The following is a 144179-nucleotide window of genomic DNA, read 5'->3' as shown; positions in this document are numbered from 1 at the left end:
TAGGTAATGCTGACCTTATATGATGAGTTTAGAAGTATTCCTTTCTCTTCAATTTTTAGGAATCGTTTGAGAAGGATTAGTATTAATTCTTCTTTAAATGTCTGGTAGAATTCACCAGTGAAGCCATCTGGTCCTGCACTTTTCTTTGCTGGGAGGTTTTGGATACTAATTCAGTCTCTTTGTTCATAATTGGTCTATTCAGATTTTCTGTTTATCCATGATTTTGTCTTGGTAAGTTGTATGTTTTTAGAAATTTGTTTATTTCTTCTAGGTTATCCAAATTGTTGGTGTATGACTGTTCATAACAATCTCTTGTGATCCTTTTTCGTTTCTAAGGTATCCATTGTAATGTCTCTTCTTTCGTTTCTAACTTTGAGTCTTCTGTCTTTTTTCTTAGTTCAGCTGATCCTTTCTTTTACTTGATCTAGTCTGAACTCCTCTACTGAATTTTTCAGTTCAGTTTTTGTATTCTTCACCTCTGTTATTTGTTTGGTACTTTTTGGAAGATCCTGCCTCTTTGTTAAAATTTTCACTTTGTTCATGCTGTCTTGACACTGGTGACCATCTTTATGACCACCATTGTTTTGAACTCTCGTCAGATAAATCACTTATGCCTATTTCATTAAGTTTGGTTTCTGGAGATTTATCTTTTTCATTTGTTTAGAACATATTCCTCTGCTTTTTAAAAAAATTTTTTGTCACTATGTGTATTGGTTTCTGTGCCTTAGATTTAAGCCACCTCTTCCAGTCTTGACACACTGGCCTCAAGCATGAGATGAATCCTCATCAGTAGGCCCAGCCCAAGCTCCTGGTTGCCTATCAAATCTTTGTGAATGACCAAGCTGCTGTTACATAGTGATTCCCAGTAAGTTAGGAATTGCCAAAACCTGAGAATGTCCCAAAGGTGTGGGAAATGTCCCAAAGTCTGCTAAAGTTCCCAGAGAACTACTGATTGGCTGTCCCTTCAGCTCCCCAGTGCAGGTTAAGTGGAAGCCCAATCTTGAGGCAGTAGCTGGGAAAGTCTGGATATTAAGTATGTAACCTACTGCCTATGAGGTAAAAATTCAGAGCTGGGTATTTTTGCTTACTCACTCTATGCTAGGTCAGAAGGAATGTCTACTGAGAGTGCTTCTGTGCCCAAATAGAACTGCCTCTTTGTTTTCTGTGATCCTTGGGGACTTGTGAATACTATGGCCCATTAGATGCCAGAGTTAGTTGATTTGGGGGTAGGCCCTCAGGCTAAAACCATAACAGTTGGGGCACTAGATGTGTGGACAAGCTTCTTCCAAAAATTACTGTTGGAATAAGCTGGAGAGAGATAGCAGGAACATGCTCACTAGCCCTTTCAGGCTTTCAGGAAAACCCCGGGCCGTTCCAATTCTCACATAAACCATACTCAAAATGCATCATTTACAAATTCCACTTTAGAGTGGAATTAGAACATTGACATTAATGAAACAATCTATTGTAGTATCCTTCTAGATGTTACAATTTTTGTTTTCCTTCTTTTGCCATTGCTGTGACCACACCTAATTAGAGGAACATTTTTTAGCTAGTCTTTCCAAAGAATTTCAACCTCATGCTAGAAACAATTCATCCCTTTCACATAATTTCACTGGTTTGCACAATGTTTAAATTTGTAATGACAACAAATATAACTGTCCCAACCAGATTTGGGAGCAATGGACTGTCCCAACCCTGTTTGGGAGCATACAACTCAACCGGCAACAGCCGGGGAGTGTATGTGGACATATTACAGAGTATATGTCAGTACGTTTGTTTTATAGAAGGAATGAAACATATCAGTCCCTCTAGGGAGTCAGATAAATGGTGATCAGTTAGAGAAGCTTCTATTCCAGTTAATTTCTTAAACAAGAACTTTACTCCTCTTTTCCTTAAATTTTCAACATTTTTATGCTGTATGCAGAATACCTTGATGGATTATAACTACTATAGCCTGTGCTATAGTTTTAGTTTCCCTAAAAAGTTTCTTTAAAATAGAGAGAAACTGTTAAATCTTTATGTAGCCAATAATGATATTTAAACTCCCAGTTTAAAGGTAAATTATTATACTTTTAATAATTATACAAACAGATATTTGAGTCAATTATATGTGAAATACTGCTCCTGTTTCATTCAGAAAATTAAAAAACTAACTTTAATTTATTCTTTCAGACATAAGATAATTTTTTTCAAAGTTTCTATTGGCAATTTTCTACATCCATCTTAATTGTCTTAAAATTTAAATCATGAAGTTTCTATAACATTTTAGAAGATTTATGAATAAGGCCAGGGTAGCTGATTTTCCACAACCAAAAATGAAAAAATAATTTGATTATTTATTTTACCTACTAGTCTTTTCATGTGTGTTTTTCCATATAAATGCACAAGTTGTATATCTTGCTCCATGTTTTTACCTGAATTAAATCACAACATGAATTCTCATGTTTTTATGTGGTTGTCATACTTTTATTATAATTGGGGGGAAAAGTCCAATGAGAAGAAATAGCGCAGTTTATTTAACATCTTTAACATTTAACATTTATGCTATTTAAATCATAAATATACTGCAATGGGGAAATAACAATAAAAATAAATGAATAAATAAATAAGCAAGCTTCAATGAAGATCTTCATTGTATAACTTTAATTCTTTTTTGGGAAAAAAAATATATATCCAGGATAAATTTCCCAAAGTGAAAGGATATGAGGTTTTTATGATTTTTAATATTTATTACAAATTACTTTTTGTTCCAATGGATCTACATCCAGAAAGTATAGTACCACATATATGGTTTTATATATAAAACTCTGTAAGAAAGTAAATAAATTTCATAGTGTATGGTAATGTATAATAGAAGGAATAAATGAATAAAACACAATTGTCTGTTTTGGTAACATAAGAGATGGGAGAACGCAAGGGCATATAGAATTTAACTTCAGTGTTGTTTAGCACAGCCAAACAGTACAATAAATTCCCATTTATTCCCATCTTCACCAGTATTGGTATTATTTTTATTTTCTGTTAGTTAAAACTAACAGAAAAACACTTGGCCATATGGCTAACATGATTTAATGAAAAATATGTATTTATATGTAAATCAATTATAATAGGAAAAATAAAAATCTTTTAAAAAATAAAAATAAAAAAAGCAAAAATAAAAAAATCAGAACCTTAGGAAATGTGTTTATAGACATAAAGAGAGAAGGTAAAACTTCAGAAAGGCAAAAGGATATTTAACAGAAAATTGCAAGAAAGCTTCCCTCTGGGATGGAGGCTGCAGAGATGAGATGAAATCAGGGAGGGGTAATTTATTTTTTATTTCTTAATTTTTTATTGGATTTAGCAGTGGATTTTTATTTTTTATTTTTTAAAATTAGTTACTGAATTTTATTACATTTATAGGTATACAACAATCATCACAACCAAAGTTTACAGCATTTCCGTCTCAAACCCTCAGTGCATCTCTGCACCCCCAACCTGTCTCATTTGGAAACCATAAGTTTTTCAAAGTCTGTTGAGTCAGAATCTGTTCTGCAAAGAAGTTCATTGTGTCCTCTTTTTAGATTCCACATGTAAGTGATAGCATTCGATGTTGGTGTCTCATTGTCTGATTGACTTCACTTAGCATGATAATTTCTAGGTCCATCCATGTTGCTGCAAATGCCATTATCTCTTTCCTTTTAATCCAGCCTCACCTCTTAAATGCTTGGGCAAGTTGCTTCATCTTGAGCTTTAGTTTCTGTATTTTATTCTTTGCATTTGGGAGCATATTAATGCCAAAAATATATATAAGCATCTTCACATGACTAGCACATAATAGCCATTGAACACTTAGTAGCCATCATTATCATCATTATTATTGTAGCATAGGGAGGGGTAATTTAAGATAATGGAAGATTTCCATTCCTTTACCTTGTGTACATACTCAGCACCAAAGTTGTTTTTATTATTCTTTAAACAGTATGGACGTACTTCATGCAGGCTTTTGCACATGTGATCTTTTTCACGATACAAAGAACTTTAAAAATGAGCTGCATGGATAATTACCTATCCCTCTAATCTTTTGTTTGCTTTGCCAGGATGCACTGGTCATGAGAATTCACAGAGAATGATAGCTCACCCATGCCCTGTGGGTGCACCATGCAGCCCTCCTGGATGGAAGGTCTCCTGGGCACACATCTGTCCACCCTTTCCTTCCCTAGATCTCCTGAGGCTGGAGACACCAGTTGTATCTTCGTATCCCTTGCTCTCAGCAGCGGAAATCTCAGGAACTTTCTTTTCTTTCCTACATGTCAGCAATTCATTCTTTGCTGAGAGAAAGTTCTATGGCTCCCTCACTCATTAAAAGTGAAAGAAAAACAACTTCACATCAGGAAGAGATTTAAATTAGGAAAAAGAGCAAGCGAGCACAATAGAGGCAGTTTCAGAGGGAGAGAGTACAGCACTGTGGCTTCCACCACCAAGCCATCCCTGCCAGGCTTCAAATTCCAAGAACCACACCATCAACACCAAAGTGCCGGGGCTGATGTGTGGCCGGCCAACTAATCCTTTGTGAAAGTTTCATACCAACTCGTTCTTGCAAATGGGATCATTTATTCTGAAGAATATGCCAAGGACATGTCCACTTGCTGGTTAAGATTTTGATTGGCATATCTCTCCACCGTGGTGGCACGCTTGTATTACAGTTAGTATCACTGATGCCATTTGCCACAGGGTGTTAAGATGCTCAGAAGTTCTTAAGCAGCGGGGTAAAAAAAAATCATTTTCACTATTAATTCGGCTTCCTTAGAGAAAATAGGAATTTTCTATTTTAGGTTCACAAACTCGCATCAGTATTAGAAAAGTAATGTTTGCCTAAGATATTTTCCCTAGCTTCCTGGAGGTTGCACATACTAGTTATAAAGTTAGAAAATACCTATGAAAAGTATTTTGAATTTAGAAAAGGTAAGGCAAAATCATTCACAAATGTAAATACATTATAATTTACATATTTATCCTTTTGTTCAAATAGTTACTGATCATCTATTATTTCCAAAGTGATAGAAGGACATGAATGCTACAAAAAGAAAGATCATGTTCATACTTCATAGAAGAAAAAAAATAGATTCACATATGAAAAACAGTCTAAAAAAAATCCTGCTCTAGATGTGCAACTACATCCAGATAGGTTGCTCTAAAAAGGGATGGCTTTTTGCAATGAAATAATTTTATTTTATTAAAAGGCTAATCGAACCTTTTAGACAAGGAAGTTTTAGTGTGGCTCAGCAGGTTAAAAACCCAAAAAGTGTCCAAGAGGATGCAGGTTCCATCCCTGGCCTCATTCAGTGGGTTAAGGATCTGGCATTGCCTCATACTGTGGTGTTAGGTGGCAGATGCGGCTCAGATCCAGTGTTGCTGGGGCTGCGGTGTAGGCCAGCAGCTATAGCTCAGATTGGACCCCTAGCCTGGAAACTTCCATATGCTGCATGTGTGGCAGCAAAAAGAAAAAAAAGATTTTAGACAAGGGCTAACAATATTTAAAATGATGTGGAATTAACCCTGAAAAGCTATGGTGGCCTCAGGATGACCATGAAAATATCCAAGCAACAACCTGCCAACATGATATTTGTGTCAGAGCACACATGGAAGAATACAATTTTTATGCATGCACAGGCCAGTAGAAAACACATACAAAGCAATGTCTATTCCGTGGAGCTCTGCTAAAACACTGGCATTAGGAGAAGAGGACAGGACTTAATCAAATTTGCATTCTGCCCTGAGTGATGTAATTTTCAGTACTGTGTACACATATAGTAATTTGACTCAATTATATTCAAACACAGAGCCTTCCAAAAGAGAATGATAATATCACAATGATTGCAAAATATCAACAATACATATCATTTTATGTAAGCAGGGATAGAGATAGAATTTTTCATCAATATTAAGCCACACAAACTATAAACTTATGACCACAGACCTACATTTCTTGACAAAATATTTCCCAGTGGAGCAACTTTAAAGTAGTTTTCTGAATTAAACATGTTATTGTTTTCCCATTAAAAGGGAATAAAAGCAATTGAGCAGGGAGAATGCATTTATGGATATTTACAAGGAGACGCTCTGGAGAAAAAGAACCCCTGGAAGTTAAGATATAAGAAACAGTCTTTTTTTTTTTTTTTTTTTTTCTTTAATGGCCATACCCTTGGCATATGGAAGTTCCTAGTCCAGGCATAGAATCAGAATCACAGCTGCAGCAATACCAGATCCTTTAATTCAAGGTGCTGGGCTGGGGATCAAACCCATGCTTCCACAGTGACCTGAACAGTGGCAGTCAGATTTTTAACCCACTGCACCACAGCGGGAACTCCAGCAGTCTTATACTGCTGGTCTTCAAAAGTCTTCAGTCTATTCTTCTTACCACTAGCGTTTAGATAAAAAACCGTGCAGATCCATGGGTTTAAGAATGACTTTTTGGGTAAACATGGATGTTTATTAACAGTGGGATTCCTATATATACCTTAGAACACTTATTTATTAGCAGATGAAACATCAGCTGGGAATAAATAGTTACACAGCCATGATCTAAATCATTTAAGGCTTTCCAGGTTAATACAGCTGTAAATTTATTTCCTTCTGGTATACTGGAGCCCAGTCCTTCTCTCAAAAGCAATGATCAACTTAATACAGGAGATAAAATTACATCTGCATTAAAAAACATACCATGATTTTAAAAATAAACAATTTAAAAATATACATCTTAAGCATTCATTCTTAAAATATACACAAAATTCATGTGCTTTCCAGGGTCTAGTATTTTTAAATATCCTTTGTGTTTAAGACAGTGTCTAATAAATTAGGCATTACAGCTATCTTAGCTATTTGCCAACTAAGGTATTATTGCAGAGTATTAGATGTTTTATAAGTTAATACCCTTCCTCTGTAGCATGTTCCCTTCTGAGAGGGAACAACAGTAAAAAATTACTGGTACCTAAGAAAAGGAAGTGAATTTACTTACATTCGTGGGTTTTTGTTTTTTGTTTTTTTTTTTACTTTTTGTATGCTTTGTTTACCAGGTTAAACAAGTTATAAGCTATTTCCTGCTTCCAAGGGAATTTGGCACCTTTGGATTCACAAACGATCTTTTACATCTCTGGGGTACCATTTAAAACTATTTTATTTTATTTTATTTTATTTTATTTTATTTATTTATTTATTTATTTTTTGTCTTTTGTCTTTTTTTTTGTTGTTGTTGTTGTTGCTATTTCTTGGGCCGCTCCCGCATGGCATATGGAGGTTCCCAGGCTAGGGGTCCAATCGGGGCTGTAGCCACCGGCCTACGCCAGAGCCACAGCAACGCGGGATCCGAGCCGCGTCTGCAACCTACACCACAGCTCACCGCAACGCCGGATCGTTAACCCACTGAGCAAGGGCAGGGACCGAACCCGCAACCTCATGGTTCCTAGTCGGATTCGTTAACCACTGTGCCACGACGGGAACTCCTAAAACTATTTTATAATTAATTTGGGGAGTTTCTTAAATGGTTCTAAATGCCTAAGGGCCTCTTCTCATTAAAGTCATTGACTAGGGAAAAAAAGCATATCAAAATACATAACACCTGAAGTGGTCATTGGCTGGTATGGATACTGGCAGAAATGATACATTATTATGCATGAGTATATAGGCACGGTGAGCTGAAATACTAATAGAGATTAAAAATCATTAATGTAATGATTTTTACATATTGGAATATCTAGAGATGAATTTCACTATTTTTTCTGTAATACTTCATTGCATTCAGTTAGGTCTTGAACAATTTGAATTGTTAGATGATTTACTAAGTCTCAACAGACTTGACACCATATTGAATTGAACTTTAGTAGGAAAGGTGTCTAGAGCCCTGACCCTGAAGTTTTAGTTGCTCAAAGGCAAAGTCTTGGTGGCACAGCTGATCCAAGGGCTGTACATAATCAAGTGAGACTGCTTCTTCAGCCTCTCCATCTAGTACTAAGACAAACTACACCCTATTTTCAGAGAAACACAGAACATTCTCTCCTAATTTATGTTAATATATTTGGATGCATGAGATTTACTACTGGGAAGGGATCTTAGAGATGCAAATAATTGGCCCAAGTTTATCCAATAGACAACAGAACATGCCAATTCGTAGCAGAACTCGTGTTAGAACTCTGGTCTCTGGTCTCCTATCCATTAGGATTTTCACTCTCTCGTCTGGTATGGTTTATCTTAAAGCTTTTGACTTCGTGTTTCCATATATCCCAGCTTTGCAATTCTAGGTCTGTGGGAATCACCATGTAATTTTTCATACACGAGATGGGGTTGGAGAAATGGTAGAATGTAATAAAAATTTTCATGAGTCTAAAGAGAATTTCAATCAGGGAAATGATTAGAACTTGTCAGATTACTGTTTTCCAAAAAGGTCACAAAGGTACATCTTGAATGTGCATAATGTTACCAGATTACACACTTTGAAGTGGTTAAAATGGGAAATTTTGTGTTATGTGTATTGGATTGCAATAATTTTTTTTTTTTGGTCTTTTTGCCTTTTCTAGGGCTGCTCCCACGGCACATGGAGGTTCCCAGGCTAGGGGTCCAGTCGGAGCTGTAGCCACCAGCCTACGCCAGAGCCACAGCAATGACAGATCAAAGCCGTGTCTGTGACCTACACCACAGCTCACGGCAACACTGGATCCTTAACCCACTGAGCAAGGCCAGGGATCGAACCTGCAACCTCATGCTTCCTAGTCAGATTCGTTAACCACTGCCCCACGACGGGAACTCCCTGCAATAAAAAATTTAATGCCACACACATTTCTTAATGCTGTGCTGTTTTCCACCTAAAACATCTTTAAAGTATCTTTTTTCCAGCTGTCCAATACATTCAAGTTTCATTGAGTTCTACATTCCCATGACACTTTTCTCAATTGCCCCAGCCTCTGGCATAACATAACTGATATGTTTTAGATAGATGGATAGATAGATAGACAGAAAGAATATATGTTATGGTACAACTTATGTATTATATGTTATATATATTATTTGATATATATGTGGTTATGGTATAACATAACTGAGCTCCTACAGTATTTATAACTATAAACTTATTTACTTGTTTATTTATTTGCTTTTTAGGGCTGCAAGTGTGGCATATGGAAGTTCCCAGGCTAGGGGTCCAATTGGAGCTGCAGCTGCCAGCCTACACCAAAGCCAAAGCAACGTGGGATCTGAGCTGCATCTGTGACCTACACCACAGGTCATGGCAACAAAGATACTTAACCTACTGAGCGAGGCCAGGGATCGAACACACATCCTTGTGGATACTAGTCAGGTTTGTAACCACTGAGACATACTGAGTTCCACAGTAGGAACTCTGTATGTCTATAAATGTAATACCTATCAAATATTTCCATTGATTTTTATGAACTTTTTCACTGTGAACAACTACAGACTCTCTGAGAGGGGGCAATAATGTGTTATACTTCTTTCAATATCCATACATTCTCAAACTGTCTGTCCTAAAGTTAGTAGCAGCTAAGTAAGTGATTTTTAAAGTATGTATGTTATCTAGCAATTAGGTTTTGTTAATTCTGCTGTGGGAATTATCTTTGAAACTTGGTACCTGATTGGGTCAAATGTCCATTCATTTATTCTTTTATTCATTCAAGCTAATTACAATACCTGGCATATAGCAGGCACTCTCCTAGGTGTTCAACACAGACAGAAGTAAGACAATCTGTCCTCAACTTGTGCAAATCTCAGGAAGAGAGAAAAGCTGAAAACAAATTTGTGCAACTGGAGGGAAAAAAAATACCTGGTAACTTACCGCAGTGGAATATAGAAATTTGTTTTGACATCATCTATTAGCACATGGGGGACTTAATAGTTGCCGATTAGTGCATCTCCAGCTCACAAGGGTTCCTTTCTCTCTCTCTGGGAGCAGCCAGAAATGCAAATATGAACTTCAAGTGCATACCATATCAGAGGCTTTCACTTTCCTCTTGGCCATAACTAACTGATGTGAGGGTAGATGCATGACCTAGGCTGGTCAATCAGATTCTTTCTCTGGAGCATTTGATCATCGAAATGAAGACGTAGAAAAATGCACGGTCACTAGTACTGAGAGACCTCACTAGCAAAATTTTGGAGTGACAGTCCCTGAATTGCACCACGTGCCAACTACTGGAGGTTGGGTTGTTTAGCAAGTCCTTTGATTCTGTAAGCTATGACAGGATCTTTCCAATAAAATGCCTCTTTATATTTCAGTTACCAGAGTCAGTAACTGCAAATAAACAAACCCAAGAAAAGACTTAATCAATCCTGGGAAAGTGTTCGCCTTTTGCTGGGATTGGCCAGATGGTTTCTCTTTCCACCCAAACTTGTGAAACTCACCCTGAACATGGTCTAATCATTTGGTCTATTGGTCTATACAATTTCTCTCAGATAAGACTGTAAACAATAAAGAGAAAGTTACGTGCTTGGCTTCAAATGATTTGCTTTCTACCATGACTTCTACCCTAACATTGATACTTAGGGTAAGCCACTTCCCTATTTTTCTCTCTGCTCCATCAATCAATAGAAACAATGATATTCCTCCAATTTAACTCATAGCCCACGTATAAATTTCCTAAGAAAAATGAAACCAATTCTGCATTTACTAGCTCTCTTCCTTTCTCTAGAAGGTGAGATGGGTGGATTGTATAGTCTCTGTGGGCCTTCAGCGCTTACCGTGTTAACTGATTCTGTTCAGTTGATCAAAAGAACAGAGATAAAATAAATAGTAACAGATATAAAAAAGATTAACACAAAGACATTCCATTTTTTCAAATGTCCTAAATATTCAAGGATGAAGGAAGAAAATATCTGTGTAATGATAAAAACTTCATATTTCCTGACTAAAAGATGTAGGTAGAATTTTTGAAAAACTGTATCTACATAATCCTTAACATGATGAAAAAAAGTTTCATTTACCTTTAATTTCTGACTAGAAAATTGCTGTGGTTCCTCCAAATGTTGTAACATATTACACAGCAGTGCCAATGGACTTTTTTTTTAAAGGCAGAAAAACTTCACTCTTAAGATAGCCGTTCATTTTCCCACATCTTTTAAAAAGCTGACTACCCTTCTTAACTCATCCTGAGATATTCATAGTTCTCAAACAATGTGTGGTTGGGAATTTTATATCTGGTGGTCCCAGATAAGCCCCAGAGACGAGCAATCCTTATAATAAAACTGATATTTCATAAGACTCACAGGACTCAATTAGCACAGACTCTGAATTGCCTCTTACTCCAGGGAAAGGGTCAGAAATCAGATCATTTAGATAATGTGAACACAAATAGAGACAATTGTTACACAATTGGGTTTTAAAATTCATCTCAGCCATGACAAATACATGCAATCCTTACTTTCTGAAAGTATGGAGAGTTTGATGTTAAAAATTCTACACAAAGCAAACTCTAACATAGGATGAAATATATTGACATGTACACATGCATAATTTTAACACAGTGATCATATATGTAATTGTATATGTACAAGAGTTTGTGTTTATGCCTATGTGGTGTGAGTGTATAAGTGAAACCTGGAACAAACAACTTTTCTCATAAATAAGATACGAAAATTATTACTAGTAGTCACTTTCTGGATTATTTCTGTCCTAATTATTGTTTCACCCCAGAGTAGCCTATTAATAAACTTTGAAATTATTTCAAATGATTTGATGACGGGCACATCCCCCCATTGTACGCAGTTTCTAACTTCCCAAAGTATAAAAGGAATTTTGTTTTGTTTCTTGCTGTGTTGTGGTGGGGTGGATGTTGGAGCAGGATGGGAGAAGAGGATGTTATCATATAATGGAAATTAAGTCTCTGGAGTTGTGGCATACTTGTGGTTATCAAACATCTAAGCTTTACTTTTGATTTCAAATCATGCAAAACCCTTTTCTAGCCTACTGTTTCTCCATTATATTCCTGTTATTTGAACTAGTAAAGGCAAAAATCTCCCTTTGTATGCTTATGATAAGGCTTGCCAGCCTCCTCAAAATACTCATGCAGTTAGTTCTGCAGAAGGATCCACTTCTATACCCTAGGAGCCAAGAATCTTGTTTGCTTTGGGAAAATTAATAGAAACCAAGATCGTTTGGAGCTTAATATATGTCTTATATTCAATCATGAAAACATTTACCCTATTTTGCAACTGCGTTTCTCTCTTTTATGAAATCGTTCTGTAAGCTTGTACTAGTTGAATGTTTACAGCTTGGTTTCTTTTTTCACTTTAAAACAAGGCATTCAGCCAATTTTAAACACTGCCTACTTCTAGCCAATTGTCCTTTTCTCTCTGGCAACATTTTTGTTAAAGAAAAAGTGCAGGACTAAATGCAATGTTTCAAACACCTTTAAAAAAAAACAACAACAACTGTAAGGCTCACTCAAGTCAATTAGCAGAGAAATTCTATTGAGATGGTGGTGATGTCTAATAGATAAGCACTGCAGGTCCTTCCCTAGAGTGGGGTCCTCCAAATTCTTAATTTCCTCCCTGTACTTTTGGTTGCTGATTTAATCTGGTAGGCTGTTCTGAGCTGAAAATAGATCAAGGCCATGATCATTTAATCAATAATTATTACAGATAAGGCTTATTAAACACTCAAAACACAGCCATTATTATTATGCCAGCCATTATCTAAACCCCCCTACCATGCATAATCCCACTTAATCTTCATAACAATCCACTTAGGGCAATACAATCTATTTTTTTCTTTCACAATGAAGAAATCGAAGCTCAGAGAAACTAAGTATCTTACATAACGTAATCGCTGGCCATTAAGTGGCCTCATGGTCAAAGTACAACTCAGGCTCCTTAAGCCATGTACCTTCACCAGGTGTACACCATGCATGTATTGAGTACACAAGTACTGAGCACATACATTTCAGATGTGGCTTTGGAAACAAACATGTACATACATGTGTATGTGTACAGATGTATGTATGTATCTATGCACATATGCATGTATGCATGTATCCATGCATGTATTTTTATATTTATTTATACTGCCAACTTATTATCTAACAAAAAAGAGTAAAACACAGTATAATGGAGGGGAGGGGAGAGTGCATAATTAAATTAACAGTATAAGGAAATAGTTTTCAAATATTTTTCCAGTAAGACATAGATGTGAAACATACTCTCGGAGTTCCTGTTGTGGTGCAGCAGGAATGAATTCAACTAGGAATCATGAATTTGCGGATTCGATCCCTGGCCTCACTCAGTGGGTTAAGGATCTGGCATTGCTATGAGTTGTAGTGTAGGTTGCACACACGGCTCGGATCTGATGTTGCTATGGCTGTGGTATAGGCCTGCGGCTACAGCTCTGATTCCACCCCTATTCTGGGAACCTCCATGTGCTGCGGATGTGGCACTAAAAAGCAAAAATAAATAAATAAATAAACAAACAAACAAACATACTCTCAACTGAAATGCTATGGCTTAGGAAAAAATGAGCCCAAATAATGTCCAATTCTAGTCTGGTGGTTTTAAACAAAAGAATGCAAAGACAAAATAATAGCAATGTAATGTGAACCGATTGATTCATTTATTTATTCAACAAAGATTTATTAAGCAAGAGATATAATGATGAAGAAAAATGTGTTAAGGCCTCTGCCTTCACAGAATTAACAGTCTAGTGGAAAAGACAGACATTAATCAAACAATCCCATATGCAAAATTTCAGCTAAAACCAGTGCCATAAAGGGAGCCACATGGGAACAAAACTAGAGGCACTTGTTAGGAACGTCAGTTTCCTTTGAAGTAGCAATACTTGCTCATAGATCCAAAAGATGAAGAAGCAAAAAGGAGCTTGGATAGTGCTTCAGACAAGAGAATATAGGCTGCTCGAAGACTCTGGTGGAAGGAAGCAAAGGAAATGAGAGTCGCAGAAGATCTATGTGGCTGTGACGGGGTCAGGTCCATGTGGGGTACTGGAGAGTAGAGTGGTGGAGAGCCCAGTAGTACATAAGGCAAGAAATAGACAGGAGTAGTTCCCAATGGGTTCCAATCCCTAAAAATATCAATACAAGTCAATACAAGTCTCTGGAAATAGCAACAAATTCTACATCAACATCATGTAATGGATCCTATCACAACCTGCAAATTGAGAACGATTCGTACATATAAAGATTTCACCAGAATCAGAGAAAGGGCATGCACCAAGGATCTCAGTAGGAGGGGGGCATTTTCATGAAGAGAATGGGACTTCAGTAGCGTTAAAAGAATGGGTATCCAGTAGACAGATGACGGAGAAGAGGAGAAAAGCAGGGAGGCAAAAATGGAGCAAGACCAGGTGGTCATCTACTGAATGGAATCAATGCTTTTATCAGTGCCTTTATTTGGGGTGGGCTTGTGCTCTCTCATCCTGGCAATTGCCTATTGAAGGCTATTGAAACTCTAGTCTCCATCTCCTTTGTTCACTCTTGGTCTTTGGGATAACTTGCTCCAGCTTATCATATACTTCTGAACAAAATGCTGGCTGCTGGCTCTATCTACAAAACAGGTCCAATGGTCTTTGCGTATGTGTGTGTTAGGAGTAAAGGGGTTAGGAAAAGAAGAGCTCAGATTCAAGTTGAACTTCCCCACTGCCTTTCAATAGGGAACCACTTTCCAGATGAACGTACAACACTGAAGAACTCCAAGAGTGAGGCTGAATGGAACATACAAACAAGAGCAACAGGAGAGGACTACATATTTTAAGCCATTCTGACCAGCAATGCGCTGTAAAGGCATCCAACCATACCTAGCACCATGTTGGTTTATAGTGGGACAGAATAAAGCCACTACCTAGAGAAATTTGCTCTCGAGATCACAGCTCTCATACACACTCTCAACTTAACAAACTGTTCTTAATAGTAGCCATAATTAACCTTGAGAAACTATTAAATAATGACATATTATACAAACTGTGAAAATGATAATGTATGTAAATACTTCACTCTGCAGTGAATAATTTTTATAGCCAATGAAAAGACAAACAATATTTTTAATTTCTCTTTCCTACATTGAAGTTATGTAAAGATCACTTGTAACTAAAAAGGAAAAGAGGGAGTTCCCATTGTGGCTCATTGGTTTACGAATCCGACTAGGAACCATGGGGTTGTGGGTTCGAGCCCTGGCCTTGCTCAGTGGGTTAAGGATCCGGCGTTGCTCTGAGCTGTGGTGTGGGCTGCAGACACAGCTCAGATCTGCCGTTGCTGTGGCTCTGGCAGAGGCCGGAGGCTACAGCTCCGATTCGACCCCTAGCCTGGGAACCTCCATATGCCGTGGGAGCAGCCCTAGAAAAGACCAAAAAAAAAAAGGAAAAGAAAACCTATACGTTTAGCAGTGTGGGACTAGCTAATGAAATTATAGTCCATCTGTACAACAGAATATACTCTGTAATGGCTAAAAAGAATAAAATAGATATTTGTGTGTTGACATGGAATTAACAACAGACCATTAGTTTTAAAAAATCAAGGTACATAATAATTGATGTACTATGGCTTAAACAAGGCTATGCATACACGTATGTATGAAAGTGTTCTGAAAAAGTGAAAATGAAACATTGAATGGTTATGTCTAGGGAGTGGGATTAGAGGTTTAGAGCAAAAGGAAGATCAGATTTTCAACGATCTATTGTCCCGTTTGAATTTTTTTTTTTTGTCTTTTGTCTTTGTTGTTGTTGTTGTTGTTGTTGCTATTTCTTGGGCCGCTCCCGCATGGCATATGGAGGTTCCCAGGCTAGGGGTCCAATCGGGGCTGTAGCCACTGGCCTATGCCAGAGCCACAGCAACGTGGGATCTGAGCCGCGTCTGCAACCTACACCACAGCTCACGGCAACGCCGGATCGTTAACCCACTGAGCAAGGCCAGGGACCGAACCCGCAACCTCATGGTTCCTAGTCGGGTTCGTTAACCACTGCGCCACGACGGGAACTCCTGAATATTTTTAAACCATGTGTATATGCTTTCTTCATAATAAAAATAATCAAAGCTTGGTCTAAAATGTTAAACCTTTGCTATAAAGACATAGGCAAAAATAATAATGTAAAACAAGAAAGAACTAGGTAGGAAATCATAGTGAAGTTTCCTTTATTATATTATTGCTTTCTGCTCTCATCTGTCCCCAAATCTAACTCTATAGACTCAAAATAAGCACAACAATACAATCTTTTGCAGGCCAAGACATAAGCTTGGTTCCTCCCCCAATTTCTTTTCTTAGTCATTAAATTCCTTCCTTCCAGTTCACATAGCTGGGCAAATGGTTAGAGACTGGAGATTTTTTTTTTTTAATAAACAAAAATCCTTGCTTCTATAATTTTCATTTGTTTATTTTATTACTCAGTCTATTCTTAAATAGAACCTCAAATTATTACCCATTTTGTTGTTGATATACCTAAAAGTAAATTTCAAACTAAAAACAAATTCTTGAAGTCTTTTTACTCTTCACTAGATATACTTTTAAGAGTCAGAATGTTTTGAAATTTGGTTTCCCAATTTAAAATAGCCATTCAACAGAATAATTGCCTTAAATTATCTTAGTATTTCTAAATCATGATTCACTTGAAACTCTCATCCAAAACTTCTGAACTGGAGTTCCTGTTGTGGTGCAGTGGAAATAAATCTGACTAGGAACCATGAGGTTGCGGGTTCGATCCCTGGCCTTGCTCAGTGGGTTAAGGATCCAGTGTTGCCGTGAGCTGTGGTGCAGGCCGGCAGCTGTAGCTCCCATTTGACCCCTAGCCTGGGAACCTCCATATGCTGTGGGTGCCACCCTAAAAAAGCAAAAAAACTAAAAAACAAAACTTCTGAACTGCTGTGGGTTCAGCTGATCTTACAAACAACTATGAATGAAAAAAATGTGAGTTTCTGCTCCCCTCTCCCTACCCCAGCTCCTTAATCCCTCATACCTACTGTAACCATGTGATGTTCTCCAGGGTTTATAATCGCAACATTCTTTGCATTATCTGTTGGTCTCAAAGAGTACAGAGCTTATGTAGAAAGTTTTGAAAATTCAGTTCTTCTGGGACAGACACAATAAAAATCCAAAAGTACTTTTACATTTAAATCACTGTGATCTTTCTATAGCCTGGATAAATTCTAATAAAGGGATAATTACATTCAAATCCCTAACTACATTACTTTACCAAAGATCAGTAACATAGGTTTATTCATTTTTCAAAGCTGTTTGAACTGTACACTTAAGATTTGCACATTATCTGAAAAGTGAAATTAAGAAAACAATTCCATTTATAACAGCATTGAGAAAGAATAAAATATAGAAATAAATTTAACCAATTGGGGCAAAACTTGTATGCTAAAAACTACCAAACAGAGTTTTAAGAAATTAAAGAAAATATAAAAATATACAAAGACTTTCCATGTTCGTGGACTGGAAGACTCAATATTGTTAAGATGGTAGCAATGCCCAGATTTAATGCATTCCCTATCAAAATTCTAACTGCCTTTATTACAGAAATGGACAAGCTGATACTAAAATCAAATGGAAATTCAAGGGGCCCAAAATAGCCAAAACAATTCTGAAAGGGAACAAAGTTGGAGGACATATACCTCCTGTTTTCAAAACTTTCCACAAAGCTTCAATAATAGGAACAATGTGGGGTACTGGCAAAAAGACAGTCATAGAGATCAATGCAATAGAATTGAGAATCCAGAAATAAACCCGCGCATCTACGGTCAACTGATTTTCAACAAGAGTGCCAAAACCTTGCAACGAAGAAAGAACAATCATTTCACAAACAGTGCTGAGACTACTGGATATCCACAAGCAAAAAATAAATAAATAAATAAAAGAAATTTAAAACTTTACCACACATCATAACTAAATTGAAGACCTAAACATAAGGCTAAAAATTATAAAACTTTTAGGAAAAAAACCATAGTAGCAAATCTTTGGGACTTTGGGTTAGCCAAAGATTCCTTAGGAACAATATTAACAGAACAAACAATAACAGAAAAAATAAATTAGACTTCATCAAAATATAAAAAGTTTTGTGCTTTAAAGTGTTCACTATCAAGAAAGTGAAAAGAACCTACAGGATAGAAAAAAAATTTGCAAATAGTGTATCTGATGAGGGACTTACATCTAGACTACATAAAGAATCATCACAATTCAACAATAAAAAGGCCAATAAATCCAATTCAAAAAAGGCAAAGAATCTAAGTAGATATTCTCCAAAAAAAAAAATATATATACAAATGGCCACTTGAAAAATCACTTGAAAAGATGCTCAACATCATTAGTCATTAGGGAAATGTAAAACAAAACTAGAATAAGATACCACTTCACTTGCACTAGGATGGCTATAATTTAAAACAAGGGGTGTGTACTGGGGGGAGAACAAGTGTTGATGAGGATGCAGAGAAATTGGAAGCTTCATATATTGCAAGTGGGAATGTAAGCTGATGCAGCCTCTATGGAAAACAGTTTGGCTTTTCCTCAAAAAGGTAAAGTTTCCATATGACTTAGCATTTCTACACCTAAGTACATACCCAATACAAATGAAAACATGTTCAGACAACCAACTGTAAAAGAATGTTCATACCAGCATTATTCACAGTAGCTAATATGTAGAAACAACCCAAATGTCCATCCACTATGAGGAGAAATATAAAAAGTGGTATCCATACAATGGAGTATTTCTAGACCAAAAAAGGAAGAGAAGTACTAATACATGCTACAACATGGATAGACCTTGACAACATGATACTAAATGAAAGAAGCCATACACAAATGGTCACATATTTGAATAATTCTATTTATATGAGATGTCCAGAATAGGCAAATCCATAGATAAAGAAAGTAGATTAGTAATTGACAAGAGCTTGGAGGAGGGAGGAATTGGCTGTGACTACTAATGGTTATGGAGTTCATTTTTTGGATGATGGTAATCTTTTAAAATCAGATAGTAGTGATGGTTTCGAACACTGACTATCCATAAAACACTAAACCGTACACTTTAACATAGTGTAAGTGGTGAGGAAAAGATTTGTGCATTTCACTCAATGTAGATTATAATTCAATAAAACTAACATATGGGAATAAAGGTCAACCCAAATTACCTTTAAGAATGGGTGAAAGGTTATTAAGTTGATGAAAGAGAAAAAGAAGATCAATATCCAATGTTACAAACAGAGGTATCTGCACATATCATTTGGTATAAATGTACCAGTGGTACTACATAGAAACTATCACTGCTACTATATAGAAACTACACAATTAGTGATCCACCAATAAAGCCATCTATATACACAAAGAGGTGAGAAACAGTGACTGTAATAGGGAAGAACAAATTGTACTCCATACTGGATCTGTTTCTTTTACAACTTTTCTATTCTGGTGCTTTTGCTATAAGAATGTTGCCCGTCGCCTGAAATATACAGGACAGCCCATTTCCAAGATTCTGACCATTAGAGAAATAAACTTTTCCATTCGTATAGAGATAAAAAGTTGCAGAACAGAGACTGACATTTGTCTTGTTAGAGGTTCACAAGAATATTGGGATCTGACCTATGTGGACAGATGCAAGGATTCTGACACCAAGAAGTTTGCAGCAACCCACCACACCCTTCCCCTTTCAGTGTAGAAGAAGCCTGACTTCTAACCCGGCTAACAGGGTTCTTTGGGACACTAATCCACCACCTTCTGGGTCTGCTGGCTTTCCAAATAAAGTCATGATTCCTTGACCCAAGAATTTGTCTCTTGATTTACTGGTCCATCATGCTGTGAGCAGCACGAGCCTGGACCCATAACACACAGGAGTAGTATGTTTATACTCTCCACAATGGTCACTTCAAGAAATGTTGCCTTTGGAGAACCCATGGTTACCCTGAAGATGGTGGAGGTGAAGGAAAGGGTCTTCATAAAAATTAAGGTCTTACTTTAAAGGCTTCTACCTACCAACAGCCACTCAGCCACAGAAGGAGCAAGCAAGCCAAGTACTGCATGCATGCCATGGACACCAGCCATAAAAAGGCAGGAGAGCTCTGAAGATCCTTCTCTAGTTATTGTGCTCTGACCCAGAGGAAAGAGCAGCCAAGCCCTGAGCAGGCTCACATTAGGTGAGAGGAGGCATGGGAGAACTTCCACGGAAAGCTCAATGAGTCACAGAGTCCCGGGCAGAGAAAACCCAACCATCCCACACAGAGGCACTTTATCGTCGGATTGATCAAAAACCTGTGAACGGGTGGGTTGCTGTTTTCATTCATCCATTCAACAAATATTTACAGAGCACTACCATGCACCAGGTACTGTGAGGATACAAGAGAAGAGTTATTTTTGTGTAACATTCTTTTGTGGGTATCAAGGAAAATACAAAATGACAGGATCCTCAGCTTAACACTTTATGATGACTCCTCATTTTTCTGAGAACAAAAGCCAAAGTCCTAACAATGGACTATGAGGTTCGGTATGGTATGCACCTGCTGCCCAGCCACCCCTTGGCCTCTCTGACCTCACCAACTTTTCTAACTCTCCCCACCCCATGACAGTCAGTGGCCTCTTTGCTAATCCTCCAACACACCAAGCAGGCTTCCTCATCCCCTCATTTTCAGGAGGTGTTCCATCCATCTCGAAAATTCTCCCCTCATTTCTTCACAATTCACTTTCTTTACTTCCTTCAAGATTTTTCTCAAATGACACCCTCTTGATGAGGCCTACCTACTGTCTTATTTCAAATTACAACCCACCTAGCCTATCATTGCCTGTTCTCCTTACCCTACTTGAATTTTCTTTCCCTTTCGAGGCTCCACTTTGACACACTATGAAATGTCCTTATTTGTTGTGTTTATGGCATTGATCCACACCCCCTACTGTAAGCTCCACAAGGGTAGGCATGTATCTGTGTCTAGATTGCTCACTGCTGTCTCTCCAGCATCTACAATGGCCCATGTTCCATAAATATTTGTTGAATGAACAGAAGTAATCAATACTAATACGTTTAGAACACTTTATTTACAGCAAAGTCCCCTTGGACTGGACTGGCTCTTTGGGGACACTATTTTCATGCATCTAAAACCACAGCTGTCATCCCATGGCACCAGCAGCCACACCCAGCCTCTGAGATATGAAGATGAAGACATCTCATCACTCAACAGAGGATAGCATTTCCTGAGATACCTGAATACCACTCAACTGTGCTTCCCATCTCTGCACCGCCCATTAATACCTGTCAGCCAGCTATGTGGGCAGACGAAAATGATTTCCATGTAAAATGTTTATTATGTAACGGTCTGCATTTTCTACCAACAGTCCTAAAGAGACTGGAAACAATGAACTGAAAGAGACTTGTTTTTACTCATTTTTTCCACTGTCTTCTCTAATTCTTTCTAATCCCTGGTATTTCAAGCAAGACATGCAGTCACTTAAAATTTTCATTTCCTTTTCTCGTTCTTATTTCTTTCACTCTTTCAAAAAAAATAAAGAACGAAAGAAGAAAATGAAAAAAAAAATCCCTGGTGCTTTACTCCTCAGTAAAGTTTATCCATAATGTATTGTTAAAGTTTCCTTGATTTTGTTTGTAGTTCTTGTCTAATCTCACACATTCACAGTCTAAGATATCTCAAGGCTGTTTAATCATGACAGTTCTAATCAAGAGAAAAGACATCATCAAAATATTCATTTAAAAATGTGTGGCAAATGTAAATGGGGATTATCTGTGTATGACATGAAATTATCACGATACAAAAATGGGGCTAGATAAGGCACCTTGGTTTGCCTTCATACAACAGAACAAAAGCAATAATTTGGCTGGAACAGATGCTGTTTTCTATTCTCATCACCAGTTAAGTCACTTGAACATATGCATTGTCTTCAACCATTTCAACTAAATCCCCCTGATTTGTCTTGAGAGATTAAGATTAGCCTCTGAGCAATTTATTTACCTTCTAAAGTTAAAAAAAAAAGTCAGGCAACTTCAACCAAAAAGTAAAAATCCCATGAATGCCTTTCTTGTTCTCCAATTGGAGCTTAATCTGTCAGTCCTGTGGAGTCCAAAATAATGTATGTCAACGGACCTAGCACTAAGGAATTTAAACATTTCTACCGCTCACCAAAAAAATTAGTTTAAGCTGCAATTTTAAATAGCTCTCTAAGCAAAACATCAACCTGTTTAGAATATTCTAAAGCAAAGAGCAATTATTTATATCCCCGAATACAAATTCAAAGATTTTTGCTTCCTATGTGTATAAATAGTCTGATGAAGTTTCTTTGAGTAAAAATGGCCTTTCTCAATAGGCAAGAAAATTAGAATTATTTTTCTAATGAATGAACTTTCGAAAGCAGATGAGGCAGCAAATGTACAAAATATATGCTTGCATTTGAATGAATAGTAGTTTTTGTTAAGAAAAAGAGGAAGCATGTGCTAGCCAAGGCTGTCAATTTTAAGATGGAAGTCACCAAATAATCAGAAAAGTTTTTATTATACCATCTCCAGTACTGGAAATAATGATCACTTCTAAGCTGTTATATTGACTGCGAGAACTTATTTCTTCATTTTTTTTCCCAGAATCAATTCACTAATCCTTCAAAAAATATTTCAGAGTGCTTAAGTGCTGGGACTGTGCAAGATACATCACAGATGGAAGGAACTTCATATAGGAAGTTGTAAGGAATAAAAATGATTCTGTCTTTGCCTTATGGTGTCTACACTTGGTCTATGCATAACTGAATCAATTCCCTTTACATAATGACCTTAATATAGGAGGAGAAGGAGGAAGAAGAGGAGGAGGAGAAGGAGGATGAGGAAGAAGGGGAGGAGGAGGAAGAGGAAGGGAAAGGAGATCAGAAGGAAGTGAAGGGGAGCAGAAGAGACACGAGATTTTAGCAGGTAGTTTAGTCTCAGGTCTACCTGAAAACTGGTCAAACCAAACAAAGTTGCTTCTCTTTCTATAAATTTTATGTCTAGAAAGAAAGTTAAGAGAATACCATACTTTCCATATCAGGGCACAGAAAGCATCCAGAAAAGAAAATATTAGTAAATTAGCCTTCATTAAAATTCAGAGCTTTGGGAGTTCCCTTTGTGGCTCAGCAGTAATGAACCCAATTAGTATCCACGAGGATGCAGGTTTGATCCCTGGCCTTGCTTAATGGGTTAAAGGATCTGGCATTGCCAGGTGCTACAGAGTAGATCACAGATGCAGCTCAGATCTAGCATTGCCGTGGCTGTGGTATAGGCTAGCAGGTACAGCTCCAATTCAACCCCTAGCCTGGGAACTTCCATATGCCATAGGTGTGACCACCCCTCCCCCCCCCAAAAAAAAAATTCAGAGTAACTATTTGTCCATCAACACCATTAAGAAGGTGAAAAGGCAAGTGACAGATCAGGGAAAGGAATTCACAAGACATTATCTAATAAAGGACTTCTATCTAGAAGTTATAAAGAACCCCTACAAATCAAAACCAAAAGAGATTGACAATCCAATATAAAGAGTGGGCAAAGGAGGAGTTCCTGCTGTGGTGCAGTGGGTCAAGGATCCAATGTTTCTGAAGCCATAGCCTAGGTCACAGCTGCAGCTCAGATTCCATCTTTGGCCATGGAACTTCCATATGCTGCTGGCATGGCCAAAAAAAAAAGTGGGCAAAGGAACAGAAACTTCACAAAAAAGTAATTCAAATGACCAATAAGTACAGAAAATATGCACATCATCATTATTAATCAGGAAAATGCAAATTAAGCTATAATAATTTACCCAGGAAATTAAAGTTGAAGGACAAATAATCTCAAGTGTTGTTGAGGATGTAGAGTAATGGAGTCATGCCTTGCTGGTGGGAATTTAAACTGGTTCCACCACATTGGAGAACTGCACCATGTAACTGCACATATGCCTAATCTATCACCCAGAAATTCCATTTCCAAGTATATACTCAAGAAAAGTGAATGCATTTGTTCACCAAATGACAGGTACAAGTATGTTCACAGCAATTTCATTTACAGAAGCCCAAAATTGGAAGCAATGAAATATCCACCAACAATATAGTGAATACATTACAGTATATTCATATAATGGAATACTAGACAATAATGAAAAAAATGAACTTCTCACATATCTAATGATTGGACAAAATGCACAAAATATGGAGCAATAGACACCAGACACAAAGGAGAATACACTATTGATTCCTGTTCATAGAGCATCAAAAAGAAGAAAACAAATCTCTTGGTCAAAGTAGCTATTACCTTTATGGATGAATATCAACGGGAAAAGGGGTGAAACAGGAGTTCCCATTGGCACAGCAGAAACGAATCTGACTAGCATCCATGAAGACGCAGGTTTGATTTCTGGCCTCGCTCACTGGGTTAAGGACCCGGCGTTGCTGTGAGCTGTGATGTAGGCTGGCAGCTGTAGTTCTGATTTGACCCTTAGCCTAGGAACCTCCATATGTGGTGGGTGCAGCCCTAAAAAGCACAAAAAAGGGATAAAATAGAGGTGCTGAAAATCTGTTACCCCTCCTTGGTGGTGGGTATAGTGTTGAATATAAAAATAAAGATCCATGCTTCTACTGGCATTATACCTCCTAACTGGTCACCTCTGGGTCTTTGAAGTTTTAAGTCACATCATGACATTCCTCTGCTCAAAACCCATCAGTGGTTCCCATTTCACTCAGGGTTAAAGTTAAGATCTTTATCGTGGCCCATGATAACCTACATCATTTGGCCCCTATTGCTCTTCTCATTTATTCTGCAATACTAAGGCACGCCCTGAACACCTCTGTCTTAGGTCTTTTGCGCTGGCTCTTCCTTCTCCCTGCAGTGCTCTTCCTTCAGATAGCTGCAAAACTCACTCTCACCTCCTTCAAGTCAAATGTCATGTTGTCACTCAAGCCCTACCTCATCTCCCTCAAACCCTGATCTTTTCCTGTTTAAAACTTCAAAGTCCTCATTTAAGTTTGTGTGTGTGTGTGTGTGTGTGTGTGTGTGTGTGGTTGTTTTTGTTTGTTTTTGTTTTTTTGGCAGGGTGGGGCACGTGGGGTGAGAAGGTAAACAGGGAAAGAAAGGGTTGCCTGGACCCAGTCACAATGAGGCTGACAAGAGTGGAGAAGAAATAAAGAAGAACTGGGCTTTTTGAATTTTTAAGAAACATAAATATACTTGGGCTTTTTAAAAAAAATGCCATTTTTTTCAATATGCAAAATTCACTCACATTCTTTCCCCTTTAGTCTTCAGCAAATATTTATAATATACAAGAAGACTTTTTATGTGGCCTCTGGGGAAGCTGGGGAAAACCAGCAGGATGTGGGAAGAATATGACCATATCCCCAGTAGTGCCAGTGGTGTGTGTGTGTGTGTGTGTGTGTGTTTTCCTGGGTATGCAAACATATAGGAGAGAAGGCAAGGATTGAAAGCAGTGATGTAACACATAAAGACAGGCCCAAATGCAAGGTTTACAAGAGTTTTTCCCTCATTGTGTCCTTACATTGACGCCCAGACACAACAAAAAGAATGCTTCTCATTTCTCCTTCAAGCTGAGGAAATGAATTTTGCGAAGTCAGGATGAGGTACTAGATTGGGAGTGAGGAAGGAGTCAATAAGAAGGGGAATGAGAGGGTGAATTGTTTTCTTCTGCTCTAGGATAAAGTTAAGCAAAGAAAGAAAGAAGGAAGGAAGGAAGGAAGGAAGGAAAGAAGGAAGGAAGGAAGGAAGGAAGGAAGGAAGGAAGTAGGAAGGAAAGAAAGAAGAAAGAAACCAGAAAGAATAAGAAAAAAACCGAAAGACAGAAAAATAACTCGCCTGCACTACTATTTCCGATGGAAGGCTCCTTCCTTCTTCCGGAGGAAAAAAAAAGAAAAGAAAGGTGTCTCAGCCCCAGAATTCCCACATTTCTGGGACTTCTACAGAGTTTTTTACAGACATGAAGGGGCAGCTACGGAATGAAACTTGAGACACACACACACACACACACACACACACACACACACTTCAGTCAACTGGTCCCACTGGTCCAGGAAGGTAATGGGGCAGGTTGCCCAGCTCTGCATGAGCTGATTACTCAGGACCACCCATCTCCATTGGGAAAGGGAAAAGACTGAAGCTCTTCTCAGGAGAGTTTTAAGAGTCAAAAGTGTGGAAAGACCTTCCAATTTCAGAATAGCCATGACCAGTGGACAAAGACAATCAAGAGAGACGGCATGTTATGTTCAGAAAATTTTAAGAATCAGCTTTGCTGAGGTGTGTACTTCAGAAGAACAAAGGACAGGAAAATAGGCATCAAATTAGTCAATAAAAGTGTAAAGTGCCAGGCAAAGTATATCCTAACTGTAAAGTGCCAGGCAAAGTGTACCATACTTCTTTTTTAAATTTTTTAAATTTGCAATGTTGATTTACAATGTTCCTTCAGTTTCTGCTGTTCAGCAAAGTGATCCAGCCACCCATACAAATCTTTTTTTTTCATTTTCTATCAGGTTCTTACCCAAGAGACTGGATACAGTTCCCTGTGCTGTATAGCAGGACCTCATCCCCTATTCATTCTAAATGTAACAGTCTGCATGGACCAACCTGCAAAAGTGTTCCATATTTGTTTGATTATCTATCAACAGGGACCACATGAGTCAATGCACTGGCTGTCATGGCTTGGTTTTGCTATTTCCAAAAGTGACTCTCAGTTTAATATTTAGAATGAGGCGATTCTTGATGTAGGCACTGAGCATGTCTAGGTAGGAAGGCTGAAATTCCTTGGGGGTCATCCATCTGCAGTGGGTTGGGGTGGTGGGCACCCAGGAAGGGTACAATGACTTTCCTATCTCTGTCTGTGGCCCCACACTTTCATTTTACAAATGATGTAGCTGGGATTTACAGTGAACTGGGCATGCAAGGAAATCATCTTCAAAGGATAAGACAAGTTATATTCCTTTTACGCCCAAGGAGGAAGCACAATCTTTCTCAGGCCTCAGTAGGTTTTGAAGGCATCATATTTTACACAAAGGGATTGTGCTCCCATTCATTTCTCAGGTGATCTGAAACATACTAGGGTAACTTACAAACAGGGTGATGCCAACAGCCCTGTCAAATGGGCCAGATGACCTGGCAAGTATATATAGTACCAGTGTTGTCTGTAGTGGGACAGTCTAGTTTGCTGGTCTGAAAAAAGACCCTTATAAGAGCCACATGTTTTGCTCTCCAGTAGCAAAAACTAACTCTCCATTTTCACCTTACTGCAGACTCTTGGGAAAGCCCTAGGGATCTATTACACCTCTTGCCATCATGATTATCATGCTGTCCACCATGGGACGTGGATTATCATGCGGTGCACCATGCAGACACTAAGGAGCTCCATCTTATCACACCTCTCCCTTTCATTTACTGGCTGAGAACATAGACCTCGGTTCCACACTGACCTGTCCCAGGGCAATTGGAGAGTCGGAAACAGGGCTGGGTTGGGAACCATGCTTATGAATTCTGTATAGGCCACATGTAAGCAATATGCAAAACTCTATGCCCCTATCAGCAGCCATCAACAGTGTTACCAACTCCTTAAACCACCTTATGGTCATTCATAGGTGGGACTGGACTCCAAGGATGAAAATTTGGATCTAACTGACCAATGTACATTTCAATCCAAATTGCTTGTTGGTATATATTAAATTTGGGGTATTCATTGTTGTGAATAAAACATTGCTTTTCAAATCCAAACTTAGCAATGTTACATAACATGTCAAGATGGTTTCCTCCAATGAAAGATTCGTGGAACTATTTTAAATGATCACATACTTCACACTGAAAAAAACCTGTGATTTTTTTCATCTTGTGTAACTAATAAGAAAGTTTTCATATTTTTAAACATTTCCATTTAGATTGGCAAAAATAAATCCATTAAACACAAATAATGGGTTCATTCTAAAACTTGTAGGTGACATAACACTGACAGAAAGAACTTGGGAATGGAGAAATACCACAGGCTAAGAATTTCAGATCCCATACCCACAGTTTTCTCATTCCCTTATGTCATGTAAGAACTTTTAAATGACATAAGAACAGACTTTACAAGAATAAAAGTACAAGTGAACAGAAGAGTAAACCAATTGAAAAAAAAAAAATACTGGTTTTTGAAGCTGCCACCCCAAGTTCTTAATTAGCTCTGGATAAATGGATTATGGTTTTTGTTTTTTTTATATGGTATTTTTTAAGTATATTGGGTTTTAAATTAAAACCTGCAGAGTTATTCTCTTAATCCAATTACAGCAGTTTTTCACTGAGGTCCAAGGCCTCCTAGGGACTCCAAGTTTGAGTTGAGAGCTTTTATGAGTCTCTTGGAACAATATAGAAAATTTTGTTCGATGTGCTTTTTATTGAAAGAAGAGTGCCATAGCTTTTGCCAATTTTTTAAGAGATCTGTCAAATTCTCGCCCTCCCTCCCAAAATTAGGATCTCAGAACTAGAGTTTAATTAGTGAGAATGATTTGGGAGGAATAAGCGTAGGATCAGGTTTCCAGAGTTGAGGGGTGGGGCAGAACCATCACAGCAAGTACTAAACGCCTGGCCTGCTGCGGTGAAAACTTTGGACTATCAGACCTGGTATTTAGGCACTATGCCTGACTTGGAGAAATTCCCTTTATAAAGGCATTCTAACAGTAGTAAAAGCACAGCACAAACACAGTGCATTTCTTCCTGACGCTGCAACCCTATGCTGAGAGGCTCCTCCCATCCCCTCAACAATCCTGGGAGGTATGCAGAAGAAACAAGGCGTTAGGAAGACTGATTCTTTTCCCCTCAATGTCCTTCTACGGTCTTTAGATCATGACGCATCTGCTTCTCTCCCCAAGGAAAAAGACTTGGGAAGCACCAGAAGGATCCTTTCTCTGCTACTGAATCCCGTCTCCTCTCGCGAGAGGTAGAAGCCTGATTGGTCGGGAAAGAACAGCCAGGCACAGAGCATTTTCCTGCTCAAGGAAAGACTCCCCCCCCCTCCCCCCAGATCAGTTCCGAACTCCTCTGTGTAATCTGCATACTCAGAGACAGATCTGCAGGGCTGGTGGCCTTTCTCTTTCCGTCCCCGCAAAACACATGGATGGAGCTCTGGCTAAGTACGTCTGCCCTGCAGACCCATACTCAATGGGGCTGTCTCAAGGCCATGCTGGGGGACAGAGGGAAAAAGGATGGATATTAAAGAACCCGTGTTAAGTGACCTCCCATTTTGGAATTCATTGTAGTTTGTAATAAAAGTGCTATTTATATCTTTCTCTGCGTGACTCTATGTTACTTGTCAGGTAGTTCCAAATTCAGGGGTGGGGAACAAGGCCTGACTCCTTATTGTCCCTTAAAGTCCCAGCAAGAGTCTCATAGACACTAAATGATTTAATCAAGATCACACACCTGGTAGGTGGTTTGTCAATAGTAACCACATTTTCTCAGTTCGCTTCCTTTGGAAACATTCAGTACCGAGAAGCAATCTTAGAAATTCAAGTGTATTATTGGAATAACACCGCAAATTGTTTGAAATGAGGACTAAGCTAGAAAATCTCCCCAGGTATAGTTCACATGTTCTTTAAGAAGCAGCTCTGATTTCACTTTCTACATTAAGTCTGATTCTTTTACTGTGGCTCCTTAATATTCTTAGGCCTCATTTTCATCTACACAATGAGGAGTTCAAGCAGATGATGTTCAGAAATACTCCCAGTGTGAACATTTTCTTAGTCTCCGAGCCCAAAGGAGTCTACCAAGATATATAACTTTTCCTATACTTGATCTACTGTACAATTACTATCTTACTCTTCACAGTGCTATTTTCTACCTGTATCTATAATTTACACATTTTACCATAACATTATACTCTACTCTAGGTTCCTGCCAAAGAATATTATTTGAAATCCTCTCTTTTCTGCTTAACTCCTACCAAAAGCTCAGGATCTTTTGTTCATCCAAAAACATGAAGACAAGGAAGTTCCCATCATGGCTTAGGGGTAACAAACCTGACTAGCATCCATGAGAACGTGGGCTGGATCCCTGGCCTTGCTCAGTGGGTTAAGGATCCAGTGTTGCTATGAGCTGTAGTGTAGGTCGTGAAGGAGGCTCGGATCTGGCACTGCTGTGGTTGTGGTGTAGGCCAGCAGCTGCAGCTCTGATTTGATCCCTAGCCTGGGAACTTCCATATGCTGCAGGTTCGGCAATAAATAAATAAATAATAAATAAAAACATTAAGACAGTAAAGAGGCCAGACAGAGACTGGGATAAGGAATTTGTAATTCATATACCCAGCAAAGGGCTCATATTCAGAATATATAAAGAATCCTCCAAACGATGAAGACAAAAAAAAAATCCAATTTTTAAAAAACAGGCACTAACCAAATGACCAAAAAGTATAAGAAAAGGTATTCAACTCACCAAGGAAACACAAATTAAAATCACAATGACATAGCATTACACAACCACCAAAATTGCAAAAATCTTTATTTTGCTTTTTTTTAGGGCCACACCCACAGCATATGGAAGTTCCCAGGCTGAGTTGAATCAGAGCTACAGCTTCCATCCTATACCACAGCCACAGCAATGCGGAATCCGAGCCGTATCTGTGACCTACACCACAGCTCACGGCAATGCCAGATCCTTAACCCACTGAGCAAGGCCAGGAATCGAACCCGCATCCTCATGGATCTTAGTCGGGTTTGTTAACCACTGAGCCACAAAGGGAACTCCAAAGAATTGCTAAAAATTTTTAAAGATTAACAATACCAAGGGTTGGTGAAGATGTGGAATAACTGGGAAGCTCCAATGTTGTTGGTGGAAGTATATGTATACTGGTTTTGGAAAACCGTTTAGCAGACTCAGCTAAATGTAAACATGCATCTGTCCTGTGACCAGCAATTTCAGGGCTGGAAGAAATGAGTGCATACGTCCAACGAAAACATGCACAAGATTTCCTAAGTAGTTTCATTCATTATTTTTAAAAAGAAAAATAATCCAAATGTACATCAATGGTGTAAAGGATAAATTGCTATGTGTTCGTATAATAAAATATTGCATAACAATGAAAAACAATGAACAATTGCTATGTATTTTTAAAAGGGGGATGAGGAATTCCCGTTGTGGCTCAGCTGTAACAAACTTGAACAGTATCCATGAGAACTCGGGTTCGATCCCCGGCCTTGCTCAGTGGGTTAAGGATCTGGCGTTGGCGTGAACTGTGGTGTAGGTTGCAGATGAGGCTCAGATCCCACGTTGCTGTGGCTGTGGAGTAGGCCAGTAACTGTAGCTCCGATTTGACCCCTAGCCTGGGAACTTCCATATGCTGCAGGTGTGGCCCTAAAAAGACCAAAAAAGGGGAATGATGGATGAATTTCATAGACATTATATTGGGCAAAAACAAAAAGAGTAGATACTATATGATTCAGTTTACATGAAGCTCACTGAGAGGTAAAATCCATTTTGATAGAAGTCAGAACAGTGAAGGGCCTGATCTTCTGGGCTGCTGGGATTGTTCTAAATCTTGATCTGGGTGATATGTTTTAAACAAAAGTACACCAATGTAAATATTCATCAAACTATACACTTGAGATCTCTACATACTTTACTGTCTGTTATACCTCAATTTTTGAAAACCAACAAAACAGTCAATAAAAGCCCAGATTCACAAAACATCTATGAGAATTAAGTGAAGACTATCCAACCCACTGATTTCTTGGTAGAGTATAAACTGTACTCTTGAATGAAAGCAGAACACCTCCTCAGCTGCATTGTGTGGCTTTCGCTTCCAATTAGAAATTTACTGAACAAAACTTTAGTTATCTCCTACCTATGCTGAGGGTTGTGTAAGAAACAGTGAAATCTGATACCATTCTACTATCAGGATGTTGTCTGAGGACATTTTTCTACCATTTCCCCTTTATGGAGAAGCCCTGGAGAAATTTTTTTCAGTGCTCATGTTAAAAAAGCTGTTTGTTACATTTAGAATGAATAAACAACAAGGTCCTACTGCATAGCAAGTACAGAGAACTATATCCAATCTTTTGGGATAAACCATAATGGAAAAGAATACACACACACACACACACACACACACACACACAAAAGAGTTTATATATGTGCATAACTGAGTCATTTTGCTGTAGAGCAGAAATTAGCACAGCATTGTAAGTCACTATGCTTTCATTAAAAAAGAAAGCAGTTTCTCTTAAGCAACTGGTACGTTTTTATCTGATGGATGATGTTAATCCTGCAGCCAAACTTCCTAGTAGAACAAAAAGGGAAACCCGCATTGAGTTGCTAGTCACATTTTCCTGACTTTCCATCCACCTCTTGAGCCACTCCTTATGGAACTCTCCAGTATGTGTATCTTTCTTTTTTATTTATTTATTTTGTCTTTTTCCTTTTCTAGGGCCTCTTGCAGCACATGGAGGTTCCCAGGCTAGGGGTCTAATCAGAGTTATAGCCGCCGGCCTATGCCAGAGCCACAGCAACGTGGGACCTGAGCCAAATCTGCAATCTACACCACAGCTCACGGCAACACCAGATCCTTAACCCACTGAGCCATGCCAGGGATAGAACCTGAAACCTCATGGTTCCTGGTCGGATTCGTTAACCACTGAGCCACAACGGGAACTCCTGTGTGTCTTTCTTCTTTTATCTCTGGCTTCATTCTACCTCTATCCTTACTGTTACTACACCTTAATTTCTTTTTTCTTTTTCTTTTCTTTTCTTTCTTTCTTTCTTTCTTTTTTTTTTTTAATTTGCCTTGTAGGGCTGCACCCACAGCATATGGAAGTTCCCAGGCCAGGGGTCAAATCAGAGCTATAGCTGCTGGCCTACACCACAGCCACAGCAACAGCAGGATCCAAGCCACATGTGCAACCTACACCACAGCTCATAGCAACACTGGATCCCTGACCCACTGCGTAAGGCCAGGGATCAAACCCACTTCCTCATGGATTCTAGTCAGATTCATTTCCACTGCACCACAAAGGGAACTCCCACCTTAATTTCTTTCCAGTTATATCTTACTGGACTGTTTGTTATTGTGTCATGTGACAACCACTTTGTTTTAAAACAAATAAAAAAACATATATAGATGTATACAACACACACACATAAGGGAGAGCATGAGTATTAAATGCCATTCTTGTGCTAATGTTTTCATGTAAAGCCTGTTTTACCTCGTTAGCTACACCTGAAGCTCCTTGGGTCTGGCCCATGGGTGAGTTTTCAATGGTTTCAGGTAGACAGGGGCGTTAACAAGCACCACTTGACTGCTTCTGTGCAATTAGAGCTAATGGCACTGGTTTCAGGTCATGTGGTGTGGAGCCTGAACACATTTTTAAACCGTGAAAGAGCTCTTGCTTGAGGCCTGCAAAAACTTGCACACCATTTGGAAATGGGGTTATTTTAATTATAGTGCCACAGAGAATGACATGTATTTTAATCAACTTCAGTTGACAATGCTGCAACCACATCATAGTTGATGCTGATTCCAAACCGTCTAAAGAATTGCTTCCAGGTTTGAAGAACTGGCAGCCTAACTAGGCCAGTGAAGAGCACAGCCTGCCCAGCTGCTTCCTGAGCTGGCCGGACCTTGCACGATCCTGGCCTGCTCATTAGGAAGATCTTGAGGACCAAGGTTCGAGGCCAAGTGTGATCTCCAAGACTGGCGCCCAGGCCCTGGGGTGCAGGCACCTCCCAGAGTCTATGCTTTTCCTAACAATTTTCTAAACTACGGGCAAGCTTTTAGCTTCTCTGCCCTTCAGCACAGTCAGCAAACAGCACCAGAGTTTTGCTTGGCACTTCCTTTTGACAACATCTTGCAGTTTACACAGCTGGTCCTCTATTATAAAAGTTGTGGGTGACCTTTAGTACATAATAATGCCTTCAACTTTTGAGAAGCTGGTTGCCATTTTTGCCCGCCGACCACAAGACTTCCTGAAGGGAGAAGCTTCTGCACCATCAAAACTGAAGGACAGGATTTCTTGATTTGCTTAATGAAGTAACCATGGGGTAGCTAATGCTGGAATAGTTATTTCAGAATTAAACCTTACTGGCTTCTTGTGTTAATGCTATTCCACACAGTAAACAAAGCCGTAAAAGCTTCTACAATTTACGCTTTTAATGGAATAATTAGAAAATTGGTTGTTTATAAACAGATACATTAGATATATTATAAATGTTGGGAATATTGGCAACACCAATAGCAATGTTTCTAGAAAACACAGAAGTATTTTATTTTATTTTATTTTATTTTGTCTTTTTGCCATTTCTTGGGCCGCTCCTGCGGCACATGGAGAGTCCCAGGCTAGGGGTTGAATCGGAGCTGTGGCCGCCAGCCTATGCCAGAGCCACAGCAACAATGGATCCGAGCCGCGTCTGCAGCCTACACCACAGGTCATGGCAATGCCAGATCCTTAACCGACTGAGCAAGGGCAGGGATCGAACCCACAACCTCATGGTTCCTAGTCGGATTCGTTAACCACTGAGCCATGACGGGAACTCCCACAGAAGTATTTTAAATAAAATGTTTAATGGGGAGTTCCTGCCATGGCTCAGTGGAAATGAATCCGACTAGGAACCATGAGGTTGTGGGTTCGATCCCTGGCCTTGCTCAGTGGGTTAAGGATCTGGCGTTGCCATGAGCTGTGGTGTAGGTTGCAGACACGGCTCTGATCCTGTGTTGCTGTGGCTGTGGTGTAGGCGAGCAGCTACACCTCTGATTAGACCCCTAGCCTGGGAACCTCCATGTGCTGTGTGTGCAGCCCTAAAAAGATGAAAAAAAAAGAACAAAAAATAAATAAAAAATAAATTTTAATGGGATTGTGTGTGTATATGATGTATATGTCTATATATACATGTGATATATGCATAGGTATGCATACGCATATTTGCATACATATGATAGATATATGCATATATAGAGTACAGCATGTATATAAGAGAAGGGTATGATTTAGGGAGTTTACAAGATAACTTCCTTTGAGAAACAATTATGCAATTATGTTTTGAAACATGTTTTGAAACTCATAATCAAAAGCTTTAATAGCTTTAGGAAATAACTTTTAGAAGCAAAAAAGTCAAGTGGAATGGAAAAGAATCCACAATGTGAAAAGCTGTTTAGCAGAGAAGGTTGTAACCTGTTGAAACATAAAGATTGAGGAAGTGATTTGCATGCTATAAGGAAGCCCTGACTAGAAAAGAGAGTAAGGAAACTACAGTTGTCCTTCAGAATCTCAGGGGGATTGGATCCAGAACCTGCTCCCCAGGATACCCAAATCTGAAGATACTCAAGTCTCTTGTATAAAATGGTGTAGTGTTTGAATATAACCTACACACACCCTCCCATATACTTTAAATCACATCTAGATTTCTTATTTAACTAATACAATGTAAATATTCTGTAAGTGTTATAGTACAATGTCAAATACTATGTAAATAGTTGCCGGTGTATGGAAAATTCAGGTTTTGCTTCTTGGAACTTTCTGGATTTTTTTTTCTGACTATTTTCAGTCCCTGATTGATTGACTCCATGGATGCAGAACCCTTGGCTATGTGGCCAACAAGAAAAAGGAAAGGAGTAGATAAAACATGCAGAGCTCTGGCTCCTTTGGTCGGATACCATTGATCCTTCTTGGGAAGGTCATATAAATTGAGTCATACTCCTGACACTCGAAGAATTGGAGAATGAATAAATTAGTGATTGAATGAATAAAATAATTCTGGGAAGAGTCTCAAAATATTAGCTCTAAGAGAAACCCAAGCAGTCATCTGGTCCCATTTCTCCATTTTAAAGAGGATGTAAAACACATGTAGCCATGTGTCATCTGCAAGACCACACAGCTAATGAGCGGCAGCAGTAGGGCTAGAACCCAAGACTTCTGCTTCCCAGGTCACTATTTTCTGCACATCACTGTGTTCTCTTTTTATTTTTATTTTGCTTTTTAGGGCCATACCCAAGTTATATGGAAGTTCCCAGGCTAGGGGTTGAATCAGAGCTGCAGCTGCCAGCCTACACCACAGCTCACAGCAACACCGGATCTTTAACCCACTGAGTGGGGCCAGGGAATCGAACCCACATACTCATGGCTATTAGTTGGGTTCGTTACTGCTAAGCCACAACAGGAACTCCTCTTTTCATTTTTAAAATAAAGCAGTAAGAGGAAAAAAAAAAACCTGAATTCTGTGGTGATTTGCTGGACCAGGAGGAAACGAACTCCTCATTCAGAGATATAAAGCTCAAAGAGAAGAGAGTTTTTAATCAGAGATTAAAACGGGGTGTTTCAGGCTGAATTGTCTGCCCCCCTTCCCATATTCATATTCTGGAGTCCTAATGCCTAGTATCTCAGTATTTGGAGAGAGAATTTTTAAATAGGCAGTTAAGGTTAAATGAGGTCATATGGGTGGGCCCTCATCCAAAATGGTAAGTGTCCTTATGAGAAAGAGAAATTGAAACCCACAGGGATAAAAGGAACACCATGTGACGACACAAGGAGAAGATGGCCATCTACCAGCCAGGGAGAGAGGCCTCAGAGTAACCAGCCCTGCCAACACCTAGATCTCAGACATCTAGCCTCCAGAATTGTGGGAATACAAATTTCTATTGTTTAAGTCACCTTGTTCACATTACTTTGTTATGGCATCCCTAGCAAACTAACATCCGTAACTAACAAATATCCGCAACTTCTGCCCTTAAGAGTCAGAATGACTCCTGTAATCCCAAATTTGGTCATGTGGTGGTTACAAACTGTACAAGAAGGTATAAGACATGTCTTATGTCCTCTGAGTGTGTTTGGCTTATTGAATATAGTCAACCAATTTATAGTTATTTTAATTATAATCTTTATTTCTATTTAAAAAAGCAAAGTTGACTTGACTGTACCCAGCATCTAGTTCATACCAACCAGCATTCTATGGGGAAGGTATCTTACTCTGGATGGCAACATCGGCCTTGCAGGAGCTATGACCCCTAAGCAGGATGGTAATGGACTGAGGTCAAACACCAACTCTAATCCATGGCAGCAGCCAACTGAAGAGTCATGTTTAAAACTGAGTCCAGGAGTTCCTATTGTGGCTAAGTGGTAATGAACCCAACGGGTATCCATGAGGGCACAGGTTCGAACCCTGGCCTCTATCAGTGGGTTAAGGATCCAGCATTGCCATGAACTGTGGTGTAGGTCACGGACGCATTTTGGATCCCAGGTTGCTGTAGCTGTGATGTAGGCTGGCAACTGCAGCTTTGATCTGACCCCTAGCCTGGGAACTTCCATATGCCATGGGTGCAGCCCTAAAAAGCCAAAACAAACAAACAAACAAACAAAAAACCTGAGTCCAAGATTGAGTATGGCTTTAGGAATAGGAGGGTGGTCATAACGTCTATAGCAACAACTGCATATGCTCTGGAGAATGGACCACCCATCTGCAGACCTGTTAACTACCTAGGAAACATGCTGGTTCCCTTTTATGTTCATCTATTTTTGAAAATTGTCTTAATAGACTAATAACGAATATGACATATTTTCATAGAGATGGCAGCAGAAGGAGGCAGGAATGATCTGTCCTTGGCAGATCCCCTGCCTAAAGAATGACAGTTTTGACAATAAGCCAACATGTACAAGCATATTCTATAGGAACAACTATATGTCTTCTGCTCCCCACAATCTGTTTTTGTTGTTGTTGTCGTTGTTTTTTCCCCCACTCACCAGCCTCACTGCTCTACCTCTATAGCTGAGTAGGTTCTCTGAGCAGCTAAAAGGCCTGGTATTATACTGCTGTAGGTTATCAAGTAAATAGTAACAAGATAGCCATTGGTATACAAATAGCAAAACTGTTCATAAGGAATTTGCACATTTTCTTCTTTTTTTTTTTTTTTTGTCTTTTTAGGGCCGCACCCGTGGCATATGGAGGTTCCCAGGTTATGGATTGAATCGGATCTGAAGCTCCCGGCCTACACCACAGCCACAGAGGGATCCGAGCTGTGTCTGTGATCTACACCACAGCTCACAGCAATGCTGAATTCTCAGCCCACTGAGCAAGGCCAGGGATCTAACCCAAATCCTCATGGATACTAGTCAGGTTCGTTAACTGCTGTGTCATGACAGGAACTCCTGCACCTTTCTTACTGCCTAAAAAGACCACAGGGAATTAACTACTATTAGAAAACTGTGTCATATGAGCTTTCTGAAATCTTTTTTTTTTTTTTTTGTCCTTTTGCCTTTTCTAGAGCCGCTTTCTGCGGCATATGGAGGTTCCCAGGCTAGGGGTCGAATCGGAGCTGTAGCCACCAGCCTATGCCAGAGCCACAGCAACGGGGGATCCGAGCCGAGTCTGCAACCTACACCACAGGTCACGGCAACGCCGGATCGTTAACCCACTGAGCAAGGGCAGGGATCGAACCCGCAACCTCATGGTTCCTAGTCAGATTCGTTAACCACTGCGCCATGAGGGGAACTCCTGAAATCTTTCTTATTCAACATCGCATGTAAAGATCACTTTATTCCCACTAAGGGAGAAATGTTACTTTCATTCTTCCAAACATTTTAAATATTGTGAGTTTCATTATATATTATACATTATATTTCTCTAAGTGAAACTTTCTGTAGTGAATTTCAAGAGGCCTTTTTTGTTTACATAGGATTGGATTGGATCAATTATGGAAAACTTCAAAATAAAATTCAGTTTAACTTTTTAAAAGTTTCATTATATATTATAATTACAGTATTCAGAAAGAATAGCTTTGCACATAATTTCAAAGCTTGGCTTGGGAGAACTGAAATTAGATAGTACTTCATTTCATAGATTCCAAACAAACCTCAGAAACAACAAAATTGTAAGAGAATCATAAAATTAAAAGCTGTTGGTTCCTTGCAAACAGAAATGCTTTACACTGAAATGTTAATTCACTTAAGAGTTCTAGTTTGTTCATTTCTTTAGATTATACAGCTTTTCCTCCATTTAACCAATGTGTTATCTTGACAAATTTCAGCACTGTAGCATAATGGTGTATTATTTAAAGGAAGGCATAATGAATAATATCTTACGGAGAAAATTTTGTTTTCCTTAAGCATTGAAATTGCTCTTATGGCCTTAGCAATGTAGAGCCTAGCCAAAATCAGTATTCTTTCAAGTAAAGCACAGAGGCAAAAGAACTTTAAGCAAAGGAGACCATTAGCTTCAGTCACCGTATAACATTTGTGAATAATTTGCTCGGTTTCAAAAAGTGCAAGAAAAATGCTGCACATTTGAAATCTGGTGAAAGGTAAATGAAGACAAGGCCTAGAGCAAGCCTTACATGCCAAGGGTTAGCAAGGAAGCAAATACGCAGCTGCTTTAAGTCAAGCATTTATAATCTAAAATATGTAGAAGGAAAACACTCTGTAAATAACAGAATTAAGCATGAGAAACACATATGTGCATATGTTGAAGCCAAATTCAATAAAATATTCATTAAGCAAGTTCACAGACAAAAACTGAACCATAAGTTTTGAAACTTGTATAAGGTTCATTCCATTTCTTAAGGCCAAAGCAGTACTGTATTTACAAACATAGCAATAGCAAACTCCCAAGTAGCTTAGGAATATTTTCTGTACTTCTGGAAGATACCGCAATACGGAACATATTCAGGCAAACCACCAACGCAAAGCTGATGACCTTGCAAATTTATATTTTTTTTAAAAAAAAAGGAAATTGAGAAAAGCAAAATCCACACATCAGAGAGATAAACATTAGTGGTTCTCTAAAACTTAACTGCTGTGAAAGATAATTCTTTTCTGCAATAAAATGCTTGAAATATTCAAAATTACTACCAGAGGATGGCTATGACCATATTTCTTTTTTCTTCCACAATAAAATAACAGCAAGCAAGCTGTGGCAACAGCTCTGATTGGATGTGAAATTTATTTTGAGAGTTCAATAAAATTTAATTCTAGGAATGATTGGAACTGCTAGCATCTTATATTTAGTTTAAAGTCAACATTCTGATGCTGGTTATTTTTTGTTTCCCTAACATAATTAACTCCTCAAAAGTCCTCTATTAAAAAAAAAATCCATGAAAATGACACACAATTCAGCAATTAGTGCACATGAGTGGCTTTTCCTGGTGATGGGAAAAGCTGTGTCTTATGGCTCCCTCCCAAATCGCACTGTGACAGGGGTGCCTTGCCAGGAGATCACCCCCTAGCAATGGCCCCTCAAACACTGTGGGCACGTTGTTCTCTTAAAAGCAAAGTTTTGAAATGGGTGAGAAGTGAATTATTATTCCTAAACACTGGTTTTATTCTGACATTACTAAAACTCAATCCAAGATTTTTTGTGTGTTTTTAACTCAAATGAATTTTTTTAAAGCTCATGAATTAAGACAGTCTAATTTTTAAAAAGTGTTCCCATGAATGATTTTTCAGAAAAGGCCATATAACCGAACTGAAACATGGAAAGGCAAGACTGATAATCCCCAATGCCTGTAAAACTCAACACCTGCAGCCCATGTAATAAATCAGTTTGTGAATCTAATTGCTCTTGTTCTGCATGCTTCCATGAGCCTGTATAGCTAAGCTAACACCATTGTTATAGCCTTAATCACAGCCAGGTTTATTTTTGTTGGCAGCCTTATGCAAATCATTGTATTATGGGTCTTTGCACTTAATTCACTCAGATTATACCCTGATTCCGAAAACAGATTGTAAAACAGGAAGGGATCTTTGAATTGTTTAATTAACTATGAGTTGTAATTTCTATTTATATTTAGCTGAAATGTTATAACTGAAACTGTGTTAAATATTCATAGGAGAACAGATTATTCTGTTTCTAATTTACAATACTTAAGCTTGCTGTAATTTAGAAGTTATAGTTACCCACAGAGAGAATATATCAGCATTTCTTCAAGGTTTTAAGCCAATTTCTCTCCTTCTGTGAACTAACCTCTGGAACTAAAATTCATCAACAAAACACTAATTTACTAAATGGTACCTTAGCGGCCTAAAAGAGTTGCAATAACTTCAAAATGGCCTCAAATTTTACCCTCTGTCTTTAAATCTTTTACCACACAGTCTTTTCAGGGAACCACAGGGAAACCAATTGTATCAGTCAATTACCACCAATCATTGTTGGTCAATTAAATTCTCATGAGCTGGAAAATTCTGTATCTATCCCACACTGTTTACCTCTTTCACTTTTTCTAGTATGGTAAATATTCTGGAAAAGACAAAAACAAAAAAAGAAGGACCACCAATTAAAATTCAATCACACAAACATGTATACAAAACATAAATAGACCCACAGACATAGAAAGCAAACTTATGGTTACTAAAGGGTAAAGTCGTGGTGGAGGGATAAATTAGGAGTTTGGGATTGACTTCAGACTATACTGCAAAGCTATAATCATCAAAATAGTATAGTACTGGCACAAAACAGAAATACAGATCAATGGAACAAGATACAAAGCCCAGAAATAAACTCACACACCTGTGTTCAACTAATCTACAACAAAGAAGGCAAGAAGATGGAGAAAAGACAGTCTCTTCAATAAATGGTGCTGGGAAAACTGGACATGTACATGAAGAAGAATGAAATAGGAATACTCTCTAACACCATACACAAAAATAAACTCAACTGGGTTAAATAAACACAAACTGGGTCAAAGACCTAAATATAAGACCAGATACTACAAAACTCTTAGAGGAAAAGCTCTCTGACATAAACTGATGCAATATCTGTTCAAATTCACCTTCTAGAGTAATGAAAATAAAAACAAAAATAAACAAATGGGACCTAATTTAGCTTACTAGCTTTTGCACAGCAAAGGAAACCATAAACAAACTGAAAAGACATCCCACAGGATGGGACAAAATTTTTGCAAATGAAATGACTGACAAAAATTAATCTCCAAAACATGCAAACAACCCATGCAACTGAATATCAAAAAAATAAGCCAATAAAAAGTAGGAAGAAGATCTAAACAGACATTTCCTCCAAAGAAGATGTACAGATGGCCAAAAAAAAAAAAAAAAACCACACACACATGAAAAGATGTTCAACATTGCTAATTATTAGAGAAATGCAAATCAAAACTATTTATGAGGTATCATCTTATACCACTCAGAATGGCCAGCATCAAAGATCTACAAATAAGAAAAGCTGGGGGGGGGGGGAAAGAAAGAAATGCTGTAGAGGGTGTGGAAAAAAAGGGAGCCCTTTAACACTGTTGGTGAAAATGTAAATTGGTACAACTACTATGTAAACAGTATGGAAGTTCCTCAAAAAACTAAAAATAAAACTACCATATGATCCAGCAATCCCACTCCTGGGCATATATCAGGAGAAAACTAACTCAAAAATATGCATGCACCCCAATGTTCACTGCAGCACTATTTACAATACTCGAGACGGAAACAATCTAAATGTCTGCTGACAAAGGAATGGGTAAAGAAGATGTGGTACATATATGCAATGGAATATTACTGAGCCATAAAAAAGAATGAAATACTGTCATTTGTGGTAACACAAATAGACCTAGAGATTATACTATGTAAGTCGGATAGAGAAAGACAAACATCATATGACATTAAATGTGGAATCCAGAAAAAGGATGCAAATGAACTTATTTGCAGAATAGAAACAGATTCACAGATTTGAAAACAAACTTATGGTTACCAAAGGGGACAGGTTCAAGGGGGAGGGGCATATTGGGAGTTGGGGATTGGCATATACACACTGTGGCATATGGAATGGTTGGTCAACAGGGACTCTCCCCAATATTCTGTGATAATCTACATGGGAAAAGAATCTGAAAAAGAGTGGGTGTGTGTAGAAGTAAAACTGAATCACTTCATTGTACAGCAGAAAGTATCACAATATTGTACATCAACTATACTTTACAATATATTCTCTTGCCCACAAAGGAGCAATTGCATATCTGCATCAAAATATTCTTGTATTTAGAGTAGGATTGCTTTCAAACTTTTCCTTTTCCCATTGTGATTAACCTGGTCTCAGAACTTTTCTGGATGTTCATGTGTTCGCAGCAATTGAGAAGCGGTGGGTAAAAGAAGAAGGGGAGGGGAGAACACCATTACATTCATTCCAGGAACACTGATTGTTCAGTGGACATGATTCTTACGAGCACTAGCTACTGAACCATACTCTGTCTACCAGTATGGCTGGAGAGGCTCAACACAGGAGCACCTTCAGGACCTCTTTGCATGTGAGGAGAGGAGAGTTCCAAAAACCAGAAGAGAAATCAGGGAAGGTCTCTTCCGCCACTGGGCAATCAATGTCCACGTCTGTTATGGTATATGGAATCTACACTATGGCAAACAGGTAGCAGTTGGGCTTGGAAAGTCTCGAGTGAGTGGATCATCAGAGACTACACTGAGGTCATGAGAAGAGCTAAAAAAAAAAACATGTCAAAAAATCATCATCATTCATTAGACTCCAAGTGTCCATCATCTTCATGCCACTATGGAGCCATGACCTGGAAGCTTCCTCCTGATGAAAGTATCCACTATCCTCCCAAATAGGAACCAGGTTATTGTTCAAGTTTAATTTAGACAGAGACAAGATGTCTCCCTCCAGCTCTGGAAGGAAGAGCAGATTCTACACAGAATGGGCCAGCACTCAGGGATAATGGGATACTAATTCAACCAGGGTGTAGTTGTTGGGTATGCTAAGGGTCTCCCTCATACCAGCACATTCGGTCCAACTCTACTTCCAAATGAAAAGTAGAGAGTAGGTCAGCTCTCATCACTAGAGTCAGACCTTCATCAAATCCCAAATGGTATTTCCTCTGAAATGACTTCTTTTTATACACCTTCAGCTTTATAAGGTCCCGAGCATATTCTTTACAATAATAAATAACAGTGGGTTCTCTGTGATAATATAATAGTGGGTGGCCTATTGTATGCCAGATACTGACGATCCTAAATGCTGATGTCTCACAACAAGTCTGTGAAGCGGATGCTATTGTCCAATTTTATAAATGCAGAAACTGAGGCACGGAGGTGCTAGTCACTTACTAGAGACCGCTCATTCCTAAATGACAGAGCTGGGATTGAATGCAGTCTGATTCCAGGGTCTGCTGAGAGCCATTATGGGATGTTGAGCATGTGAAAGTGAATAAGGCAATGTCCCTTTCCACTGGGAGGCCAGAGTTTGTTTTTGTTTTTTGTTTTTTGGGTTTTGTTTTTTTTTTTTTTGCCTTTTCTAGGGCCGATTCCCAGGGCATATGGAGGTTCCCAGGCTAGGGGTCTAATCAGAGCTGTAGCCGCCTGCCTATGCCAGAGCCACAGCAATGCAGGATCCGAGCCGCATCTGTGACAACCTACACCACAGCTCACAGCAACGCTCACAGCAACGCCAGATCCTTAACCCACTGAGCAAGGCCAGGGATCGAACCTGCAACCTCATGGTTCCTAGTTGGATTCATTAACCACTGCGCCACGACAGGAACTCCGTTTTTGTTTTTTTTTTTTTGGTTTTTTTTTTTTTTTGCTTAATTGTTTATTTGCTTGTTTGCAGGAATGGGGGTGAGGTGAAGGCTACAGAGAGCTCAACAAATTATTTAAATATAGCATAATATGGCCGTAACAGATTTAGGAATGGGATATCAAACTCAATCTGGATTATAAAATACAGGGTTGGTAGACACAAACTATTACATTTGGAGTAGATAAGCAATGAGATCCTACTCTATAGCACAGGGAACTATATCCAATCTCTTGGGATAGAACATGATGGAAGATAGTATGAGAAAAAGAATGTATATATACGTATGACAGGGTCACTATGGTGTACAGCAGAAATTGACACAACACTGTAAATCAGCTATACTCTAATAAAAATAAGATAAAAATGAATAAATAAAATAAAACTTGGGGTGAGAACTGAGCTGATTTTGCCGAGAGATTGAAATGGTCAGACCAGCCAAAACTTCCTATGCCAAGGATCTTGGAATTTTTATTGTAGTTTTAGTAAATTGTCTTTAAACAGGTCATCCTGGCTGCATGTACCATATATAAAAGGGGCAAGAATGGGGACAGATGGATAAACTGGCAATTACGGAAATAATCTAGTCAAGGAAATTTAAGGAGAAAATCCTCTGAAACAGGGTGATAGTAATGAGAACGGACTTAGCATTAAGGATGGAGAATCATTTTTTTGTTTTGTTTTATTTTTGTTTTTGTTTGTTTGTTTGCTTGCTTGCTTTTTTTAGGGCTGCGCCTGCGGCATATGGAGGTTCCCAGGCTAGGGCTTAAATGGGAGCTGTTCTGCCGGCAACAGCCACAGCTACAGCAACGCCAGATCTGAGCCACATCTGCGACCTACACCACAGCTCAAGGCAATGCCAGATCCTTAACCCACTGAGTGAGGCCAGGGATTGAACCTGAAACCTCATGGTTCCTAGTCAGATTCCTTTCTGCTGCGCCAGAACCCCTGAAGAATCATTTTGAAAGTAAAATTAACAGGCTTTGACTGATTGGATTAAAAATGAGGGTGTGGAGGGGACGCATTAAGCAATCACTCTCAAGGTGAATGAGGATAGAACAGAAATACACAATGAGGTCAGTTTCAGGCATATTGAGTATCTCTCCATATCTTACATACAAGGGATGCCCAGAAAGCTTCTGAATGTATGAATAGGACCCACAGGAGAGAGGTGTGAACTAAAGACAAATGTGTGAGAATATTAATGTATTTCTTCTGATCCATTGCAACCATTTTAAAAGAAAAAAAAAAGCGACATAGGTTGCAGGAAACGAGTACGCATAAAAGCAACCTAATTTGAAAGACTGACCTCCGTGACTGAGGAAAATAGAGATCAGACTTCACTGAACTTCCACAGTTGTCAGAATCTACCGCAACACATACTAGCTAGGAGATGGCTTCTTGAGGTATTTCCAGAATGATGCTTCTGGATTTTTCATCCCCTCCTCAAAGAGCTCTCTCACCTTCTCCACTATGTTTCAGACACTGCTTTGTGTTTTTGTTTTTGTTTTTGTTTTTGTTTTTGGGGCTGCACCCATGGCATATGGAGGTTCCCAGGCTAGGGGTCGAATCAGAGCTATAGCTGTCAACCTACACCACAGCCACAGCAATGCCAGATTCGAGCCACGTCTGCAACCTACACCACAGCTCACAGCAATGCCGGATCCTTAACCCATTGCACAAGGCCAGGGATCGAACCTGAAACCTCATGGTTCCTAGTCGGATTCATTTCTGTTTCCACTGTGCCACGATGGGAACTCCACTGCTTTGTGTTTTCACTCCTCATTTTCCAGTAGTATCTCCTTTTGGAATCTTACTACTTGTTGGAGGAGTTGGGTGTATACACTTAGTAAAAAGAAGAGGAAATCACCTGCTATGAATCAGTTTTTACCCTGAGTAAGCTGCCAAAGTGGCTACTTCGACAATGAACTAGGTAGCTTCTTCAATCTTGATACTTCTATATTTTTGCTTCAATTAAGTCTATGATCCAAATAAGAGGGAATCATCTATATTCTGCATTTTATTATTACTTTACTACAGCGTAAGAGTTTTTATCCACGCACACACCCAGAGGGAGTATTATCATGATTTTACTTTTTTTGTGTGTATGTGCTTTTTAGGGCCACACCGGCGGCATATGGAGGTTCCCAGGCTAGGAGTCAATACGGAGCTACAGCTGCCGGCCTAAGCCAGTAACGCCAGATCCAAGCTGTGCCTGAGACCTACACCACAGCTCACAGCAATGCCGGATCCTTAACCGACTGAGTGAGGCCAGGGCAACCTCATGGTTCCTAGTTGGATTCATTTCCGCTTCTCCAGGACAGGAACTCCGTGTGTGTGTGTGTGTGTGTGTGTGTCTGTGTGTGTGTGTGTCTGTGTGTGTCTGTGTGTGTGTACTTTCTATTATAAAAAGTAAAGACAGGAGTTCCCATCGTGGCTCAGCGGTAATGAATCTGACTAGTATCCATGAGGATGCAGGTTCGATCCCTGGCCTCACTCAGTGGGTTAAAGATCCAGAGTTGCCATGAGCTATGGTGTAGGTTGTAGACAAGGCTCACATCTGGCATTGCTGTGGCTGTGGCGCAGGCCGGCAGCTGCAGCTCTAATTCGACCCCTAGCCTGGAAACTTCCATATGCAGTACACGCGGCCCTAAAAAAGCAAAAAAAAAAGTAATGACATTTACAAGCAATGTGGATTCCTCATCTCGTCTCAGCTGAATATTCATCATCTTTAAGTCAGATTTTAAGTTAGATCCAAACTTAGGCCAGATAAAGAGAAATCTAGTGCTGTGATTTGATGCGGGCTGAGAGATTCGGTGCCCCAAACTCCCCCTTAATCTCTATGTGTTCCAGTTCATGCTTATATCCCCACCTTGGCCTCACCTTGGGGTTAAGCCATAAAAGGTCACTGCTAAAATGTAAATATGTCATCTGGAGTAATAACTCATCCAGCCATTAAGTTTTATTAGCTTCCTAGAATAAACTGATCGTATTAACCTACAAGTCACTTGGTATGACTTTAAGATGATAGTATGGTATATTAACCTTGGGTGGTGGGACAGAAGGAAGAGAATGGTCTAGCATCTGAGGCAAAGCCTGGCAAAAAAGGAAAGCAGGGGTCCTATGGAAGACGGGCTGGGGAAAGATGGCAAAAGCAGCAGGAATAAACACATTGCCTAGAGCAACCTTGCCCAGAGGATGAAAAAGCACTTTCACTTGTGAGCCTCTGGTTTTTTTGACTTGACTTAAAACATGGTCATTATTTGCCTGAAATCCTCCAGGAAACTTTGAATTAAATATGTACATATTGTACTAGTTATCTCAGCAATGTGATTGGGCTGCAATTATGTCAGTAAAGCTCTAACTACCAAAAGAAAATTGTACAGCATCCTCTATCATGCCTGGACAAATTTAGATGATTGAAAGCATAAACCAGCCCATATTTTATACGACATCAATGTAAAGAAAGGGAGGAAAACTCTGAGTTGAAGCATGCTGGATGCTAAAACAACTCCAGGGCTCTGTAGTGGAAGTAGCATGCTCCCTGGGGAAAATGGACACTCGGAAATACAGTAGCCATCTGGCCACCGCTATGCAAAGTCAGGAAAACTGTCCTCTAACAGAGTACTGTAGCGCTCTACAGGGTTTGCAAAACGCAGCTTGTAAGTTTTTCTGGAAATGGCAAATCTTGTGTGTGATTAACTCTTAGCTGCAGAAGCCTTTCTCCATAATTCTCAGGCTCAAATGACAGTGAATGGTGGATTTACTAGGGGGGCATGGGCTGGGGGCATGTATAACCCGAACGACAGCAAGAATTATATCTTCTTCTACTCAATATCAGAGAGATTCAGAATCAATAAAGCTCTCTTAATTCTAGGACCTACTAACACTACCCTTCATTTTATGAGCTAAGCATGTCAAAGTACCTAGGATGGGGTGGCTCAGAGGTTAACGAATCCGACTAGGAACCATGAGGTTGCAGGTTCAATCCCTGGCCTTGCTCAGTGGGCCGGGGATCTGGAGTTGCCAGAGCTGTGATGTGGTGTGAGCTGTGGTGTGGGTTGCAGATGAGGCTCGGATCCTGCGTTGCTGTGGCTCTGGCGTAGGCCGGAGGCTACAGCGCCGATTAGACCCCTAGCCTGGGAACCTCCATATGCCATGGGTGCAGCCCTAGAAAAGACAAAAAGACAAAGTAAATAAATAAATAAAGTACCTAGGATGGCACATGATATATATTAGGTGCTTAAGTGTTTGTTAAATCAGAACCCAGGAAAACAAAGGGTTTTTAAAGCACACCTCTCAAAAACATTCACCATTGGGATCTTTGAATAATGCAACATCCTATAACTTCCCTTCCCCTCTGACATTCCATTGTTCCATTGACATAATTGCAGCCCAATCACATAAAATCAAAAAGCAACTTGATGAATATGGGAGTGCCAGCCATAAGAGCTAGTGATGCTTCCTAGTCTATATCTTTTCTCATGCCTGGTTTTCAGATCACTTTCTTTTTTATTATTTTTCTCATGCTCTGTGTATTATTTTTACAGAGAAAGAAACTAAAAGCTTCTCAGTTCTCATCACCCACCCTGGCAGGGCTAGAGTTTAGTAATTTTAATTCACTCAAGGTTTCTCATAGGATTGCCGGATTTAGCAAATAAAAATATAGGATGCCTGGTTACATTTTAATTTCAGATAAACAATGAATAATTTTTAGTCCCATGAAACTTTGGGATGTACTTATACCAAAAAAATTATTTGTTATTTATCTTATATTGAAATTGAGCTGTACATCCTGTATTTTTATCTGGCAATACTAGTGATGTGATAAAGTCAGAGATTCTTATAGAATTTAGCACTTTACAGGTAAGGATCCTCAAACACGGAGGTAAAGAGTTTGGTATAACTCAGACAGAAACAGCCTTGAAAACTACTTCAGTCTCTAAATCGCCTGTCAAGAACTCTTCTTCTACAATCTTGCCTCTTTGTAAAAGGATCAGGTTAAACTTATCCACTTGTCTTTATTTAGCGGAGTACATGTCATTACTAGCTTCCAAGGATAGATGGCAATTTTGTTATACCGAATGGTTGGCTCTGTCTCCACTCCCACCATTATAACAGGGTCTTTTTTTTTTTTTTTTGTAATAAAGTTGGTAACAGCTAACTAGTACCTTCATTGTAGCACTTTTGATATTGAATTACAATTGCTTCTATGCATACATTTCTTTCCAACTAAAGGGTATATATTCCTTGAAGTTGGGAACTCTATTCATCTCCATTGCTCAATGACTAGCACAGGGTCCTGGCTTGCAGTCTCCTCTCGATAAATACTTAATAAATCTCTAAAGATGATTAAACTGTTTAAATAAACAAACAGTATTCCAGGTGAAAGAGACAGCCATCAGTACTCCCAAATAAATATGGGAAGGCTAGATATAGATTTATCCTTGAAGTCTATATACTCGGAATACAGACAAACACTCTTTCACAAAGTAACCCTTGATGTTATGATGGTTGATTCTATGAAGCAACTTGACTGGCTGCAGATTAAACATTATTTCTGGAGGTTCTCTGAGATGAGCATTTGAATGAGTGACTTTAGGAAAGTAGACTGACTTCCCCAATCATTCCATCCAGTGGGAACCTGATTAGAACACAAAGTGGAGGGGGGAGGAATTTGTCCCTTTTTCCTGCCTCACTCTTAGGCTGGGACATCTCATCTCATTTTCTCCCTCCCTGGGATTGGGATTTACATCATCAGCTCCCTGGGTTCTCAGCCCTTTGGACTCGGTACCTGAGACTGAAAGACACCAATGGGCCGTGGGGCTTCTGGGGCTCTGAAATTACGTGAGCAATGTCCTCGTAAAAAACCTCCTCTTCCTCTCAGGAGAATCCTAATACTATGCCATTGCTGGAATAAATACATACTTCATGGGCCTTGATGCTAATCTGATGTTGGCAATACTATTCCTACAACACATGATAGTCAGTGTTGAAGGTTAGTAATGCATCCAAACTCCCCACACAGCCCAGCAAAAACCTGAACTTGAACCCAAGTGTCTCCAATTCCAAGCCTGTGTGCTTAACTACCACTCTGCAGGGGTCCTACCCATGGTTTGCATCTCAGTGGTGCCTCTTGTTGTTGGATATTTTAGTATCAGCTACTCTTTGGAATAAGAGGCCCTGAAATTAAATCAATACATGATTATTTGTTGGCTTAAATCAGTTTTTTATATTACTTACTCTTCATGAAATTATCTTTTAGGAAGTGACTGTGTTAAGGTATTTTCTTTATCCTGCATCTCCTTCTGGTTGGGAAACAACTAATACAGATCCCATTTTCATTTACTGTAACTTGTAAGAATTTCAATTTAAAATAAAAAAAAATGTAACCTGGTAGGAATAGAATCACAAACTGAATTATTGATTCTAGAGGAATTTTTGGTGATGTACACCTTGCATTTAACTATAAGGGAGCTTTACACAAGTCATTAAGAAAACCTTTTAAATTTGTAAGTCAGATGAATTTTAAAATATATGATATATAGTTACATTATTTAGAGTTTGTTCAAGCCCTATTTTAAGATGACTATCAAGTTTGTTTATAAACTGCCCAACCAATTTTCTATTATTCTCTCCTCCATGTATATTTTTATGACTAAAACTCATATTTAAGTTTACATCTGTTTTTAAATCTCTTACCAAGTAGACCATCTAAAATTTGTCCAGAGAAAGAGAGGGACATAAAATTTCTTTCGTATCTCCACGATGATAAAAATTCATTGAATTTTGTTAGTTTCAAATATTCCAGGACGTATTTTTCTATCAGTTCGCAAACTTTGGTAAACATATAAATCACCCAGGATGGTTCTGAATGCAGATTTCTGGCTTCCATCTCCAGAGATTCCACGCTGGCAAACCTGGGGTGAAGTCTCTAAGTCCCTTCTAACAATGGAGGTGATTCTGACTCAGGTGGGCCAAAGACTTCATTTTAAGAAACTTTGATTTCTATCTTCCCCTATAATTCTTCACACACACACACACAAATTAAATAAAGTGAAAATTAATGCCCTGGTTCTCAACCCTGGCAGCACATCAGAATCTCGGGGTCTGGAGGCAGGCCAAGCGCCTTAGGGTTAGTCTAGAGTCAAGGTGGGGAGCTACGGGCTCAATGACTATGAGAAATGACTAATGGGTACTGTGACACGGTTCCTCATGCTGCCTGTAGAACGTCTTAATTAATGAGCAAACCTTGTGTTTAGAAGTAAGAACAGCAACAAATACACTTTTATTAAATTTCTTCATTTTTCATTCCTTAGCAGCTTGTAACAGGAACAGGGAACTCTTGGTGTGACCACCCACATAGGCAAAGCCATGTTCTCCCGTTGGTGTCCAAAAAGACTGTCGAGTTTAGGAATGCTTTTATAGCAGCAGAGTTTGCCACCCTCTGCATTCCATACTTTCCTGATCTAACAGATTTTTGTGGGTGCTATCACAGCCATGGCCAGCTTGGAGAACCCAGCCAGCTCCTTCCTCAAAGAGCAGCCCCTCGAATGCCCTGGAAGGCAGAAAAGCAGACTCCCTTTGCACAGTCAGCTTTATTACTGCTCCTGCACTTCCTTCTGAATATTTTGTATTAAAATAGAGAGAGTGAAGGAGGGGAATCTTCATTCACTTCCACACAGGGTATCAAAACCCCACTGCTGTGACTAGGCATGCCAAGGAATCCAAAGGCAAAAGCATTTAGAAAAGGAAAGAAGTAGACTTGCAGAGAAGGTTTGGAAAGGAAGACAACCTTTAGAAGCATCCGTTCAAGGCTCCATTTAATCTGTGAATTCAGTGAGACAGGGTAGCCCTGGTTTGATGGATTTGTTTACCTCAGTATTCTTTACCTCAAAGTATTCTTCTCCCGGACTGAGACACGATGCATATTAATATTTATTTTTTTATTTTTTTAACTTTTTATATAATGATTTTTATTTTTTTCAGTTATAGCTGGTTTACAGTGTTCTGTCATGATGCATGTTCTTATCCATCACTGCAACAGGGAGGCAGATATTGCGAGCAATTATACTCCAACCTACATGTGCCAATTGCAATAATTGCTATTATTGTGAATTTGCACTTTTAATTATATTACATAAAATGTACTCTGTGTGAACAAAGAATGGCTGCTGCTGCTTGAAAACTAATGCCTGGGAAAAGATCTTTTTGACAAAAGAAAATTAAAACATTTTCTGTAACCATATACCAGCATAAATTCCAAATGGATTAAAGATTTAAATGTAAAAGATGAAATCATAAAAGCACTAGAGAAAAACCCTGTGGAGAATTGCTTTATTGCCTGAAAGTGGGAAGGGCTTCTCTAACTATGAAGCAAATCCTAAAACCACAGAAGAAAAGATTATTAAATTCAACTACATAAATGTCAAAAGTGAGCCTGACAAAATATTACAGGCAAAAATAAGAGACAAGCAGCAGACTGTGTAAAAATATTTGGAGATTGTACACAAAGGGCTAATCTTAACATGGTAAAAGCTCATTTGCTATACCCCTGAAACTGGCACAACACTGTAAATGAACTGTGCTTTAATAAAAATAAATAAATAAATGACATTAAATTGACACTGCAGTTAATGAATACTTACTATCAATTCATATAATATTCTTGATAAATAAATTTCATAACACAAAAAAAGCCCATACAAATCTATAAGAGAAAGACCAAATAAAAGAGAAGCAAAAGGATAAGAATTCATAGAAAAGGAACAATAACTGGTTCTTAAACACACAAAGAGATGTTCAGCTCCACTAATAATAATAGCAACATTAAAAATAGCCCACACATATTGTGTGCCAGATACTAGTCTAGCTCTTTCCATATATTAACATATTTAATTATTAAAACAACCCTATGAGGTAGTATTCTTTTCAGTAGATGCATAGGAAATGGAGGCACTGAGAAGGTAAGAAATTTGCTCAAGATCACAGAGCTGGTAAGCAGTGGAACTGATTTTTAACCACCCCCGCAGTTGGGCTCCAGAGTCGGTGCTTTTAACCATTATGCATACTTCTTTTTCTAATAAGAGAAATGCACATTAAAACCTCATGAAGAGATTTTGACAATTTTCCAAACTCTTAGTCCGACAAAACTTTCAGATTGATGATACACTAAGAAAATGGAGAACACAAGCGCTTGGATACACCGCTGATGAAGTGTAAGAGCAGTTGCGTTACCTATGAATAAGTAGTGGCAATAAAAATTACAAATGCATATGTTCTCTGATCCAGCAAACCCATTTATGGGAATTTATCCTACATATATAATTGTACACATGCAATATGATGTGTTTCTAAAATCATTATTCACACAGCCTTCCTTGTAATAGCTAGAAAAAAGAAAGAAAGAAAAGAAAACCTCCAAATACCCATTATAAAGACACAGAATACTATGCAATTACAAGAGGAATAAAGCAGCCCTCTATGTTCTGATATGGAATGATCTCCAAGATACAGTAAATGCAAAAAGCAAGATGCAGACTCGTGTGCATAGTTAACTGTCTTTTGTATAGAGAGAAGAAATAATATACAACCACCATGTGGAAAGGGAGAAAGAAAAGAGGATTCTGAATTCCAAACTTGGGTCCATCCTCAAAGGAAAAGCCTTGGCCTAATATCAACACACTGACAACTAAATATACCTTATGTCTGTTACGTTAACATAGAATGATAAACATGAATTCATTATATTTTTGAGTCTCTAGTCATCTCTGTCCATGCATCTGATCATGGCTTGTTGGGTTTATTTTTATTTATTTATTTATTTATTTATTTATGTCTTTTTGCCATTTTTTGGGTCGCTCCCATGGCGTATGGAGGTTCCCAGGCTAGGGGTCGAATCGGAGCGCAAAGCGGGATCCAAGCCGCATCTGCGACCTACACCACAGCTCACGGTAACGCCGGATCCTTAATCCACTGAGCAAGGCCAGGGATCGAACCTGCAACCTCATGGTTCCTAGTCAGATTCGTTAACCACTGTGCCACGACGGGAACTCCAGGCTTGTTGGATTTAAATGTTAGGCTCTGCCTAAGAGACCCCTAACATTGTGGTGCCCTAATGAGGGAGACCTCAGTCTTTGTGCTTCGGCTTCCACACTTTCTCCTTTGTTTGGATTCACATCTCTCTCCAAAAACAGAAAAACTTGTTATCCAAACTCTTCCTTGGGTCTTCAGTGACACTACAAACATACAAGACTCACCAGAACAAACTGGTTTTTCAAAAGGGCACTGTTTCAGATTATCCAGAGAAAATATATTTTGTCATCCTTTTTCTACTGCACTGACCAAGGAGGCCAAACTACATTACTATACCATATTTCTCATAACAGACTGTTTTGTTTGACTTCTTAAAGTAAGCAAATACATCATTTTTCTGGAAGGAGCCTTAATCACACATTTTCATAAATATTGCCTTTTTTTAAAAAAAGAAAACAAACCTTTCTTCAATGCTATTATTCCTCTATATAAGGTCAACTTTTTTACAATCCTTGCAATAAATTATTTATTTTAGAAACTACCTTCACACAAAAAGAAGTAGACAGTTTACTGCTTAATAAAACTACTTTAGAAAGTATGCTAATGTAGAAAGTCATCCCTAAAGTATCTTAATTACCTGTCTAGAAAATAATTTTAGAATTTCTTAAAAAGGAAACTGATTATTTGGCACTGGACTACACATGCTCCTTTCCGAGTGAACATCAGTGCATTCTGACTCCCATTACCTTAAATATAAAGCTCAGCAGCATCTTTGCCAATGTGGGTCAACAAAATGTAAGAAGAAAATATCTCTATGTGTTTTACGAAGGATATGTCTACCAAGACATTATAATTGTGCATAAATCAAATGCCATTTTTATTTCAAAAATATACTTGAGAATGTTTAAATACATAGCATTTTTACTATACACTTGAACCTGCATGACTGGAGAGTACAATGTCATTGTCACTAGAGATAATGAATCATTTTCTGTTTTATTAAAGAAGAAAGTGCTATTCACAAATAGAGTGCCAGGAGAACTCAAAACCAAAACACAGTGTTTCTAGCTGAGAGAATCACAGACAGGGGTATGATATTTTCGATTGGTGTTCTGTAACTACACTATTCTACTCTCCCATAATAATTTATTATTTTAATCTATAATACAATATGGCATTGTTTCATTAAAGTTTGGCTTGACTATGTGACTTTCTCTGGCCCACGGGATGTGATACTAGCAAAATCTTTAAGGATGCTTGCTTTTACACTTGTGCTATTGCAAGCAGTCATCAGATCCAGTGTGGTGAGAAACTTAAAAGAGCATATTTGAACCAAAGAAAACCCTAAAGCAAACACAGTCGACCTCTGGCCCAAGACAGAGGTGCCCAGTTGAGCCCAGCTGAGATCAGCCAAACACAGCCAAACTGCAGACCCTTGGCACAGGAATACATGTCTGTTATCATAAGCCAGGGAGTCTATCTGTTATGTGGCATCACTGCAACATAACCTGACCGATGATGGGTCTTGAATTCAACATAAAGGATGAATAAATTTTAAATATTTAAATTTAAATGTAAGAAAAAGAGAAAAAAGGCTTTCCAGGCTGAAGAACCATGTGAGTCAAGACATCCCATTCATTGAGGTCTTTCTTGGTAATATCTCTTGTATCTTTGCCTTTCTTTTCATTCTAACTGCTTTGACATCTTCAAAGAGGATGCTGAATTCATATCTCAGCTACTACTGTAAGAGTCTCTCTCCTAAGGAGTCTTCTTCACTTAGTCTCTTTAAACTACCCTGTCCATAAAAGCCCGATTAATGGTTCTAAAGAAACTGAGGGTGTAAATTTCCTATTGAGAGAACTTCAACACGTCCCCATGCAGACTGAACTAATTTGTGGAGCTATTCTTCATTTCACTAAATATCTTTTGAGTTCCTACTATATTGCTGCATTACTACCAGATGTAGGTAATAAAAAGCCAAAATAAGACATGGTCCCAAATGAGTAAGGAAACCAACTATTTCACAGCTATGAGACAAGACCTTAGTTGAAATGTGCAGAGAACACCATCAGGGTACACGGCACCCCATGAGCCCTTCTTGAAAAAAATCTCTGTACTAAAAATTTTAAAACAAACTAAAAAGAATGACAAGCACTAGATTCATTGAAATAGCAAAGAGTATTTAGTACTCAAGATTAAATAACCATTAGGCTTTTCATAAAAGAATGATAGAAAACTTGACAATGTCAAAAGAATAGCTAACAAAAACTATCAGATGAGAAAGAGGAAGTGAGAACTGGGCTAATTCTTGTTTACTTCTCTTTGTATGAAGGTAGTTTCTGAAATAAATGGTTTAGTACATGAATTATAAAAAGTTGGCCTGGAGTTCCCATTGTGGCGCAGTGGAAACAAATCTGACTAGTAACCATGAGGTTGTGGGTTCCATCCCTGGCCTCACTCAGTGGGTTAAGGATCTGGCATTGCTGTGAGCTGTGGTGTAGGTTGCAGACATGGCACGGATCCAGCATTGCTGTGGCTGCGGTGTAGGCTGGCTGCAGTAGCTCCAATTTGACCCCTAGCCTGGGAACCTCAATATGCAGCAGGTAGAACCTCAATATGCAGCCCTAGAAAGCAAATAAATAAATAAATAAACACACAAATAAATAAAAATTTGACCTTAAAAATAAAAATTTGAGCAGTGAAGAAAGGTTTGTTTTCTGCACATATGCATTAAGAAAATTCTGGAAGGATACATATCTAATATCATTAGTGGTTATTTCTCAATAGTAGGATTTGAGGCGATTTTCTTTTTTTCATTTTTTGAAGTTTTATTGAAGTGTAGTTAATTTAAGGTGTTTTGATAATTTCTGCTGTACAACAAAGTGCTTCACTTGTACATATACACACGTTCATTCTTTTTCAGATTCTTTTCCCATACAGAGTACCACAGAAAATGGGTAGAGTTCCCTGTGCTATACATCTGGTCCCTTTATTCCATATATCTTATGTTTAAGTAGTGTGTGTGTGTGTGTGTGTGTGTGTGTGTGTGTGTAAGGAAGCTTTATTTTCAATGCAGTATTTTTCGAGAAAGAAGACAGTCTTTTTTTTTTTTTTTCTTTAAACACTGCCTGTGGCATACGGGAAGTTCCCAGGTTAGGAACGGAATCAGAGCTGCAGCTGTCGGCCTACGCCACAGCCACAGCCACAGCTACAGCAACGCTGGATCCTTATCCCACTAAGCAAGGGCAGGGATTGAACCTACATCCTCATGAATACTAGCCAGGTTCATAACCTGCTGAGCCACAACAGAAACACCAAGGGCAGTCTTTTAAGAAAACATAGACATATAAATGAATAAAAGAGACAAAAAGCAGACTACTATAAAAAGATCTAGAATAAGAACTCCGAGTAGCTGGCAATGAACTTGCCCCTGATCGTACTTCCTGGCAGCAAGGTCAAAAAAACCAATGAGGTACATATTTTTAGTGTCTAGTAAAAGAAAGCAAAAAAAAAAAAATCATATTGGAAGAAAGAGACCAGTGTTAGTTGAGTAGCTACCATATGCCAACCACTCTATCATGTGTTTCCTGCAACTCCATACGTTTTACAGCTCATTTTTTTGATGAGGAAGGCCAGATAAGTATCTTGATATGAGTCATAAAGCCAGTCAGTGATGATGACAATAAGAACCCAAGTCACACGACCCAAGGGCCAGGATCTCCCTCATCAGTTCTCCCCTTCCCAATTTCTGGATCCGAAGTCTAAAAGAAATTAATCTAATTGATTCCTTTTAAAACAAATAAAATGTTCAGTTGCTGTCTTTGTAAAAGGATGCAGTTACCTAAAATCAAGTTGGATCTGAACAGCAAAAGAATAAGTTAATTAATTATACAATAGCACATTTTTACTACTGATACAATTTATACCAGGACATTACCATGGCAGAAAAGTGCCAAGCCTAGAGTTACTGGAATAAATGATGGGAAACAAAAAATTATGTAAAACACTTCTTGATCCAAACCTTTTTTTAAAATACTAATTTGCATTCCACTTACTGTGAAGATTCTTCTGTACTGGGAGCAAACACTATAAACAAAACATTTCAGCAACAGTCCACTGAGCAGTATCGCCTCTTTTAAAACTATAATTAGGAGTTCCCGTCGTGGCGCAGTGGTTAACGAATCCGACTAGGAACCATGAGGTTGCGGGTTCGATCCCTGCCCTTGCTCAGTGGGTTAATGATTCGGCGTTGCCGTGAGCTGTGGTGTAGGTCGCAGACACGGCTCGGATCCCGCGTTGCTGTGGCTCTGGCATAGGCTGGCAGCTACAGCTCCGATTCGACCCCTAGCCTGGGAACCTCCATATGCCGCAGGAGCAGCCCAAGAAATGGCAAAAAGACCAAAAAATAAATAAATAAATAAAAATAAAGGCATTAGTTTAAAAAAATAAATAAAACTATAATTATATATGCTATATACTACCAAGATAGTTTGCAATTCAAATCTCCTTTTGAAATTCTAGTTTATTTTCTCATACTTGACAAGTAATGATGAATATAATAAACTAAGTATACCTCTATTTGACACATTACCTACAGTATAAAACTTACACATATGCTTTGCGGAAGGCTGAGATTAATGAACTAAGTATATTCTTACTTTGAAGAAACAGGAGCCATGATGTAAAAACATAATCTCAATTAACTGTAATAATTAGCCACTCTTTATAGATCAAGTTGGCCATTAGCTAGTTGTACATAGATGAGCATGATGAGTTTAAATAACCTAGAGCCACAAAGACAGTTTTCTGGTGCCTCTCCTAATACTTACAGTTTGTCTTTTCTCATGTCTTCCCTCATCCATTCATTCATTCAAGAAATACTGATTGAGTAGCCCTTAAGTGTCAGGCAACGTGAGAGCCTAGTGATTAAGAGACAGGACAGGTGCTCCTCTGAGAATTCACCGTTCATTGGAAGAGAGGTGGGCAAATAGCTAGTTGTAAATGAACTTACGAAAAGCCACGGGATCTTAAAGGATTGCAGAAGAGAGAATCCAACGAGGTGGATTCACCAAAGCAAACTTCACATAAGGGCTGGCCTTTGACTTCAAAGTAGAAGGAGGAGGAGGTTTTGCCAGGCAGAGAAGTGGGCACTGACTACATGAAGCCAAGGTGGGGAAAAGTACGGCTTTGAGAACCATGAGAGTAGACGCTGATCCTCAGCCAGTAACACAAAAAGGATTGTTTGCTACTATGATAATATAAATATTCTACAACCAAAAATAGAGCCTTTTTTTTTTTTTTAATGGTTCTCCCATTTTCTAGGATGCCATGTTCTCTGAAGAGGAGGGACATGAGACAGAGCGACATTGGAGGAAGTTTAGGATGAGAGGAATAAAGATGGGCTTTCCATGGATTCCCTCTGCATGGACACCTTCTCCCCTAAAAATCTCCCATCAGTCCTCCACCTCTCTCTAGCTAAGCGCCCCACTCTCCCTACCCAGTTGAACTTCTAGAAAGTGCAGGTGAATCTCAATATCTCAGTTCCCATTTACTTATGGACCGCCTTTGACTATCCAATCAAACTGTAGGACTAATGGTGTACTGTGCCCTGCATACCCTTTCGGTACTTACACATCTTAATCCCTCAAAGGAACTCGCCACCATTCACCGTCCCTCTTCTGGGAGCTATCCCACTACGTCCAGTTCATCTACCTCTCCACATGCACCTGAGACCTCATACCTGGCTTCTCATCCTCTCCCTGGGTCTAATATCCCTCCAAAGCTCCTCATTTGGTCCTTTTCTTCCTCAACACATTTTCCTGGGTTACCTCATATATTGGCTTCAGTATCATCCAATTGCTGAGGGCACCAAATCTATACTTTTGGCCAGTCCACTCTAGAAACCTACGTCCAAATTTTCGGCTGTCTATAGGAACTACTTGCATTATCTTCAAAACCTCTCAGATTCAAATGCCCAAAACTGAAGTCATTATCTGCCATCATTTGCAGTTATACATATTAAGATGAAATCTCCTACATGACAATCTTTTAAATATTTAGGAAAAAAACCCCTCTGTCCTCACTAAACCTTTTAATATAAAGCAACTATAGTGTTAATTATTCAGAAGTCAAATTTATAGTAATTTAAAACAAAAAGAAATAATGAACCTATGAACAGTACTGAGAAAAATTAACTTAACATGAAGTCCATTAGCATAATTTCAAAGACTAGGTCAGCTACATTTTACTCAAGGATCCTCATTATTACATGTAAACATATGGTAATATCTGTGTAATGATATACATTCATGTTACAGTGATTTTATTTATTTATTTATTTATTTTTATTCTTTTGTCTTTTGCCTTTTCTAGGGCCGCTCGCATGGCACATGGAGGTTCCCAGGCTAGGGGTCCGGTCGCAGCTGTAGCCACCAGCAACGCAAGATCCGAGCCGCATCTGCAACCTACACCATAGCTCACGGCAACACCGGATCCCCAACCCACTGAGCAAGGCCAGGGATCGAACCCGCAACCCCATGGTTCTTAGTCGGATTCGCTAACCACTGTGCCATGACCGGAACTCCCATGTTACAGTGATTTTTTTTTTTTTTTTTGTCTTTTTGCCATTTCTTGGGCCGCTCCCGAGGTATATGGAGGTTCCCAGGCTAGGAGTCGAATCGGAGCTGTAGCCACCAGCCTATGCCAGAGCCACAGCAACGCAGGATCCGAGCCGCGTCTGCAACCTACACCACAGCTCACGGCAACGCCGGATCGTTAACCTACTGAGCAGGGGCAGGGATCGAACCCGCAACCTCATGGTTCCTAGTCGGATTCGTTAACCACTGCGCCACAACGGGAACTCCAATGTTACAGTGATTTTAAATAAGGAGCTAGTATATTACCTTTCAAAGTTTGGTCAAGCCCCATTGAGATATGTAGTTCAGTACATAAAGAAAAATATGAAATATTCATCTCCAAAGTGAAGATATCTATACTTATTTATTAAGCATGAGTATGAAGGAGTTTGATATTTCAGTTATCAAGATTCCTGATCAATATACACAATCGCTGAGTCCTCATGGAAAATGTGCAGGATAAAGCATATAGAAAGCTATCAAAACTTACTGCTTCCAAATGTCTTTTAAATGCTAATGCCTCATTAGTTTTAAAAAATTGAATAATATGTATCTGCACATTACATGCAAACAGTGCTTTACTAATTATTGCCTATAAAATATGTTTTTTAGAAAGATAAAATTAAAAATTAGAAATTCTATCTTCTTCCCATGGCTCAGTGGATTGTGGACATTCTTCCATGCAGTCTGCTGGAATAAGCGACTATCACCTCCTAATTGTCCGTCTATATTTTCATCTGGACACACTTCTCAAATCTCTACCATGTGCTTAAACAGTCTTAGTTCTTATTACCAAAGAGAGCTTAACTCTCCTTCCCCACATTCATCAACATTGCTGGCCCCAGTCAAGCGTTACTTAAACTTCTCAATTACCTTCTTTTCCAAAGGCTATCTCTCCCAACTTATTAAAGAGCTGAATTTTTCACTCATAATTTCAGTAGCTAAAAGAAGAACCTGAAGATGATATAAAAGGTGAATGACAACACCATTTTTTCTCTGTAATGTGAATGTCACCTCCCATTAGAATACTCTGCTTTTAGAGCTTTTCTCTTTTATTATTATATTATTATTATTATTTCATTAAGGCCACACCCACAGCATATGGAAGTTCCTGGGCCAGGTATTGAATCTGAGCCACAGCTACAAAACATACTGCAGCTGCAGCAATGCCAGATCCTTTAATCCACTGTGCCGGGCCAGGGATTGAACCTTTGTCTCCGTAGCCACCTGAGCCATTGCATTTGCATTCTTAACCCACTGTACCACAGCAGGAACTCTTGGATATTTTTCTTATTTTTATCATTTATTTTGGCTTCATAAGGGCAAGTGGAAAATTGGTAGAAAAAGATGAAACTTAGAGAAAAAAAGGCTTGACAATCTCAGTAATGAGAATATAGAGTTCCAATCACCCCAAATCAAAACTAGCAAACAAACCTGAAAAGAAATCAAAACCAATAAAAGTACAATTTATTTTTCATTTAAATTAATTTAGGACCAAGAATGACCAAGTGCCAGCAACAGGACTGGCATACTTGTGGCCTCATCAGAACCTAAATTACTTAGTAATTCTCCAAAACTGTAGAAGAAAGTCAGTTGGCATCTACTACTATCCAGAACTCTAAAATTACAGGTATTATTAAATCATTTTTTCTTAAATAATGCTATATATTAAAGAACATAATTGCACTATAGGGGACATAGAATGTATTGTGTAAAAAGAAGCACTTCTTATTTCTATCTTAATGTTCAGTTATTTGGTTACCAATTCCTACTTTTAACTCTTTTTTTTTTTCCCAGCAAAAACAGAAAGGGTATTTTTTTTTCTTCTGCAAAAATAAATATTTATCTACAGTATAAAGAGGGAATCTCTTCAAAATGACTTTGATCTACTCCTCTGACCTGTTAGTCAAAAACCATTTGTTACACCTGGATAGTCCTGTGTTTTAGCTCATGTGACAGTTTGCTTTAAAGAGTTAATGGGCTTAAAATCTATTAATTTTTGAAAATCTGACAAATATGAAATATCTACTCAGTGTTTCTAGTAAACCAATTTCGGTAGAGTGGTTAAATTACACCCTCCTGTTTGTTTAATAAAATTAAGATTATGATAGAGCAATATTTTTAGATGTCAATAAATCAGAGCAATTAACTTTCTTTTTTTTAATGCTAAGAAAATAATACGAGTATAGGTGGTGAAAATGTAGATATATTGACTAAACTATATCCCCTGTAAGGTTTTCTTAAGGGTATAATAATTTTGATTTTTGCCAGCAATCTAAGCTTAGTAAATAAGCTTCTGCTATATATACCTTGGAACTTTATTCTCAGTCTGGTCGCCTTCCTGATTACTAAGTCTTTCTAAATTAGAGCAAGCAATTTCTCTTTGTTTTACCTAATATTTGAAAATGGCAAAAAAATCCCCTGGGTCACTGAAAATTATCCTTTCATTCCAGCCGCCTGTTTCAAGTCAGTCAAAACATTCCAGACTTCAAAAGGAGGCTCTGCCTTCTTAGGCCATTTTGGTGTCCCTGTATGGTTGGTCTAGGAGGGATCGGTTATTTGGATAAATTAATTTCTGGAGCCTGCTGGCCTTCTAGAAGACCTCAATGTCTGACTGCAAATTAGTTCTACTGAACATGAAGAAATCCCTGGACAGGCTAGAAGAAATAAATGGTGATAAAATCTAATACTACAATGTTTGTAATGTGATTTTATTCTGCTATGTAGCTTGTAAGCACAGTTAATGTTGAATTAAATATTTTAAATTCTTTTTTAAAAAAGGGCTGTGAAAGCAGAAAATCAGATCAGGATCCAAGTCACAGCAGAAAAAAAAATAAATAAATAAAAGGCTAAAAGCCAACTTTAAAATAAAACTTCCAGCAGGAATCTTTTATGAGAACAAACAAAAATGTCCCAGTTTTCCACAAAATCAACGATATTTTTACATGACAGATACAAAGCCCCTTGACGGCCAGCCCCCTCCTCTGAGACCGGAAGTCACGCAGCTGAATTATGCTTTAGCCCAGGCTGTGAATAAACTGCTAGGCAGCCCCTGAGTACCGACGTGCACAAGTGCCTAAGGAGAGCTTATCCTGAAGGAAGAGAAGTCCCGGAGCCAAAACTAACAAACAGGGCCCCTCAAGCGGAACAATGGCCCAGAAAACTCAGCAAAAAAGAAAATAAACTTCATTGGCAGTTTGTTTTTGACTGTTAAGAGCTTAGCTACAACTCCATCAAGATTTTTAAGAAGGTAAGAAATTTCACACATAAGGCCTTCTCACAGCTGCTTGAGAGTTTATAGGGCAAATGTATTTTCTTGTCTTGCCATGTCTAATCCACTTTAGGAGATACTTGTATCTTTTCTTTCCAAAGTAAACAGAACCACACCTCCGAGAAGCAGATGAAGAAAAGCTTCCTCTCCCCACCTCCTCCACACCCCCAGGCCAGAGTTCAGCTTGAGTGAGCTGAGTGCAGCTCCCAGTCAATTGGGGCTAATTCTATCAAAGAGGGGATGCAGATTAGACATAAAGACTGAAGCTTGGAAACCCTTTTTTTTTGGACCCCAAAGTATATACACATAAGATACATTCATGAACCCCAAATATGGTATCTCCAGGAATTATTTCAGAAATTCTGCATGTCCTTCTAAAATTTACATGAGGAATTGCAGTGAGAAGTCTGTCGCTAGTGGCAAATATATTCTGGTTCCCAAAGTTCCACGCATCTCAACGTGTAACTATATATTTGTGAAAGTTTTTTAAAAATATTTATCACGAGGCTGGACATATTAGATTAATCATCCCCCAACTTTATACTTTGGGCTCCTGCTTAAACAAACACAACAAAAATATATATATAGAGAGAGAGAGAGAGTCAAATTAGAAATATATATATATTTCAAACTGCAGCATTATTTAGAATTGAATCAAAGAAAAAATATAGTATAATTAATAATGGAAATGGCATCAACAAATAATGAGGAAAAATCCTATTCAAATGGTCAAATACAATGCCTTCAGTCATATCCAAAAGTTGTGCTCAATATCACTCACATTTCAGTAATATGGAATTAAGGCTAATAAGATGACCAGACTTGTGAATTTTATTCTAATTTAACTGAAAATACAGATATTTTTTTAGATTTGGAACTACATGTGGAAAGTGGTACATGTACATATAAAGAAAAAAGTTAAAAAACATTCAAAGCAAGATGAAGATTCATCTGTAGATTCTCTGCAGAAAGTTGTAAAAGTAGAATGCATGGAAGAACAGGCATTTATTGACTGGAGAAATCACTGTAGAATTCCTTTACTTCTGTAAAACTTTAGATGGAGGAAATATGATTTTAATGTATTTTTTTTTAACCATCAAAATCTAAACATACTTATTTTTACTTGAAATGCAAAGAAAAGTGAGGTAAATTGCTTTGTGTTTTCTAAACATTTCATAAGAAAGCCCTGTTATACTTTTCTCTCAAGGCTACACAATTTCAGAGGTTTTTACCTCTTATTCAACAGGTAATCAGATTTCCCACTTTAAGGTCAAATTTGTAACCACTGACCTGAACTTCTGTTAAAAACCAATGAAAAGAGAAAAGAACAAAAAAAAAAAGAAAAAGAAAAAAAGGAAAGCAACCAGTTTATTACTCTGAATTAATTTATAATCAGCCAAAGCTTATACTACTTAATCATGGGGCAATGAGCAATTTGGTTAGATATTATAAAGAAATAAGAGAATTCATAACTATATTTTAGGACTCACAGAGGGCTTGAAAAATGGTAAGGAATAGTAGAAGTATTTCTGATCTGTATGTGCTTTGTGTGACCCTTTCTAGAAAAATATAGCACGTTTTCCTCAAAATTATATATTGACCTCAAAAGAACATAGAGAGCCTTATGCATTTTACCTCTTTGCATATGGAAAAACCACCTAGATCCTTAGAGCCCTACTTCCTCTTTCATTAAGTACTAGGTGATAAATCATGGATTCATTAAATTTCAGCAGTGAAAGGGATTTTAGAGGTAATCTGGTTCCATCTTATTCCCATGCACAAGACTTCAGCAGATTATCACCAAGTAGTAATGAGCTAAGGCTCTAAGTATAAAATGCTTAGGACAGCCATGCTCCTAGTTGTAAGTGCCCAATAAATTTATTCTTTGGAGTAATAGGCAGGCACTGCATATCTCCAAGGACCTAAAGCTGATACCTCCCAAGAAAATCAGCCCATTTCATAGCTTACAGTTTTTAAAGATTATTACTGGTTCAATGACTTAAAAATATATGATGTATGGATAATTTAGCTACCAACAGAAACAATTTTTTTGGCACAATTTAAAAGGACTTGCAACAATATCTCAATCAATTTAATATGCAATTATTTTTTAGCAGAGTACAACAGTTATCATCTTAAAACTTTTCAATAAATTATAGGATTATAAAATTAATTTGTCCAAAAGCCCTTCATATTATACTATCTTTTCTCATTTTTAAGGTAGGTGAGAACATTCTGAGATTTTCAAGCCTGGGCTTCCACAGTTTTATCAAAATCTATTCAACTCTTATTGGTAGCACAGGTAAAAGCCACCAATTTCACTTAAAGTTGTAGCAGATCACCTTTGTCCAAAGAAGGTACTCTAATGCTCCAGATAATGAGTTCACCAGAAGTTCATGGCACACATGTGAATTAGCCCAGTACTTTCTTTACTGCCATTGCCAATGATTCTATGAATTACTGTCCCCATTCAATATCACAAATAGAGCACACATTCATTTGAAAATGTTTGTTGCCTGTGTTGTTTTATGATGGCAGCCTGACTCACAGTTTGAATTTAAAATATGTAAATAAAGGATGAGCCAATTTTTTTTTTGTCTTTTTGCCTTTTCTAGGGCCGCTCCAGCGGCATTTGGAGGTTCCCAGGCTAGGGGTCCAATCGGAGCTGTAGCCACTGGCCTACACCAGAGCCACAGCAACGCCAGATCTGAGCCACGTCTTCGACCTATACCACAGCTCACAGCAACACCGGATCCTTAACCCACTGAGCCATGCCAGGGATAGAACCTGCAACCTCATGCTTCATAGTCGGGTTCATTAACCACTGAGCCACAACTGGAACTCTGAGGATGTATCAATTTTTAATTGAAATCAGTCATTGTATTTTAAATACAATGTCAGATTAAGGATCCAGTGATGTCACTGCTGTGGGTCTGGTTACAGCTATGGTGTGAGTTCAATCCCTGGCCCGGGAACTTCTGCATGCCAAAGATAAATACATTAAGCGTTTTTTGTTTTTTTTTTTTAAAAAAAGCAAAAACTATCCTATGCCAAACCAAAAGATAACCATTTTTTAAAGGGCAAAATAAAAATGCTAATTGAATAAGTCAAAATATAAATCTGATTTTGCTAGTCCATAGTAAATAATGAGTCTTTTTTTTTTTCTCCCAGAGAATTTGGAATCTGAGCAAGCAACTGATTCTAATGTCTAACATAAACTTTTTAACAAATAAACTTTAATAAAAGTCAGCTTTATGGACGAAATTATTTTAAGTTGTTTGGTTCCATTTCACCACCAACAGTTTCCTATTCTGAGAATATAAGAGGTTAAATACAGGCATAGCTAACCAATTATGTACATTCTTCAGGGCATATAATTTCACATACCTGAAACACAAAATATTTTTGAACCCAGTTTTTAAAGTTAGCTTTCCAAGCCTACCATATAAGGTCAGGTAAATGTATATTTTTCCAATGTTTCAGAGAAACTTGAATGGACAAGTCACTGAAAATCACTAATGTAAACACCGTGGGTAAAAAGACTAAAATATGTATTTGGTCAATGTTTCTTATGCCAAGAAAATCTACTTCTTTTTTAAAATAGAAATTAGAAATGCAACTTTAAATGAGATCATTTTAATAATAAATAATCTAGCAATTTTTTTGTTGTTGTAAAACATGACTGGCATTAAGGTTAATATGTGGTTACCCAAAGCATAAAATTTTATTCTTGAAAAATATACAAAATGGCTATCCTTTGAAAGAAATACAACAGCCACACTGAAGAAAAAAATGAGCAAATACTACATACCTTATCAAATGACATTTGGGATAATAAAAAAATGTGAGAATTTCTATACATCAAAATAAATTCCCATGTGTTTTAGGATTCCTAAAAGGAATTTTAGTTTATACAGGATTTAAGTAAAAATAAGAACTAGTGAATGAAGAGCTATCCATTTCAAAATCTGCACAGCCCAATGGCAGTTATTTCTTGAATCCCCTTGTAGTATGCATACTATATTTCAAAATGCAAAAAAAAAAAGAAATTTTAATTTTAAAAAAACTTTTCATTTTTCCTTTCCCTTACAAAAAGAAGGGAAAATTGTTGAAAAGGGCATAGGAATTTTTTTTAATCGTACCTGGAAGAAGAAAGATGCAGTTGTTGCTTTTCGATAAACATGTAACATGTGTTCGTACATGTAACATGTTCGTTCCCCTTTTGATCCTCACAACAATTCTGAGCTACACAGGACTGAAATATTATCCTGCTTTAGAGATGAAGACCCGGGCTCAGAAACGATGAGAGATTTTCACACACTCCAGCCAGCCGCTGAGTCAGAACTCCAACCCAAGCCTCCGGCTGCCTGCCAAGCCTCATGCTCCCTCCTGTACCCTCACAGGTATCCACCAACTTGAACTGACAAAAACACAAGCTCAGTCATCGCTTTATTGATGTGAAATGGGAGTATACGTCCAGAGCATTGCAGGAGTCAAAATTTTGAAAAATAAGAGACTGTTACTTTGATTTATGTTGAGTTTGATTTGGGGAGACCTCTTAAAGCAATTTCAAGAATTCCTTTGAAATATAAACATAAATTCATCTAGTTTAACCTAGTAGAGCACTTTGGAAAAAATTTCTTCAATGAATAAGATTTCTTTGCAAAAAACACAAGAAGTTTTTGGTATATGGTTGTCAGCTTATTTTGCCTACCTATTTTCTTACATTCACGTAGACTTAAAATTTATATTGCTATTTTCTTTTATAATCCTATTTTCATATAAGGATATATGGGAGAATTAACTTCATCCTCTGTTTAAATTATCAGAAATTTTCCATTAGCAGAGGTCCAATTAATGAGGTTTCATGGAATTGATGTTTGCTTTCAGGGTACCTCTGCCTTCATGAAATGTGACAGAGCAAGAAAGGCTCTCAGCTTGATTCTGGTCTGTTTCCAAGGCTGTTCAGCTTCCTGAAGCCACGCGGAGCAAAAAGTGCCAAACTAGTACTTGTGAAGATTTCTCTCCATCTACAAAACCTCCAGTGCAGGCAATCGTACTCATTCATTCCCTCTTTCAATCAAAACATTTTTTTACACCTACAACCTGCAAAATAGAGAGGGCTGAATGTCAGAGAGTGGGTGACTCTCATCTTCTCTGCCCTCAGACAGCTCACAGTCTAGAAGGCAAGCAGATTTGTAAATAAGTGTGGACAATAGAAGATAGAATAAAATATGTGCTAATTAGCAGTTCAAAGCTTCTATTGTGTGAAGAAGAAAAGCTTCTGTTTGGGGGACCAGATAAAGATAAATAAATTGACATCTGGAAGTACCCAGGTTGTAAAAAAGGGATCCCCCTGTGATGGATTCTACATGAAATGCAGTAGGAAAACTAAGAGTTTAAATAATTACATTTAAATAATGTTTATCTAAATACTGAGTAAATTTTAATGTACAAATAGGTCGATGAAATCTCTGTATTAGTTATCCACAGCAGTGTAACACATTACCCCAAAACTTAGCATCTTAAAACAACATGCATTTATTATCTCACACAATTTTCGAGTGTCAGAAATCTGGGAGCAGTTTATTGAAGTATTACTGGATATCACCTATCTGCTGAGGCTGTGTCATCTGAAGGCTGGACGGGGGCTTGAGGATCCACTACCAAGAAGGCGCCCTCACGTGGAGAGAGGAAGAAAGGACTTCAGAGCCTGGCACATGGGCTTCTCCACAAGGCTGCCTCATGTCCTCATAACATGGCAGTTGGTTTCCCCCAGAGTAAGTCATCCAAGAAAGAGCAAGAAGGAAGACCTAGTATCCACAGGGGCATATCACTTCTGCTCTTGTTTCTGCTTATTAGAACTGAGTCACTAAGTCCAGACCATACCCAAGGGGAAGGATTCACCTCAAAGGGTTCATCAGCAAGAGGATCCATGTTTTAATGGGAGGAGTATGAAAGACTGTATAAATATCTTTTCAAATCACTACCAACACATTCAGGAATGGGATACAAAACACAGCAATGCTTCTTTATGATATTCCAAGCAGCTTTTAAAATTAATCATAGGCATATTGGTATATGATATTATGTATAAATAAAATTATACATGTACAGAAATGTGGACATCAAAGAACCCTTACCACAATATCAGCGCCCATATAAAGGTACACTACGGGAGTTCCCGTCATGGCGCAGTGGTTAGCGAATCCCACTAGGAACCATGAGGTTGCGGGTTTGATCCCTGGCCTTGCTCAGTGGGTTGAGGATCCGGCATTGCCGTGAGCTATGGTGTAGGTCACAGACGTGGCTCGGATCCCAAGTTGCTGTGGCTCTGGGGTAGGCCGGCAGCTACAGCTCCGATTCGACCCCTAGCCTGGGAACCTCCATATGCCATGGGAGCAGCCCAAGAAATGGCAAAAAGACAAAAAAAAAAAAAAAGGTACACTACAGGCTCTACAAATAATAATATTCATGAGGGATGAAGGAGGATGAAAAGAAATGGTCAGGAGACCTTAGAAATGGGATGATGCATCATACGAGGGTCCAAAGGAAATCCTGGACCTATGGACCTGGATCTTCAAACCAAGCCCTTGTTAGGTTCACAAAGATGCTCCATTTCTCCACGGGTCCTCCTGCCCATCCCTTAGAAACCAGCACACATTTAGTCTGGGATGCATGAGCATTATTAACTTTGACTATCCACTATAATGAAGCACATTACTGGAATCACTTTGTTAGACCAGAAGAGATCTTCTCCTCGATTCTTCATTTTATAAATTCATTTTATAAATGAAGAAAAAATATGTCGCTCAGAGGAAGGAAATAAGTCAAATCCAGGATGATGGAACAAAATGAGAGACCTTGAAGGGGTTGGGGGTTCAGGTAGACCCACCTGAAAGTGCAAATGAGAACAAAGGCAGGGGTCTTCTATTTATCTTCATGCGAACATCACCCTGGGGCTCTGTTCTGTGTTGTCTATACTTTCATGCCACAACGACAGAGCTGAACTGCCTGCAAAGCCCCCAAATATCTATTATCCCATCATTCAAAAACAAAGATTACTGTATTTTCGCTATACTGAAATGGCTTTCTCAGAGAAAGACAAATATATGATATCACTTACATGTAGAATATAAAAAGTAGTGTAAATGAATTTATTTGCAAAATAGAAACAGACTCACAGACATACAGACATATGGTCACCAACGGGAAAGGGGGTGAGGGATAAATGGGGAGTTTTATATATAGTAGATGCATAGTACAATAAATAAACTAGATAAACAACAAGGATCTACTGCATGGCACAGGAAACTATCTTGAATATCTTGTAATAAACTATATATAGAATTGAAAAAACATAGATGTGCACATGCATGCACGTGTGTGTGTGTGTATGTTATTTACTGAACTAACTATACTTCAATTTGAAAAAAGAGAGAAATGGCTTTCTTATTCTCGCTCACACTTTTGGTGGCTTTTCATCCTCCCTAACAGAGCTATAAACCAGAAGGTGGTTTTTACTTCTAAGTATTTAATCTGCCCTTCCTATCGCCAAAAAAAAAAAAAAAAAAGTCCCAAAGTCTGTGCCTTTTCCTTGAAAAGAGAGAAGCTAATGCCATCACTGCTCCCTGCTCATATACTTCCCATTCTGAACACCATGGCCACTGGGCTCTCAGCTCCTGCACATGAAGGGTGCAGTGAATCTAGCTGGTCAGGGCCCCTCTTTGCTCTCTTTCCAGCATCAGCCACAAGCAATTTTCATCCTTGTCACACTCTATTTGTTTGATGCACATGGACCAAATGAGCTATCCCAGGACACAAGATGCCGGGCCGCTCAGATAAACAAACGTTTACAGAGTGCACGTAAAGGGCTTGACATGGTGTTTGGCCTTAGAAATATAAACAAGTCACTGTCCTGGCTCTGGAGCAATTTTCCTGTCTAGGTTTTGTTCTTCACCTAAAATACCCAACTGGTAATACAGCCTGGTACCCAATTTGAACTTTGACAGCCAGTCTCTTCCAGACTCTCAGATCACATTCCAACCTGGGCTCTTTGAAGGGGCCCAAACCAGCCTTGGCCATGCAAAAGGAAAGTGTTGCCATATTCCTTCCAGTGTGGTCTGTGAATGTGTGTCCACTGAAATTCAACTAAGAGGTAGTATCTCAGCCCCCCTCCAAATCCATTTTAATTACATAACAATGGGCGGTTTTTGAAGCGCCTACTCTGTGTGTGCCTCGCATGGTTGAGACAATGTTAGTAACAGCAACAAATACTGAAACAGCATTTCTTGGCGTTCCCGTTGTGACTCAGTGGCTATCGAATCCGACAAGGAAGCATGAGGTTGCAGGTTCGATCCCTGGCCTTGCTCAGTGGGTTAAGGATCCCGTGTTGCCGTGAGCTGTGGTGTACGTCGCAGACGTGGCTCGGATCCCTGTTGCCGTGGCTCTGGGGTAGGCCGGCAGCTACAGCTCCGATTGGACCCCTAGCCTGGGAACCTCCATATGCCATGGGAGCAGCCCTAGAAAAGGCAAAAAGGCAAAAAGACAAACAAACAAACAAACAAACAAAAACCCAGCATTTCTTGTATGTCAGGCACCAGCCTAAGGACCTTCACACATAAAACCTCATTCAATCTTCACAGCCACCCTGTGATATAAGTTATTATCCTTGTCCCCATCTACAGATGAGGAATACGGCCCCAGGGAGGCACACAGACATGCCAGGTGTCATGGAGCCTGTGAGTATTATAGCTCAAATCAGAACCCAGGGGGCCAGCTCCAGAAACCGTGTTCTTATTCACAAGCTGTCTTTTCTATGTTATTTCTAACCATATATAGAAGATATTATTATTGCTTCTTTACAAATGAGGAAGAACTGAGGCTACGAGAGGTTTAAAAACTTGCCCAAGTGCAAGGCAAAGACTTAAGCAGACATACTTGATTCAAAGTGTCCTGCCTTTTCCGAATAGAATATTCCCCAGGCCTTGGCCCTAGTGGCCATATATATTGCTTTACAGGTTTTTAAATTTTGTTTTAATCTGAGTATAGTTGATTTACACTGTTGTGTCAGTTTCTGCTGCACAGCAGAGTAACCCAGGCATACATATATATACATTCTTTTTCCCATACTATCTTCCATCATGGTCTATCCCAAGAGACTGGATATAGTTCCCTGTGCTGTACAGGAGGACCTCACTACTTATCCATTCTAAATGTAATAATTTGCATCTACTCACCCCAACCTCCCAGACCATCCCACTCCCTCTCCCTCCCCCTTGGCAACCACAAGTCTGTTCTCTATGTCTGTGAGTCTGTTTCTGTTCTGTGGATAGGTTCATCTGTGCCACACTGCTTTACAGTTTACAAAGGGCTTTGGCATTTGATATCTTATCTCTTTATCACAGAGACCCAGCAACACAGTTCTTATTATCTGCATTGATAAAAACAAAAGTGAGGCTTAGAAGTTAAAAGCAGAAAAAACTTTCCCAAGGAGCCATAGTTATATAAGCTGTAACTCAAAACAAGGTTTTCTGATTCCAAGTCAAGATTTTCTTTACTGTGTCCAAGTGCTTTCCATTTTCAAGTTAGTATCTATCTGCTCTGCCCCCATCACAGTCTGTTTAAACCCAACTCTAGGCTTTACTCTCTGAGACTGAGAATGCAAAGCATTGCTACCGTCAGATGAAGAGAGAGAAGAGAAACTAGTTTCTTAGGGATCCAGCTTGTAACTAACAGTTGTAACAAAAACCTTAAGTCATTAGGAAAGAATTACATATATGTATGTATATATAGAGAGAATTATATATATATAATAATAGATATTTCCATCAAGATGATCAGCATGTAGGTGATGCTAGGTCAAAGGCTAAATCTCCCACCTGTAAGATGATGAGTAGGACTAAAACTGTGGTTTCAAACTGGTGCCTCTGTGAGTTTCAAACTGGTACCTCTGGGCATTTCTTGAAGGTTCATGGTGGGCACCTATTGGACAACCTGTCCATTCCCTTCTCTAGGCATCAGTTGCAGAATTAAGACTTATGCAGGACCAAGTGAAGTCTGTCTTTCTGCAGGATGGATGGTTCAGTAACATGTCAACCATGGTTGGCAGGCAGCCAGCACTATACAAGGGGAGAACAAAGGCCAGTCTATAGAGAGAAAGAGGACTGGAGTTCCTGCTGTGGCACAGTGGGTTAAGGATCTGGTGCTGCCACAGCTGTGGCGTAGGTTGCAGCTGCAGCCCATATTTGATCCTTGGCCCAGGAATTTCCATATGCTGTGCGTATTGCTGAAAAAGAAAAAAAAGGAAGAAAGAAAGAAAGAAAAAGAAGAAGCAAACTGAAGAAAATGTGAAGAGAAAAAAAAGAAGGAAAACTGTTTGAATTTCCTTTCTTAAGACTTTTCTTTTGTTTGCTTAAACGAGCTCATGTTAAGTTCCATTACTTACAAGCAAATAAACTAGAGTTACTCAAAAGTGCGGAGATGATGGGATGGCTAGGCCTATTGGATTGAAGGGTCACATTCTCCTTAGGCTTTGTTATGGATTGAATTGCACACACACACACACACACACACACACACACACACACACACACACAGTATGCTGAAGTCCTAATCCCCAGTATCTGCAACTGTGATCTTATTTGTAAAAAGGGTCTTTATAGATGTTATCAAGTTAAGATGAGGTCATTAGGTTGGCCATTAATCCAGTACAACTTCTTATAATGTCTTATAAGAAGAGAAGAGACAGACTTGAGGCGGGGAGACTGCCATGTGACGATACAGCAGAGATCAAAGTGCTGTAGCTGCAAGCCAAGGAATGCCATGGATTGTTATGTCCAGAAGCTAAGAAGAAGCAAGAAAGAATTCTCCATAGCTTGAGAGGAAGTCCTGCCAACACCTTAAGTTTGGACTTCTAGCCTCTGGAACTGTGAGACAACAAATTTCTGTTTTTCGCTTTTCTTTTTTGGCCACCCCACAGCATATGGAGTTCCCAGGCCAGGGGTCAGATCTGAGATGCAGTTGTGGTAACACTAGATCCTTCACCCACTTAACCCACTGTGCCAGGCAGGGGACTGAACCCATGTCCCAGTGCTCCAGAGACACTGCCGATCCCAGTGCACCACAGTGAGAACTCCAAACTTCTGTTATTTAAACCTACAATGAAACCTAGTTTATTGCACTTTGTTATAGCAGCCAGATGGAATTAATATAGGCTTCCAATTAGATGCTGCTTTTTTTAAAAAGAAAACTACTGAGTTCTCTATTTTTTGATTAAGGTTATCTAAAAATCTCACTCATGTAAAATATCTCAGAGTTCCTGCTGTGATGCAGTGGGTTAAGAATCTGACTGCAGTGGCTCAGGTCACTGTGACCAAGTGGGTTCGATCCCCAGTCCGGCGCAATGGGTTAAAGTTCTGGCATTAACCCATTAAATCCCTGGTCCAGGAACTTGCATGTGCCATGGATGAGCCAAAAAAAAAAAAAATCTCATTCACAGTAAAGCTGAATAAATCAAATCCTGATTTAATTTCTAATTTCCCAGTTAATCTGACTACAGAGATGTACTCTCCTTAGGTGAGTACTTACAGTAACCTCTGCAAAATAGTGCTCTTCTTTCTGTTTAAAATAAATATTTAATTTTTCCATTTTGGCTAAAAGTCACTTTTCATTTTTAGAATGTCCAAATATAGGAATAAGGTACATACATATTTTAGTTCATGGTTTTCTTGCAAAATCCAGCATCTCAGCAAAAACTGTTGTTAGCATTTCCAATTCCTGCAATTTAGAGGACACACAGGAAGTATACTTATGAAAATATGATGAAGCCCTAAAATATAATTATTCTGAAAACCTCTAAAATATTACCATCTGAAGTTTTTGTACTAAAAGTAAATTAACTATCTACCACTTATTTTAAAAAATGCTCCTCATAGAGTCTCAGGAGATGTGATTCCTTGCACAGCTGATGGCATAACCAAATAGATGCAGTGCTTCCATTTATAATACCTGGCACTGGTATAATAGTTGCTAAATTTTTTTTATTGTGAACCTAAAGGTGGCCAGATAATTTTTTATCCATGACCACATTTTCGAGTGATATTTACAAGAAAAGTACATTTGACTTATATTGTATTTTACAGTTATCAAAGAATGGAATACATGATGTACAAAATCATCATTTTTTTTTAAATTTTTTGCTTTTGAGGGCCACACCCATGGCATATGGAGGTTCCCAGGCTAGGGTGCAGCTGCCAGCCTACACCACAGCCACAGCAACACCAGATCCTTAATTCACTGAGCGAGGCCAGGGACCGAACCTGCAACCTCATGGTTCCTAGTCGGATTCGTTTCTGCTGCGCCACAATGGGAACTCCCAAAATCATTATTTTAAATAAGAGGTAAATATTATCATCTCTTTTTTATAGTGGAAAAACTGATGCTTGGAAATCCACCACAGGTCATACAATTAGTAAAAATTAAAACCAAGTCTTCTGACTCTGAATCTAAAATGTAGTTTTCAGGATGCCAGGATTCTGGCTAAGTCAGACAGGAGTTTTAACTTATGGCACCGTGGGTTTTTAACTGCAAGGCTCATAGCTTTCTAAGGAAAACACAGTGATTTACTTTTTAATTCATGTTTTGAAGAGCTAGTAGATGCTTTTTTTATCTTGACATAATTTCTCTCTAGAAATCCTGAGAAACAAAAGAAATTGAAAGATACATCCATAGCTTGGCTCTTAGGTGCCTGTGTTTCAGAGGTGTTTTACCTTGGAGAGGCCAGCACTGACCTACAGGGACAGAGTGGAGCTCTATGCATCTAAATGCAACTCCACCAGAGGTATGGCTAGTGCAACGGTCAGAATTATGACCAATATGATGGAAACCCTCCTCTCCTTTCAGCAAGTTCAGGAGGCCACAAAGCCCTCAAAATCACATGCATGACTTCTTCCTAGATGCAAAACACATGGAAAATTCCAGAATAAGAAGAGTAGGATTTCTGAAATCAAGGTTTTGCCCAATGCTATATCTCCTTAGGATCAACATGAGGAGCCACCTCACCTCTGCCTATGGTCTCTTGTCACATGAATGATGCATTTCCAAAGCACCACTATGGTCAAGGTGCATATCCTAGGAATATCGGGGGTACAATATACTCTTGTGTTTACTCTGAATCTATCAACTTTTTCTAAGAAAAACACTGAAAGACAGATGTGGTGAGCAAAGGACAGTGCCATGCATGTTCGGAAGCATAAGCACTCTGGTATCAGGTCTCCTTTTAATCGTTCAGTTTTCTGAGTTCCTATTGCCTTCAGCCACGTTCTAGGTCCTCTTCCCATCTTGAGCTTGTTTCCCCACCTTCCTAAGGAAATAAGAAATCTGAGAGCCAAAGAAAGTGAGTGTGGAGGAGCCCCCCACCCCCACCATCCCAGGCCCTCCGCACAGGGGCCTTTGGAAAGACCTCATGTCCTCTGTGGCTGAGTAGGCAGGGCCAAACTGCTGGAAACACAAACAGCTTCTGCAGTGCCCAACGCTGTTGGTCCTTGAGAAACATCCTTCCTAGGTTTCTATTTTTGAGACAGCCAAGTATCTTTCAAGAATAAAACTGCTTCACTCTCCACGTGACCAAACACCTCAAAATGATATGTAATGAGATGGCCCCCCAAAAACACATCTTTTTGTTAGGACGGGCAAAAACATTTTATTTTATTTTGTTCTTCTTTTGGCCATATCCGAGTCCTGTGGAAGTTCCCGGGCCAGGGATCAAACCCCATGCCACAGCAGCGACCCAAGCCATTGTAGTGACAATGCTAGATCCTTCACCTGCAACGCCACAAGACAACTCTAAAAAATGTAATCATTATATTCTTTACCTGTTTTTTTTTTAACTTGTCTCAAATCTTAATTTCTTAAGTCTTCAGGGAGAATGGGCAGAATATAACATCTGAAAAGAAATATTATCTGCAGCCTTTATTTACAGATACTATTAAATCCGTGAGTGATTCACCCAACATTTCAACTCACATCAATGTAAGGAGCAAAGTTACACAAAAGGAGGCAGTAGGTAGGAAGTCATTCGTACATTTCTTTTCCATTTATTTTATGTGCACTACGAAACTATCTTTCATGTAATAAGAAAATCAAATATCACAGGCCCATAACAGGAGGTGGAAAGAACAAACAAACAAATTAAATGTGTTAAGGGTGCTTTTCCTGTGTAGGGTGAAAGCTACACCATACAGAATGATCTCGAAGTGCTTTGTGTGAATTACCTCACAAGATGATTTAGGAGATCCATAAAATACACTCTGTAATTGCATATAGTATGGCTGCAAAAGTACCTTGATAGCACTTGACCCTTCATTATTAAAATCCTAATCCATTAGCAGTTACTGCTTATTGCATAACAACCAGTAGGTCTTGTAAAACACACATTTACAGGAACCGCAACAGCATTACTAAAGATCACACTTCAGGTTTGTAATAATTCTATGGTGAACAAAGCTGAGCTACCAAACCACAGGTCTAAAAGCATCATAACTGATCAGAGACCTTCAAAGGCAAAGTCACATAATGCCACCCTATTTCCATGTTGCTTTGGAAATTTCCCAAGGAAACAACTTTAACTTCCTGAAACAGGCTTTCTTAACACTAAAATTCATTGACTTTTTCAAGTTCTAAATCACTCAAAGGTTGTTGAGAAGATAATCTCTAACTGGGAATATTCATTTATGAGCCAAAGGAAGCCTCCTGATACAAACCCGAGGAAAATTTCTGAGCCCTTTCTCTTCTGCTCACAAGATAAACAAACAAAATAAAACCTAAGAGACCGAAGGTTCTTAATTTAAAGGCCATTCCAGAGTTTATCAAACTGTGAAATTACACATTAAAGATACAGGCACACAACACACACACACACACACACACACGTATTCATAAAAAAATACATACAAAACAATCCAAACTTAGACATGAATTTCAAGTTTCATGAGACAAATACATGTTTTCCCTAAGGCAAAGGAAAACGTAAGTTTAAAAATTATGTTATGCAGGCTGGTATAATTAATAGTGAAAGTTGGCTTTTTCCTCTAGAAACCTACGTTTGATAACTGATAGCTTTAAGAAAGATATAAATTAGATTAGGCTGATGAAGCAGTGTACTCCTTAATTCATAACCTTAAAAATCATTAAAAATTGGTACGGAGCTTTTGAGGAATTTCCAGACACTCAAGTTACAACAAAAATAGTAATTACGATTTTAAGAGTAATAACTCTTGCCTTTGGCCTGACATTCTGTTTACTTACAGACTGTCCATTTATCCCCCGGGGGTCTTCCATTGAAGATTTCTTCTTCTGAATTATATATGGGCTATTAGCTACACACTGCTTCAAAGGGTTCCAACAGCCCGGCACCTGTGAAGAACAGAGCATCGAGCAGCCGTATTAATTGCGTGGCATGAAATTAAGAGCTGATCTTTTCATCTGCAGCTTTCCACTTACTAGCATGTATACACAAGTCAAGAATGCTTACCTTCACTGCATGAATCTTTAAAATAAATATTATGGGCTCACTGTTTATCACAATTTACATGAGCCAAATGTGGCCAAATTATAGCTCAGTGTGTCAGCTGTCAGCAGCTGCAGCCCAAGGAGAAAAAAAAAAAAAAAAAAAAGGATGGAAAGGGCAGCTAGAGAGCTTTCCACACACATTATTTTTGAGCCAACATTACAAGAGCCTTTTTTTTCTCTTTTTCTTTCTTCTTTTTGAATTTGGTTTCTCTATGCTATCTATCAACGTCAGCTGTACCACAATGCAAAGAGGAAATACTAACAAAGAAATATGATTGTAGTCTGAGCAAGGATGAAAGAGAGAAACCTAGAGCTGAGTGTTTTACCCTCAGGGCAAGGATATTATTATACTATTTCTCAGCAAGTTTACATTAGGTCACAGTTTCACGGTTGATCAACTCTGAACTTTCAGAGACTCAACACCTTCAAGAAGTCTGGGGTTTGGGGATGCTTCAAGACATGGACAATAAATGTAGTATTTGGAAATATGTTCTAAGTTTAACTATCTTCAAAAAAAAAGACAATCACATAACCTTCTAGCTGCCCATTCTCATTTCCCAAGTCTCAGATTAATTTTCATTCTCATCTCAAGGGAGGAACCAAAGAAATTCTCAGATTTTCTTGCTTTCTTTCTTAGCAAAAGACATTCTACATGCCTCACATCGACTTCAAGACAAGTATTCAGAGACATGTAAATTTAAGTAAAAAACAAAATTAGACATGAGCTTCGTATCACCAAGATAAAATGACAGAACAGAGAGCATGCAGTAGGGTAAACTTTAGTATCCCTTCTTATAAAGGTACTGGGACTTCTGCATGTTAGCATGTAGGAACACCACCATGCAGCAGAAGTCAAGAGATCTGAATCCCAGTCCTGACTTGCCACTAACTAGTTGAATGACCTTGGGCAAAGAATTTAGGCTCCCTGAGCCTTAGTGTTATCATCTTTGAAATGGGGGTTCTCAACTGGATCATATCTCATCTTTTAGACGTATAATTTAATGAAAGGGTGCATTTACACACATAATTGTCAGGTGAAACATTCCAAGCTTGGGTCATTTGGGATGTAATTTTGAGAGGCCAGAGGAATTCTCACTTAGGATTTTTTGCTCACAATGATCAAGGCTGGAAAACGCATGCCTTATCCACTGTTAACACAAAAGTGATGCTTCTGCTTCTTGGATGACCTATGACTCCTAACAAACTAGCTCCTAAAATTTGAAGAATCCTCATTAAAGCAGAGTGTTCCTGTAATTTTAAATATGAACAATTTCATAATTTCAGGTTAAGAGTAAATACAAAGCACACAGAAGGACTTATGGTCTGCTAACCCAAGGAAACACAATATTGTCCACTGTTTTTAGAACTGCACAAAACGTCTGAGCTAAATCTTAAAATCCACCGGCATTGCCTTTAGAAGATTTCTTACATAATTAGGGAAAAGATATTACAGCAACTAGATTTTTTTTTCATTGCTTATGTTACTCTCTGGAGGCACGTTAAGTTTTCCAGGCTATAAAAGTAGCATTTTAAAATAATGATAATAATTCTGCCTTAAACCGGTAAAAATGCTTTACAGTTGACAAAGCACTTTCACATAAATCGCCCACAGTGCACCTATATGTGGTGAGACAAAGTCCAGTCTCATTCCTCACAGAAGGGGGCAGGCCCAAGACAAAGCCCCCTCTGATTTCCCCTAAATTCCCATCCTCTCCATACCTGTCCCGAGAACACATTTCAATCAAAGTCTGTATATTTGATATTCCAGGATTATTTCCCATGTGTTTCTTTTCCATATTTCCACATTGAACTTACTGAACAGTTTAAGGTATTAAGAATGGTCAAGTTACATGAGCATGAAAGGTATTTCGTTCGTAATTTTATTTCTTCTGAAGATGAAACTATTCTGTACTAAATACCATGTTTGTTATTGTTTCCTGGGCTAAAAAGAAAAGACTGAGATTATTGAGAAGCTGAAAGAGTCAGCATTCATCTAGTTCAGGTAGATGTCTCCACTAAGACAGACTACTACTCAGAAATAAAAAAATCACAGAGACCTATGAACTTTATTTACAAATCCTCCCTGCTTGCTAAATCAGCATAGTTGTTTCCAGATTTCTACATGTCAATCCAAACCATGAAATATATGCCATGACTGGGTCTACTGATATTTAGGAGCCTGGCTCTGGTAAACCCTTAATTCCCTTGTTGGACTTGATCTTTCATGGTTTATAAATAAGCCTTCCCCCCATTATAGCACTTATCTAATGGGACTATAATTATTTCTCTGTCTCCCCCACAAGATTGTAGCTCCACAAGGGCTAGGACCATGCCTTCCTCTCTTGTGCTGGTCACATATGGCACTCATTAAAGAATTTGAATGAATGAATGAATGAATGGATATTACTGATACATGACAATTTTTGAATACATGTAAACTTTGAGCTAGAAATAGATGGGCAGTTAAATAGTGGTGCTATCATTCAATCAACTCAAAAGTGATTCATCAGGAGTTCCCATCATGGCACAGCGGAAACAAATCCGACTAGGAACCATGAGGTTGTGGGTTCCATCCCTGGCCTCGCTCAGCGGGTTAAGGATCCAGCATTGCCATGAGCTACGGTGTAGGTCGTAGATTTGGCTCAGATCCGGCTTTGCTGTGGCTGTGGCATAGCCCGGTGGCTACAGCTCCAATTAGACCCCTAGCCTGGGAACCTCCATATGCCATGGGTGTGGCCCTAAAAGGATAAAAGACTAAAAAAAAATTCATCAAATTTTATGTCTTGAACATTTGTTCAAATACCCAAAGAGAGAGGCTCAGGCAAAAACAGGTTAATTGATTCCTGTCTCTATCTACCTGCTCACCTGCATATTACACACCTAGGGAGTAGCTATTCATAAAACTATATAAACCTATAGAGTACTTAGGGGTGAACTTCAAAGGGACTTTGTTTCAACCAAGGAGTTGTTCCTAGGAAAAAAAGGAGTAGGACAATGTCCAAGGAGGTTGATCTAGGTATGGGATGGGGAGGAGAGTTCTACACTGATGGAAGGATCAGTGGGATGAAAATTGTTTGCACAGATTTATGGAGCAGTATAGGCAGTATTAAAAGTATCCTTAGGAAACAACCTAAATGTCCACTGACAGATGAATGGATTATAAAAAAAAAGTCATACATATACACAATGGAATACTACTCGGCCATAAAAAAGAAAAAAATAATGCCATTTGCAGCAACATGGATGCAACTAGAGAGTCTCATACTAAGTAAAATAAGTCAGAAAGAGAGAGACAAACACCATATGATATCACTGATATGTGGAATCTAAAATATGGCACAAATGAACCTTCTACAAAACAGAAACAGACTCACAGACATAAAGAATAGACTTGTGGTTGCCAAAGGGGAAAGGAGGGAAGTAGGATGGACTGGGAGTTTGGGGTTAACAGATGCAAACTATTAGATTTCGAATGGATACCCAGTGAAGTCCTACTGTACAGCACAGGGAACTATATCTCTTGTGATAGAACATGATGGAAGATAATATGAGAAAAAGAATGTATAAATATATACAACTGGGTCACTTTTCTGTACAGCAAAAAATGACACAACATTGTAAATCAACTATATTTTAATTAAAAAATTTAAATATCCTTACATGGCAGGATGCTATAAGCCTGTTGGTGGTTGCCAATCCATACACCCATCCCAACACTTACCATGCCAAAGCAGGGAACTGGGTTAATTACCCACTTGCGCATTTACCTCCAAAGGCCAAACACTTTATTTACCCACTCCTATGTCAACTATTTGGTACCTACCAGAAGTTGGAGGGGGGGAGGGCTTGGAGTTGTACAAAATGGAAGGCCATCTATTACCCACTCAAGTGAAAGTTCCCTAACAAAGAGAAAAGGGACAGAGAGAAGTCCTGGGCTTCTGCTGGCCAAATTCAACATCCCTGAGTCAGCGATCCACTCTGAGCACAAAGGAAAAGTCTGGAAGCCTCTCCCTAGAATGTATTTCACTAACTCCTTAAGGAGGAAGAAAAGATCAGCAGAACAAAACAGTGAGAAAAAGCTGCACGGCTGGGTACACATTTAACTACGTACGGCCTGACTCTTTGTATTTGCTAGTTGCCTGAGGCTGCGTAGGAAGAATGCACTTTCAGGACAGACACTGGTAAGCAACCCCTTCCAAGGCCACCGAAGCCCAAGGGTGACAGGGTAGGGGTACCCGCAGCTCAAGGTGGTAGAGCTCTTGACTTGCATTCACAGCCCCAGGCCAGATGTTAACTTTGGCAGCTGCTTCTGAGCAGAAGAGAGGAGGTGGCAAGAGGAACAGTGAGAAGCATCCCAGGCAAGGAAGAAACAGGGTGTACTGGCCTGGGTCTGAATTGATCTTTTGCCTTCTCCCATTCCAATCTCCTGGACCATTGATGAAACACCATGGAAAAGCAAGCTCTGGTACACAGTCTCTCCACAACACACGATAAATAGAAGCCTTAGGAACTTCCTTATATTTGTCACTCTTGGCGGAGTGGGGTGGGAAGGGGCTGAAATTAGTGTAGACATACTAGCAAATTCATAATGGCAAATAAATGTTAGACTTATACTCTGATAAAACAGACTCTATAGAAAACAATAAATCGAGCCTACAATCTGACAAATCTTACAATCACACAAAATCCCCTTTGGGACCCCACAGGCATTACAAAATTGCACCCTTGGTATGACATTACAATAATACCTTATAGAGTTCAGAGGTGCATATTTGGAAGTGATATTTTATGCCATACTGCAACTAACAAGCTTATTAATTGTTAAAATACAGAGCAGTTCTAAACACAGAAACTTTAACATATGTAAGATGAAACACCTGTGCATTCCTGCTATAATTTAAACTCTCCCTGGAATGACAATTTTTCTCCTTAATTCTACAAACAGCCTTTGCGACTAAAAAAAAAAAAGACTCAAGAGCTTTGAACCTCAAGTTTTCTGTGTTCTATAAAATCTATATTCACCACTCCACATAGACACTGCCTATTCTTTTCCACTCATTGGTTAAAGCTTGGCATTGATAAAATAAGCAATAACACCTCACCTTACCTGTAAATGTTATCTTAATTTTATACAAACATCCCAACTGCTGTCTGATCAAAAGATTGGGAGATGTGGGAGTAAGTGTGCAAGTTACAGAAGCATGAAGCGGACAGAAAAAGTGTTTAGTTAGGCAGGTGCATGGGACAAACTTTCTAGACTGAAGAAAAATAAGGTGGGAGTGGAGGTGGGGATTACAATGCTTGGGAAGAAAATAATCTTTAAAAAAATTGTATACATCACATAGATTTTTCCCGCTGGTTGTGAAAAATGGGGTAGAGTTTAGATGACAAAGAAATCACCTCTAATGAACCAGAGACCCATCAGACACTGTTAACAACTTGTGGCTCCTTGGATGAAAGAGCATTTGCATTACAACACACCATCGCTTTAATCTTTGCCTGCTCACCAAGTGTTGAGTTTTCCAACATTCCTGAGAAGCAGAAGGAAACCAGTGGTTGAACATTGCTTTGTAGAAAAGAAAAGGGCTATTCTGAAGGTTGTCCCCAGAAGATTACAAGTGCAGATTGAATAAACATATCAAATCAAGGGGTCTTTTAGAAAATTTACAAACAGAAGCCGGCAGTGAAATGAACCATTGGATAAATGACCTCCAGAGACTTATTCAACTAAGGATTCCAAGGCTCTAGAAACCACGAGCCGCTGTGTCTCAAGGTGACCTCTTCTTTGCTTTCCTCACCTTCCAAAGAAATTTGGTTCTATCAAGGAAAACGGGAATTGGGCATGCCCAGGTGAGTCAGAGTCAGAAACCTGATTCTCATTGAAACTCTCCCATCGTTGGAAGGACCACATCCCAACCACAGAAGCCATTAATGAAAAACAACTTCGGCTCTACATTGGTGAAAGTCTTCTACAGCTGGAGATGTGGTTTCTATAGAAATAAACGTCGACACCAATTTGCTTTTATAGCTTTTCCACTGATTTACTGGTACTTCTGTTTTAAAATGTTAAGTATGAAGCCTTTCTATTCTTTTATAGGCCTTCTAAATAAATATGACCAAATTTCTGCTCCCACCACACGCAACTTCCTTCTGTCTTCAGAGGAGGAATCTAAGGCAAGAAGACAACCAAATGTGCTGACACTGATGAGGAAAATGATGACATGTGTTTACTCAGTAACTATAGATGAATTCTATGTTTTCAAGAGTGTTAGACCTGCACATTATTTTAATGTAGTACTTTCTGCACGAACCATATTAACAAAACTCTAAACACACCCATAATTACATCCACCCAACTTGTCTCTATGCATACATAATTTTATATAGCTATAATCATAGAACACCTTCATGCCTGTGTTTTTTTGGTTTCTCTTAACATCATTTCATAAGCACTTTACAGTCTCTACACTTATCATTTTTAGTGCCCATGTAATATTCCACCAGAGAGGTATTCCTATAAATTGGGACCATTGGGTTTTTGTTTTTTGTTTTTCCACTCTCACACTACAGCATAAAACACTTCGTCTTTAGTCAACATATTTTTTTCCTTCTTTTTAATTATTGCTTTAAGGATAAATTCCAAACAATCTAATTACAGGATCAAAAGGTATAAAAGCTTAAAAGTAATCATTCTTTTCAAGTGAGGTCAAATTCACTTATTCAGATTTTTCTCTCATATAACACTGGCCCTAGTGGAAGAATGAAACAGAATTCATATTTTTTAAATATTCAAACAAAGTAGCTACAAAGGAATCTGTAGTCTCAACAACATTCCCTATATCAGAGGTTAGCAAATGTTTGTGTTTACGGAAAAACTTTTGAATACTAAAAACTATGTAGGACATTTGAAAGCCTTCTCTAAATCACTGGTATAGGCTGTTGCTGTACCCATAAACATAGGCACAGTTATCACCCACTCAGGACTTGCTCTCTCTTTCACTCAGCATTGCTCTTCAAATGGAATCTGCTCTCATAGACTCAAGACAAAAAGTCAAAATGGGGAACTATACTCAGTATTTTGTAATGCCCTATAAAGGAATAGATTCTGACAAAATAGATATATATGTATATATAACTGAATCACTTTGCTATATACCTGAAACTAGTACAACATTGTAAATCAATTATACTTCAATTATTAAATATCTAAAAAAAGTCTTTATACTAAAAAAAAAAAAGTCAAGGCATTTCCATTGTGGCTCAGCGGGTTAAGAACCCAACGCAGTGTCCATGAGCATGTAGGCTTTATCCCTGACCTCGCTCAGTGGGTTAAGGATCCAGTGTTGTCGCAAGCTGCAGTGTAGGTCACAGATGCGGCTGGGATCTGGTGTCACTGTGGCTGTGGTGTAGGCCATGGGCTGCAGCTCCGATTTGACCCCCTAGCCTGGGAGCTTCCATAGGCTGCAGGTGTGGCTGCAAAAAGAAAAAATAACTAGATAAAAATTTAAAAAATTTTAAAAGGTCAAAACACATTCCAGTGCATATGGGATCTTTTACCACTACTTTCTTGTTTTATCTTCAGGTGGGTAAACCACCATGTCACATGACTCAGGTAGTTGAGTCTGACAGCCATGGTCATAAGTTCTACTGCAGCACAGAAAAAGTGAATGCTGTTGACCAACGATACTTGGTGGCACACTTGTGAGGGACCCGGGGAACAGTCATGTGCTATAACTGCACAATGCTCAAGGACCAGGGGGCTATAAATCTTATATACAATGAGGAAATTCAGCACCTAAGAGAGGATAATCTAAAACGTATCACACATGAGAAACTTCACTAAAATTTCACCAAGCTGGGGTACTAATTCTGCTGCATCTGCTGATTCTGGGGCATTGCTCATCCTCCACAGATGTTATTTGTACACGGTGTATCACAGAAATGGTTTCTCAGCCTACCAAGACTACCGTTTAGTTTTAAAATAACTTATGGGAGTTCCTGTTGTGGCTCAGCAGGTTACGAACCTGATTGGTATCCATGAGGATGCAGGTTTGATCCCTGGCCTCATGCAGTGTGTTAAGGATCTGGTGTTACCATGAGCTGTGATTAAGGTCACAGATGTGGCTTGGATCCAGCATTGCTGTGGCTGTGGTGTAGGCCAGCAGTTGCAGCTCCCATTCGACCCCTAGCCCGGGGACTTCCATATAGTGCAGGTACAGCCCTAAAAAGCAAAAACAAAAAAACAAACAAAAACATAAAATAACTTATGCTCTAGAACTATGCATAGCAAACTGAAGTGGGTTCTACTACTCAGTGGATGTTCGTTGCTGTCCGAATAACTTTAAGTGATGAATGGTCTTACTTTATTCAAAAGAAAATGGGATCTGAAATATCTATTCCCTTTACCTTTACACAGAAAGTTCCACCATCGCAAACAACTGAAGATGTTGCAAATACATCACAAAAACTCATCCACAGGGATGGAAAGCGGAAGAATGATGGCCTAAAGCCACTCCCCATGGAGGAGATGGGGGTGGGGAGAGGTTTGACGGAGTGCAGGGAACTTTTGGGGATATTAAAAAGTGTTCTATATTTTTTTCTTTTTTTGGCCACACAGCGGCATATGAGTTCCTGAGCCAGGGATCAGATCTGAGCTACAGTTGTTTTTTTGTTTTTTGAGTGTTTTTTGTTTGTTTGTTTTTTTTGTCTTTTTGCCATTTCTTGGGCCGTTCCCGCGGCACATGGGAGGTTCCCAGGCTAGGGGTCTAATTGAAGCTGTAGCTGCCAGCCTACGGGATCCGAGCCATGTCTGCTACCTACACCACACTGAGCTACAGTTTTGACCTATGCTGCACCTGCAACAATGCCCGATCCTTCACCCACTGTGCTGGGCTGGGAGCGAACCTGTGTCCTGGCACTGCAGAGACACTGCTGATCCTGTTGTGCCACAGCGGGGACACAGAAGTGTTTTATCTTGATGGTATCAGTTACATGGGTGTACATCATTGTCAAAACTCACTGAACTACACACTTCATAAAGTTGATTACTTATGTGCCATGATTCATATTTCCTATCAATTGCCAAACTCTTCCCCCACCCCAACCCCAGTAGTACCATTAATGAAGCCACAGCGGTGTTAAAGAGTGACTGCCTTCTTTATCCAGGCTAAGGTTTTGCCCCTCCAAGTCAAATATGACATTAATGCTGATCTTTTTTTTTTTTTTTTTTTTTTTTCCTTTGGGGGCCGCAGCCCACGGCATATGGAAGTTCCCAGGCTAGGGTGGAACACAAGCTACAGCTGCCAGCCTAGGCCACAGCCACAGCAACTTGGTATTCAAACCGCATCTACAACCTTCACCACAGCTCACAGCAATGCGGGATCACCGACCCACTGAGCGAGGCCAGGGATCGAACCCTCATCCTCACGGATACTAATCGGATTGGTTTCTGCTGAACCACAACAAGAACTCCCTAATGCCGATCTTTATCCAGATGTTCATCCCCCAACACCTGCATCTTTAAGGCAGGTGCCATTTATTCCTGCTTGACTGCTTAACCCACAGTAAGTTCAGCTGTCAAGAACAGAAAAGTAGTTGTATTTATAAAAATAAAGTGAAAACATATTTCTCAGACTCTTCTGTCATTTCTTTTTCTTTTGCTGCTAAAATTCAAAGGCCATTTTAACCATGGATGGAGGCAGAGACGTCAACATCCAGCTCATCAGGGAAGGTATTTACTACAAGAGGTCCAGTTTCCTCGTTAGACCTTAGAATGAATGCACATTACATGTGGAGGAAAGGAGCAGCTGGGGAATAACTGCCTCCCTGCCCCCTTCCTTACCTTTGACAATCACAACCAGAGTCAGGCCAAGCAATTTCCTCATTTCCTGGATGCTGACTCTTTACTTTGAGCCCCGTCTTGACCAGAGTAGGAACTGATTAATGCAGAATACGACTGCAGGACAGCAGACTCAGAGGCCAAAACGCCGAAAATAAAGACGGTAATGGAGAAAGCATTAAGCTGTCAGAAAAGAGGCACTGACTCGGGGTTTCTTGGGATTCTACTCTTTCCTTAACATCAAAGGACCATGTACATTAGAGCAAAAACTAGAAAAGTTTAAGAAAGCCGTCTCCCCTGGATTCACTAAGAAAACAGCTAATGGGTGGTTTGTGATGGGAATGTACATGGTGGGCAAAGTTGTGATGGGGTCACAGAAGGAAGTGGTGGGATCCAAATTCTATCCAGGGCAGGAATCACCTGAAACCTCCTTGACAGATAGCCAACTTGCTTCTGCACAAACATTTTGGGGGATGAAAATTCACCACCTTGGCAGGCCACGTGGTCGACAGCTGGAAGGCTTAAGCTCTAGGAGGTTTCCCCTTATACGGAGCTGAAATAGACCCATCAAAACCCTCTCTTCTGGGGTCACTTTTTCTTCTGCACAAACATAAATGTATATTAATGTGCTCCTGATACAAAAGAGTCCTTGAAACATCTGAAGAGGAGGATGTTATTTTCCTAAGATTACAATGAAATCTCCTCTCTAGGCCCCAAATGTAATTACCTGTTTTTCTAGAAATAAGGGACAACTTGCTGCGCTCCCTGTGCCCCCTAAAGAACATGCCTGTTGGTCGGTGGCCTCTGGATCCAAACACCACTGGCAGTTACTGAGTTTAGGGATACCCAAACGCTTCTGCAAATGACCTGTCTTCAAATCATAATCCCTCTGTTCTGTATTTGGGGAATCAATTCATCCCTGTGAAATTCTCACTTTGTTAGTTTCTGCCTATCAGTTAAACTCACTCAGATTTTCTCTGACTCGTGATTCTGCAAGTCAATGACTATGATATCCATTCAGCTTTGTGTAATATGCTAACCTCAAAACCATTCCTTGGCGTTCCCATCATGGCGCAGCAGAAACAAATCCGACTAGGAACCATGAGGTTGTGGGTTCCATCCCTGGCCTCGCTCATTGGGTTAAGGATCTGGCATTGCCATGAGCTGTGGTGTAGGTTGCAGATGTGGCTCAGATCTGGCGTTGCTGTTGCTGTGGCGTAGGCCAGCAGCTACAGCTTTGATTAGACCCCTAGCCTGGGAACCTCCCTATGCCGCTCGTGCAGCCCTCAAAAGACAAAAAACAAACAAAAAACCCCACATTCCTTTAGTTTCCTTTCTGATTGAAAGGATATAGGTAGAAAGCCCCCAAAAGCTAGACCTGATGCATCAAAGGATAGAAAAAAAGACTACTTGGAGAAGGTGGGTAGGGATTTAAGTCAGTAACTCTCGCACTCATTGACTCTGTAATCTTGAAAAAAAACGAATAAACCTCTCTGAGCTTGTTTTTTCATCTACACGATGACATTAATACTATCAAATAGGATGGAGAAGATTGATAATGCGTCCTACACATAGTACATGAATGTGTGAGCAGATGAAAACAATCACTTTGTAAAGGACACAAGGTAATAAAACTATAATGCAGTAGGCTTAATTGGTTCTAGTTCTTACATTCCAAAATTGTCATGTAAGTCAGTTGCTGAAGGATCACTGGACAATTTTCAAAGCTGCATTTCAGGTTATTAAGGTAACAATTAGTAAAACATTATTGTTCCTGTAGTGCTCCCTGACTCCACCTTTTGTGAACATCTTGACTTTTTTATAGGCTATATAATCTCACTCACAGATTTGTTTTAATACTTTCTCTTTTGTAACATCTGATTTTACAGTTTCCTCTGCCTTCTCCCCAAAGCCTTCATGTGTTCTGAATTGTGAAACTTGTTAGATTGTGCTCTCTTCCAAACAGGGAACAAGTCTGATATAGGCTGTATGGTCTCCTATGGAAGCCCTTTCCACACTGCCCCAAACTCGTCTCCCTGTACCTCTCTCCTGCTCACCTGCAGCTCCACCAGATGACCTTGGTACCAACAGCTGTCTGACCGAAGGACCCACCTTTCACCCAGACCACTATATAACCCGAAAGGCCCATCCAGTCCTGCCTTCGGGAAGCCCTGTCCATCTGTGCTTCCCCATCTACTAGTCACAGTAGGTCACAACTGACCACCAGACTGCTCCTTCAGGGCAGAAATGATTTTAATCCGTGTAACAAGATGTTTGGGACATGGTGCATTTCCCAGTGCTGGCTGAACAAACAGCTCTGTGAGAGACAGAGACAGAGAGAGAGAGACAGACAGAGAGACAGACAAAGACAGAGGACACTTACTAGGGTCATGGAACAGGATGGAAAAAGTCCTTCCTTGGCCCACATGGCCATCTTGCTCCCACATCATCCCTGCTTCCCACTCACAGCTGGGACCCTTGGAGCTGAATAGACACTTGCCACTGACCCTTTTGAATATACAATCCATTTTAAATATATAATCATCCACATTTCTTGACAGGTTTGAGTCCTTCTCTCACCCAATTTTTTCAAGAAACCTTGAGCTGTATGAGAAGACTTACCTATCAAGCATGAGTCAGTCTGGCTCCCAGAACAAAAAAGGTGGGTGAGTCTTAATTAACATAAAACAATAAAAGTTGTTTACACCATTTGCATTATTCCTCCCTCCCCCATCCTCACCAAAGCTGAAAGAGAGATCCTGTTTATTTTCCCTTGCTTTCTTAATTATTCACAGAATAATAATAATGCTTCGCCAGATGACACTGACCTCTTCCAATTCATTTGCTATTTCTTTTAACTGGCCTCCTTGAATTAGTCCAAACAACCCACTATGGACATAAGAAGGAACGCTGGGTGCTAAAAATCACTAAATATCAATATCCGCTTGACCAGACTGCTCCTCAAATATTTCCCATTACTAGAGCTTCAAGCTCAAGCATTTGTCCAAGACAGCAATCACAACGTCACATAAAGCTAAGAGTGATACCCCCCCCCCACCCCCCGGCCTCAGTCCCCTGATGTCCCTATCAATCACCACCTCCCTGAAGGAAAACCCACGCTTCCCAGGCACATCCCTCCACGTGCAACTCCCTGATGCTGCGGGGCCAGGCCGGGGGCGACGCCGGCGTCCCCCAGCAGATCCAACGATGTGCGTCCCTATTCTTGAGCGCACGCTGCCTCGCCCTTCCAGGTGTCTCCGTGTACCTGGCGGCTGTGCCCAGCCGAGGTGACTGCCTGGGAGGCGGCGGGCGGCGAGCTCCAGCGATCGCCCGCGGGGGGTCGTGGCGCCGCGCCGGCTGCTCCCCCTCCGCCGCCCCCCGGGCGCGATCGCCACCCTCCGGCCCGGGTAGCGCCGCGGGCGTCACGGCCCTGGGCTCTCGGCCGCGGCCTCGGAGCCCAAGGGTCAGATTTCGTTTCACAACAAAGTCTCCTGGTCACCGCAACCCCACCCGAGGCCAGACCCGGCCGGGCGGCCCGGGCAGGGGCGGGAGCGCGGCCGCCGGGGGCGAAGTGGGAAGAGAGCGCGCGAGGGGAGGGTGGTCGGCGACAAGGGCCCGGAGGCTGGACTTACTCGGGTCACAACTTCGGCGACGCGGGGCCGAGGAACCGGTTCTTCCAAAACCAAACCGAAAATGGGTAACGGCGAGGCCGGGGCAGCGCTCAGAGGGGTTCTCTGCCGGTGTTTGGGGCCAAAAATGCTCTAGCTTCCAGAAATTCGAGCCAGTCGAAACTTTTTTCTTTCTTTCCTTCTGAAACGCGCCTGTGCTTCGGGGTTGAGGGGCGCCCTTGGCGCGGCTCTGAGTGCGCGGCAATACGGGGCGGGGGGTGGGGGTTGCCGCTGGCGAGGGGAGCCCTCTTCCCAGCACCCCTCTTCCTGATACCCCCTTCTCTGCCCTTCCCCACCCCCTTCCCGGGCCCGACTCCCCTGGGCGCCTGGGCCTGGTGCCCACGCCCCGAGGGATGTCTCCGACGCTTGGGCCCCTGCAGTGTCTCTGCGGAGGCAGAGGGTGGTGGGGTTTGCTCTCTTGACAAGGGAGGAAGCTAGGTGTGCAGGAGGTGGCCCTAGAGGAAACGCAGGAGGAAAGATACGCTGATTTTTTTCTTTCTTTCCTGGTGGGGTGGGTAAAAAGGAATAGCAGTCACACTGTAACATACCTGAACATCGTGAATTCGACTAATTTTAAGTGGTCTTAAAATTAGGTAGTCTTCTTGGAGTTAGGGAAACTGAGGCAAAGAGCAGTAGGTGGGCTCCCCAGGATCACTCAGGGAATCCTGGACCAAACCTCCAGGTCTCGCCCTGTATCCTTGCTACTAAATGTTTTGCCTTTCTTAACATCAAGGAACTCTTTGGAAGGGTAAAGGCAAGTTTCTGTCACCCCAGCGTTCCTCTGCATCTGTGACTTCATTGACCTCATGGGGGCAAGAGAGACCCTGAACTTTACCTGTAAAGTATGTCAGCATTGGATGAAGCATCCCTTTTAGCCCAGCAATCTGAGATACACCTTCTTTGGGAACTTCCTCTTACTTGATTAGGATCCAATCAAGTGAAAGATACTCAAATGGCTTGATGATGTGTTCTTATAAAGACTCATTATGGGATTGGCATACACGTACACTGTGGTCTATGGAATGATTAGCCAACAGCAACCTGCTGTATAGCACAGGGAACTCTACCCAGTATTCTGTGATAATCTATGTGGGAAAAGAATCTGAAAGAGAATGGATGTGTGTACATGTATAACTGAGTCACTTTGTTCTACAGCAGAAATGATCACAAGCTTGTAAATCAACTATACTTCAATAAAACTTTTAAAAAGGGGGAGAAAAAAGAGTCATCATGAGCTTCAAGTATTTGCACTTCTCTCTCCCTCTCAGATGAAGTCACCCCCCCCCACCCGCTACTCAGTTATTCACATCAAATGAGATAATGTAAGCAACGGGCCTGGGAAAGTATAGAGCTGGGCATGAATACAGGTATTATTGAAGCACTCTTTTCAAAACCAGCTAGATTCACACGGTCCATGTTGTTTCTATCCATCATCAAGGATCTGTTGACTTGTAGTGGGTACCACAAAGTTCAGTCAGAACAATGAGACCTAATCCTTCACCTTCAAAGGCCACAGATTATAGATTCAGAGATAAGACCAACACACAGGAGATCCTGGGAAATCTACACAAAGACCGATTTTTGATCCTAAACAGTTAGAGGTTTATACATATGCAGACCCAGAAACGTTTCAAAATAGACCATGTATTTTGGGTGAAATGGACTTCCTGTGAAAGTCAACACATTGATAAATTATGTTAACCCAATAAGACCATGATTCCCTGTCTGAATAGAAATACCAACCAAATTAGCCAGTTGTTGAGGCTGGCTCTGCCTTTTAACAGTTTATCATTTCTACCCATTCATAAACATAAAGAATTTTGATAACATAAAAAAGCAAATCTAGAATCTTTTCAACAGAATTAGGTGATCAACAGTATTATTTTGGGACGCAGCAAACAATAACCCACATATGTGTTTGCTAAGAACTCTCCAAGGCAGAGGGAGTTCCCTGGTGGCCCAGTGGGTTAGGTTCTATTGTCACTGCTGTGGCTTGGGTCACTGCTGTGGTGCAGGTTTGATTCCTGGCCTGGGAACTTCCGCATGCCCATGAGTGCAGCACAAAAAAAAAAAAAAAAAAAAAAAAAGAGCAAACTCACCAATGGCAAATCTCTCTTTTCAAAGATTACAGGGTTGTTATTTATTTGAAGTTCATATTTTGAAAAATCAATGTAATTCAGAAGTAACATAAATTTTTTATATTCTATTACAAAGTCTTTTGATCCTTAACCCTAGTATCTTCTTAAAATAATATATAGAAAATTTTTCAACCCAAATGTCTGACCATTTTATTTATTTTTTATTGTTTAACTCCTTGAAACCTAGATTCATACGGCCTTTGGATAAAAACAGATCCAATTTTGAACCAGGGTCTAATTTCGAAGGTGTGGAGAATTATTTCCTTATTGCTCTCTCAGAAATGCCATGTGTTTAAAATAGTGGCAGTAAGAGATTCAGAAAATAGTGTCCTATTTAGAATTTTCTTTTAAGGAAAATTGTTGCTTGGGTAAAGTACATTTATTTTAGCATAGTATACAAATTCTTCATATTCTCCAAAACAGGAGTAGCAGGAGCCAATTTATCGAGTATAATGTATTCCAGACACTTGCTGGGATAAACAATGTTCTTGAACCCCTCAGATGCACAGCCAATAGGGAGCTGTTGACTACTTGAGGTTTTTACACATCTCTCAGCCAAATCAGAAATCCAAATCCCAAATCAGTCACAGACACACAGTGTGGATTTACAGCCCTGCCTGGGCATAGAGTCGAAATCTGCAGATGAATTTTACCACCCAAGATAAGTTGATTTTTGGTATAAAAATACTTATGTTTTTATTTGATATGAATGCAACCATGAATAAAATTTTCAATAAAAACTTAAATGTCTTTTGCAATGCCAAGCCAAAACCCAAGAAAACATATATTCCTAATTCTCCACTTGAGAATATATGTAAGAGTTTATATTCATGTCTTGATGTGTACATGGAGATATATTTATCTGTTGAATTTCCATGTGAATAACTAGTAAATACCATAAGAATTCAATTATGTATCTGTTAGTTTATATTGGACTTAAAACATTCAGCTGTTTACATGCCATAAAATGCTAACTCTAACTGCTAACCTAACCTATATTGTGTACAATAAAGAAATGACAAAGTTTTTTGCAAATAAAGCACAAAAATTTTTTTAAGTTTAGAGTTATACTGTGGCTTATGGCATAAACACAGAACACATGTGATAGAAATGTACATTGAAATCCGGGTCATACTCAAACTTTCAAATTCAGATCCACAGAAGGCAGGGGGGGGATAAAAATCAATAAGGAATTTTGTGGTACTTTGAACATTTATATTCTGCTTATACTGAGAGGTATGTTATGACTAGTCCTGATTCAAAAGAAATCCTTCCCCTCCACCCCCCCACATGTGTTTTTAAAAATTCTTTTATTATTTAGTTTGGCTTCATAATTTCATATAGAAAAAAACTTGTCAAATGTACCGAATGGGAGTTTTTCTTAAGGAGGGTGAAGATCCAGCCCACTAGTTGAGATCAAGATTTACCCCTGAGCATCAGTGAGAAGGGACTAGACCTGATGAGAATAGCCAAGACCAAAGCCACCTCTCCAAGTGTGAGTTAGAAATGGACTGGGACCATTTAAAGAAACTTGCACTAGATGAATCGCTTTCCCCAGTACTGGCCTCTCTTCTTCTTTCACTCAGTTAAATCACTTTAGAACTGTTAGGAATCGTGCTAATTCCTTCAGCATAGAGGGCATCTGGCTGAAGAACATTAATTGAAGGCACTAGAATAATCATACCGAGAAAAGTTATGCACAAGGTGTAAGACATGGTCCCTCTACTCTAGGACTTTTATATTATAAAAAGTATGTGTTTTTTTTTTTTAGTCTACTAGAATATCCTGCAATCGTAAATTTAATATTTATGCCTATTGCTCCCCTAAAAAACGTATGAGTAAACCAGGAAGCTGTCTACTCACTACACAGGAATTATTACATGAGCCATAAGTTTTTTATTTTTCCATCAAATTTCTTGTAACATTAGGACTGGTTTTCTAAACCATTTGTTATTGACTAAGGTTAGGAAATACATTTTTGCCTATCAAGACTCCTAAAGGAACAATCTCAAATTCTTTAAGCATGCCAGGGATTTTGGAGGTAAGAGGATGTGGGATGAAGGGAATTACTTTTAGCTTTATGCACTTAAAGCTTAGGAGACCAAGTAAGGAGTGTAACACTAGGATTCTGGACCAGATTTCTACTAAAGAAAAGACAGATTATTTTCAGGTCATGTTTTACCCCTATCCTGTGTCTCATAAATAGTTACTATGGTAAACTTAATTGTCTGTTTGATTAATTTTTTTAAAAAGACCTGCTCTGTTGATCTTTTCCTTTTAGGTGACTCTTCCAAAGTGATTCAGATGTATCCTGAATATTTACTTGAATTTGCTTGGGTTTTCTTTTCTTTTTTTTATCATCTTTCTCTCTTGGCATATATACTCTTTTTGCCGTCAACTACCATTTTAGGAGGAGCTTTCCTGAGCTTCTGGTTTGCTTTGATCCAGATCATTCTACTTAATAACATATCCATTTATGAGCTGCCTTTACCTTAGAAAGAGAGGGCATGTCAAGAGCCCTTGGTTTGGCAGGAATATGATTCCTCAATGTGGAAGTCACTTGTTTCTCCCTGTACCACCCCAAAGGCAATGGCTTTATTGCTCTTTTTAAGTTTCTATAATATCAAGTGACAGACAAGCATCAGACTTATTCCTCTTTCTCAATAGGAAATTTTAAAACTAGGAATTTTTTTTTTTTAAAAAGCACTTTCCCTACAAGAATAAAATTCAGGTGCTTTTTAAAAAATATCCAACATACTTGCTCTTCCAGTACAGTTCCGAACGGAACTGCATGCTTCATAAGCAGTGATCGGTGGAATGGAAATATTTGGGACTTTGACTCATGAAGAGTGTGGCGTTGGACCTCACGTTTATGATTTCTAGATCATATTTCCCCAGACATACTACATGTACTTATCTAGGTTAAATGTCATTTGCTATTTCCTGACCATGTTCTTGGCAGATAGCTGGTAGGACTTTTACTGACTTTAGGTTTATTGTTGTAAATTACTATTGAACTGATTTTAAATCTATTCCATCTTGTGAGTTCTGTCATCATGCAAAAATAAAACTAAACAGGTATACCCTGATTTCAGAAAGCCCAGGATAAGAAAGCTTTGAGTCATTGAAAAGATGTAACAGAAAGGATTATTCTATAAAAGCCTAGATTGTGGACTGAGGCCCATTTAGATGAAACAATCAGCTCTCTATTGGCCAACAACACACCTGAAGAATAGCATCAGAGATAGCTATAATTTTCAAACTGCCTTGCCTGGCATGCCAAACCACGCACCATCTAAGTGCCAAATTTAGTGCCAAAGGAGCAGTGACAGGGAGAAAGCAAACAATCCATTGTTTGTTTGATAAGCATAAAATATTTAGTGAGTCAAATTATGTCTAAAACATTGTAATTGTCTTTATTTCTTAACATGTAGCAAGAGGCATTGAAGAGATGTTCTTAGGAATGAAAACCTAATGTATCCTTGAATATTAGTCAGATATTCAGACAACTGAATGCTGATTGAGGTGGTCTTCTTTTGTTCCTGTTTTTGTTTATGTCATATTTTTTCTTTGTTTTGTTTTATTCTCTGCCTCCATGTAGTTTCTCTCCTAACATCAGACATTTCGGTGGCTTACTTTGTTTTGGAAGGGTATTCTGTTTTATCAAACAAATGTTTGATAACTTAAGCTATCCTTTAGGGAACAACACTTTACATTGCTTTATGCATCATTTAAGCCAGGGCTTTTACGTGATATTAAATCTATATATTAACTGAACTATTTATTGCCCAAACCCATTATGTTTATAGTGAGTATGAAAGGAAGGAATCCAACAGGTAAATTTTATCATTCTTTCTTCAAAATGCACAGCAGGCTGACAGCTAATGGCCATTTTACTGGAAAATCTTTGTCCCAGGGTTTCATGTTTTAATTTGCTGTGGATCCTGAAGTAAATAGTGAGCCCAATGATGTGCCTAAATCTAACACGATACAGATATTTCCCTTCAATTCATAAAATGTATTTATATAGGCAAGAGGAAAAATCAAACCACTTCATAAACAGCTAAGGAAACCACTGGTGATCAGCTGGGGCAAAATGTTTGTTGGAGTGAAAAAGGAGTTATTCCTCTATACATAAGAAAACAAGATCCCTGTGGTCACTGCAGTATGACTATGACCACTCATAGCAATTTTAAGTCTTTGTTCTTATGTAAAATTTCTGAGCAGTCTTAAGCCACTCATTCAATAAACTTGGATGTCGTTCCAGCGACGCAGGCAATCCTGAAGTGCAATCAGATGCAATGACATCGAAAGAGGCAAAAGGCAAGCAGGGAGCGTTTACCTGTACCCTGTGAGGTTGAAAGAGGATTTCCAGCAAGGCCAGGCACGGGGGTAGGGGGGAGGGTGACTCTCGAAAACTAAAGATGAGCTACAAAAACCGATTAGACCCTTTGGTTCGGACAGAGGTGTTTACTGTTCCAAACATACTGCGAACCAGGCTGCAAGGATCAAACGTGGATGACTCGCTTGATGTGAACACTGAACTAGGAAGCTTGAGAGAGACAGACCGAGAGTCTGGGGTGGCGCGCGGGGCTGTGGCGACGTGGGAGGAATTGTGTGACCAAAGACCATGAAACAAACGACTTGAGCGGTTCAGATAGGTGAAATTCACCTCAGGTAGGATTGTCTTTGTCGATTTCGCCTTTACACTATGGAAGTCTAGCTTCTTCCCTAAAACTGGTCTTTTTCCTCCAGCCTAGGACGCTGGCACGTTTGGATTTGATGCAGTCTCGGAAAAGCCCCGAGAGAGCCGGGGTTGCTGGTACTGTGTGCAGGCGTGTCTGGTCGCTCTGTCTGGTGGCTCTGCAATTCGATTTCAGCTACCCCCCGCCCCCCACGCCTTGGCATTATTTTCTGACTACTTGAGAGGAAAAAAAAACTATATAAGAAACTCGAGAAGAGACTGTGGGATGTAGAACCGCACACGTGGTCCTGCAAATTGGATAGGAGGATGGGGGAGGTGGGGAGGAGAGAAGTGAAACTAGAAATTATGGTACAGCTTTAGAATTCGAGAATCTCGCTTCTTCTTTTCCAATACATGTTGTTTTTGGTTCTTCACAGCTGCGCTTATCCAGTAAAAGTAGAAGAGAGACAGCGACGCGTCTACGGACAGAAACGTACCAGCGGGCTCCGCGGTGGGGATTTTTCGGGGAAACCTCAGAGAGAGATGCTGTTCCCCAGGCTGTTTCCAAGTAGGAGGAGATTATTTGCCCAAAGACTCTGAACCGTTCCTTTGTCCAAATCCAAGATACAGCAATACCTAATCTCCCTCAAACAGAACTTTCGAATTTCATTTATTTAGAGAGATCTGAAACCCTCAACTATGAGAGAAGTAATGCTGAAAAGACCGCTCTTTATGATACATTTTGAGTAGCTAAACAGGTAGGCAGATGCACGAAAGAAAGTGGTTTTCTTTTGGAAGCTGTTTTGCTTCAGAAGGTACCTTCTACTTGCTGAAAGCATATACAATTGTAAATAGAATCCGAAGACAAACGTTTGTCAGTGTAGATGCACCATTTGATAAATAAAATCGAAATATTCTTTGGAAAGGAAAGAGAAAAGTCAATCAAGATTTAAGAAAAATTATTCCCTCCATGAGAACGTTGTCTTGTTTTCTTTTTTTAACATGTCTTGAATTAAACAAAACATGTTAACAAGATTGTAAGGAAAACCCTGTATGATGTAAACATCCAAAGAAAGAAATTCTAGATTGATTATATTCTGGGGCCGCAAAGATTTTATTACTAGATATCTCTGAAGTAGTGGAACCAGAGGCCATGAAAGCAGGACTCTAAGGGGGAGGGGGGAGGGAGAGAGGACTTTGGAGAACTTTCCCCAAATTAAAAAAAAAAAAAACTCTGTAAATGCAATAAATTGAGCTGAATTTTATTTTTCCAGGATTAAAATATGTATCTGGTAGGTTTGGAAGGCCAATTGCCAACTCATGAGTGTATCAGAATAAAAACTCAAAAAGCAAATGCCAAATGCCTGTGGTTTATGTAAACTACATAAAATCACGGGGTTTTTATATTTAGTTGGATCATGGACGGATATAAAATGATAGATAAAAATCAGTTGTTATGGCTTGTCGTGGATTTTTCAAGTGCTTATTAATTTTCCCAAGTTTCCAAATGTTTTCATTTACAAACACTTGTCTAATATTTTAAGCTTCTGAAACTGCAACAGGCATCGTTTCCTTATTTCCCTTCTCTGAAGTACATGGGAAAAGATAGCCAAAGAAATACTTCTAAGTGAAGCGCGTCCTTGCTGCCTGACCTCAGAACAATGGGAAGTGTTTGGCCATCTCTGCAAGTAGGGGGTGTGGGGTGGGGAGGAGGCTAGAGGACATCAATTGTCAGCCACAGAACCCCCTCCTCACGAGGCTGTGAATAACGCCTATCTTGGGGTGCTTGGAGGGAAAAAGTGGGAAGTGGGGTGCGACGGGGCTATTTTATCACGTCTTGATGAGGAGAGTGAATCAGGAGAGCCCTCTGGGACTGATGGGTCCGGCAGGTGAAGTGGATCTGCACTGAGGCCTGCCGGTGGAGAAGGCACCTCCGCTGCAGGTCGCTCCTGCGGGCGTTGGCCCTGGTCGCCCGCACGCCCGCTGCAGCCGCCAGAGACCGGGGCTGGGAAACCCGCTCCCTCCCCAGCAGCGCCTATTACCAACAGCTGCTTCTGCTTAGCCCTCCGAGGATCAGTTTGCCCCAACCCACGGCCTCTCCCCGGGCTCCATCTCCTCTGCCCCTCCCTTCCCTTCCCCGCCTCCTCCCCAGCTCCGCAACGGCCAGGCGTGTGGACGCCGCAGTGCAGTCACGCGCGCTGGTTGCGAGCCCCGGGATGCGGGACCTGGGGGAGGGAGCGCGAGGCTTGAGCCGGAAGGACCACAAAGCTTTAAGCCCGCCGAGGGAGATTATAGGAAGGCGCAGCAGCCGTGACGTGAGGAGGCCCAAGGCGGGAAGGGTGGCAGGCTAGGCTCGCGGCAGATGGCTATCTCTCCACCGGCCGGGGTGCGCCCGCCACCTGTAGCTTCAAGGAGATCAACAGGCTGAGAGAATGCAGGGGCGAGGCTGCTCTGCCCTGGGACCTCGGGGGCTCGGGAACACCTTGCCCCTGCCGCCGCTGGGGTGGGGGGATGTGCGCGGTGATCCCCCCAGGGGCACGGTTTGCCGGGACAGCCTCCCTCGTCCTCCACCTCCACTCTCAGCTTGGGACTGGAAACACACCCGCAAGGCGGGAGCAGGCGCTCACAGAAGTTCGACGGAAACTGGGACAGGAAAACAAACGCTGCTGCGGGGGCGCCGCAATGGGCGCGGGGACCCAGGGCCCCGCTCTGCAGCTCCCGGCGGCGGAAGCCGCGGTCCAGGCCACTGAGGTAGTCCTGCTCCCGCGGACTGGAGTCGGTTGTCCTCCGAGCGTCGAGCGGGAGAGGAACCGCGGGCCGCGGCAGGAGTCTCCCGGTGAGGACAGGCCAGGCCCCCGGCCCCGGGCTCTAAAGGGGTCTAATGCCGGCCTGCTTGCTGCAGCGGCCTGTTGTGACACAGAGGATGGTCAGCGTAAGAATACGCTTCTAAAGAGAGGTTTCATTGAAGTGTGCGATAGTATTTTGGGAAACAAGCCTGCAGTGGCTGCGATGAGTTAGATCCCCGGCCCCGCACCATCGCGCGGTTCTGTTTTCCCGGCTTAGCACAAGGAATGCCTAGAAGTGACCCAAGCAAAGGGCCTATCGGGTCCTTCTCCCCGCCCACCGCCGAGAGTGGGGGGCTCATCCGTCAGAGGAGGGCACACCCATTCGCGCCTGTGTCAGATCTGACAGCTGGAAGAGATCTCAGAGGACTTGTCCAACACTGCAGCTATGCGGATGAAGAAATGACTTTCGGCGGGGTCAAGTGACCTGCGCAAGATGACACGGCTGTATGCCCAACGCGTAGAATAATGTCTAGCGCAGGACGAGCCATTAGTCAATCTGTGTTCAGAGAATGAATACCCAGCCAGGTGGTCGTAAGGCTTGAGGTCGGAATCCCTGTGCACCCTTTTCAGCCTCAGGGTAACCACGTGCCAGGCTGTTTCCGCCCAAAGCCGCGCGCTTCAAGGCCAGGCCACAGCATCCGCCAACTCGGATGCCCCTTTGCACACAGATTCCCGCAAACCAACCCTTCGCCAGTCTTTACTGATCTCTAAGAATCTGCGATCTCCAGCCCCACCTTGGTTTTCATCCCTCCCTCAGTCGTGCGGACTGTCCTGTGGTCAGTATCGTTTCCTTAGTGTCAGAAATTGCCACAGCAGAAAATTACCAGGAGTAAAGCCTCTCCCCTTGGTCTCCGCTCCTTTAAAAACCCCACCCACCACCTCGGTTTCTCCGCGACCTTAACCGCGGCCAAGGTCTGCTTCGGGTTGGAGTTTATAAAGGTCATTTGGGGCGGCTTTAACATCTCTCTCCCCAGCACACACACCCCTCCCCCGCCCCCAAGAACATATAATCCAAATGGGGGAGGAAAAAAAAGCCTGCGAGCAGAGCCTCACAGCTTGAGGACCCTCCGCCCCCCACTCCCATCCACACTCCAACCCAATTGTTGCCCTGAGCTAAAGTCTCCTAGAATTTCTGGGGCCACCGCTACTACGTGGAACCACGGGACAGAGTCCTGGGAGGCAACGAGGCCAGGCGGGAAAGTGCGCAGGAGCCTGGACTGTCCGCGGGGTGGGATCTTGGCTGCAAAGGCAGTGAGCTGGTGAAGCTGGCGGCAAACAAAGCCCGGTGACCGCTGACTGGCAAAATACCTTAGCTATTTGCGTCTGGGAGATTGTGAATCCTGGGCCAGGTGGCACCTGAAGATCAATAGGGCTTTCTCCAGGTAAAGATGCCCTTCCCGGAGGGCTGATTCACCAGTCTTCCGGAGGTGGAGAGGGATTTGGGGCATTTTCGAAATTTAGATCAACAGCTTGAAAACTACTCTCTGACAAAAAATAAAAATTAAAAAAAATTGTGTAAAACTCAACACTCTTTGTGGGGGCACCTGCAGGAAAGGCTAATCCTCACCCCTAACACAGGACTTACTTGGCACATAAAAGTGGAATGATCATTGAGTGAATAAGTGTGACCACTACCAGTCATGGCCATGTTCTTTCCTCTGGTGAGTCCCCAGCAGTGACCATCTTCCCTGTTTCTAAGACTGCTGTGGAACCCAAGCAAATAATTTCAATTTCATGATTATCAACTTATTTAATACAAGTGAGATACACATAGATACACTGTTGTCAATATTTTCTGAGATTAACCCTATTCATTGTGATGAGTGAAATAGGAATCTGTTTTGTAATCACAATTAAATGACATACAGTAAGGCACAGTTAGTTTTGATAATGGAAAGAAACTGGGTTCTTTGGAAGAAAAAAAAAATGCCTGGGAAAGATGCTCCCAGATCTCTTCATTGATAATGAATTTGGGCAGTACAAAATGTCTAGGGAATTCATCACTATAGCAGAGCAATTGTAGCAGTAAAGCTATTTTCATGATGCAACTGTCTTTAAAATAGATCCCCAATCTCCTGGTGTATCTATGTGTGCCTACAGGAACACCAGGTCTCTCCACTTTCAAATATTACCAAAAGTTTCAGAAAATATTACCAACCATTCAAAAAAAATGACATTTTCAAAGTCTAGCTGTAGACAAGTGCAAAGCACTCCTTTTCCTGAGGCTAAGCCTTTGTTTTCCCTTTCTGTTGCAATTTAAACTTGAAAGACTATCCACAGTTAATTTTAAATTCTTAGTCCCACATCTCTCAACAAAGAGATGTTGCTTTGCCTCTAGCCTATAAAACTAGAGGCAAGATGTTTTGCAAAATGGGTTTTTTTTTTTACTTCTACATTTTAATACCACACACTTTGTCTTCCTAGTATATTTCCAAGTAGACTTCAAGCAAGCATTACCAATATGAGAGCTGATGCAATATAAAGGCAAATCTCCCCTTTGCCAGCCATTCTGTGGAGTCTGTAGGGATGCACAGCACTGTTAATTCCTCTGAGCTCCATCTGTGGGAATGATGAAAGTCAGCCATTATGGAAGCTTATGAGGCTAAATTAATTAGGTTCTTCCATTATACTGCAGTCTTTTGGAGATGGTTGCCATTTTCCCTTTCAATGTCATTATTTCTAGATCTAGTTAGCAGCTGATGCAATTAAAGAGGGGATAATGTAAATTTAACAATACAAATAACACTTTCTTTCATGTCTGTTAAAAAAAAAAAAACGCATAAAGAGAGGGCTCGCTACATTGTACCTGCCTGCCACAATCAACTGATGTAACTTGCACTTTAAAAGAATAAAATAAAACCAAGCAGTCTGCGCTTGGATTCTTCAGTGAATTCTTGAATCAATACTTTTGTTTCATGTTTTCATGTTCTCAGTAATGTTAAGGTATCCAGTTACAAACTCTTGCCAGTAAGAAAGAAAATCCGCCCTGCTGTGCACCCTTCTAAACACTTTTAAAGAATCATGCTTTCTTTTCATTTGGAATGATGATTCTGATTGTCTGCTATATCTCTGCAATCTTCAATGGATAATAAGTAGACACACTTAATTCCCTACACTAATCACCTGAGTCGAAAACCAGGGTCACATGAGCAGTCCCAAAACAACACTGATCTTGTGCAAAAAGGGCACATATAGACACAGAAATAGCATTAATTATGATATTTATTCTGCCACTGCAGAAACTGATCAGAAAGACCGGTAGGCTAATGATCTATACAGTAAGTATTAAAAACAGATGTATTCCTGTTGCATAACAGAGTAAGAATGTATTATTAATAGGTGATAAACTTGCACGTTCCTAATAAAAATAAATGCAATCTAATATTTTTTTTATTCTTTTCAGCCTTTCAAGAATTATTTTATTAGTTGGAGAGTTAATAAAAACATTGGTAATTCAATAGCCAATATTTCCAGGGCCAATATTTAAACAGATCACAGATAATAAAAGCCTTTTTTGTCCGCAAAAACCAGTTTTGTTTTCTTTGCTCGAGGAATTTTCAGCTTTTCTCTGTTTCCTACGAAGTGGCTAAACGTGAGGGGCACTCCGAGATACGACTCAGATTCCGATTATTGAAGTCACAGTCCGTTGACTTCAATAAGCCCTTGGCCTTCTAATGCATTTGTGGATTTTCCTTGCAGGGTTCCGTGTTATGCACCGCAGCGTCCTCAATTCAGAGATTTAAGCCAAAGATGTGACGTTGCCACCCCTTCCTCCTCCACTCTGGGGTGCCTGTTTGGGCGGGGATTAGGCTGGCGCATTTACTGTGGGTTGTGCAGCCTCGACGGATTCCAGGTGAGGACCGCTGGCGGTCAGGAATGCTGAAGTGCGCAGAGAACACGCGTGCCATGGTACCAATAGACTCAGGCTTCAGCCGACAGTGGCAGCGCTGAAAGCTGCCTCTCGATTGAAGATCTTTAAACCCTTGTTCCAAGTGCGCGTGCCAGCCTTTAGGGAATCTCAAAGTACACATGTTATTCTCTACTTTATGGGAATGTACAGTTTAGGACTTGGTGACTGGGTTGAAAATAGGAAAGAGAACCATGATGTCTAAAGATTTGAGCTAACTAAACTATTTTATAAATACTGCACTAATAGCCTAAAGGATGCCTCCAGCAATCAGAAAGCCATGCCTTCCGCCCTAGACTTTTTTCCACCTTCTCTCTCTTGCCAATATTCCCAAATCAACAAAGTTCTTTACTTTCAAAAGGGAGGGTCTAGATTTTTTGAAAACTATCTTTTCAGAACTACTAGATCTATAAACATTTACTAAGACTTGAGTAGTCAGATATGGGGTGGGGGTGGAAGGAAGAGAGAAAGGAGGGACAAACTCTTTTTAAATATAAGTCTCCTTCTCTCTCCCTCTCTCTCTCCTTCCCTATCCCTCTCTCTTCCAATTTTGGTCTCAGGAAGGGGGAACCATAAAAGTCTCCGCAGCACACACTATAAATTGCGTTTTGCTGAAAGTTTTAATATTTAATTTAAAGTCAAAGGATATTTTTTTTGACCATTTTAGCTCTTGCTGTTCATCTGGGAGAAAATCCAGGTGGCAAAATCCAATGTAATTCTGTAAAAATTTCCAGAGAAGCCTTGTGTAAGGCAAATGTCTTAAACAAGGGACAGGTACTATTAGATGCAAATCGAAATCTGTTTTTGTTGACAGAAGTGGCACTTAGCATTCATTAAAATATTCAGAACTTTGAAAGTGGGCTCAGTGGATATTTAGAGGAGGAACTGAAATGGATGGAGAAGAGCAGGATCACTGTTAGTAAAGTTCTTCAGAGTACCTTTGGACAATCTGGTCTCTCAAGCAACAGTCAAAGTTTTCTGGGCCATCAGTTCTTCATACTCTTGTATTGTGAAACAGAGTTAAAGATCTAATTCAGCTCTTCTGGAAAGGCAAGAAGCAAAAAAAAAAAAAAAAAAAAAATGGAGTCTGACACCTAAAGGAATTAACCTACTTTGAATTAGCCTAAAAGGAAAAATATCAAGACTCATTCAAGGAACGTTCTTACTCTTTTCTTATTTGTAACGTGATAGGAAATACTTCTAATAATTGCATTAACTGCTTGCTGACATAGACCTATTTTTCAAGCATTATCACAATAATCTTTTATTATCTGAACATATTCTTTAAAAAATTCTACAGAATACCCAAGGAATTCACCTTGTTTTTAAAAACAGAAACAAAAATGATCCCAGTGTAGGTAGTACATTTTTTTTTTTTTCCGCAAGAGCTGTGATGAAACCAAGCCTCAGAACATTTTTTAATGTTGATAGAGCAGGCTTGAAAAAACTTGTTCTATAAATCAAACTGTTCTGGGGGCAAACTCATGTTGTTTTTAAACCACAGAGTGGGTCAGTGGGTGTGGTAATGCGCATGGTTGAACGGTGAATGTATAGATTAAAATACATTTTGCCACACTAGTTTCCAGAGGATTGTTTTGGCCTGGTGTTCCAAACCATGAGCCAAAACTTTGGTCAGTATTTTGACAACAGAGCCAGGAAAAACAAAAAAGGCTTAGCCTGTGAAAAAGAAATGAAGATGTAGTGAAGGAAAACAGTAGTCCCTCTGCCACTGCCTTACTCAATCCATATGTGGGCTTAAACACAGGAAATACCCACCATTCACCGCAATCAAGCCAGAGGCTTGTGCATCAGAAAGTGCCTTGTGGAACTAATTGGACTCTATTAAGATTGTCATTGACATGGGAAAGCATTTTGAAATTTTAAATCAGAACATGCAATGTACATAGAAAAAGATAACAGTCACATTGTTGATTCAGGGCTACAAATACAGGCATACTGCACAGAGGGACATGAAAGATGTGGATGCTTTTTTCAGTGATGCCCTGTATTCATTATCAGCCGGGAGCCTGTTTGCCTTTCTTCACTTTGCATGTTTGCTTTTAATCTGCAATCTTTCCAGGATGGGCAGATTTCACTGACTGTGTTCTGGCACCAGCTCTTAGCAGAGAAAATCTAAGCATTGCCAGTTTAAACTAATAATCAACAAAATCCACAGTTCTTGCCATGACGGCAGTTTATAGAAAAACAAAAATAAAAACAAAAAAAAACCCTTCAAAACATAGGAACAATGAAACTTCCAGGGAATTTTTTTCACTTGTAAGGTTGAGCAAAACCACATATACTATCAGTATTGATACATACACACACAAAACTAATTTTGCCAACAAGCCTTTGGGAAGGAGTGTACTTTAGCCTTTCCATTACAGATGTCTTTAAAAATTACCTAAATAAGGTACACACTGCAAGCTTATCCTCCTTTTATTCCTGATACAGTCCATTGTATTGTTACTTTGAGGGTGACCTACAGTGGCGTGTATATGCTTAGTTCTAACAACTATCAATGTTGTGGTTGTCATTCACATTTGTTTTATAGATAAGGCGCACTTGTTGCTAATATTCTTGGGCTTGAAATCTGTATTTGGTTTGCCTTTTTAAAAATATGATTTCCTCCTGTTATGGGGGAAAATGCTATAAATTTCATCTACCTAAAATTTCTGGAAGGCATTACATTGTGTAGTCACTTGAATCAAGATTTCTTGTCTATGAAGGATGACCATAACCAAAGCCACCATCTATTTCAGAAGATTATTGATGATAAACATAGACAAGATGATCTCTTACCAAAATTTTCAGTCTGATGTTTAACTGCCATTTTTTAGTAGGATGCTTCTTTATGTCATTTGTTTCAAAAGGTCTTCTTTGTCATGGGTCACTTCTAGTGTAGTTTAGCATTCCTCCAATTTCAAAAACAAAATGATTGCAACTAGGGAGGGCATGTAATTTGTGTTCTCAAAACTTAGATTTACCATGAAGATATTGCCAAAGGAAAGGGAAAGCTGGGCAAACAGCAAATCATTGGAAGGCTTTGATGTGTATGTGTGTGTGTGTGTGTGTGGTGTGTGTGTTTAAATACCTTCATAATCTTAGCATCATGAAAATTGAAATCTGATCATCCGATTGCCAGGTTTGTTATATGAATTCTGAGATCTAATCCAGATCTTTATATGAATTGGCTCAATCTATCCTCACAACAAGCCTCTGGAGTAGATGCATTTATTATTCTCATTTTTTGAGGAAACTGAGTCATAGAGAAGTAACTTGTCTGAAGTGACACAGCTAAAAAGCACAACATAAGGTAATTTCTTGGTAAATGATAAACACTAGTTCCACTCCTACACTAAGCTAGAAAGTGTGCAGGAAATATTAAAAACACCTTTTTGAAGTGATTAAAATGTCTACAAATCCCCATTCTCATTCAAAGATTTCCCAGTCTTGGAAGTGGTATGTGAAAATACAGATAAAAAGATGGCTACTATGGAAATATATGATTATAGTAGCTGGAGATGGTGTCATGTCCTCTCATCATGACATTGTCTTTCATGCATACATGTCATTGATACACACATCATTCCAGTGGGCAACCATAAAAGGGTCTCACTGAGATAGGGGGAGGTAAGCCACCTATAACTGCATGTTTTTCGGTCACGAGAAGAAATTCTCTTCCATGGGAGAGAAAAGTACCAGCCTATACAAAGGGAGAATGGAAGGACATTGATTTTACACTTTTTTAGAGTAAAATAATTTTAAGCGGGGAGATGGGATTAAGGAAGCAGCCTGGTATATGAGAAAGAGCTTTGCTGTGATGTCCAGCAAGGCTGTGATCTTACACAGCGCCAGGACCTTGGTTTCTCCATCTGTAAAATAGAGGCAGTATAATCTCATTGGTTTTGAACATTCTGGGTGACAGTGGCTCAGTAACCGATTTAGCAGCCTAGTTTAAGGCAGATGGGCTGGAATTAGAGAGCTGGGTCTGAATCCTGACTCTGAGATCAAGGAAAATAAATGAATCTTTTCAGCTTGCATTTCCTCTTCTGTAAAGTCGTTGTGAAGACAACCGCTTCACCACATGGTATTGAGAATCAAATCAGACACTGTAGACGAAGCATGTAGTAAAATTCTTGGCATACAGGAGGTGCTCAGTGAGTGCCAATGTAATTATTGACATTACTTGAGAAAGAGTGAAACAAGATAAATAGGATTTGAATCTCCATGCCCTTTATAATAATCCATTTAAAAATCCAAATAATAAATTTGTTTTCCATATAGTGGAAGCCTAGATTTACAATTCTTTTGTTCTTTTGTGATTTTTACATTTGAACTTCAGTTTTTCTCCCCAGTGAAATGGGTCTATATCCCCTCCAACTCTATTCTGGTTAAGTTTTTAAGATATCATTAGGACATCTTTACACAGAATTGAATTTCTCAAAATTGCATTTCAGTGGTCCTGAACATAAAAATTATTAATGAACTGACAGCAAGTGAGACAAGATCTATGATTTTGTTAGGCCAAATTCTTAACCTCAGAAACCTAGGGGGTAATTTTGCTTCATTGCATTGAATAGGATGATAATTTATCCAAACAGCTAGAATTAAAAAAAAAAAAAAAGTAATGTCAGGCCAAATCTTTCTTTTCAAACAATTGTGTGTATACATAATTTTCAGGCAACAATTTACAAAGGCTAGCAGAAAAAAAAATAAGTGAGCGAAAGTTATAAAATAATATTTCCAGACTTCAAGGAAAGACTGTCAGTTGAAAATGTCATGGGTGACTGTTACACTGTAAGTCACCAATAAAAGATCAAGGCCCTTTGGACAGAACCTCTGTGTTCTTTATATCCTGACCTTTGTTATGGCAGACTTGGAGTGATCTTGACTAAAAATCACCCCTGAGGGTACAATGAAATTTGCTCATTAAACTATTTTAGTGTTTTTTCTGGATATCATGCATAACATGCTGCTGTCTTTCTGTGGTGGAACCTGGGAGCTAATAGCTTTTACTGATTCTACAGATAAGTATCCTATGTCACCACTCATTAAAAATCTGTTCTAAAACCCAAGTTTCCACTAATCAATGTTGTCTTTGTTTCCAAATAATTAAGGCACGAAATAACACACACACAAAAAAACTTATGGAGAATCTATACTTAGTTATGGATAGAAAGACTTAACTTGAATATTTTGAAGTAATTTGATGAATTTGGCCTCTACATCTTTTCTTTATTTCTTTTTAAATATAATCCTAAATGTGGTCCTGTAGCTCATTTGTCTATGAGCTAAAGTCATAGATTTTATTTTTTGAGCTGGCATGTTTTGAGAGTATTACCCAGAACAACAGGGATGGTTCTGAGCAAAAAGGAGGGAAAGTCAGCTTGTTTATAAGCATAGATTTAATCAACTTAAAGATGTAATTCTGTAGATTATGGAATAAGTTGGCGGCTTCATGAAAAAAATCTACCATTTTAATCAATTAATACCCATACTGATATCAGAGCATATTGAAAACAAATGTGCAAGGATCTTTGAAACCTAGTAATTTTTCAAATTAGGCAGTGAGTTGTCAGAAGTCCATGTTATTCTAGATTATTTGCTGCTCTTTGAATTGGATTACATAAACATTTTTGAAAATATCAAGTACTGAAAAATCTAACATTTTCTTTTACATTTTATCTCTAGCTTTTAAAAAAGATGTTGCACTTACAAAGTAGTCAGTAAATATCTATTACTGAAAAAAGTGAACCATGATATTTCTGGTCAATCTGGGACTCTCTGGATAACGCAGAACTAATAAAAAAAATGAAAAAATTGTCCCTTTCCAAATTTCAATGTAAAAAGAAAATTACATTCTACCTTTTTTCAGAAGGTACACATATGTGAATATGACAACATTATTTACTAAAAAATCAAGCCGTTATGGACACATTACTGAGAGAAATCACACAAATCATTTCATAGAAAAATGCCACTTTATCAACAAAATGAGCAGCTCTGCTGTTTTGTCTTAAGGGAGCCATTTTTTTGGTTTTGTTTTGTTTTGTTTTTTGAGGGCCACACCCGCAGCAAATGGAGGTTCCCAGGCTAGGGGTCTAATCGGAGCTGTAGCCACCGGCCTACACCAGAGCCACAGCAACGCCGGATCCTTAACCCACTGAGCAAGGCCAGGGATGGAACTGGCAACCTCATGGTTCCTTGTCGAATTCGTTAACCACTGAGCCGTGACGGGAACTCCCAATGGAGACATTTTTTTGACTAGGGTGTTCCTTCAAATTCTTGAGAACTAAGTGTTAATATCCCCTTTCCCTTCACCATGAGACAATGTTTTTTTTGTTTGTTTTTTTTTTTTAGGGCCACACCTGTGGCACATGGAGGTTCCCAGGCTAGGGGTCGAATCAGAGCTGTAGCTAATGGCCTACACCACAGCCACAGCAACACTAGATCTGAGCTATGTCTGTGACCTACACCACAGCTCAGGGCAACACTGGATCCCCATCCCTTTAAGTGAGGAAGGGATCCAACCCACATCCTCATGGATACTAGTCAGACTTGTTTCCACTGAGCCATGACAGGAACTCCACCATGAGACAATTATTTAGCAATAGTTCTTTTTTTCATATTTAGATACTATTTAATACCACAATCTAATTTCATCTTCCAGACAATAAGAATTTTTGGTATGTCTCATTTGAGAAGCATCATGTTCATACGGTACAAATACTTTATGACATCTTATTATCCTAGGTTCTCAAGGCTGGATAGCAACTTCAACTTGGAAGTTATGTGTTCTAAACACTTGACCTTCCATCTTCACTTTTCAGCCATTCCTGAAATGTCCTTTTTTTTTTTTTCTTGTCCTTGACCTAGCTCTGAGACTTGGGAGGCAAAGAAAATCACTTTCATGAACCACTAGCAAGTACTTGTCTAGTTTCTCACACCCCTCCAGATCTAGGAGTGGTCCTTCTCCCCACTGCTGCTTTCAGATTATTAGTCATCTCCTGTTTGAAGCTCATCCTATTTGAATATGCCATTCTTCTAACTTCCCAGCCAATGGAAAACACCTTGCGTTTGGTTATGGTTCTTTTCTTCAACTTAAGCCCTGCTATCATCTTGAGTTACTTCAGGGCCCACAGGTTCCACTGCCATCATCAACACCTCTTGACCTCATTCCCCACTCCCCTTCCGTCACTCATGTCATAACATCACCTAAGACATTGTCATCTTCTGCAATTCCTTTACATCCAATTTTGGAGTCCGTATCTGATAAAGACCCTCCTGTTTTTCACTTAGTCTGTTCAACTACATTCCCCCCCACACACACTGTAATGCTTCTTTTACTTTATTTGGAACTTCTGGGTCACTGACCATTTAACTTTACACAAATATACTAGCCTTTGCTTTTTTTTTTTTTTTTGCTTTTCTTATTATTTAATGAATTTTATTACATTTATAGATGTACAACAATCACCACAACCAAATTTTACAGCATTTCCATCCCAAACCCTCAGTTCATCCCCCTACCCACCCCCAGCCTGTCTTATTTAGAAACCATAAGTTTTTCAAAGTCTGTGAGTCAGTATCTGTTCTGTAAAGAAGTTCATTGTGTACTAGCTTTTGCTTTTTGAAAATTTCGTTGCTATCCAAATTAGAGCTTGCAAGCCATCATTCTAGTAATAAAACAATCTTTTCAATAAACTAAAGTTCCTCCACTTCTTGTCTTTTGACTGTATTTGCTTACGAATCATTAAGTTTGGTGAATCCAACTATTTATTTCCTCTGTGACATCCAACATGGCAGCTTGGGTCTATAGCCTTCATGGCTAACCTAAATGATCCTCAGTGTGGCTGCACTATTTTGATCAAATCACTTTCTCCCTCTCCTTAAACCTCTGCCCCTTCCCTAGCAGATGGCCTTACCTCCTGAGTTACAAAGAAAATAGAAGGAATCAGAGGGGAAACTGCTCGTGTTTTTTAGTTAACACCAGACTTACCAAAGTATCTTTATCCATATCCATTTTGTATTCCTTTTGTATTTCAAAATAATCTCTAACTTTTCATCTAAAACTAACTCTTCTGCCATTTAGGAGGTTACTATAGTTGACTAAGTGGGTTATGATGACAGCTTAGAATGGAAAAGTGATCATTGGTTACATTCAAGATATATTTGGAAAATAGAATCCATTGTATTTCTGATGGCTTAAACATGGATTGATATAGGAGAAATTTTTTTTAAAGTGTCAAGATTGACTTCTATGAGTTCTGCTCTGGCTGTGGTGGATTAGAATTTATCAGACCATGCACTAAGAACTGGAGAAACTGGGTAAAAAGGCATCATGGAACCACCAAGATAGCCAAAATGTGAAGTTCCAAGAGCTACTCACCTCCCTAAAAAAGAGTAATTAAAATAAATTAACATTCAGTGCTACTTTTCACCTTGAGACATTTACAGATCCATATATGTTACTACATGAGGCTGAAAAACTGAGCAGAACTCTTAACAGTCTCATGGGGCCAGGAAGACAAAAACTGGAGTTTAGGATTCATCAGGATAGAGGAGCCCTGGAAAAGACTTCAGTTACTGTATTGGGGCTACTGAAAGGCTGTAACCTATGAGTAAAAGTGAACTATAATGGACCAGTCTTCCTAAATACTGAAAATCAAATCAGAATCAGCTTAAACCCTGACCTCTTTCAGATTTTCTGCCTCTTCTTGTTAAATGCAAAAGTAAATTCTCTAGAGGAAAATATTATTCAGAACCTCCAAGGCCTGACAGTCAACCCAAAATAAGCAAACATATCAGGAAACATAACTAAATAACTGAAAACCAAGAGAATGATAGACTATAAACGATCAATTGGAGATTCAGTTATTTGAGAATCAGACATGAACTTAAAACACTGGTATATTTTTAAAAAATAGTCTTCAGGACAATGAAGCCCATAAGATAACCAGATATAAAAAAGTATTAAATAGAAGATCTAAGGATGAAAAATAAAATAATTAAAATTAAGGTCTTAATAGTCATGTTTAAAAGTACATTAGACACAGCCAAAAAGAGGATTAATGAAGTGGAAGATAAGTCAACATGAATGAAGCACAAAGAGACTAAAGTATGGAGAATGTGTAAGAGACAGGTGAAACATGATGGAAAGATTTAGCAAATTGGTTTTTGAATTCCAGAAGGAAGGCAAGAAGAGCAGTGCCAAAGATTTATGGAAGTCAAAAAATTCCAAAATTTGTAAAAGCCATAGAGCTATAAATTTTGTAATATCCTATAGGATTTTGCTCAAAATATGGGTGAATAATAGTATTTACCAAGGACATGTAACATTGAGGAGGAGAGGCTTGAGCTAGGGTAGGATTAGACGAATGAAGAATTCAGTTTTAGGTATCTTAATGTCAAGATGCTTATTAGATCCTGATGTTAATGTGAAAATGTTGCATAGGCAATTTGATATAGAACAGATGGGTGAATAAAATCAGAACCCATAGGTTTTTATTATATCAGTACCTACCAGGAAGCTTTGTGAGAGTAGGTGCATTACTCTCAATTCCTTTCTCTAAGAATGACATCTTATTTTTTACCAGAGATTAAAAACTTTATTAAAAGACAAGACTATTTGAATACTTAATATTATTTTGAATGTGTATTCAAAGAAAATTGTGGGAAGTGAAAATCTGGCTTTTGAAGAAATTTAGCTGCTGCTGATGAGCCATGAGGAATTCTGTTAGGACTGTTCATTTTCTCATTAGGGCTCTAGTGGACTGATTCAGTCCTCTTGCCTTCCAGTCAATATTCTCTGCCCCACACTTTTCTCTTTGTGGAAACTTAAGGGACAAATTTGTTAGATCCTAAGTACTCTGTAGTTGGTTATGATTGAGCAGTTTCCATTGGTATACTGATGAAAAAGGGAGTTTTATAATCAATGACGTGTATCAACCTTTTTTTTTTTTTTTTGCCTGAAAATTAAATTTAGAGTAAATGCAGGAATAGAGGTGAGGAAGGGTGGCTGTATCACAAGGGGAAAAAGGCCTTGCAGAGGAACCCTGAATTCAAATATTAAATTTGAATTAAATTTAAAGCTTATTTTAAAATTATACTAGTCAAAATATTAAACTAGTCAAAATATAATGTATAGAGAACTTTAAAAAAAGGAGATGAATGGTAAATGTCTCTGATATTTATATTTAATATTTGATTAATAATTTTTGATGGAGTTCCCATCGTGGTGCAGCAGAAATGAATCCAACTAGGAACCGTGAGGTTGTGGGTTCAATCCCTGGGCTTGTTCACTGGGTTAATGATCTGGCATTGCTGTGAGCTGTGGCATAGGTTGCAGACACGGCTTGAATCCTGCATTGCTGTGGCTGTGGCATAGGCCAGCAGCTGTAGCTCTGATTCAACTCCTAGCCTGGGAACCTCCATATGCCACATGTGTGGCCCTAAAAAATGAGAAAAAAAAAAAACAACCAATATTTGACAGTCAAGGTGGTTGTATATGTTATTTAAAATAGATCACCTTATAGTAAGCAGATATAGAAAAGTGAAATTTTGCAAAGATTTAGCTCCAGCCACACTGATACTTAAGATCTAATTCAAGGAAGGGATTCCAGCAAAGGATATTGGGGAATCTTCAGCAAGTTGAGATGGGAGAAAATTCAGGAGAATTGGATGTCCCAGAAAGCAAGTGAATAAAGCAAAGTTTGATCATAATTCTAGATGCTACTGAGATGTCAAGATGGAAAGTGAGAATCCACCATTTGGAATAGTAAATTTTGGAGTTACTGGTGACCTTGAGAGGAACTCTTTTAATGGAGTGATAGGGGTAAAATTACGATTTGAATGGGTTCATGAGAGAATGGGAGATTTATGCCCTCGTCTTGGTAGTCTGGGTCATTCACTTCTTTCCACTAAGACTCAAAAATATGGATGAAATATTTATAAAAACTTCCTAAAGCACTAAAGAATTAACAAAATATTGAGTAACTACAAGGATACTACAAAGGAGGAGATACAAAGCCAGAGAATGGAAATCTGCAATATGGGGCTGTTTTTGTCTGTGACTACGAAAGATGTGCTTCAGAGTAAGCAGTACCTCTAGTAGTTTCAAAGAATTAAGCAGCCAGAGTTTTAGTCTAGAGTCTTCTAAGGGAGAAAGTCTTGTTAAATTGTCACTAACTTTGGGTTAGTGTTCTGAAGGGATGCATGCTAACAAGGAAAAAGGAAAGAGAAGTAAAACAGCGTTTACATTGACTGCACCCTTTAATTCATTTTACTAGTCTAGAAAAATCTCAAGCCTGGAACTTAGATTGAAATGATCCATGGAGTTCCCGTTGTGGCGAAGTGGTTAACGAATCCGACTAAGAACCATGAGGTTGTGGGTTCGATCCCTGGCCTCACTCAATGGGTTAAGGATCCGGCGTTGCTGTGAGCTGTGGTGTAGGTTGCAGATGCGGCTCGGATCACGCATTACTGTGGCTCTGGCGTAGGCCAGTGGCTACAGCTCCGATTATACCCCTAGCCTGGGAATCTCCATATGCTGTGGGAGGGACCCTAGAAAAGACAAAAAGACAAAAAAATAAAAATAAAATAAAATAAAAGATGTTATGGTGGCCAGGAAAAAAAAAAAAAAGGAAATGATCCTGGGTTGTTGTTTTTCTCCTAACAAACAGTGTGTTTGGCAGAGAGAAAAACAAACAAAACAAAACTCTCTCATATGGATAGATACATGATAGACTGTAGTAAAACATTAAAAAATGTTAACGGTAGAGTCTAGGTAGAGTCTACTGTTCACTGTAAAATTCTTTAAATTTTTCAAGATTTTTGAATGTTTAAAAAATAAGGTGTGGCAAAAGAAGGCAATTGTTTCTGGAGGAAAGTAATATCATCTTAGGTCTCAAACCACGTTCAAAATTTTTTTGGCTACAATGCCCAACATTCAAATATAACTAGGCATATGAGTGGGCAAGAATAAGCACAAACAACAGACAGAGGATAGAGACCTACAGCTATTGTACATAGAGGAGGCACAAAACATAGACTAATAAACAATTACGATTGCTATATTTAGAGAAATAAAAGCTCACATTCAGTAAAAAGCTTTAACATATGAAATTGTATAGATGAAATGCACCAAATAAAAGTTTAGAACTAAAAATGATAATAGCTAAAATTGAGAATGCAGTGGTTGAGTTTAAGAACAAAATAAACTCAGCAAAAGAGACAAACAGGAAACTTGATGGTAGTTAAGAATAAACTCTCCAGGATAAAGCATGGGGTGACAAAAAGATAAGGAATACATGAAAGATGGTGAAAACTATCCATCCACTAACTCAGTGAGTTAGTTTAGCGTATGTTCAACTGGGGAACCTGGAAGTAGAGGAGGTGGAGTGTAGAAGATACAATATTTAAATTGATCGTGACTGAGTTCCCATCGTGGCGCAGGGGAAAGGAATCCCACTAAGAACCATGAGGTTGCAGCTTCGATCCCTGACCTCACTCAGTGGGTTAAAGATGAGCTGTGGTTGTAGGTGGCAGATGCGGCTTGGATCCAGCGTTGCTGTGGCTCTGGCGTAGGCAGCAACAGCTCTGATCGGACCCCTAACCTGGGAACCTTCATATGCCACACCTCCGGCCCTAAAAAGACAAAAGACAAAACAAAACAAAACAAAAAACAATATTTAAAGTGATTGCAGATTAAAATTTTCTAAGGGTAATGAAAACTATCCATCCACAGATTTCTAAAAGTTTAATATATCTAATGTCACAGAAAATAAAAAGAAATCCATGCCTTGATACATCATAAAGAAACTGCCAAAAAACACAGACAGAGAGAAAATCATAAAATCAGTAAGGATGGTGATAATAGGGAACAGATTACTTTCAAGAGCAACATTACATTGACAGCTGCTTCTTAATAACAACAAAGTTAGAAGACAGAAAAATGATAACAATAATTTATGAAAAAATTCCCTGCCAACCTAGAATTCTCTATCCAGTGGAAAATCTTTCAGAAATAAAGGTGATACAGAATATATGCAAATAAAAATGAGAGCAATTGCCACTAGGAGACCTGAATTAAAATAAATATTTAAGGATTTTTTTTCCAGACAGAATAAAAATTATTCCAGTTGAAAAATAAGAGATGCAAGAAAAGATGGAGAGAGAAAAATAATAAAATTTAGGTAAATATAAATAAGTACTGACTGTATACAAAAATAATAATTTACTGTGAGGATAAAACTACATAGAGAAAACAGAGAATTAAAACAGATAACAGTAACCTAAAATGGGGAGAGGGATAAAGTAGGCTCCTGCCTTTTCCAGGATAAAGAGAAATGTAGCAATTAGCAGGAGATATATATATATATATATATTTATTTATTTATTTATTAATATATACTTATTTATTTTGGCCATGCCCATGGCATGTGAAAGTTCCTGGGCCAGGGATCAAACCAGCACCACAGCTGTAATCAGAGCCACAGTAAAGACAAAGCTGGACCCTTAACCTGCTGAGCCACGAGGGAACTCCCAGGATATGTATTTTAAATGTAAAGTTTTCTTTATTATTTCTTTCTTATACATGTAATATCTTTGTGGACTCCTTTTAAAAAGCTGATTTATTGAAGTATAATTAACATGAAGTAAGCTGACAAATTTTATAATATTTGACATGTAAAACACCCATGAAACAATCACCACAGTTAAGATAATGAACATAAATACCCCAAGTTTCCTTGTGCCTCTCTGTAATCCCATCCCCTCCCGCAACACACCATGCCCAGCCAACTATTGAATGGTTTTCTAGCACTATAAATGAGTTTGCATTTTCTGGACATTTATTTACTTATTATTTTTTTTTGTCTTTTGTCCTTCGAGGGCCACGCCCATGACATATGGAGGTTCCCAGGCTAGGGGTCCAGTCAGAGCTACAACTGCTGGCCTATATCACAGTGACAGCAACACCAGATCCGAGTTGCTCTGTGACCTATGCCACAGCTCACATCAATGCCGGATCCTTAACTCACTGAGCGAGGCCAGGGATCGAACCCAAAACCTCATGGTTCCTAGTCGGATTCATTTCCACTGTGCCATGATGGGAACTCTGCATTTGCTGGACATTTAGATAAATGGAACTGTGCAATATATCCCTCTTTCTCTGGCTTCTTTCACTCAGCATAATTAAGATTATCTATGTTAAATCAACCATACTTCAATAAAACTTTAAAAAATGAAAAAAATTTTTATCCATGTTTGTTGTATATAACAGTGGTTCATTCTTTTGATTGATGAATTGTATTCCATTATATGGATATAGTATAAGTTGTTTATTTGGTTATCTGTTGATTATGGTTACTTTCCAGTTTTTGGCCATTTCATATAAAGCTATGAACATCTGTGTATTATTAGTCTTGGTGTTGATACATGCTTTAATCTATCTTCAGTAAATGCCTAGAGGTGGAATGGCTGGGTCTTTTGGTAGGTATATATTTAACTGAAAAACGAAAATCTACCAAGAGTGCTTCTAGTGTTGTTGTATCATTTTAAGTTCCCATCAGTAAGGTGTTAGAATTGCAATTGTTCCACACACTCACTAACACATAGTATGGTTAGTCTCCAATTGTAGACACTCTAACAAGTATGTAGTGATAGCTCATTGCTATTTTAATTTGCTTTTCCCTACTGACTAAACATGTTGATCATCTTTTCATGTGCTTATTTAATATCTGCCTATTTTCTTTGGTAAAAGGTCGGTTCAAATCTTTCGTTTCAATTTTGTATTTAATAGTTTCTTTTCTTTTCTTTTCTTTTTTTTTTCCAGCTGCACCCATGGCATGTGGAATTTCCCAGGCCAAGGATCAGAGGTAAGCTACTGCAATGACAATGCCAGATCCTTAACCCGCTGCACCACAAGGGAACTCCTAGTTTGCTTTCTTATTGCGTTTGGGAGTTCTCTATATTTTCTGGAAGCAAGGCTTTTTAAAATTAGATGAAATTTGTAAATATTTTCTTTCAGTCTGTATCTTCCTTTCACTCTCTAAACAGTCTTTCAAATAGCATAGTTATTTAAGTCCAATTTATCAATTTATTCTCTTATGGATAATGCTTCAGCATCATATTTAAGAAATCTTATATAGAGTTTGTTTCTTATAGGAAGTATACACTTGAGTGTTGTTTTTCAATCCAATCTGATAATGTGCAACTTTAAATTGGAATATTTAGAACATTTACATTTAATGTGATTATTGATTTTGTTGGGTTTAAATCTACAATCTTGTTGTTTTCAATTTGTCTCATACAGGACTGACTACATAATTTCAGGGGCCTAGAGCAACATGAAAATATGGGGTTCTTGTTCATAAATTATTAATCATTTCAAAATGACAGCAGCAGAGCCCTAATCCAGACACAGGACTCTCGTTACATGCAAGGCCTCATATGACTACACAGGTGAGAAGACTATGAACCTGGGTTTGGTCGCATCTCTTCTCTTATCTCTTTGTTCTCTTTTACTCATCTTTTGGATTGAGTGACTTTTAAATGATTCAATTTCAGTTCTTTTACTGACCTATTTACTATAACTCTTTGTTCTGTTATTCTAGTGATTGCTTCAATGCATATATGCATTATGTATTATAATATTTAATATATATTTGTATTACAGCAATATATGCATTTAAGTAACATACTACATCACATGTATTGTAAAAACCTTACAACAGTATACTTTCATTCTCCTGTTCCAGCCCTTCTGTTATTATTGCCACATATTTTACTTTTGTATATGTCATAAACCCATACTACATTGTTGTTGTTATGCTTTAAACACTTGAGTTTCTTTTGTATGTTTAACTATCAAGAAAAAGTGTTTATGTTTATCCACATTGTTACCATTTCTGATTCTTTTCATTCCTTTGTGTAGATACAGATTTTCATCTGGTACCATTTTCTTTCTGCTTTAAGGACTGTTTAGTATTTCTGTGGTGTAGGTCTGCTGTCATGTTTAAGTTTGTTCCGCTCTTTTTTGCTCTCTCCCTGCTTTTAATATTTTCTCTTTATCACTCAAATCACATTTAAATTATAATGAGCTTTGATGTCCTTTTATTTGCGTTTCTTGTATTTGGTGTTATCGAGCTTCAAGATTCTATAGATTAACAGTTTTCATCAAATTTGAAAAAAATTTGGTTATTATTTTGCCAGTAATTTTCCCTCTCACCTTCTTTCTTTCCTTCCTTCAGAGATTCCAATATCATGTATATTTGGCTGCACAAAACTGTCCTAAAGTTTAATGATTAAGGATCTTCTGCATTTTTTTTCCAGTCCTTTTTCTCTCTTTGTTTCATTTTGGAGTTTCTGTTATGTCTTCAGATTTAAATATGTTTTCTTCTGCAATGTCCAATTTGCCATTCATCTGATCTAGTATAGTTTTAATCTCAATCATTGCGATTTTCACTTCAAGAAGTTTCATTTGTGTCTGTTTTAGACCCTTCCTGTCTTAAAATGTTCGACTGTTTCTCTAACATAATAACTGTTTTAAAATACTTTTCCATTTATTTTATCATTTGTGTCATATCAGAATCATGTTCAATTGGTTGATTTTTCTCCTCATTATGGGTTATATTTTTCTGTTTTTTATCATGCCTGGTGACTTTCTTTATCATTTATTTATATATATATTTTTTTCTACTGTACAGCATAATGACCCAGTTACACATACATGTATACATTCTTTTTTCTCACATTAAGTGTTCCATCATAAGTGACTAGACAGAGTTCCCAGTGCTACACAGCAGGATCCCATTGCTAATTCATCCCAAAGGCAACATTCTGCATCTGTTTACCCCAAGCTCCAAGTCCCTCCCACTCCTTCCCCTTCCCCCTTGGCAACCACAAGTCTGTTCTCCAAGTCCATGATTTTCTTTTCTGTGGAAAGTTTCCTTTGTGCCGTATATTAGATTCCAGATATAAGTGATATCATATGGTATTTGTCTTTCTTTTTCTGACTTACTTCACTCAGGATGAGAGTCTCTAGTTCCATCCATGTTGCTGCAAATGGCATTATTTTGTTCTTTTTTATGGCTGAGTAGTATTCCATTGTGTATATATACACCACATCTTCCTGATCCAATCATCTATGAGTGGACATTTGGGTTGATTCCATGTCTTGGCTATTGTGAATAGGGCTGCAATGAACATGTGGGTGCATGAGTCTTTTTTTAAGGAGAGTTTTGTCCAGATACATGCCCAAGAGTTGGATTGCTGGGTCATATGGTAGTTCTATGTATAATTTTCTAAGGTACCTCCATACTGATCTCCACAGTGGTTGTACCAGCTTACATTCCCACCAACAGTGCAGGAGGGTTCCCTTTTCTCCACATCTCCTCCAGCATTTGTTATTTGTGGACTTATGAATGATGGCCATTCTGACTGGTGTGAGGTGATATCTCAAGGTAGTTTTGATTTACATTTCTCTAATAATCAGGGATGTTGAACATTGTTTCATGTGCTTGTTGGCAATTTGTATATCTTCCATGGAGAAATGTCTATTCAGGTCCTTTGCCCATTTTTCCACTGGGTTGTTAGCTTTTTTGCTGTTGAGTTGTATAAGTTGTTTGTATATTTTAGAGATTAGACCCTTGTCAGTTGCATCATTTGAAAGTATTTTCTCCCATTCTGTAAGTTGTTGTCTTTTTGTTTTCTTTTTGGTTTCCTTTGCTGTGCGAAAGCTTGTCAGTTTGATTAGGTCCCATTGGTTTATTTTTGCTTTTATTTCTGTTGCTTTGGGAGACTGACCTGAGAAAACATTTGTGAGGTTGATGTCAGAGAATGCTTTGTGTATGTTCTCTTCCAGGAGTTTGATGGTGTCTGGTCTTATATTTAAGTCTTTCAGCCATTTTGAGTTTATTTTGGTGCATGGTGTGAGGGTGTGTTCTAGTTTCATTGATTTGCATGCAGCTGTCCAGGTTTCCCAGCAATACTTGCTGAAAAGATTATCTTTTTCTCATTTTATATTCTTGCCTCCTTTGTCAAAGATTAATTGACAAAAGATGTCTGGGTTTATTTCTGGGTTCTCTATTCTGTTCCATTGGTCTGTCTGTTTTGGTACCAGTACCACACTGTCTCGATGACTGTGGCTTTGTAATATTGCCTGCAGTCTGGGAGAGAGGTGCTTCCTGCTTGGTTTTTGTTCTTCAGAATTGCTTTGGCAATTCTGGGTCTTTTGTGGTTCCATATAAATTTTCGGATTGTTCTAGTTCTGTGAAAAATGTCATGGGTAATTTGATAGGGATTGCATTGAATCTGTAGATTACTTTGGGTAGTAAGGCCATTTTTACAATGTTAATTTTTCCAACCCAGGAGCATGGAATATCTTTCCATTTCTTTACATCTTCTTTAATTTCCTTGATTAATGTTTTATAGTTCTTGGCATATAAGTCCTTTACCTCCTTGATCTGGTGTATTCCCAGGTATTTGATTTTTTGGGGTGCAATTTTAAAAGGTATTGTATTTTTGTATTCCTTTTCTAATATTTCATTGTTCATATACAGAGATGTGATTGATTTCTGAATGTTAATCTTATATCCTGCTACTTTGCTGAATTTCTTGATCCGTTCAAGTAGTTTTTGGGTTGAGTCCTTAGGGTTTTCTATATATAGTATCATGTCATCTGCATACAGTGACAGTTTTACCTCTTCTCTTCCAATTTGGATGCCTTTTATTTCTTTTGTCTGATTGCTGTGGCTAGGACTTCCAGTACTCTTTTGAATAACAGTGGTGAGATTGGGCATCCTTGTCTTATTCCAGATTTTAGTGGAAAGGCTTTCAGCTTTTCTCCATTGATTATTATATTTGCGGTGTGTTTGTCATAAATAGCTTTGATTATGTTAAGGAATGTTCTCTCTATACCCCTTTGGTAAGAGTTTTTACCATGAAGGGATGTTGGGCTTTGTCAAATGTTTTTCTGCATCTATTGAGATGATCATGTAGTTTTTGACTTTTCTTTTGTTAATGTGGTGTATGACGTTGATTGATTTATGTATGTTGAACCATCCTTGCGAACCTGGGATTAATCCCACCTGGTCATGGGGTACAATCTTTTTGCTATGTTGTTGGATTCGGTTGGCTAAAATTTTGTTGAGAATTTTTGTGTCTAAATTCATCAACGATATTGGTCAGTAGTTCTCTTTTTTGGTGGTATCTTTGTCTGGTTTTGGAATTAGGGTGATAGTGGCATCCTAGAATGTCTTTGGGAGTGTTCCTTCTTCTTCAACCTTTTGAAAAAGTTTAAGGAGGATGGGTATAAGTTCCTCTTTGTATGTTTGGTAAAATTCTCCTGTGAAGCCATCTGGTCCTGGACTTTTATTTGTAGGGAGTGTTTTTATGACATATTCAATTTCATTTCTAGTGATGGGTCTGTTCAGTTGATCTATTTCTTCTTGATACAGTTTTGGCAGGCTGTAGGTCTCTAGAAAGATGTCCATTTCTTCAAGGTTGTCAAATTTGTTGGCATATAATTGTTGATAGTATTCTCTTTGGTTTTTTTGTATTTCTGTAGTATCCATTGTGACTTCTCCTTTTTCATTTCTGATTTTGTTTATTTGCGTTTTTTTCTCTCCTCTTCTTGGTGAGTCTAGCCAGAAGTTTGTCTATTTTGTTTACCTTTTCAAAGAACCAGCTCTTGGTTTGATTGATTTTGTCTAATTTTTTTTAATCTTTATTTTATTGATTTCCTCTTTGATCTTTATGATTTCCTTCCTTCTGCCAACTTTAGGTTTTGTTTGTTCTTCTTTTTCTAATTCATTTAGGTGTTGGGTTAAGTTGTCAATTTGAGATTTTTCTTCTTTTTGTGGAAGGCCTGTATTGCTATGAACTTCCCTCAGAGCACTGCTTTTGCAGCATCCCATAGATTTTGAATGGTTGTGTCTTCATTATCATTTGTCTCCAGGTATTTTTTAATTTCTTTCTTGATTTCCTCATTGACCCATTGATTTTTTAGTAGCATGTTGTTTAGTCTCCATGTAGTAGGTTTTTTCTGACTTCTTTTCCTGTAGTTGATTTCTAGTTTCATGCCATTGTGATTAGAGAAGGTACTTGAAATAATTTCTATACTCTCAAATTTGTTGAGGTTAGCTTTGTGCCCCAATATATGATAAATTCTTGAGAATGTTCCATATGCACTTGAGAAGAAGGCATGTTCTGATTTTTTTGGATGTAATGTCCTGAAAATATCAATTAAGTCTAATTTTCTATTGTTTCCTTTAGAATCTCTGTTGCTTTATTGATTTTCTGTCCAGAGGATCTGTCTGTTGATGTGGATGAAGTGTTAAAGTCTCCTACTATGACTGTATTCCCATCAATTTCTCCTTTTACGTCAGTTAATATTTGTTGTAGGTGTCTGGGTGCTCCTATATTAGAGGCATATATATTGACAATTGTAATATCCTCTTCTTGTATGGATCCTTTAACCATTAAATACTGTCCTTCTTTGTCTTTCTTTATGGCCTTCATTTTAGGCATATATATTGACAATTGTAATATCCTCTTCTTGTATGGATCCTTTAACCATTAAATACTGTCCTTCTTTGTCTTTCTTTATGGCCTTCATTTTAAAATCTACTTTGTCTGATATGAGTATTACAACTCCTGCTTTCCTGTCTGGTCCATTGGCATGAAACATCTTTTCCCATCCCCTCACTCTCAATCTATAAGTGTCCTATGCCCTAAGGTGAGTCTCTTATAGGCAGCAGATTGAACTTTTAATTGATTCTGATTATTTTTTCAGGTGTTAGATATTTTATATTGCGATAAATTTTCTTGACCTTTACTCTGGGATGTCATTAAATTATTTGGAATCAGTTGTATCTTTTGGGTTCTTGTTTTGCCCTTTGTTACATGGGATAAGAGCATCATCTAACCTATGGTCAATTTCTTCTCACTCCTGAATTAAGATTCTTTTTTATTATTAGTGATTTCTGAATTGTACAGTTTTCCACTCTAGCTGTTAGGATTCATTTTAATCAGCTAGGGTAAGACATGCAGACATGAAAATGACTGTCACGAAGGAAGATGTTTTTCCTCATAGTTTCCTAGAAATAAGAAGCATGCCCTGTCATGTAGGGCTGCATTAGGGAAGCAACAGGCTCAGCCAGAAATCTGAAGGGGTGTGAGGAAACCATGGGCCAAAGTCTTTATTGTGGTTTTCATGGGAAGGAATAGGTGAAGCAAGGTAAGCAGTTGACCAAGTTTAGGACTGGATAGTTTGAATAATTGCAGTTGATTCTGGGATACAGAGGTGATCCCCAGTCGTCTGGGAGAGAAGGACAGAGGCATATTGCCTCCCGGAATATGAAGATTCAATAAAGAAGATAGTTGTACTGTGGGCTCTGGGTTAAGTCAGTTTACATATGAGAGCAGCAGAGTCATTTGCTTTTCTAGGAAATAGCTGGCCCTGGGAGGGGTGAAGCCCCAGAAGCCAGAGCATCAAGAATACAAAAAATAAGAAAATAGAATTAATATAGAAGTGGGCACTAGTCCTGTCCCTGGTGATTTGGGGGCACCCCTTTAACATTTGGGGTGGTTCTTTCCCTGGCCTTGGGTAGCTTTCCTCATATGCATGTATTGATTGGTACCCAACTAAATACTTGAGACAAACCTTTTACAGATTTCCAGAGCTCCTCCTCCATGCAGCTCTTTTGTCTTCAGTACCCTGCTTTATAGACCCTAGCAACTTTGCTCTCTTTGGCTTCTAGATCCATCTCCATAACTCACCGATACCACCAGATTTCCTCTGCATCTTTCTGTTCCTCCACAGCCTGCAAAGTCTTACTGACTTGCTCTAGGAAGTAAAGAGAGGTCACCGCCAGACCTTACTCTGATTTCTCACCTATTAGGGAATACAGTCCTCAGTTTCCTTATGTTCAATGTCTTTACAGATATTTTTTTCATATTTTTCATCTAGTTTTTCAGTTGATGCAGGTGGGAAGATAAATCTAGTCCCTGTTGCTGAAAGTAGAAATCTAACAACAGATTTTGATGAGTTAAGGCACATATAATAATTTCTGGGTTAAGAACAATAAAATATCTGCCCCTAAATATAATTTCCAAGCCAATAAAGAAAGAAATGGAAAAGATAGTTAATCTAAAATAAGGCAAGAATGGAGTGAAAAAGTAATGGAGAAAAAGCAAACAAATAGAAAGTCATAGTAACATGATAGATTTGAGCCAAAATATATTAGTACTACATTAAAAGTTAAAGGCACTAAATGATGCAGAGTTCCCATCGTGGCTCTGTGGAAATGAGTGTGACTAGTATCCATGAGGTTGCGGGTTTGATCCCTGGCATTGTTCAGTGGGTTAAGGATCCAGTGTTGCTATGAGCTGTAGTATAGGTCACAGACATATTTCAGGTCCTGTGTTGCTGTGGCTGAGGTGTAGCTGCAGCTTTAATTTGACCCCTGGCCTGGGAACTTCCATGTGCTATGGGTATAGCCCTAAACCCCCCCCCAAAAAAAAACTACTAAATCATGCCATCAAAGGGCAAAAATAATACTGCATTAAATAAAAACCATATACTGTTTTCATATATACAGCAAGAACAAAAGTTGAAAATAAATGAGCTAAGCATTTATCTCAGATAGTTAGAAAAAGACCTACAGCTCAATCCAAAAAGAAGAGGGAAATATTAAAATAAGATCAGACATTAATGAAAGAGCTATCATGGAAAAAAATCCAAAAGGCCCAGGGCTATTGAAGAAGTTAATTCTGTAATTTTGAAACTTCAACAATAACCAAAACAAACAAAACAAAACAACCCTTTGGAACTAGCTAGATCATTGGCAAACTCTACCAAACATTTATGGGAGAATTAGCACACAAACTTTTCCAAAGAATTGAAAAAAAGGGAACATTTCCTACCTCATCTTTATGAGGCAAGCCTAATCTTACTCTTCCAAACTGGCAAAAATTCTATATTTAGGCTGCTATTACTCAGGAAGATACATATAAACATTCTAAACCAAACATATGCTGGTAGAATCCAGCAATACATATATTGCACAATATGTTATGACCAAATTGAACTGATTCTAGAAATACGATGTCAGTTCCGCATTTATAAAATGCATCAGCAAGGTTCGTCTCAGTCCTTTAATGGAATAAAGAAAAACATTATATGGCTATCTCAGTAGATGCAAAAAAATAAAATAAAATAAAATTCACATTCATTTATGATAAATAGCCTTTGCCAACTAGGCACAGAAGGAACCTCTTTATCTACAAAACGCCCCCAGTCAACATCACACTGTGAATCACATGATCAATATGAGTTGGCAGTGTGATGTAGCTGCAGAAGAACTTGACCCAGTCTTCTAAGGAAACACAGTGCTCTGCTCGAGGAGGCAATGTCCTGCTCTACTCTGCTTGAGTCAGACAATACCAGGACTACTGTGCTGGTTTCTTGGGGCCCCAGTCTAACAGGGATGTGGACAAACTGGAGGGACAGAGAAAAGATGGCGAAGAACACAAATCATGGTAAGTGAGCAACGATGAAAACAGCCTTGGAGAAGAGAGGGCTTACCAAGTGGCCAGCGTTTTCTGGGGGAGGAGGTTTCCACGTACTCTGAATGTCTTAGGGAAATGTAACCAGTACTAGAGACGGGTAGTTAAAGAAAGATGCACTTAGCGACTCTACAAAGAAGAACATTTTAACAAATAAAACTCTGAAAATAAGAACCATCTGCTAAGTTCTCTGATGCTCTTAGTGTTTATGAAGAAGCTGGATGAGGCTTCAGCAGGGATATTGCAGAAAGGGTTGGGATGAATTAGCAACATCTAAGATGATTTCTAACCCTAAGATTCTCTAATTCCATAACCAGAGATCGGAACTTTGGTGCTTTTTACAAAAAGGTCATTACAAGTTTACTCCATGATGCCTATTGGTTACAAATGCAAGAGCCATACCAGAGGAGTTCCAAGTATTCATTGCTCTGTAGCTCTTCTCTCAATTTTGTTAGAAACTGCTGCTAAAACTTACTCCCCAAGAGGGTATTTTGCATATATCATCATTGATAAACTCTGGGTCAGTCACCATAATTCTGCATCGGTGTTTAGAAGTTCATCACTTAGCTGCTTCTTTTAGAATCAAGATATTTATGGAATTAAAAACTCAAGGAAGTGGAATTGGCTTCTCAACATCCCTAAATCCGCTCTTGACTTCTTGAACTTTTCTATTATACTCAGTTTACGTATTATGTTTCTTTTCTGGAGACTGGCTTTATTTTCGAATTTTATATTTCTCCCCACCTTAACAGTTTTTAAATTAAATGATAGCAAAAAAAGTGGCATTTAAACATTCCTTATCTAAATTTCTTGAGGATCGTAACTTCTTAATATGCATGTCTAAGTTATTTGCCTAAATATCTGCTACCTCTTACTTGACCTGTGTTCTTTTAAATTTGTATCTCATTTCTGTGGTTTCATGGGTATACAAAAGCATCATATTGCTATTAAATTGTTCTATATAAAGGTCCATAAGACCATCTAGGTGGCTTTACCATCTTGATAGAAAATTAGGGAATTCCTCTACTTCCCGATAGGTAACAGTGGTTCTTTACAAGCAAAGGCTTTGCTAGCTCAGGAGGGAGAGAGGGCAAATCACAAAGGAAAGCCTCAAACCATCTCTAGTCAAAGACCTTCATGGCTCTGAGTCCAATATCTGCAAGTCACTCCTGGATTTATGGTTTATTTCTTCAGAAACATCTAAGCATTGAGATAACAGTTAATGTCAAGGCTAGCTCTCTAGCACCTAAATCCTAGTGATGTATCAAAAGGTTTTATACACATGGGTATCATTTTTTCCCATCTTTTGTTATTTATGGTTTGTACAGATTGTCATGTTTAATATCGTCTGTTTCCCTAGTTACAATTCTTACTGTATTTCAGCTATGGTTGAAGGAAGCTTAAGAAAATATTAGAGTTCCCTTGTGGCACAGCCAGTTAAGGATCTGGCATTGTCACAGCAGCAGCTCAAGTTGCTGCTGTAGCATGGGGTCAACCCCTGGCCTGAGAACGTCCACATGCCAAGGGCATGGCCAAAAATAAAAATGAAAATATTTGCCCTCTTCTTTTAAACACATAATTTTATTTTAGTAAATAAATATTAATCACTTTCTTATTTATTACTTTAGCAAACTTATGTTTTTTTAATAGGGCTAGCAGAGTATAATTATATATTGTTAATACTGAGATTTTTTCAAATGCACTTAAAGATACTTTTAAGGATTACTCCTTTTCAGATCAGTATTTGTTTTTACCTATATATACATTTTAATATTACCACAGGTATGTGTGTAGTCTTAAGGAATCTTTCCAAATTTATTTTTTTACCTTTTTTTTTTTTTTTTTTGCTATTTCTTGGGCCACTCCCGCGGCATATGGAGGTTCCCAGGCTAGGGGTTGAATCGGAGCTGTAGCCACCGGCCTACGCCAGAGCCACAGCAACGCAGGATCCGAGCCGCGTCTGCGACCTACACCACAGCTCACGGCAACGCCGGATCGTTAACCCACTGAGCAAGGGCAGGGACCGAACCCGCAACCTCATGGTTCCTAGTCGGATTCGTTAACCACTGCGCCACGACGGGAACTCCCCAAATTTATTTTTAAATTTGCCTAAAAATTTTAATATTTACCTAAATATTTTTAAATTTACCTAAAGCTATCTATTAGAAAGTATGCTATTAAAGTGGTTAATACAAATCTTAAATGGTGTACAGTATTTTAAACAACACACTAGTAACCCATCAAATGATATTTATAGGGAATATTAACACTTAAAATATCATACTATAAATTTTTACATGATTGAGCCCCATATAATTTTCACAAATTGAAACATATGAATGACTAAAACAGGTATTTTGGTAATACACATGCCTAATTATCTTCAAATTCATTTATTTATGATTTCATAAATTAGGTCATAAACACCTTTAATATAAGTTTGCTAAAGCTGTACTCTATATAATAAGTTACAATGTAGTCAGAAAAAAAATTACAGAATGCATGGGTACTTTATTGTAACCCAAGTTTGGGTAGAATTTGGTATGACACTAATACCTTTTGAATTTCTTCCAAGAGAGCTTAGTTAGAAATCTAGAAATACTGGAAGGAATTCAGCATTCATGGTCCTACTGCATGGACCATGAAGGCATTGTTGGAGCAACAAAGAACAATTAAAAATCAAAAAGTGATTAGCAAGCCAATACAAGTCAAATTTGACCTTATGCTAATTTTATGTTAAAAAGAACAAAACCATATTTAGAAGCAGGGTTTCCTAGACCATTGATCAAACTAGGCTTTTCCCTATCTTCTTAATAAACTGTGTTTTCTAAATAAATGAAAGGTGAATGAATTTTCAGCAATAGGCTAAGTTTTTAGGAAGGACGATAAGGAACATTTTCTCTAGGGCATATGTAAAAAGAAGGTAATTCAAATTTTTTGTGTTTTGTCATATTTGCAATCAGATTTGAAAATGACATGAGGAAATGTGCATATCTATTACTCTAATGAGAACAATAAAAATTAACTAAAAAATTAAACAACTCAAGACTCACAAACTGGGAATTCCCATTGTGGTGCAGGGAAAATGAATCCAACTAGTATCCATGAGGATGCAGGTTTGATCCATGGCCTCGCTCAGGGGGTTAAGGATCTGGTGTTGCCATGAGCTGTGGTGTAGGTCACAGCTGGAGCTCATATTCAACCCCTAGCCTGATAACTTCCATATGCTGTGGGGGTAGCCCACAATGGCACTATCCAAAACAATATCAGGTAGGGCTACTGAAATTTAAATTTATTAATTAAAGTTAAAATTCACTTCCTCAGTTATATCAGCCACATTTCAAATGCTCAGTAACCAATTGTGGCTAGTGGATGATGTATTGGACAGTGCAGACGTAAAATATTTCCATCACCACGGAAAGTTCTATTGAGCAGTACTATTCTAGAATAGAAAAGAGGAAAGGCATGTGTATATTAAAGAGAAAAGAACCTAAATCCTACTCATAAACAGTATCCATAGCCCAGCTGGTCCTTCTTTCTTCCTTTTTCTTACCTTCAGTTTTTATTTAAGAAGAAAATCCATACTGTCCAAAAAGTCATTCTCTGGTCCTTTTGAAGAAATAATACTAATACACACACACACACACACACACACACACACACACTTTATTTTTTGGGCCACACCCAAGGCATATGGAAGTTTCCAGGCTGGAGGTCAAATCAGAGGTGCAGCTGCCAGCTTACACCACAGCAAGCCAGGATTCAAGCCATGTCTGTGATCTATACCACAGCTCACAGCAACACTGGATCCCTGACCCACTGAGCAAGGCCAGGGATCGAACCCACATCCTCATCGATACTTGTAGGATTCGTTTCCCACTTTACCACAAGGGGAACTCCCAGAAATAGTGTATTTTTGCTGAGAACCAGCATTGATGGCAAAAACTGATCAGTCCTTTAAAACCACAGCCCAAACTTCAGTCATTGACAAGGCACTGAAAAGGCATACCACTGTTGGAGCAATAGAATTGATTGACACTGAACCTTTTATAGTTGCAAGAGGGACAAAAAATTCACTAGTGCAAAATGGATGTGGGCACTGAGATAGGTGGCTTTGTTACTGAGAATGGATTGGCTCTCCATCATCTGGATTGCCTTGGATCTCATGGCCGTCTTCAGGAAGAGTCCTACCTGGTCAACCAGGAAGAGATGCAGCCACAGAAACCCTGCAGGTCGTTCATGGAACGATGTTTCAGGCTCGTGACTCAGGAGAGCAAGTGGACCAGAGAATGGGTTGGAGTAGAGGGTCAAAAAGGCTCTTTTAGACAGAAAAAAAAAAAAAAAAAAAAAAGCTAAACCATGTAAATTCCAACCTTCAGAAACCAGTTCCAGGAAAACCACAGTGACTCAGCAGGAAGAGTGCTTATTTGAAGAAGTATCTCTAAATTGGAGACTCCCAAACTCTGCATTTGATTAAACCCACTTAAGAAGAAAACACCCTCATTTTGTGTTGGTCTATTAGCTTGAAATGATTAAAATGATATCCTTACCACTTATAAATTTTATATCTCCCTTAAAGATTACATTTAAAAAAAACACTTAAATGATACCATGCTGCCATGAAAGGCAGTTTCTCCTCACAATGAAATAATATTCCCTGAGGGTCAGATTTACATCTCATGCAACGCTATGGGAGAATTCGACTCCGAGAAAGCAAAAGAGAATCCTCATAGAGTTACATAGGATGAAAATTTGGCTTCGACATTATTTTTTTGATAGAAGCTGATAAACAGAATAAAAGTTAAAATATACAGAAATGGGAATCCTAGGTAACAATGCCAAAAGAAAGAGGCCTTTTGTTGTTTGTTGTTCCCAGGATTTATTTCCCCTCCTTCTCTGTGCTATTTTGACCAGATTCTCTCCTGGTCTCTTTTATGCTTGTTCTATCAGGACTTGCTAATATGAAAAACTAGGAATTCAAATGAAAAATAAATGGTTCCTTGTCCTATTTACCCTTCATAATGATAAGCTTTGAGCTGGATACTCTCATGTGTCTCAAACTGAGGACCTGAAAGTCCAGCCTCCAGGCTGAAATTATTCCACGGGCACACTAACCACAGGCTAGCAAGTATACAGAATGCCTCTTCTACTATCTTCAAGAGTGTACATCTTCACCCTGTACTGTGGCATCTTCCTGTTTAGAAAACCAATGAGGCCTCATACTTATTAAAATTGCAAATGTGAACCTCGAGATGTGTTATGTTGAAAGCATAGGAGTGATGTGTTTCATTTCTTTTTCTTACAAATCACGTTCTTGCTGATATTTTCTTTGCATTATCTTTGCTTTATTGCTATCCTAAAATAGTCCAGTGTATTTTCGTGGTGATTCTAAGAACAGATGAACTGTACTCTGTTTTACTTATTACTATTCAAACAGCCTCTAATGGTTCTTTCTAATTTAAAAAATCCAGAGTCTGGGGTTCTCTCTCCCTCTTGTGAAAAAAATCATTTACTTTTCTAGTTGCATGTAATATTTCTATGTTACATAGTTTGGGCTGCTCCTAAATTACTTTTCTGATCAGTGTTGTTTGGCTGAAATTCAATTCTACGACCATAAACCAACACAGAGAAGGTGGGAAATGCTGCTTTATACCTGCATTAGGGCATATTTCAGATATTCCTAAAATTCTAATTGCTGATTTGAGAGACATAAAGCTAAAGCTAATTAATCCCATGAAGTTTTTAAAAGAATTATACGTTGCTCAAATCCTTGCCTTCTTTCTGTGGCTGCGGTATCTCTCTGTGGTTGCTAGTCTGTGCATTGTGGTTGGTACATTTCAAACTTCCAGGTGTTTTTCTGATAAAGAAGCCAATTCTACTCTAGCATGCAACTTGAAACACACCAGACCTCTGTATTCAGAGAGTATCCACCATGTGCAGGACCTTGCCCTTAGCCCTTAAAATGTTTTAATGTCTTCTTTATCATAGCAACTCCTCTCATTGTTTCCACTTTGCAGACAAGGAAGCTGAGCCCTGGAGATGTTAAATGATTTGACCAGGGACTTATGGCTGGAAAGTGGGGCCATCACTTGGCCCCCAGAAAATCTGAATTCAGAGAATTCACCACAATGGGGAGAAAGCACATCTGGATGTTTAAAGCATCATGAGGAATAGTAAGGAAGCTTTTGTCTTTAGTTGCTGATTACTACGTAATTCTCATTGACATCTACAACATGATAATGGCTTGCTTATTTGAAGGGGTTGAAAGGAACAATGCTGAACGTATTGGACACCTGTCAGGTGCTCACCCCTCTGCCAGGTACTTTGTCATTTCATATGATTAGCAAGAAAGTGTTAAAATGCTGTTTGATTTTTGATTGCACCAAAATAAAGCCACTTCTCTTTTAATACTCAAGTTTCTTAAATTAAATTGTGTTGAAATATATCTGAAAGAAGTGATTACTGTAAAAGTGTCACTAAGATTAGAAACAAAGGAACAACTGAATTGAAAGAGTAATCGCCCATTTTCAATGTTTGTCACAATATGGAGACATTTGAGATATATAACAATGTTATATTATGGTAATAGATAATACATTAAAAATGATCCCCAATTTTTTTTGAAAGGAGGAAGATATAAATCTACCGATCTTCTATCTATCTACTCATATATCTGTTCATCCTTTCATCTATCCATTTTATTTTCTTACAAGAATCTTTGTAGAGAATTATGGGTTTTGTCACCTTATGCCATGGATGTGTGATAGTTACAAATTTCTTTTTGTTGATAGACTTAAATCCATCATAGTTATGTGGCTTCATTAAACTTTTTTTTCTCTGCTTGGTGGATGCCCCAAGGAAAAGATGACAGAGAAAAAGTTCTCCGTTAGAAGCATATGGTTCAGTTTTTCTCTTTAGCTTCCCAGAGTCCCTCTTACCATTGGTACTGCCCCCTCAGGGTTCACATTTATTCTTCCCAATGCAGTCTCTGGATAATTCTAGAACCACCACCATCTTGCTTCAGTTAGAGTTATTATTCCATGTGAGCAGCCTGGCTGACCAGCTAGTAAATATGCAAACCTATCCGGGGGATAGTATGAAGGAGTCTAAGGGTAGGCTTCAACCAAAGATTTGTTTGGGTGAATGAAGGCCCTGAGGGAAATCCAACAGATGTTGGTGGCATGTTATTCACAAGTGTGTGTAGCAAGAAGAGAGGAGGAAACGGTTCTGTCGCCAAAGCAGTTAGCCGTCACTCCCACTCTCTCACTGTGGGGAACTCTCAGAGGCATTTTCAATCTTTGTTGGAAAGCTAGCCAGGACAAGAGTTGGTTATCCCCTCTAAAATGTAATTGCAAAAGCGCAGATGCTGAAATATCCATATTTGCAACTACAAGACTCCCATACTGTCCAGCACATTGTTGTTGCTTTATGCATGATTTTTATTGAATGGCAGAGTGAATAGATGAACTTGTATGTTGCAGGGATGCTGGATCCCAGGTAACATGTGTTAAGAGAGTGCAGGAGGTGTATTGCAGGAGGGGCTGTGCATGCACACCCTGGGGAGAGCCTGAAGCAGAGGTGATGCTGATGCGGTGTGTAAACGACCTGGGGAACCTGCCTGCCTTCACTCTAAGCCCCATTCTCTTGCCCTGCTCAGTTTTAAAGGATGGCAGATGATCATCAAGGGATCACTTTGGTGTGGGTGGAACTATCATGGAAAGAGAGTAGAGATTTAGAGGTATCCTAATGTATTCACCCATTCTATACTTCGCTCATCCATTCATCAATCCATGAAACACTTGTTGAAGACCTACTGTGTGTTCCAATAACTGTCCTAGGGACTAGGGATTCAAAGATGAATAAGATATTGTCATTGTCCCAAGAAATTTGCAGTCTAGCAGAAGAAATAATTACAACAGTCTATGGTAAGTGCCAGGACTAAGCAATGGACTTAACAAAGGGTATTAAGGGACCACAAAGTGGAACCAACCTACCTTAGCCTTGAGTATCAGAGAAGACTGCCTGGAGAAAGCAATACTTAAGTGCTGAAGGTTGAGTCTGCCTTAGTCAACTATGTATGTATATAGGAGGAATGGAGTGGTAGGAGGGGAAAAGAGATGAGTACCCCACCCAGAAATTAAACACGTGCCAATCGTGACAGTGATTGAGTGGAAGTATAGTCACTACATACTGAGAAAAGTGCATACATTTCAGTCTCGTGAGAACACTGTGTTTAAGGTAGGAAATGACAGAAGATGAGGCCAAGAAAAGGGGGAGGGGGGCGGAAGTCCTCTAGTTGGAGAAACTTGGCATTTATTTTCTAGGACATTAGGAACGCAGTTGAAACAAGATGATCAAATTTCCACAGAGGGGGTTCTCTGGGTCTCTGGGAGGGTGGTTAGTGAGGCACACAGTGGCCCTGTGAGAGAGGATGAAGGCCTACCCTGGGCAGTGCCAGCAGGGATCAGGTAAAGGCCAGGAAGGCAGAACAGTCAAGATGTCTCTGCTTTCTGGTTTGAATGACTCAGTTGATGATGGTGCCTCAATCTGGGCTAGAGGATCTAGAAGAAATAGGTTCTGGAGAAGGTGATGAACTCAGTTTGAGCTATACTGAGTCTGAGGAGCTTGAGACTAATCCAGGTGATATGTATGAGTTAGCTAGACAAAAGCATCTGGAGTAGGGAGGAGTCTAGGTTGTAAATAGCTACAATGTTCTGCCAGATGGTGGTCACTGAAACTGACCGGATCATGCAATCCAGGGACAGTGGCTATGGTCAGAGACTTAAGGCACATTGGAGAAGGAAAGGGACCTCTCCAAGAGGAGAAAGAATAGTCTGAGAAGAAAAAGAAACAGAATGACAGTATGGTGACAGAAAAGTCTTCTCAACATCCCCCTTTTAGAAGATTTTTAAAAATTGAAAAATTTCTTTTATTAAAGTGTAGTTGATTTACAATGTTGTGCCAATTTCTGCTATAGAGCAAAGTTGCCCAGTCATACACATATATGCGTTCCCTTTACTATAGTATCTTCCATCATGGTCTGTCCCAAGAGACTGGATAGAGCTCCCTGTGCTGTACAGTAGGACCTCATTGTTTATCCATTCTAAATGTAATAATTTGCATCTACCAACTTCATACTCCCAGTCCATCTCCCTCCCTTCCCCGACCCCTGCCTTACAATAGATGCTTTTATTCTGTGTTCCAGTAACATCATAAGCATGTCTTTTGTTATAATATCTACTATATAGTCTTGATGATAATCTTTCTTTTGCATCTGGCTTTTCCCATCAGAGCAGAGGATCCTACTGAACTCACACTGTGGTAGGGGAGAAAAAATTCATTCATTTGGCCAAGATTTGTTGAGCAGCTACTATGTGGTAGACACAGTTCTAGACACTGGAATAGAGCAATAAGACAAAAATCACTGCCTTCACACATTTTGCATTCTAGTATGAGAGGACACCACAATAAATAGGTTAGTAAAATACACAAATAATTTTACATAATGATTAATGTCCTAAAGGCAATAACATACATCAATGACACATAGCATGTGGGGATGGTGTGGGGATGACCATTTTAGCTCACAAGGCCAGGGGGAAAAAAAAAAACTTAGGGAGTGATGTTTGACCTGAGATAAAAGTGGTAAAGGGAGACAGCTTTGCAAAGACCTGAAGGAAGAATCGTCCTGGTAGAAGAAATAGCATTGCCAAGGGCTAGGATGGGAATGCATGTGGGTTTGAGGCACATAAAGAAGGCCACTCCAGTGAGAGGCAGGTGGGGCTTAGGGGTGGAAAGTAAGAGGTGTTAAGTGATGATTAACTAAATTATTAGGAACTTGGGAGCATGGTGAACAGTTGGGAATTTTTCTTGTTATCAGGGACCATTTGGGGATTTTATGGAGGGTAGTGATAACATCTGATTTATACTTTGAGAAGATCACTCTGGCTGTTAACTGGAGAATGGAGGTCAGGCAGCAAGGAAACCAATAAGATGGTACAAAAGATGATGGTGGCTCAGACTTGGGTTTTGGGTGCCAAGAAGTGGTCAGATTAAGAATATACATATTGGAGGCAGTATTGATAAGAGTGGAATTCAGGGTGATTTTTAAGAACGGACGTAAATAATTAGGGGAATGTTGGGATGAGGAAAGGAGGGAGAGTGCTTGCATAGAGGAAAAGGAGTTCTGTCTTAGGCATGTTAAATATAAGCCAATATGGAGCAGCTACCAGCTGTCTATCTCCTAATGATGTTATAGGGGGAGAATGAAATGGTTTGCAAATGACGAAAGAATTTGAATTTAAATTGAGTTAAATTTAAAATGCAATTGGATTGGAATATAAAACTTGGCTTTCTTGGCCTATCGAATCTATTTTCTGCAAAAAAAAAGCGCAGGAGATTCTTATAAGATTTTATATTGAGCAGATTTAAGTTCGTAGAGTTCATAGGTAGCAAGGCATCAGGCAGCAAGTTGATCCACAAATCCTACAAATCCTAGTATTTGTAGCCCCATCTCCTCAATCTGAATTCACTGCAGCCTGACAGCTGGGACAATGTCAGGGAAGGCCTAGTTTGAAAACTGAGCCACCTGGGGCTCACCTTGCCAAGGCCACCATGACCAGGGGGATCTCAATCCTTCCCCTCTTGGTCTTCAGTCTCTGGGACAAAGGGTGGATTTTTCCCAGAGTAAGTTTGTAAAGGGCCGGTGATTGGTGAGGTAGATTGGTGTCTTTTTGTACTTTCCTAGGGGTGGGAAGATCTGCCAGTAACTGCTTCTTAGTCTAATTTCATGACATGGGAAACTGGCCAGGCTGCTTTTGTAGGTGGTCCTCTCCCTGCTTCCACATCTCCCATTAGCAATTTCCATCTTGGAATCTTGCCTTCATGAAGGTGTAATGACCGCTTTGGTACCAAAGATACCAGGACAGGCTCGACCTGTAGAACCATCAGGAGAATCTGGCCCAGATCTTTCTCTTAAGTATCTAGGAATGACCATGGTGTGACTTTTGTGCAGGTACTCAATCTGAGAGTGACTTGGGTCAGTGGTTTTCTGTGAAATCTGAGCAAGAGCAGAAGCCAAGCATAAGGAACTTGGGGCCTCCCACCTCCATTTCAGCCAGAGCACCTCCCCAGATCTCTGTTTTATATTTTGGAGTTCTGAACGGGGTTACATGTGGAACTGACCACTGGAGGAAAAACAAAAATATTTGAAAAACACTGTTTGGACGAACAGGTCTAGGATTTTTACAAACCAAGCCAACAGATTAGATTTGTGCCTTTCCTCTAACCTCAGAAACATCATGCAGAGAAGTAAAAACAGATCTGGGAGCTGAGGTGCAGAAATATTGCATGCCCCCTCATCTAACATGCCGTTTATCTCCATAAGTAGGGAGGGAGGAATGATATACCTTTCTCCATGTGGCTCTGAGGGTTGGCCTGGATTTTAAAATGTCTCTCTCTTGGCTCTGATTTAGCCTAGAAGCCTTGTCAAGCTCCAATGCTGTCGCAGAATAAAGATTTAGTGATGGCTGCTGCTTCATTTATAAGTTTTCTAACCACTGGTGTTGACCTCTCTGCACACAGTAAGACTAGGTGGAAGAGCTGAAGATTTTTCCTTTCTTTCTCTCTTCAAAGTACTGTTGAATTCTTGGGGTCATGGCTCAGACTCAGCAAAATTAAAAAAAAAAAATTCCCCTGGTTATCTATATTAGGTCAAGAAGATGTGAATCAGCTTGTGGGTTTACCAGGCTGATTTATGTTTTCCATGGAAAACTAGAGAGTTCTATTAGGCTTCCTTCAGGCTCTCCTCTCCTCACACACTTTAGCCCCAGGCATTGTGCATTTGGGTTTACAAAAAGAAAAAGGAAAAGAAAAAAAAAAGAACATGGAAAAGTTTCTCAATTGCACTAACATACAGGGGACTTGTACTGCATCCAGAAATCCAGCAAGTCCTTTGGGAATGTGGCAGACAGATTCTGGCGTCAACGGGGCACCAAACTCCAGCTCCAGCTAAAGATCTACAAACAATGGATTGGTCCAGTGAGCTGGGCAGCTCTGATACCTGGGCCTGCTAACAGATACCACTTTCAACATCTGGGCTGGGTCCCATCAGTTATATCTATAAGCTGTGTTTCACGAGGCCACCTAAGTTAATGAGCTTCTGCTGCATGCTCCAGGAAGCACCCCCACTTTATTTTTTCCCAGTTTAGTTTCACTGGGCTGTGCATCTCAAGATCATTATGCTCCTTCCAAGTTGCTAATGAACTGAACTAAAGTAACCCTGAAGAAACAATATAAGTATAGCTGGACCTGATGCTAATTGCTTGTACTTTAAGGAAAAAGGTTTCAAGTAAGTTTCCTTTGAATGCCTCTCCCTGCTGTGCCTCTGCCCAAATAACCACTTGATGCTCCTTCCCAGGACTCCACCCCCGCCCCAGTCCACATGGTTACTACAGAGGTTTGCCATATCCTTACATGACCCCACATCACTGCTTAGATCACGTGGGGTCCTTTGGGGTAGCCCCATCCACTAGCCATAGTTGACTGGTTAATTGGGGAATCGATACCAGATCTAAGTCTATTCACTGGGCTAAGTGACTAAACCTGAGATAGAGATGCAGAGAGGTCCTGCCTCTGTGGCTGAAAGATAAAATACTGGGAAACCATGGGCAGCTGTGTTCTGTGTCATTTTAAGAAGCTATTTCATATCAAGGGCAAAAGAAATGGACATTCAGGGAGCAGCAGAGATTGGGGAAGAGTGAGGAGAATGGCTTCAGTTGTCCTGGGACCAGCTCCATCTCCAGCCTTCCCTGACCTCCAGTGTTCAATTTCTTGGGCTTTTTGTTATTGTTTTTGTATGTGTGTGATTAAATACATTTCTTTCAGCTAATTGGAGTTTTGCTTCCATAACTTGCATCTGAAAAAGTCCTACTGAATAAGCTCTCTAGTACGTCTTTGGGGGAACTTCTTTTAGAGGCTATATGACAGTTGTCTGTCAGGCAATTACAACTTTCCTACCAAAGAAGACAAATTTGATGTGAAGCGAGAAAAAGACAGCATTATGAGTTTGATGAAGTTTATCATTAAATTCCACACTCCTTGTCTTTAAGAAGTTCACTCTCCTAAGCATATGACCTGGGCTTACATTACCAGAATGGATTGAAATCTATTTTCCAGCATCTTTTTTTTCTCAGACTTTATGTTATCCAACATGTCTGATTTAGTAGAAGAAACCTAAATCAAACAGACTTAAGTGAACAGTGAAATTTGTTGTTGCATATCACTAGAAGGTCTAGGGTGTATCTAGTCAGAAACAATTCAAGAGGGCTCAACCCAGGCCATCAGGATTTGTTCCTATTTCCTTTATTGGTTTAATTTTCAAGCAGCCTCTCTCATCTTGGTGCCAAGAGGGACACAGTATCTCTGGGCCAGAAGTTCTCAACTGATGGTGAATTTGTCCTCCGTGGGACCTTTGACAATGTGAGGAGGCAGTTTCTGATGGTCACAACTGGGGATGGGGGTGGGGCACGCCACCAACATCCAGTAGGTGAAAGCCAGGGATACTGTGAAACATCTTACAATGCACGGCCTT

Source organism: Phacochoerus africanus, chromosome 6 (assembly GCF_016906955.1).
Source record: "Phacochoerus africanus isolate WHEZ1 chromosome 6, ROS_Pafr_v1, whole genome shotgun sequence".
In the NCBI taxonomy this organism is placed as follows: Eukaryota; Metazoa; Chordata; class Mammalia; order Artiodactyla; family Suidae; genus Phacochoerus; species Phacochoerus africanus.
The sequence above is the reverse complement of the archived record's forward strand: the minus strand, read 5'-3'. Positions refer to the sequence as shown.